General features: G+C 37.9%; 6 protein-coding genes across 13 annotated transcripts in view; 3 read left to right on the top strand and 3 right to left on the bottom strand.

The window, feature by feature from the left end:
• LOC147823437 (cyclin-Y-like protein 1) overlaps positions 1-16,977 on the top strand; it is a gene marked incomplete at its 5' end in the record, with an annotated part of 42,593 nt that extends 25,616 nt beyond the window's left edge. The window contains 6 exons of the mRNA XM_087193318.1: positions 1,124-1,159; positions 3,011-3,062; positions 3,963-4,082; positions 5,905-6,071; positions 7,399-7,561; positions 14,880-16,977. Of these exons, the coding sequence (XP_087049444.1) occupies positions 1,124-1,159; positions 3,011-3,062; positions 3,963-4,082; positions 5,905-6,071; positions 7,399-7,561; positions 14,880-14,993 (652 nt within the window). The remainder of the gene's footprint in view (positions 1-1,123; positions 1,160-3,010; positions 3,063-3,962; positions 4,083-5,904; positions 6,072-7,398; positions 7,562-14,879) is intronic.
• A 7,505-nt stretch (positions 16,978-24,482) lies between these two features.
• LOC147823436 (ras-related protein Rab-9A-like) lies at positions 24,483-26,481 on the top strand. Its single transcript, XM_087193311.1, has one exon. The coding sequence runs from the start codon at positions 24,782-24,784 to the stop codon at positions 25,385-25,387; it is 606 nt and encodes a 201-aa protein (XP_087049437.1). The 5' UTR covers positions 24,483-24,781; the 3' UTR covers positions 25,388-26,481.
• Positions 26,482-32,431: 5,950 nt separating this feature from the next.
• Positions 32,432-36,341, bottom strand: LOC101721883 (CCA tRNA nucleotidyltransferase 1, mitochondrial-like). Its single transcript, XM_004875401.3, has 2 exons — positions 35,802-36,341; positions 32,432-33,711 (listed from the first exon to the last, which is right to left on the bottom strand). Exons 1-2 carry the CDS (start codon positions 36,339-36,341, stop codon positions 32,947-32,949), a joined length of 1,305 nt encoding a protein of 434 aa, XP_004875458.1. The 3' UTR covers positions 32,432-32,946.
• An 11,752-nt stretch (positions 36,342-48,093) lies between these two features.
• Scoc (short coiled-coil protein) lies at positions 48,094-78,701 on the top strand. Of its 3 annotated transcripts, none has more exons than XR_015443931.1 (4): positions 48,094-48,495; positions 52,571-52,639; positions 52,957-53,040; positions 68,304-78,701. XR_015443931.1 is itself a non-coding variant. In XM_004875403.3 (4 exons), exons 2-4 carry the CDS (start codon positions 52,618-52,620, stop codon positions 54,535-54,537), a joined length of 249 nt encoding a protein of 82 aa, XP_004875460.1. In that variant the 5' UTR covers positions 48,341-48,495; positions 52,571-52,617; the 3' UTR covers positions 54,538-55,995. The 3 variants fall into 3 exon arrangements, 1 of the variants encoding a protein (XP_004875460.1); XR_015443930.1 differs by lacking the exon at positions 68,304-78,701 and adding an exon at positions 53,176-55,995 and having other exon boundaries at positions 48,112-48,495; XM_004875403.3 differs by lacking the exon at positions 68,304-78,701 and adding an exon at positions 54,395-55,995 and having other exon boundaries at positions 48,341-48,495.
• Clgn (calmegin) lies at positions 62,028-118,511 on the bottom strand. Of its 6 annotated transcripts, none has more exons than XM_087193306.1 (16): positions 118,330-118,478; positions 116,647-116,716; positions 116,166-116,314; positions 107,309-107,382; positions 106,528-106,586; positions 103,012-103,153; positions 94,761-94,842; positions 91,672-91,864; positions 88,140-88,329; positions 73,930-74,043; positions 73,663-73,813; positions 68,225-68,440; positions 67,030-67,155; positions 66,678-66,837; positions 64,536-64,633; positions 62,028-62,554 (listed from the first exon to the last, which is right to left on the bottom strand). In XM_087193306.1, exons 3-16 carry the CDS (start codon positions 116,307-116,309, stop codon positions 62,474-62,476), a joined length of 1,830 nt encoding a protein of 609 aa, XP_087049432.1. In that variant the 5' UTR covers positions 116,310-116,314; positions 116,647-116,716; positions 118,330-118,478; the 3' UTR covers positions 62,028-62,473. The 6 variants fall into 6 exon arrangements, with proteins under 6 accessions (XP_087049432.1, XP_087049433.1, XP_087049431.1 ...); XM_087193307.1 differs by lacking the exon at positions 118,330-118,478 and adding an exon at positions 117,796-117,958; XM_087193305.1 differs by lacking the exon at positions 116,647-116,716 and having other exon boundaries at positions 118,330-118,511.
• A 5,757-nt stretch (positions 118,512-124,268) lies between these two features.
• Positions 124,269-143,572, bottom strand: Mgat4d (MGAT4 family member D). The gene is made up of 5 exons (XM_087193317.1): positions 143,555-143,572; positions 142,459-142,748; positions 132,024-132,178; positions 129,269-129,406; positions 124,269-127,443 (listed from the first exon to the last, which is right to left on the bottom strand). Exons 1-5 carry the CDS (start codon positions 143,570-143,572, stop codon positions 127,178-127,180), a joined length of 867 nt encoding a protein of 288 aa, XP_087049443.1. The 3' UTR covers positions 124,269-127,177.
• Between the last annotated feature and the right edge of the window lie 607 nt (positions 143,573-144,179).

Genomic DNA, 144,179 nt, shown 5'->3' with positions numbered 1-144,179 from the left:
GCTCCCGGGTGGTTTTAATGATTCCAGTGTGCAGGGAAGTTCAGGAACCACAGCTTAACAGAGTCTCATACAGGAGAACTGCTGCTGACCCCTCGCCGGCTGTAACAGGCTTATGGATGAAACTTCAAAGTTAGGTTCAGTGTGATGTCAGTCCGTGATTAAACTCGATTTGGAGATAAAACTGAAACACTACAGCAATGTTCGTCCTTGATGCATATAATGTGAGACTGTTTAAATTTTAAAACACTGTCCGGACTTCTTTTAAAATTCACATTTGCCTCCCCTTGATGATGTTAAGCTTCATTTTAGATGGTGAGGGCAAGTGGAAGCATGTAACACACCTCACAGGACCCCTGTGTTCCCTAATATACCATATCTGTGTGTAACTTAGACATACAGCAATGTGTTATCTGAAGAGTTGTGTCTGTTTGTTAATATTTCACTTAAAACTAATTTGGAAATACTTGCCATGAATATTATACTATATAGACATATGCTGCATTATTATCAGTGATTATTTCGGGATGGCCAAAGGTGTCATCAGTTTGGTGGGCACTAACATTTACTAGGAAGTTTTCTTGTCTTGGAGAAGTGATTGTTTTTAATTTGGTATACAGCACTTTATTATTTACTTTTAGAGAAATAATGAAAAAATGATGGGCAGGTAAACAATGAAGTAAGTTAACCGAAACAAATGCATGGCCTTCCCACTTAAAAAACAAAAAAGAAAACTATTGTGGGCTGGGGATTCGGCTCAGTGATTCTGCCGCCTGCCTTGCAAGCGCAAGGTCCTGAGTTCAATCCCCGGTACCAAAACAAAACAAAACTATTGTGTGGTTTAAGTTTAAGCATGTGGGCGGATATGTAGCCCTTTCCCAGGGGTGAGGTTTTAGGGTTAGAAACCCAAATGACAGGGAAATATGCAATAATGTATAAACAAGAGAAAGGTGTTTCGACAGCACATGTTTCCTTAAAGCCAAAACATTAAAACGGGAAAGTGCCCATATGGTACTGTGCTGAAACTGGAGAACTTGAAGGCGGTGCCAGGTCTCCTCTCGAAAATTTGTCTTCAGTGTCAACAAATGATAAACTCAATCATTAACAATTTTTTTTCCTTCCACAGTGTGACCTTAGCAGTATATTATCACATAAAGAACAGGTGAGCTCTTAAAAATCTGTCTTACTATGCCAGTTAATTTGCACTATGCCAAGTGTAGTATTAGGTCACGACTGCAGGCATCATAAGCTGTAGTGTGTTTTTCGTAACATATGGAAGCAAATCATTTTAGGTTTTTTGTTGCTGGGATTAGAACTGTTGAAAAAAAAGATCCCAGAGAATATTTAGTTCTGTGGATTTTATTGATATTTACTCTTTTAAAAATTAAAATTGAGAGTTAAAAGTGTATATGTTTGTGTGTGCATACGTGTGGGGGGGAGGCGGTGTTAACACAGGGCTTCTTGGTCTTGGACCTGTAGATATTTTGAGCTAGGTGATCCTTTGTTGTGGGGGACTGTCCTACACAGGGCAGGGTGCTTAGCCAGGGTAACTGCCCTCTGCCTGGTGGATGCCAGGAACTTTCTGGTAAACAAAAATGTCTACTGTTGGGCAAGATTCCTGCTGAATATGAACCACTTTGTTAACATAAATACCAAAAAACCTGTCCTCTGTAACTCTTAACATTTTTTGTTCCTTTTTTCATTGGTTGAAAGATACATCTCTCTTTACCCTTAAGTGTAAATCTTCATTTGACTGAGTAGAACACAATTAGGTTCTCATACTTCATGGTTCATTTGCAGTTACTTTTGAAGAAACAATAAGAAGACAACTTAATATCATGGAGATACACAGTTGGACATACATGTGTTTTTTCAAACTTTCAGATAATTGTGAATAGTCTTTTACTTTCCATTAAACACCGTAACCATTAGTTTCTTGAATTAGGTTCAGCGAGATTTTACATGGTGTCTGTGAAATTGTTACATTAATACTCACGGCTGCATCTTGCACAAAGAATAGTTGTTTTACCAGTACATGATTTATACATTGGTCAGCTTGGAAAATATCGGTTCAGATTTCTTTATAACATCCAAAACACTTTTATATCATCACCAGTCTTAGCATAGTTTCACTTCAAAACGGTGTTCTATGATAAGCAGCCTGTTCAGTTCACAGCTAAATCACAAGTGCTTTTCCTGAACACAGATATACTTCAGTATGCAGAAATACTTTATGTGAACTTTTCACGTATTCATAGTATTAAAAAGAAGGGCCAAGCTTTATTAACATTAGTCTTCTCTGCTTCACCAAGGACCTTAAGAGAAGCAGGCTTTTAAACAAAACTCTGAGTGATAATGATAAGCAGAATGACTGCTGATGCAGCTTGGTGCCGCAGTCTTAAAGCATGCTGAGAAATCAGAAGTTTTACTTCCTTTTGCTTTTATACAAGTGTTCCAGGTGTCCAACGGTGAAAAAGCAAGTAATGTCTTCCTGCATTTGTAAGGACAGTTTGATCTCCAAGCCTCCTGAAACAGAGCCTGGGGAATCTGCAGAGGTCACAGACCACAGCAAACCACTGGTTCATGGGAGTGTATTAGTTGAATGAAAACACTGGTCTCTTATAAAAAGACAGCTACATTTTTAAACTCACCTAACAGAGACAAGAAATATAGTGAAAACATAGAGCCCTGAAGGAGGAAAAGCCTGGGAAGTCTGAATCTCATTCACATTTGTTACATTTCTAGACTTGAGTCCCTACCACTGCTGGTTTACTAGCATTGCCCATTGGGGAGAGTCATTACTTACAGGCACCTTTAGCTGGTCATCTTAGAAAAGTCTTCACAGTCCTTGATGCCCTGAATACAAAGAAGTCTAAAGGGCAAAATCCAGGAGAAGAATTTGTAAAACTAGGGTGTTGAAGGTTAGGGCTCTTTCTCCATCCTCCTCTACTCCTAGCAAGGATTTGACTAAGATATAAATGAATGCACTTAGATGTACTTTCTTCTTTTATAGAGATGCAAATAGATCCCTGGATATTTTGGATGAGAGAAGGCATCCATTCACAGTAAGTGTCACCTTTTTTTAAACTATAATTTTTGACTTCATGGAGTTGTGTTTCTTTCATGCTATTTTCCTTTGACATGAATTGCCAGAAGTCAGTCACACTCTTCTATTTGAATTTAAATCACATCCTATTCCACCTCATGTTGTATTGCATCTTTCTCAGAAAGGAGGGTTTTTCAGGGCTGTGATAGAGTGAGAAGTGACTTGCAGCTCTGTTATCGATCTAAGGTAAAAATGTACTACCCGAATAACAGAAAATGTAGCTTTTCAAAAAATAATGTTTAGTAGCATCCAACAAATACAAACATTAGTTAATAAATCTCATAACATGTGAAATCTCTAAGGAGAGAATTAGGTTAAAAATGACATAAAAATGTTAAAAGTCACTTCCTCAGGCATATTAGTCACATGACTGCTGACTGTTCTATGTGACTGCATCCCTAGAGGCTGTGGTTGCAGGACACTAATTACATCATTTTAGACTTTATTAAGAAAGAATACAGCATATAATCAAAAAGACTTTCAGGCTAAAGATGAATTTGTGGAGGCAAAAGTAGCAAGGGGTATTGATTTTCTGAGCCTGTGGCCTTGTGTGTGGCTCACCAGTGCAGCACGTCCCGAGAGATGGGTTGACAGCGACTCCACCTTGTGCAGCCCTCACGGAGAGTGAAGTGGTGGTGGCACACAAGGTGGTCACTCATGGGGCCACTGTGGTCTTCACTCAGCACAGTGTCATTATGCATAGTAAAAGGTTCCAGTGTTTCTAGTTGAAGGTGAAAAGACATACAACGCAACTGAAATTACTTACGGAACACAGGGGCGAGAGGTGAAGACTGCTGTCTTAAGAGTACTTAAAAGCTTTCTTCAGGGGATTCTCACATTGCGTCATTTCTCCTTTCAGAGAGAGGAGCGTCCAGAGGAATACTTTGAGCATGATCCTGAACCCAGCTGTATTTACAACTTTCTTACCTTTATTTTTTATTGTGGATCATTACCAACTGAATGCACAATAATAAGTCTGGTAAGATGTTACTTATTTATCAAGGATGCCTAGAAACTGGTCTTGTACACAGAGCAAGGTCTTTTTTTTCAAATTAAACTCCTGAAATTATCATGAGAACTTTATTAAGAGAAGCCTATCAGAGGAAAGCAAATAAGCATACTTGGGTCCCACAATCATTATCGTTTAAAATGATGTCTTCACTTTTCTTACCACAAATCAGTTAAAGGCAGTTGGAGAGTTTTGCCCCATACCTCAGTGCACATGGTCACTTAACACCGTGAGCCCTTACACGTGCTGTGGGGTGGGAAGGAGAGCAGGAACAGGGCCCCGTGAGCCACAGAGACTGGTTCTGTGCGGGTCAAGCCAGGTCCCAGGCTGTGTCCCCAGACACTTCACTGCCTTCAGCTCTCTGTTCCCTGGTTATGGGCGTCAGTCCATCCCTGCTGAGTGCTGCTGTCTTCTCGCGATGCTGCCCAGGATGGCAGTCCAGCAGTTCTTAGAAAAGCTTTGTTAGCCTGAGGAGCTGAGGAGCTTTGTGTTACCCATACAGAATTCTGAAGGTGAGATTTTATCATTTATAATAAATAATTTATAAGATTTATAAAGCCTTTCCTTTTTGTTTTGATACAAAGAGTTCAAATAGCATATCCAGTCTGCCCTGTCATGTCTGTGAGCTCTACATCTACAGTTTCTACCATTTAGGGAAAATTTATGGGTTTTTTTGTCCTTTTGTGCACGACAGTATAGTATAACTTCCTTTACCTGCCATTTACATTGAAGTTTGTGTTGTACGTAGCCTAGAAATGCTTTACAGTCTGGGAGGGGGTGCATAGATTATGTGTAAATCGTAAGCCATTTTATGTGAGGGACTTGAGCATCTGCAGACTTTTCTATCGCTCAGATTGAAGTAACAGCAAATCACAGCTCCCTCTACAGTCTTTACTCAGCGGGTAGCTCACCCATTTCTTTGTGGAATAGATGTTTGATGTACGTAAAGAGTATGTGAGGTTGTCTCACCAACTGCGTGGAAGTTTAGGAGTCCCAGGGATAGACTGGCAGCTCTGTTCTTCCTGTCATGAAGCCAGCAGGATGGACTGAGGTTCTGACTATGTAGGAGGGAGAATGGGTTTTCATGAGGAGTGGGGATGGGAAAACAGAGGCAGCAAGAAGGACTGTCCTGTTTACACATGGGTTCTTTAGAAAGGCCCTGAGTTTGAGGAAACTACAGCTTGAAGTCCTGCACCTGCCATGGTGCTCTGCTCAGCTGTCACTGGGAGGCGGTCCTGTCCACCAGATAGTGCCCCAAAAGGGTTCATACTGTGAAAGGAAGATAAAAATGTGCTCTCTCTGAGTCGGGCATTACATTTGACCATGACCTGTCTAAAACCATTCTGAAACTACCGGCTGGGAATGCTACAGTGCATGTTGGAGAAGCTCAGCATTTATTGAACAGCTTTACACCAGGCCTGTCTCTGTGGCCTCCATGAGTGTGATAACAGTGCCACGCTGCTGGACGACCTTGGCTGAGCTGTCCAGTCATCCTGTCACCAAAGTTAGACAGGAAATACATGAGCAGCAGAGGTGTCTGATTTCCATCTGTGAACAGAATCTCTATAGCACCCAGAAGTAGGAGGGACTTCCCCTCTGTTCAGACACAGAAGGAACCAGTCATTCACAGTGGTCTTTTTTATTTTTTTTGGTACCAGGGATTGAACTCGGAACTCTGTGCTTGCGAGGCAGGCGGCAGCACCACTGAGCTAAATCCCTGGCCACAGTAATCTGTCTTCGCACAGCACTTACACAGAGCTGAAATCGCAGAGCAGTGTTCTCCTCTTTGCAGGTCTACTTAGAAAGGCTTGTGTCATACGCTGAGATAGACGTCTGTCCTGCTAACTGGAGAAGGATCCTGCTGGGAGCCATTCTTCTTGCCGCCAAGGTTTGGCAGTGCAAGGTTGGGTGGAACATACACTTCTGCACGGTCCTCGGGGATATTTCGCTCAAGGACATGTGAGTGTATAAGGCTTCAGTGGGCTATCTAGCCATTTTCCAGTTTACTTGCTCCTATAAGGTTTGCAATTTAAGAAATATTTTTAAATATCACTCGATGCAGAAAATGGAAATAGGCACAAAATGATTACTTTCTGTCCAGCTACAGTATAAATATTCATATTTTCCATCATTAATTGCTAGGTTTTCGTAGAGTATTATTTAAATGATATGCTTGGTAAGTAGAAAGTTTTCTGGTGATTTTGCCAGACATCTTACAGGCTTACCCCCGGAATAGCATAGAACAGGGCATTCTTCATGGCTTTTTAAAAGTTGCTGGGCCCAGTCCCTTCTGTAAGGGCTGTTGTGCCTGGCTTTTGTTTGGCCTCTGTTAAGGTCGTAGGGCCAGTGAACTGTTGAGTACAGCTTCCGCCTGAGCCACACATTGTCAGGTTTTGATCTGAACACGTGTCCTTGGACTCACCGGGGCGTACACCAGGAAAGGTCCCAGATCGCCATGCTCCCCCTGGCTAGGAGAGGGGCTGCGTGTAGCAGTCGGTCTGATGGGCTCTCGCTTTCTGTGTATTGAGTGTGCGCAGGCAGCTGCATGGCCCCGCGGCAGAGGACTGCTCAGAGGTGAGACTGCGAGTCCAGTGCTCTGCCAGAGGTCCTGTGCCACAGTGGTTTTACTCCAGCCAGAACCGTTCTGTCTTCCCAAGTTTAGAATAAATTGTCACGGTCACAGTTTGTCACCTGAGTAATAAGAAGGTGCCCTTTGACAGGGCCTCATCTGCTGCCACAGGGAGGCGTTTGCCTTTCCCACACAGTTTGGCTTTTTCTTTCTTTCTGATGAGTGCTTGTCGCCTGAAGAGTTTTCCCTTCAGAGGGAGGAGTGGTGGTTCTTTGGTTGGTGCCTCACTACCTCTCTAAGTCCTTCCTCTCAGGAGCCCCTTGAAGATGCCTGCAAGTTCTTCAGAGCTACGAAACAGCACACGTCACTGCTTTTTTGCTCACTGTAGTGGGGCCTCGTGAGTACGTGTGGAGTGTGAGTCACACAGGTGCGTTGATGGACTCTGAAGAACAGGCCGAGAGCCCACAGCAGGCGGGCATGGGCAGGGCATAACCTTTCCCCTCCACCCAAACACAGAAGTGTTGGGGTCCAGAAGGCATCCAGATACAGAAAATAGCTGTGCCTTGTTGGAACATGAGTGTTTTCTTCCAGTTGGGTAGCCTTCCTAGGTCTCAAAACAGAATTTACAGCAGTCCTAGAAGCTCAAAGTGACATTTTTTAACATGGCCCACTTGACTAAAATCGTCCTGTATTTGTTTTGCTGTTTTTCCTCCCCAGAAATGAGTTGGAAAGGCATTACTTGCTCCTGCTCAAATATAATGTTAATGTGTCTGGCGGTGTGTATGCCAAATACTACTTTGATCTTCGCTCTTTAGCATTTGAAAGCAACATGGATTTGGGGGTTGAGCTTCTCACCAGAAAAAGAGCCCAGGAACTAGAGGTAAGGCTGTGCTTGGATTCAGTGGGGTGTCTGTGAGCACAAGGGCAACGTCTTGACTGTATCGTATTAAGCGGTGACTAGGGAAAGGGAAAGTGTTCCCATTAACACATCTAAGAGCTCACTAACCCTTCGTGTCCTATTTCTCACTTCTTTATGGTGCAGGTAGAGATTCACGTTACCCTTTTTTTTTTTTCACTAAATTCACCGGTACATTTTAGGAACACAACACCGTTACATTCATCATTGGGAACTTGTACCTGTACATGATGTATCTTGGTTCTTATTTTTTCTCCATTCCCCTGCCCTCCCTTCACCCCCTCCACCCTTCCCTATTTACAAAGACTTTGTTCCCATTTTTTCCTTTTCTCATATTTTTTTCCTTTCCCCTTCCCCTCCCACTTCCCCTACCCCTTTAGATCTTTTCTTCCTATTTCACATTATCAATTAAACATTTTGATTCTTAGTTACACTTTCAGTTTCTCACATCAGAGAAACTATTCAGTATTTACGTGTGTCCTATTTATTTCACTTAAGAGTATAGCCTCAGTGTGCACCCATTTAGGCATAAATGTCTCTAGTTTCTCATTCTTTATGGCTGAGTAGTACTCCATTTTATACAAAAACCACATCTTCTGCATCCAGTCTCTGGTTGATGGGCACTTGGACTGTTTCCAAGCTTTAGCTATTACTATGCCGCTATAAACATGGGTGCACATATATCACTGTGGTATGATTCTTTTAATTCTTTTGGGAAGATCCCTGGCAGGGGAAGAGCTGGGTCAAATGGGACCTCTAGTCCTAGTTCTTTGAGGTGTCTCCATACTGACTTCCACAGTGCTTGCACCAGTCTGCACTCCCACCAGCAATGGAGAAGGGTTCTTTTCTCCCCACAACCCTGGCAGCGTTTGTTATTGGTTGATTTCTTGATAGCAGCCATTCTTTCTGGGGTGAGGTGGAATCTCAGCATTGTTTTCATCTGCATCTCTCGAATGACCAGTGATGTTGATCATTTTTTCATGTGTTTATTTGCTATTTCTACTTCTTTGTCTGAGAAATGTCTGTTCATTTCAGATGCCCATTTTTGATTTGGGCCTTTGAATTTGGGGGCTCTGATTTTTTTAAGTTCTTTATTCTAGATAGTAGTCCTTTGTCTGAGGAACAGCTGATAAAAATTTTTTCCCACCTCTTAGCTCTGTTGGTGGTTTCTCTTGCAATGCAGAAGCTTTTTAAAAAGATGAGATCCCAGTTGTTGATTCTTTTTGCTAGTTCCCGTGCTACTGAGGTTTTGTTGATAAAGTCTTTTCCTATGCCAGTGTCTTCAAGAGTACCTAACTTGTCTTCTGGCAAGTTTAGTATTTCTTTCTTAATATTTAGATCTTTAATCCACTTGGATTTTAGTTCAGTGCATGGTGAAAGATAGGGATCTAGTTTTAATCTTTGGCAAGTTGAAATCCAGTTTTTCCAGCACCATTTATAAAAGAGGCTATCTTTCCTCCAGTGAGGATAATTGGGTCCTTTGTCAAAGATGAGGTGGCTGAGTGTGTCTGGCATTGTTTCTGCATCTTCTCATCTAATCCACTGATCCTTGGGTCTGTTTCTTTGCCAGTACCATGCTGTTTTTATCACTGGCTTTGTGTAGTACAGTTTCAAGTTGGGGATTGTGATACCTGCTGGCATGTCTCTCTATTGCCTAGTATTGCTTTTGCTATTCTAGGTTTCTTCTGGTTCTGAATGAATTTTTGGATCATTTTCTCTGGTTTGGTGAAATATAATGTTGGAATTTCAGTCAGGATTGCATTGAATCTGTATAGCAGCTTTGGAAGTATGGCCATTTTCACTATATTGGTTCTTCCTACCCAGAAGCAAGGGATGTCTTTCCATTTTCTTACATTCTCTTCCATCTCTTTTTTCAGAGTGCTGTAGTTCTCAACGTAGCGTGCTTTTGCATCCTTCATTAGACTTATTCCAAGATATTTCATTTTTTTGGATGTTATTGTAAAAGGAATTGTTCCCCTAATTTTTCTCTCAGTGAGTCTACTATTGGTGTATAAGAAGGCTATTGATTTTTGAGTGTTGACCTTGTATCCAGCTACTCTACTGAGTCTGGCAATTAAGTCTAGAAGTCTTTTGGCAGAGTTTTTTGGGTCTTCTATGTAGAGTATCATGTTGTCAGCAAATAACAACACTTTAACATCTTCCTTTCCTGTCTTTATTCCTTTTCTTTCTTTCTCTTGTCTAATTGCTGTGGCTAATGTTTCCAGAACTATATTGAACAGGAGTGGTGATAGTGGACATGCTTGTCTTGTTCCTGATTTTAGCATGAAGGTTTTCACTTTTTGACCATAGTATGATGTTAGCTGTTGGTTTTTCATAGATAGCCTTGATCAGATTGAGATAAAGAACATCTATTCCAATTTTCTGTAGGGTTTTTCTTTTAATCATGAATGGGTGTTGAATTTTGTCAAATGATCTTTTTCCGCATCTATTGAGATGATTATATGTTTTTTGTCCTTGGCTGTGTTAATAATACTGGATTACATTTATTTTTCCCCATTATGTTTATTGATACATTTTAGGTGTAAAATACAGTTTCATACACCACTGGGATCTTGTACTATGACGTGAATATCTTGGTTCTTATTTTTTTCCCCTTCCCCTGCCCTCCCTTCATCCCCTCCAACCCTCCCTATTTGCAAAGACTTTGTTTCCATTTTGTTCCTTTTCTCATATTTTTTCTTTTCCCTTCTTTCCTTTCCCCTACCCCTCCCACTTCCCCTGCTCCTTTAGACCTTCACTTCCTATTACACAATATCAATTATATATTTTTAAAATTACAGTAACAAGATCTAGGAGACATTACCACAGATTTTACAGAATTTAAAAGGATATAGGAAGCATATTACAAAAATCTGTTCTGAAATAAATTTGACAACTTCTAAGAAGTACCTTGGAAGACATATTAATGAAACTAACTCTGGAGGAAATATAAAATTTGAATAGCACCTATTAAACAAAGTGTATTCCCGGCTGGAAAACCTACCTATATGACAACAACGGGCTCATATACATTTTAACTGATAAATTATATCAAACATTTAAAGCAGAAAAAAAAGGAACACTTCTCCCCTCATTTTAGGAAATCAACATTGTGCTAATCCTAAAACTGGATAAAGGTAATAGAAGAAAGAAGTATGAACATAGATAGAAATTTGTTTAACAAAACAAACTATTAGAAGCCAGATCTGGCAGTCTGTAGAAAGTGGTTTTAGTATAGGGATGGCAGTGTTGGTTTAGCATTGGAAGATCCACCCTCAAAAGTCATCATTTTAACAGAGGAAAGGAAAAAGCCATATGATCCTGTCACTAGTTGGTGAAAAAGAATTGGACTACATTCTAGAGCTGTTCATGGTAAAAGCTATCAGGAGACTAGAAGTAGAACAGAACCTTCTCAACAGATTAAAGACACATACTCCATACTTCCAGCAAAAACACCTTATATGAATGGAGAAGATACAATGCTTTCTCCTGAAGGTGGGGAACAAGGGCAGATGTGCCTACTCTTTATCTGGCCCTTAAACTTTGAAACATAGGCCTAAACCAAAATAGTCTGGCAATAAAATGACACAATTAGGGTAGGATTGGCAAGGTAGAAGCAAAATCTTTATATGTAGATGAAATGATCACCTACAGAGAAAATACTAAGAAATCTCTAGGAGCCCCTAAAACTTGTACTTGAATTTAGCAGGATTAGAAAACACAAGGTATACATAAAAATTCTGGCCTATGTATACTTGCTATAAATGAAGAATTGGATATTGAAATTTAAAAGTTCTGTAGGAGTACAAAGGACCTAGAAAAGTAAAAACAACAAAAACAGTGTTGGAAGACATTGGTTACCTGATTTTAAGACTTCCTCTAAAGCTACAGGAATCAAGGCAGTGTTGGTGTAAGGAATGACATATAGATCATTGGAATACAACAGACAATCTAGAAATAGAACAATGCATACGTGGTCCACTGAGTTTTGAAAGATTGTTTAACATTAACATTTTGCAGAATATAAACTCAATTCAAGAGCCGAGGAAAGACAGTGCTTTCAGCAAATGGCACTAGAACACCTGGTATCCGTATATAAAAAATTAACCTCAACCCTTTGTTTCCATACATAAAAACAACTTGAAAAAGGATCTGTGAACCTAAATATGAAATACTAAATGTATAAAACTTTAAGAAGAAAGTATAAGGGAAAATGTTTATGAATTTAGGGTAGGCAAGAACTTCCTAGGATACAGAAAACATGATGTATAAGAGAAAAAAATTAACAAATGAGATTCCATCCAAATTTAGAACTTAAAATGACATCGTTAAAATGAAAAGTAGTCCTTAAACAGACCATATTTACAATGCATATAACCTATGACCAGAATATATAAAGAACTCTTACAGCTCATTAATAGACAAGCCAATTAAAAAGTAGACACAAGAAGATGTTAAATAGCCAGTACAGCACAAGGAAAGATGTCCAATGCTAGAATCAGGAAAATACTAATCAGTAGAATAACAAGATTGAATTATACACTCATTAGGGAGATGAAGTTAAAAGTTTTAAAAGCCTTATGACTTTTTCTTTTTGTTGGATTTTCCCCCTTTGCCTTTAATTTGTCACACCCAATGGATTCATTTTGCTGGGCCACCTGGGGTTGTGATCCTCATTGCCTTTTCCTAGGATATTGTCTAAAATTTTTTGGAGTGTTGGTTTGGTATTCATGAAGTTCCTGAGGCTCTCTTTATCATGAAAATATCTTATTTCTCCATCAGTTTTGAAAGATAGCTTTGCAGGGTACATCAATCTGGGTTGGAGGCTGTTTTCCTTTAGGGCTTGCAATACATCACTCCAAGCTCTTCTTGCCTTGAGGGTTTGCATGGAGAAGTCTGCTGTGATTCTGATGGGCTTTCCTTTGTATGTGATTTGTTTCTTTTCTCTCACTGCTTGTAGAAGTTTGTTCTTCTGTTGGGTTTCTGGAATCCGAACAATTATATGCCTATGTGTAGATTGTTTTGATCGAGGCTAGTTGGGAGTCCTATATGCCTCAATTATCTGTATGTCAAGTTCTTTTCCACTTCTTGAGAAGTTTTCTGCCATCACTTCTGGGAACAGTTTTTTTTATGTCATCTGCACTCTCTCCTGTTTCTTCATTGACTCCAGTCAGTCTTATGTTATTCTTCTTTGCATCGTCTAGCAGCAGCTGCTGGGTTGCTTTCTCGTGGTCCCTTACAATTTTAAAGTGATTTTTCTTTTCCTGGTCACTAATTGCAATCTTATCTTCTATATCTGAAATTCTGTCCTCACATGGGCTCATTCTGCTGTGTAGACTTTCAATGGCGTTTTTAATTTCCTGGAAAACTGCATCTGTTTTATGGATTCCACTTGTTTCCTGTGTTGGGATTCCATCATGTTCCTCAGATCCTCTATTCATTTATCTGTGTCCTCTCTAGATTTATTAATCATGTGTTGCACTATGGGCACAGTCTTTGCTGTTAGGTGAGAAATTATTTCTGATTTCATTTTTTCAGGCCGTCTTCTGTTGCCAGTTCAGGGAATCCAGGTGCTTGAATATCAGATTGTTCCATCTCTTTTCTCTTTTGGGTTGCTGTAGGTGATCTGGAAGTCTGCTTTTGAGGCTTGTTTACATGTCTTCTCATTTCCACAGTGGGGGGTGGGGTGCTGCTAGCACCCGCACAGCTCACCCTCCTTTGCACTAGGATCGGTGGAATGACGGTGGGGGGAGTCTCTTCCTGGACGCTGGGATTGGCTCACCTCTGCCCTAGGAGTGGTGGAATGGTGTTGGGCAACCTCCTCTTGGGCACTGGGATTGGCTCACCTCTTCTGCCACAGGAGCAGTGGAATGGCGGCAGGGCAGCCTCCTCCTGGGCACTGGGATTTGCTCACCTCCTCTGCCCTAGGAGCAGTGGAATACATTGACTCATCCTTGTCATCGTGTATTACATGTATTGATTTACATATGTTGAATCATCCTCGCCTCCCTGGGGTAAATCCATCTTGGTCATGGTGTATGGAGATCCATGTTACTCCCAAAAAGTAGATCTTACCTCCTTTCTGACCATAATTCAGAATATCTTAATCAGAATTAATCTGTTCATAATGGCTTTCCTTTTGAACCTCTACCTTTCTCCATAGCCATATATGATTAACTCCTTGTGGTTGTTTCCCTTATGTCTACAAATACAGCTCACTTAACTATTTGTGCCTGTCTTTTACTCAGTTTGCAGATTCATGTCAGAGTTTAGCTATCATAGTTCAAACCCATGAGTTCATTAGAGAGAGCCTTAGTGACTAATATGAGAATCCTGTCCTTAGGATGTGTGTGTGTGTGTGTGTGTGTGTGTGTGTGTGTGTGTTTCAAATACTGGAGGTTGGAAGTGCATAGGTTTTAAATGGAAGTGGTAGCTCCCATGGGGCAAAATAATAAACATGGCTTATGACTTTAGGTGAGCTTACGCCAAAATACTTCAGACCTGAAATGGATGCGTAGATTCACATCGCACTTTCTGTGTGCCTTGGTAGCACAGTAAGTCCCCAACTTACAAATGTTCACTTCACCAACTTTCACAGATATGACCAGATCTCGCATTTGGGTTTCTTTTTAATGCTTTACATTGTATATTTGTGTCAAAAGTGTGTAAGACTCACTTTGTCAGGCTTACGGATGAATCTGAGTTATGAATGTTCTTCTGGAACAGAACTGGTTTGTAACTTGGGACTTACTGCATTTTGGAACATGTTCATGTAAAGGAGCAGCTTTTGATGCTTCAGTCCTTAGGCCTGTCCTGCCCTACAGTAGAGTTGAGACTTCCATCTGTGGAAGTTGCTTAGAGTTAGTAATAACTAAGGAAGATCGGGTAGAGTTGGAGTAGCTGAGCCAGTGTTTACCGATTGTTTTGCACAGGTGTAGGTTTATCATTTTAACACACACTTGCACAGGTAACATGTTGCTGTTAGGAGCCTAGCATATCACAAAACCTTTGATGTCTTTGGAAAGTCCATTGGTAAAGAGTGTAACTGAACAAACTTCCCCTTTCCTGGCAATGGAATCATCACCCTTAAGGATGTTAGTGAACTGGCAGGAAGTAGCATCCTCATGACCTGGTGTGCAGGCCTCAGACAGGCAAAGCAGCAGTGACCACGAAGTGGCTGAGGAGTCTGCAGCATGACTGAACATGAGTCATAGTACTTTTCTCTTGAAGGTTGCAGCCTTTTAACAAATCTTCCTGTGTTCTGTTTGATTGACTTTCCTAGGCCATATCAGGAATGGTTAAAGACAAAGACTTGCGCAGAGCTGCTATGAAAAGATTCCATTCCAGTGATGTCAGTTTCTTTGGCATCGGACTGTCTAATGCCGTCCTCTCTTAGAAGGGAGAAATGGGGGCTGTGACATCATGGACCCCTCATTTACAAAGCTGGAGAAGTACCATCCCTCTTGCAACAACAACAACAACAACAACAACAACAACAACAACAGCTAAGTTAGTATTTTCACCAAACGGAAAGGCCTTGAATTCCATCGAGAGCCTCCTGAGTGGTGTCAGCTGGACTGCATGGGAAGGAGAGAGGCCCTGTCAAAGCAGCAGTGCACTTCTGTCCTCACTTATGTGAGCAGTCACCCGTTCTGCAGAGCAGAAGTTCCTGGCTCACACTGGCTTTTGCTTACTCCACCGGCCAGTGCCTTTGAGCTCTGTGAGACTTTTGAATTGAGAGCTTAAATTGAAACTAAGTTAAAATTTTAATTATTTTTAAAAATTAGATTTAAAACACTACCCATATAATTGTATGTTTTTCTACTTGCCCTTCCCCGTGTTGCTGCATATGCCTTTAGGGTTGATGTAGTATTACTGTTGAAATGTGGGGATCTTTTTTATTGCACAGGGCTGGGAATAAAACCCAGGGTCTTAGCCACATCCTCTTAGCAGGGTCTCCCCCACCCAGCCCCAAACACGGGAGTGTTCACGCTCATGACACCACTTAGGAGTAGACTGTAGCATTGTCAGGTGTTGAAGGTTCTTCCTCCCATGATATCATGAGTTGCTAGTCATTATTATTTATCAGCTTGAACCAAAAAGCTGCTGGATGACACTTGCCACTCATGTTCTTTGCAAGCGCTGTTTGGTAGCACTGTGACATGTTTGTGGTCTTAAAGAGAAGGCATCAGTTGATGCTATTGACTGTCTATTTCCATGAAGTCCATGCTGCATCTTGTGAACTATTAATGGTGATTCTCATTTTCTGATGATTATCCTGCTGTTAAGTAAACATACTAGAAGATATTTTCATAATCCAAACCGACATAGAGGTCCAGTGATCGCCCGCCGATAGTGACGTGCAGGGCGTCCCAAAAGTTTCAGTGCAGTTTTAAGCTGTAGACTGCTATGCCTGTGCCTTCCAGCGACTGCAGCAGGTATGCAAGCCACAAACTTTTACCAGACAGCGTTTGACAGTTTCAGTTTTGCAAATTTGGAATATTAAGATTTTATTCTTAATTTTTTTTCTGGTCTCTCTTAAAGGGAATAGAAAGAGGAACTGGAACAAAAAAGCTTAATATTTTACCTTTACAAAATTAAAACTTTTAGATGATACTTTATAACATTGTAGATTCTGTACTTCTACTGGTATCAAAGCTTAAAATTACACTAAGATTTTTTGGGATACTTCCTATTGCCAAAGAATTTTCCTCACATTTTTAAATAGTTCTTTGAGAACTATCTGCTTTGGTCACCTAGATTTCTTTTTTCTAGATTTAGTGAAGGAAGATTTTTAGGAGCAGTGTTAATTCACATGTAATAAAAAGGAATTGGACCCCAGTAGCAGCAAATGATATAAAAGTTTCTTTTAAAGTTTAGCCTACATTTCAGGGTGCCCCATTTCAAGTCCTCCTATTTAAGAGAGTACTTACCTGAACCTTAGGAATGTTACTGAAGACTTTAAAGGGCAGAGATTTAGTAATTTGAGGAGACTTACAATGTCATCTAAATTTGAAATATTAAAAAAATCAGTGCTCTTTCCATATGAAATCTATGTCTCTTCCTTTTGAAATGTAATCCTAGGAATCTTGCCTGTAACAAAGCTCTTGTGGGCTAGGAATACTTTCTCCCAGTGTAGCAGTGTCTCACACAATGTTGTGTGCTGTAGTTCCCATCATTTTTACAAAGAGCCATAAGTGATACCCAGTGGCATAAGAAATAACCACAATCTACCACCTCTAAAGAAAATTACTTATGGACTTTCAAGCTTGAAGATTTGAGTATTAATTGCAATTTTATGTTGAAAACAATGCTACAACGTAAAGTGGTTTTTCATCCCCATGTTTATATTTTTAAAATAAACTTTTGATTAAAATACAGCTGGTGTGTTAACATGTTTCTTTTCACGTAACATGACATCACTCCAGAATTTAAATGTTTTGTGTCATTTTTAGTGGTTTTTAAGTATTCTCAAGCTGACTCCATTAAAGTTGACATAATCCAGGGCTTCTGGTTAGGTGTAGTAATTAATAATCAACATTTTTTGCTTAGCCTCTTTTTCCACCTGAACATATTGTAGATAGTGTGTCTAAAGGAGGAAAGCGCATGAGAAGATAAACTCAGGTAACATATACCAAAGAGAAATCAGTGACCGGACTAGTATAGCATTAGAACATCGGGTGTTTGAAGTTTGTAGCAGTAATGGTAAAGAAATGAAGGTACTGGAACTGAAGTTGCTATACAGTGGTCACCTAAAAGAAGCCACACAATTTGACATTGACACACTAGTCTCAAGGATATATTTCATTAGCAGTAGATCAAATATCTGCCAGGTTTCTTTAATATGGAAGCCTAGGCACTCAGCTTCAGAAGTTCTTCATCTAGACAGCATTGATGTGTGTTCATTCACTTGTAATCTTTCAGTATCTACAGTTAAATCTAAATGACTGATCCCTTTGCTTTGGTTACACTGCTGGTTAATGTAAACAGCCTGATTTAATTTATAAAGAAAAACATGTAGAATGAGTATGATTTTCACCCTATGTCAGTTTCTCAGAAAAGTTCATGAATAATCAAACCTTAATTTTAAAAAACTTGGCAGGGGTCCATTGGCCACAAATCTAACTTCAAGAACAAGTTGGAAGAATAAATAGAATCACTAAAAATTGCTCTTCCCTCTTGGTCTTGCCTCTAGAAGGTCATACAGTCCTTTTGGAGAACGGGAGACTGGGCCACATTACCAGTTGTCTGGCATATTGTGAGGCCGGAAACCAAGCTGCCGGTAGGGCAGTTCATCTCAGGTTTCTACACATCGGAAAGGTACTACTGAGTCCCGACGGAACTGAGTCCTTCATCCCCTGCTGCTGTACTGGGGATTGAACCCAGAGCCTTTGCTCTACATTTCCAGTCTTTTGTTTTGTTTCTTTCCTTTTGAGACAGGTTCTCACTAAGCTAAGTTGTTCATTGGGGGCTCCAAACTGATCCTCCTCCCTCATGAGTCCTGGTTTAAAACAGGTGAACTCTTGCTTAGTTTCCTACATCTTCATTTTTGCTTACAAAAGAAGCAAAAGCCTGTTATTCAGACAGTTCAATGTTCATTCTGTGCTGAAGTAGGCAGTAGTTTTGGAAACTAGTTTGGCAGTGGCACGCAGCTTAGCTTAACTATCTTCCACCACCCAGCCCGCCTCTTTAGCCGTGTTGTAACTATGGCTGACTTCCCTCACCCAGAGGTGCCTTCTTGCATATGATACTACTTGCTAAGTCTGGATACTGGGCACAGAAATATCCCAGGTAAGTGCTAGTTGCTGTCCTGAATCTGTAGGTTGCATCCAGAATCTATTAACGTGTCAAGCATTAGATTAATGAAAGTCTTAACTGCAGGGCCTCGAAGGCCTGGAATTTTGTCACCAAATACTAATAACCTAGCAGCCCTTCAGTAGGGCCTGTTCCCCTAGAACAATACAATCCACTTGGCTTCTGACGCAACTTTCACTGAAGTATCTTAAATGAGAGTGTCAAGAAAACTACTTCCTGTGAGGTAAATGTTAAGACTACTTGTGGTGTAGGATGGAAGGAGGACAACCTGGAAAGTGAAAGTACAAAAATTAAAAAGATTGAATTCTGAATCTACTGGGAAAAATGTTAACACTGTGAAAAGGGACAGGTGAGGTTAGTTGATTATTAGGAACTTCTGCAGCGCCAAGCACCGTGAATGTGAGGAGGGGAATTCGGTGATAGTCCCAGAACCGGTAAGAAAGTAGTGTCTTCTTCAGAAGCCTTCCAAGCAGACCCAAAGGAGTCACCTTTAGGAAAAAGTATTGCTGCAGCTTCACCCTTGTCAAATTCCACAGCTCTTTACCTATATCCCTAAGATGGTGACTCGTGCTCAGTGTGACAAGTGACCCCCCTAACGGTGTGCGCTTCCACCTCCCCTCCCAATCGTGATTTGCTGAAGTCCTTGGGCCTTTCCACAGCAGGACCATCCCAGTTCACCCTGTGACCTCCATCTACTGCCCACCGTGACAGCGGTTGATGTTGGTTTCTGTGACCCACTTCCAAAGCATTAGAATCAGCTTCAAGGAATTGACAGTTTTTGTTTCACAGAGCTGTAGATTGAACCCAGGACCTTCAATTTCAGATTACTTTTTTCCTTTAAAGGCAAGGTCTCACTAAGGAACTTGCAGTCCCCCTGTCTCAGTGCCTCAGAGTGCTGGGGTCACGAGAATGCACCCCTATGCTCAGTGGAAATGCAGGGCTTATACGGTGCACAGGCTCTCTGACCCCTAGTCATCTGCTTTGCTCACCTGTTTGAACCCTCCTGTGTTCCCTAAATTAGCTATGCACAACTTAACTACATTTATCAATTCTCCTGACACTCACAATCCTATGGATGTATCTTCAGCCTAGATTGGGAATTAGGCAGCATGCCTCCCCTCCAAAATCTAGTACTTAATCAAGTATTCGATGTCTCCTTTCAAGGTAACACCATGTCTTTTAATGGGGGTTCCATTCCTAAAATCTCTACCCACCATCTCCACCAATTGATCCCCTTTCTGCTTTAAAGTTGCTTTCATCTCCTTGACATGGGGATGGGGCAAATCCAACTTTATTCAGCTCTATAAATGCTCCAGTTTTTCTCAAGATGTCCCCAAGGCACATGGCTCACATCAACTGAAAGTGCTTGGGAAAAGAAGCTTCTTGAAATGCAGTGGTTGGGATCTCCAAACAGATAATATCGATGGAGAATCCCACAGAGTCTGGATTGAACCGTGATGTACCACACTGACTCCTTAGTTGGAACAAATGCACCGTGATAGTGTAGGATTTTAACAGTATGGGCACACAAGAACTGTGTGGGATCCTGACAACTTTTTTAAAACTTTGGAGTAATTTTAGATTTACAAAAAATGTTTCCAAAATTAAGAGTTTATCATCAAGACAAAAATACTAGTGAGGATGTTAAGGAGAGGGGAGGAACCTCTACATTGGTGGGAATATAAAGTAGTACAACCATTGTGAAATCAATATGGAGATTCCACAGCAGTCTAAAAATAGAAGTCCCATCCTGAGTATATTCTCAAGGTACAATACAATAATGATGCGTGCATACAATAGTGATACATGCATACCCTTGTAGCAGCACAGCTCACAGTATCTAACACCCAGAAACAGCCTAGATACCCTCAACAGGCAAATGGATAATGGAAATGTGATTGAGATGGATGGATGGATAGATTAGATAGAGATAGAGATGCTATTCGGCCGTAAAGAAGGAAATTGGCATTTGCAGGAGAATGGATGGGATTGGAGACCATAACGTTAAATGAAATGTCAGACACAGATAGTTACATATTACATTACCTGAGCAAGCCAATACATAAGTAAAGGAGTTAAAGGTCACAAAAATGAAGACCTGTTGGAAATGGGGGAGGGAATCTGGAAGGACAAGGGGGACAGTGGGAAGGGATCAAACACGAAGACATGCGCTATTCATGTACCAACCACCAAAAAGAATGTAACTGTGCTGGACTGCGAACACCCGATTGAAAAGGCTTTATTAAAGTACACAACAAGCTTCGTGGGCTCCAGAGCTACGGAAGTTCAGTGTCGGGGCTGAAGCTCAGGAAACCCAATTTTCAGAGGAACCACAAGTGACTCTCACGCACTCTGAAATGTAAAGACCTCGTCTCCGCTCCCTTTCCACTCTGCGTCGGACGGCCGCCCTTCCTTTACAGTCCTTAATCTTGCCTTCGCCTGCTTTAATCCTTCAAGTCTTCAGCAGGGATTACGAGACCCCTTTCTCTGGGTCCTGCCCTGCTCTGTGTCACTGGTAGGGGCCTGAACAGGAGTCCCAGATCCTCACTGTGCTCAGGGGACTCTCATAATAAAAATAAGCAGGGTGTGGGGGTGCACGTCTTAACCCCAGCACTCTGGGAAGCTGAGGCAAGAGGGTCACATGTTAGTCCTAATCTTTACCAGGTCTCCACGGCAGATTGCAGCTCTAGTCAAGCCTTCCTGTCCAGAGCTCCAGCTTCCTGGGATCCCATCTCTGCTCCATCTCTGCCAGCAATGGGGAATCAACTGGGCAGGGCGTCAGCAAGTGGGGAGGGAAGGTGCAGGGAGCCCTGCTGCTGTTCTGCAGGCTGGGGTGTAGCCCTCCCCACACGATGCTGCCCCCATTTGCATCGGGCCAGGGCCAGGGACAGCCCTTCCCCCAAACCCCCACAGGGCCATAAACTAGCCTGGAAAGTTCCTATCCCAGCCTAGCTCTTCCATTGCTGACTGCCAACCCCAACCAACAGGAGCTGCCAATCAGTGAGTGGGTTCTGGGCCAGCAGCAGCTCCAAGTCCTGCTCCCGCTTCTGCCCACAGCCCTTACTGGCCTCTGCCCACCACCTGCATCTCATCTCCTGGATGTGGAGTCCCTGAGGTTCTTCAGGCATTTGAGCTACTTCCGGGCCTCTGGAGAGGAGCCCCTGCACCTGCCTCACGGGCTGCTTGACTTGTCCGTGGCCTGGGGCCCTCAAGCCAGATTCCTAGCCTCACACAGCAACACAATGAAGATCTATGAGAGCTAAAGGACCGCTTCACCAATGTCACTGAGATGTCCTCGCTGGAGCTGCAGAACGGGGCTTTGGCCGGGAAGTTCAGCCAGCCCCAGACATCTGTGCCACCAGGAGCTGCACCTCGATGCACCTTGCCTCCACCCTTCTCCATGCAGCAGCTCATAAGACTTTCATGTGACAGCTGCTCTGCCCATACCTGAAGGAGAGGACTATCTTTATAAGTATATCCTTGTCTCTGAAGATCTGGGATCACAGAGAAGAGCCTGAACACGGAGGCCTGGGTGGAGACCCCATCTATCACCAGAAGATCACACCCCCGCTTGCTCTATTGCATTTCTCCTTCACTATGCATTTCTTTAAACCTAGCCTAAAAACTCACAGATTGCCCAGGCATGGTGGCGCACACCTATCATCCCAGCTCTTCAGAGGCTGTGGTAGGAAAGCCACAAGTCCAAACCAACCGGGGCAGTTTGGTAAGACCTTGTCTCAAAATGAAATATAAAGCACCGGGAATGTGGCTCAGTGCTGGAGAGCTAGGGGTTCAGTGCCTAGTACGGTAAAACAACCACTGCAGCAACAAGAAAAACTTCACAATCTTCATTACCTTACAAAGGCTGCATGCCAGGTAAATGAATAGCTGTTAAATAAATCTGTGTGCTTTTTCTTCATGCATCTGTGAGAAGGACCTCAGCCACAAACCTAGGATGGGTGAAAAAGATATTTTCCTTCCCTACAGTTGATAACTCTCACTAGTTTTGAAAAGAATGGATAACGTTGCACTTACGTGGTACTTTCCTTCTCCTACCTCTTAAATTATATCTTACATTTTAGAAGTACCTTTTGAGAAAACAAGGCCATTCTGATGTTTTACTTTCCTGTGGTTAAGCAACAGAACATGTCATAATTTGAGGCAAATACCTGAGTAGTAGAGGGAATCATTCCATCTCATGGGTCTGAAACAATTATGTAAAGTCATTGAGGCATCTTCTTCTAGAAAACATGGAGAATCATGGGGTGGTCAATTAGTAAAAATTAAGCATATTGGGAGTTGGTGGGAGGAACAGGAAGTTATTGTTAGTGAGTATAGGGCTTCTTTTTGGGATCAAGAGAATGTGCTAAAATTAGATGATAGTGATGGTTCTACAGCTTTGTGAAAACACTAAGAGGTATTGAATTACGTATTTTAAATTAGTGTCTTGTATAGTATATTAATAGTATTTCAATAAAGCTATTTTAAAAAAGTATCCATAGAATTAAAGCTGATGCCAAAGAAGGGGCTGTATAGTCTATATCCTTGTATGCTGCTGGTGACCATTTAAAATGGTGTAGTACTGTATTCTTATAAAGCAGGGTGGTGAAGAACCACGAAAATGTTCTTGGATGGTGTAATGTAGCATAGGGAATGCATGCTCAGTAATGACCCAAAATATGGAAAAATCACATAACTTGCCATGTATTTATTTATTTCCCTCCTCTTCCTGCCTTCCCTTCTTTCTGCATAGACATGAAGGTATTTATTTGTAGTGTGGAGAAATTAGACGTGAGCTCCCTGAGTGGTAGGGGAGAATAAGTTTTGATTCATGAATTTGAGAGGCTATCATGAAGCTATATGATTAAGCTTTGCTGAAGTGAACATTTTTTATTTTTTCCCCCCATTAAGTTTATTGGTACATTTTAGGTATACAATACATTTACATACATCATTGGGATCTTGTACCATTACATGAATATCTTGGTTCTTATTTTTTTCCCCTTCCCCTGCCCTCCCTTCATCCCCTCCAACCCTCCCTATTTGCAAAGACTTTGTTTCCATTTTGTTCCTTTTCTCATATTTTTTCTTTTCCCTTCTTTCCTTTCCCCTACCCCTCCCACTTCCCCTGCTCCTTTAGACCTTTATTACACAATATCAATTGTATATTTTTTAAATTACAATATCAAGATCTAGGAGATATTACCACAGATTTTACAGAATCTAAAAGGATACAGAAAGCATGTTATAAAAATCTGTTCTGAAATAAATTTGATAACTTCTAAGAAGTACCTTGGAAGACAAATTAATGAAACTAACTATGGAGGAAATATAAAATTTGAATAGCACCTATTAAAGAAAGTATATTCCTAGCTGGAAAACCTACCTATATGACAGCAGCAGACTCATATACATTTTAACTGATAAACTATTTCAAGCAATTAAAGCAGAAAACAGAAGGAACACTTCTCCCCTCATTTTAGGAAATCAACATTATGTTAATCCTAAAACTGAATAAAGATAATAGAAGAAAAAAGTATGAACATAGATAGAAATTTGTTTAACAAAACAAACTATTAGAAGCCAGATCTGGCAGTCTGTAGAAAGTGGTTTTAGTATAGGGATGGCAGTGTTGGTTCAGCATTGGAAGATCCACCCTCAAAAGTCATCATTTTAACAGAGGAAAGGAAAAAGCCACAGGATCCTGTCACTAGTTGGAGAAAAAGTATTGGACTACATTCTACAGCTGTCCATGGTAAAAGCTATCAGGAGACTAGAAGTAGAACAGAACTTTCTCAACAGATTAAAGACACATACTCCATACTTCCAGTGAGAACGCCTTATATGAATGGAGAAGATACAATGCTTTCTCCTGAAGGTGGGGAACAAGGGCAGATATGCTTACTCTTCATCTGTCCGTTAAACTTTGAAACATAGGCCTAAACCAAAATAGTCTGGCAATAAAATGACACAATTAGGATAGGATTGGCAAGGTAGAAGCAAAATCTTTATACGTAGATGAAATGATCACCTACAGAGAAAATACTAAGAAATCTCTAGGAGCCCCTAGAACTTGTACTTGAATTTAGCAGGATTAGAAAACACAAGGTATATATAAAAATTCAGGTCTGTGTATACTTGCTATAAATGAAGAATTGGATGTTGAAATTTAAAAGTGATGCTGGAGCTGGAGCAGGTCAGCACTGCTGCCTCCGCCTCCTGCACGCCCGCTCCCCGACCTACTGTCCGTCTTCACTGCAGCCAGGCGAACCTGCCCGAAGCTCTCGGGGGTCTTCCGTGTGGCCGCGAGATAATGATGCTTGAACTGAATTATTAAGGGTTCTGAAGTCAAAGCTCCTAAAATTAATAATGGCAGGAAAATCATCACTTTTAAAAGTAATTCTCCTTGGAGATGGTGGAGTTGGGAAGAGTTCTCTTATGAACAGATGTGGAACTAATAAGTTTCATGCCCAGCTCTTCCATACAATAGGTGTGGAATTTTTAAATAAAGATCTGGAGGTGGATGGACATTTTGTCACCATGCAGATTTGGGACACGGCTGGTCAAGAGCGATTCCGAAGCCCGAGGATGCCTTTTTATAGAGGTTCTGACTGTTGCCTGCTTACTTTTAGTGTTGATGATTCACAGAGTTTCCAGAACTTGAGTAACTGGAAGAAAGAATTCATATATTACAAAGATGTGAAAGAGCCCGGAAGTTTTCCTTTTGTGATTTTGGGCAACAAGGTCGACATAAGCGAATGGCAGGTGTCTACAGAAGAAGCCCAAGCTTGGTGCAGGGACAACAGCGACTATCCTTACCTTGAGACAAGTGCAAAAGATGCCACCAATGTTGCAGCAGCCTTTGAGGAAGCAGTTCGAAGAGTTCTCGCTACCGGGGATAGGTCCGATCACTTGATTCAGACAGACACCGTCAATCTTCACCGAAAGCCCAAGCCTAACTCATCCTGCTGTTGATCGTTAGATGGTCGGTGCATTCTAACCAACTCACACGTACACACATGGTAAACACGAGGGTGGATAAGTGAATTAGGGATTGCAGCAATGTATCATAACTGATAAAATTAATGTATGTCACTGCTTCATTTGATGGTGGGAGAAGGGACACATTGATTTACTTGGTAATGACACTGCCTTTCTAAATTGTAATGGTTGTCTAATGTTTCTTAGAATATGTAAGTTAGAGCTAATAAATGACCAAGACTTTAATTATAATTAAAACAAAAACTTGACTATTCTAGAAGATATACTTGGATTGCTTTTTCCCCTGGAAAAGGGAGAACTACTTTTATATGTGTATATTTTTATGGAGTTAGCATTCTATTCTTGGTTCAAGGAAAATATCTAAAGCAATAATGTTATAATATTAAAGATCAAAGACTAATGCATGTATATTAAAAAAAGGAAAAATAAATAAATAAAAGTTACGTGGGAGTACAAAGGACCTAGAAAAGTAAACAAAACAAAACAAAAAACAGTGTTGGAAGACATTTAGCACCTAATTTTAAGACTTCCTCTAAAGCTACAGTAATCAAGGCAGTGTTGGTGTAAGGAAAGACATATTGATCACTGGAATAAAACAGAGAGTCTAGAACTAGAACCACACATATATGGTCCAATAAGTTTTGAAAGATTGTTTAACATTAACATTTTGCAGAATATAAACTCAATTTAAAAGCCAAGGAAAAGATAGTGCTTTCAGCAAATGGCATTAGAACACCTGGTATCTGTATATAAAAAATTAACCTCAACCCTTTATTTCCATACATAAAAATAACTTGAAAGGATCTATGAACCTAAATATGAAAGCCTAAATGTATAAAACTTTAAGAAGAAATTATAAGGGAAAATGTTTATGAATTTAGGGTAGGCAAAAACTTCCTAGGATACAAAAAACATGATGTATAAGAGAAAAAAATTGACAAATGAGATTCCATCCAAATTTAGAACTTTAAATGACATCGTTAAAATGAAAAGTAGTCCTTAAACAGACCATATTTACAATGAATATAACCTATGACCAGAATATATAAAGAACTCTTACAGCTCATTAATAGACAAGCCAATTAAAAAGTAGACACAAGAAGATGTTAAATAGCCAGTACAGCGCAAGGAAAGATGTCCAACGCTAGAATCAGAAAAATACTCATCAGTACAATAACAAGATTGAATTATACACTCATTAGGGGGATGAAGTTAAAAGTTTTAAAAGCCTTGTCATGACTTTTTCTTTTTGTTGGATTCTCCCCCTTTGCCTTTAATTTGTCACACCCAATGGATTCATTCTGCTGGGCCACCTGGGGTTGTGATCCTCATTGCCTTTTCCTAGGATATTGTCTAAAATTTTTGGAGTGTTGGTTTGGTATTCATGAAGTTCCTAAGGTTCTCTTTATCATGAAAATATCTTATTTCTCCATCACTTTTGAAAGATAGCTTTGCAGGGTACATCAATCTGGGTCGGAGGCTGTTTTCCTTTAGGGTTTGAAATACATCACTCCAAGCTCTTCTTGCCTTGAGGGTTTGCATGGAGAAGTCTGCTGTGATTCTGATGAGCTTTCCTTTGTATGTGATTTGTTTCTTTTCTCTCACTGCTTGTAGAAGTTTGTTCTTCTGTTGGGTTTCTGGAATCCGAACAATTATATGCCTATGTGCAGATTGTTTTGATCGAGGCTAGTTGGAGTCCTATATGCCTCAATTATCTGTATGTCAAGTTCTTTTCCCCTCCTTGGGAAGTTTTCTGCCATCACTTCTGGGAACAGTTTTTTCTATGTCATCTGCACTCTCTCCTGTTTCTTCATTGACTCCAATCAGTCTTACGTTATTCTTCTTTGCATCGTCTAGCAGCAGCCGCTGGGTTGCTTTCTCATGGTCCCTTACAATTTTAAAGCAATTTTTCTTTTCCTGGTCACTAATTGCAGTCTTATCTTCTATATCTGAAATTCTGTCCTCACATGGGCTCATTCTGCTGCGTAGACTTTCAATGGCATTTTTAATTTCCTGGAAAACTGTTTGCATCTATTTTATGGATTCCACTTGTTTCCTGTGTTGGGATTCCATCATGTTCCTCAGATCCTCTATTCATTTATCTGTGTCCTCTCTAGACTTATTAATCATATCTTGCACTATGGGCAAAGTCTTTGGTGTTATCTGAGGAATTATTTCAGATTTCATTTTTTCCAGATCTTCTTTTGTTGCCAGTTCAGGGAGTCCGGGTGGTTGAGCATCAGATTGTTCCATCTCGTTTCTTTTTGGGGTTGCTGCAGGTGATCTGGAAGTCTGTTTTTGAGGCTTGTTTACGTGTCTTCTCATTTCCACGGTGGGGGTGTGTGTGCTACTGGCACCTGCACAGCTCACCTCCTCTGCCCTAGGTGTGGTGGAATGGCGGCAGGGGAGCCTCTGAAGTGAACACCTTTGTACATAAACCTTTGTCTACATTTCTGATTATTTCTTTAGGATAGAATGTAGAAGTTAAGTCAGATGCTTGTAAAATATTTTTTCTTATTGAAGCAGCTTAGAGGGAAAGGAAAAACTATGAGAAGAGAGAAAAAAATGGAAATGAAATCTATGTAAATAAGGAAAGGCGGAGGAGGTGAAGGGTGCACAGGTAATGGGGAAAAAAATAAGAACCAAGATATATCATATACAGGTACAAACACCCAATGATAAAAGTAAACGAACTGTATACCTAAAATGTACCTATAAAAGAACAACAACAACAAAAAAAAGAAGCAGCTTTCCAACTTGAAGAGTGTGTAAATAAGTGTGAAAAGTGCAGAACTTTGGGAGGAGAAAATAAAAGTTTCCCCCAAGTTATACATATTTCAAAAGAATTCATTTTCTAAGCCTAATGGCTTTAGAGTGCTTCAGTGGATAATTATTTTAATTTGAAGACTTCCCTAGAGTTAATATGAGTGTTATAAGAGAAACTTAGGATTTCAAAAGAGGAATTAAGCAATAACAAAATACAGTACTATTTTAAACAAGTACATTTTACAATACAGAAGGCAGCAGATCTGTTTTGTATGTGTATCAGAGAAGCCACCGCTAGATGGCGGTCCTCTATGGCTTTGCTGCCCAGTGGGTCCTACGTTTGCAAAAGGTAGAGTAGGAATCACTAAAGGAGGATTTTGATCTCACAATAATGCTTTGCTGCCAGGAGGAGGATTCTGGGTAGGCATGCCATGGCTCCCAGGACAGAGGAGACTTCTGGGTAGGCGTGCAACGGCTCCCAGCATAGAGGAGGCTTCTGGTGGGTGTGCTGTGGCAAGGAAGCTTCTTTTGATCCTCCTAGCTGAGTTAGGTTTCCTCTTCTCTTCCTGAGAACCCTGAAATTACCTCTTTCAGGATTGTTTCACAGTATACAGTTCGTGTGTGTGTGTGTGTGTGTGTGTGTGTGTGCGTGTGTTAATGAGATGTGATTGAAAAATATGGCAAATGTTTACATTTCAAAAACGATTATGGTAAATGACTCATTGCCATTAATCCCCCTCAAAAGACTCCCTCTTGCTTCAAACACACTTATACCATCATTTTTGTCACTCTCAGATGCAGTTCTGGAAGTCCTCTTTCATGAGTGTCTTTAATTGTGTTGTCATGGCTGCCTCAATGTCCTGAATCCATTCAAAACTTTTCCCTTTCATGGTCATTTTGACTTTGGGAAAGATCCAGAAGTCACACAGTGTCAGATCTGGTAAATGAGGTAGACAAGGATGCACTATGATATTTATATGAACTTGACAGCAGCATTCACCAAACATTTTTATCATACCTTGTAGAGACACAGAAGGGGAAGTGTATACATTTGTACCTCAGTTCACGAATACTTTTGTTTGCAAACAACTTTATTGGCAAACAGAAGTATTTGGCAAAATTTTGTTTTTGTTAGGAAACTGCATCAGGTGAGGAACATGACCACAGCTATACTTCCTGCATGAGCACGAATATGGCCATCTCTTCCAAAATCATAGAACATATTAAGTTCATGAACTGAGGTGTGTGTGTGTGTGTGTGTGTGTGTGTGTGTGTGTATTCTACCTAATAGACTACGAGCTTCTAGAAGACAGCTTGGGTTTAAAAAAGTCTGTACTCACCGTACTGTTTAGACATGACAGACACTTAATGCTTTCTTTGCCAGAAATCCTAACTAAATGTCTGTGAGTGTTGAGGTGAGGGATGGTTAGGCAGCCCAGCACCAGCTGAAAATCAACTCCTAGGGTCAGCTTTTTAAAATTGTTTCTTCTTTTTGAGCTTCAGTCCTATCTCCACTTTTGGGTCAGTTTAGTTCTGCTTTCAGAAAATGTTCATTGAGCACCTACTGTCACATGCCAGGTAGTAGACACGGCCTACTCACTGGAAGAGTCAGCACAGGGCAGGGTGAGACAGAGGCCTTGAGCTTTGAAGTGAGCAATGCTGAGGTTTGAATCTATTAGGCTTTAAGCAGGTTATTTAACATCACTGAATCACCGAACTTCAGTTTCCTCCCTTGCAAAATAATCACAAAAATATATCTCAGATTCACCCCCCCCACACCTTTTGCAGTGCTAGAGATTGGCCCAGAGCCTTCCCACTGAGCCTCAGCTCATTAGAAGTCTCATAGTGTCACAGAGATGGATGGATGCAGTCCCAAGCCTGTTCAGATTCAAGGGGAAGGAGCATAGGAAGGGATATCTGTGAGAGGATGTCAAAGAATTTGCAACCATGTTTTACATCACCACAGTCAGTTCCCTGGGCACACTGCATTTACTCTTTCCCAGGAGACCTCTGCCCAGTGTCATCAAGTGTAACACTGGACTCAGACTCCAGAGATGAGGCGTCAGGATGTGGATGCAGATTCCAACAATGCTCCTCAGGTTCAGTTCTTCAAAATTCTGCTCTGCTTCTCTGAGGACTTGTGCATTTGAGAGACAGAGTCTCAGTTCCACACACGCATACAGTGGTGCCACAGGGATACGATGGCACCACGACTTCCCCAGAGCAGAGCGGTAAATACGATCCAGTTTCTCCTCAGCCACTTGGGTCCATACTAGATGGCAGGCAGTGTGCAGAGTGGGAAGCGCATTGGACTTAGCGGACTTTCAGACTCATCCCGGTGGTGAGGCTTTCAGTGAGACACTTCTCTCCTCTAGGTCTCATTTTCCACACCTAAGACCCCTTTGAGAGCTTGCAGCTCAAAAGCCCCAGGCTTCTGTAAAAAGCCAAAGTCACAGTATTAGTATATGGACAAATACCTGCTATTGTCCGTCTGTCTTTTCTTTGTCAGAATCTTTTTTGTCTATGTCGTGTACTCTGAGTAACTACTTTGAAGATAACGATACAGTGTATTAACTCTTGCTGTTATTATTTTGCTATGAAGTTTTGTTTTATTTTTCCATAAAATAAAAACATTATCAAAAGTGTATGGACAAATACAAATCACTAGGCTTATTTACATTTATTCCACAAACATAAATTATTACTAAGTGAAGGATCAAATAATGAACTTGTGTGAAATAGAAAGTTACTTTGAATCAATTTGGCCACTAGAGGGCACTAGTATACCAGCCCAAAAAGAGTAAGCAGGCTCATCACTAACAGTTCCCTGTGGACCCTACCTGGGCCTCCTAATGTCTTTCCCTCACGGTTGTCAGAGACACATCCGTTATGATGAGGTGATAGCAGTTGTCACTCTAGGTGACGTTCCGTGTGTGCCAAATGTACTTTAAGAGTGCAGCGTCACCCCCGGAAAAATAAGGAAAATTACATATTGGGCTTTTCTGCTTCTCACTGGAATGTGAAAAGGGGCAGTGTGATAATTTGACAAAACATAATATGGGCTCTGAGGAGAAAAGACACTGTGGAAATCCAGTGTCATTCTCTAATGCACCACGGACGTGTTCTTTTTAGGACCTGGAGAAAGAAAGGGACCTGAACAGAACCCTCAGCCAGTATCTGTGGATCACATCCAGGCACCGAGCTTGGCAATGGAGCTCCACTGGGGGACAAGACACAGCTGCTCAGAGAATTTACGAATTCAAGCACAGCGATTTTCTGTTTAGCTCCAATTATCACTTACACCAAGGCAGGCAGCCTTTGCTCAGATTTTCTTAGTTCATCTTCCAACAGACCTATAAGACAAGACTTTCATTCCCATTTCTGTGATTACACACAGCACTGCAGGCACCAGTGAATGTTTAAAGCCTACTATTTCTCTCAGGGGATGCTAAGCGGACAGGACAGGGCTTTTATACCAAATCTAACATGAAACCACAGAGATACTTGCATGAAAATATGAAAATGCTAAGTTGGGTTGTGGTCGTGGTCTATGTTGCTTCTTGGGGAAAAGCTATTACATTGTTTTAACCTAAGTCTCTTCGGATGGGAGAGACAAGGTTCCAACTGAAATGAATGCCGTCAGATACAAAGGTCCATAGAGACTTCCTCCCAAGGAAGGTCAGTGGGTGAGAAAGGACGCTCTCCCTCATGCCTGGGAAGGCTGTGTCCATTTCCTCTCAAGCTACAAGCCACACGGTATTTGCTTGTGATATGCTTCACATCGTGCACAAAGAAAACCTACTTCCAACTCGAGTTCACAATTCTATCTTCAGGGCCGAACTGGAGGAGTTCGGGCTCTTTCTGTAAGTCAAGGAGGTACTTCCTCTGCACCCTGAAAGGACTTGAATTGACTGAAGCTAGTTGTCGTCAGTCCTTAGAGCAGAGCAGGAAATGGCCAAAGCCTTTGTCCTTAGCTCCAAGGCCTCGTCTTATTTTCTGTCTTCATAGAGCAGGAAGAGGGGCACTGACTACTCTCGGCATCGCATAGGGAAAGCTTGAATCTGCTCTGCTCTGGGGAGTGTGTCAACTATCCTGGCAATTATCAATTTTAATCTATTGTTTTAATACAGTGTACACGTAGAGTTGTTCTTATTTCTTTTTTCTTTTTTTACTTCCCCAAACCAGAGGAAATACTTTATCAAAATAATAGTCTCAAGAGTAATCCTCAGGTTAATCCCATAAGTTTACCAGGCTTTGCATGTAAAGAATCTTACGACAGAAAAGTATGAATGTCAGCCACGCAGGATATGCTTGTTATTCATATTTTCTACATGGTTTTATGAAAATCTGTTGACTATTTTTTCAGACACAAGTTATTTTTGGCATTCATATAAGAACTGAAACAACATAGGGAATCAGTACAAACATTAAATATTTTTTTAAAGACAGTTACCACTTTTTAAACATCAATCTTAGTACTGCCTTGTGCAAAAACAAAATTTTCATTTAGAAACTCCATACAGATAGATGGAAGCCAACTATACTTTTCTCAGTTGCAAGTATTCCAAAACAAGTATAAGATTTAGTGATATAAACCAGATTAAAAGGAGATTTTACAAAGTAAGACTTAGTTCTTCTAAAGAGACCCTCCACAATGGCTTCAATTCTGCTATAGTTTCTTTAATCTCATTAAAAGGGATGGTGGGGGAGTGTAGAGAGTCTCACCAGAAGTTTCCACTTTTTAATAGCCAGATCGTTGATCAGTTTTAGGGCTTCTTTGTGTAACTTAGAAGTTCTTTTTCCATTTGAAATCCACTTTTTTCCCACTGTTCATGCAGTTGTTGAAACAGAGCCCCAGTTTCCTTTCCTGAAGAAATGCCCACTTTCCTGATGTCACGGCCGCTCACAGGAAATGGGGGGATGGACCACTGCTCCACCTCCTTTAGGAGACTGTGCTCACCTTGGTACTTCAGTAGTTCACACACAGGGCCAGTCACATCAGGTTCCCTAGAATCTATAATGAAGTCTTGATAGGGTTTCAGTGGTTCTGAACTATCTGTTACTTTAACTAAGTCTTTCCTATTTTTAACTATAAATAGGCCACGGTTTTTCTCTTCCTTTGAAATCTTCAACCTCAAATCCAATTTTCTGATGTCATCCTGTACTTTGAATAATGAAGCCAAAACAGTCATCGGTTTTGGTGAAAAACCATCAACATTTTTACTGACTTTGTTAAATTCTTCTAAACTTGCATTAGCAGGTAAGCCTATATAAGGAGCCACATCAAGATCAGAGATAAGATGAATCAAGTGATTTACATGGTTACCAGTAAGAATTTTTTTCAGTTCCACCCAAGTCCTCTCTCCTGATATTCCACCCAAGCCTTTTGCATTTTCTGCAATTGCTTCCAGTGTCTCAGAATCATGGTCACCAGGTTTGTCTACAATTCTGCCATAAAACCTGAAATATCTTAAAATTTGAAGATAATCTTCTTGTATTCTCTTTTTAGCATGTCCAACAAATCTAACTTTCTTTTTTTTTTATTAAATTCTTTTATTGGTACATTGTAGGTATACAACACAATTACATTTCTCATTGGGAATTGTACCTTTACATAGTGCATCTTGGTTCTTATTTTTTCCCCATTCCTAGCCCTCCTTTCACCCCCTCCACCCTTCCCTATTTACAGAGACTTTATTTCCATTTTTTCCATTTCTCATCATTTTTCCTTTCCCTTCTTTCCTTTCCCCTGCCCCTCCCACTACCCCTACCCCTTTGGACCTTTCCTTCCTATTTTACATTATCAATTATTCATTCTAATCATTGGTACATTTTAGGAATACAATATAATGACATTCATCATTGGAAATTTGCACCTTTACATAGTCTCTCTTGGTTCTTATTTTTCACCCTTGCCCAGCCCTCCCTTCAACCCCTCCAGTCCTCCCTATTTACAAAGATTTTGTTCCTATTTTTCCATTTTCTCATATTAATCCCATTCCCTTCTATCCTTTCCCCTAGCCCTCCCACTTCCTTCCCCTTAGCCCCTTTTCTTCCTATTTCACATTACCTATTATACATTTAGTCCTTATTTACACTTTCAGTTTCTCACACCAGAGAAACTATTCGGTGTTTACACATGTGTGTCCTATTTATTTCACTTAAGAGCATCACCTCAATGTGCATCCACTTAGCTATAAATGTCTCTAATTTCTCATTTTTATGGCTGAGTAGTACTCCATTTTATTTTTAAAAACCCACATTTTCTTTATCCAGTCTCCAGTTGATGGGCATTTGGGCTGTTTCCAAGTTTTAGCTATTACAAACTGTGCTGCTATGAACATGGGTGCACATATATCACTGTGGTATGATTCTTTTAATTCTTTGGGGAAGATATCCAGCAGGGGAAGAGCGGGGTCAAATGAGACTTCCAGTCCTAGTTCTTTGAGGTATCTCCATACTGATTTCCACAGTGCTTGCACCAGTCTGCACTCCCACCAGCAGTGGAGCAGGGTTCCTCTTTCCCCACAGCCCCGCCAGCATTTGTTATCGGTTGATTTCATGATAGCAGCCATTCTTTCTGGAGTGAAGTGGAATCTCAGCCTTGTTTTCATTTGCATCTCTGGAATGACCAGTGATGTTGAACATTTTTTCATGTATTTATTTGCTATTTCTACTTCTTTGTCTGAGAAATGTCTGTTCGTTTCAGATGCCCATTTTTGGATTGGGTCTTTAAATTTGGGAGGTCTGATCTTTTTCAGTTCTTTATAGATTCGAGATAGTAGACCTTTGTCTGAGGAAGAGCAGGTGAAGATTTTTTCCCACATTGTGGGTTGTCTCTTCACACTGCTGGTGGTTTCTCTTGCTGTGCAGAAGCTTTTTAATAAGAAGAGATCCCATTTGTTGATTGTTTGTGCTAGTTCACGGGCAACTGAGGTTTTGTTCATAAAATCTTTTCCTACACGGATGTCTTCAAGGGTTCTACCTAACCTCTGCTCCAACTGGTTCAGAGTTTCTATTTTAATATTTAGATCTTTAATCCATTTTGATTTTAGTTTAGTGCATGGTGAGAGATATAGGTCTAGTTTTAATCTTTGGCAAGTTGAAGCCCAATTTTTCCAGCACCATTTATTAAAGAGGCTATCTTTCCTCCAGTGAGGGTGTTTGGCTCCTTTATCCAACAGGAGATGTCTGAGTGTGTCTGGCGTTGTTTCTGCATCTTCTAATCTGTTCCACTGGTCCTCGGGTCTGTTTCTTTGCCAGTACCATGCTGTTTTTAGCACAATAGCTTTGTAGTATAGTTGCAGGTTGGGGATTGTGATACCCCCTGCCATGTCTCTGTTACCTAGAATTGCTTTTGCTATTCTGGGTCTCTTCTTGTTCCAAATGAATTTTTGGGTTGTTTTCTCAAGGTCCATGAAATATGCTGCTGGGATCTCAATTGGAATTGCATTAAATCTATATAGCAGTTTTGGAAGTATGGCCATTTTCACTCTATTAATCCTTCCTACCCAGGAGCAGGGGATGTCTGTCCATTTTCTTATATCATATTCAATCTCTCTTTTCAGAGTGCCATAGTTTTCAGAGAAGAGTTCTTTGATTTCTTTCGTTAAAATCTAACTTTCTTATTTTTTAAATCTGCATAACCATTAAAGTAATCAAATAAGGTACCGTCAAAACCTAGAAACCTGGAATTTATAGTCAGATCCCTGCGTTCAGCATCTTTCTGCCAGTCAGTTGTGAATTCTACTTTAGCATGTCTTCTGTCAGTGGTAACATCAATCCGTAGTGTAGTAATTTCAAAATTTTCTTCATGAAGCCTGGCAGCAATTGCTCCATGCTTTTCTCCTTTGTTGTTTATCATCCGAATTCCAGCTGCCTGAAACACCTCCTTCATTTTAGTAGGGGTGGCAGTGCTAGCAAAGTCCACATCTTGAGGCTTTACCCCACTTAATAAATCCCTCACTGCTCCTCCCGCTATTCTTAATTCATGATTCTCTTTGATGAATAATTCTGTCAGACTCTTCAATCCTTCCATGAAAAGTGACTGGAACTCCGGAGACTGCAACTTCGTTGCAAATAGATAATGCTTCAAAAGACAGAGTCTACTCCAACTACAGCTCAGTGATGGCCTGTGCCAAGGATACAGGTGCCTCAGCATCTGGGAAATCACCCACCACTCATCGACCCCAAGCTGCCTCGACCTCTTATTTCTAATGTATGCAGTGTAAGCTCATTTGTAAAACAGAAATGTTGGGGGAGAGCTACAAAATAATACTTGATTTATTTTTAACACATAATTATGAATGTGCCATTGATTTCTTATGTTCCTTCAATCTCTGGCTAGAGAAGTTATCTTCCTTGATATTTCCCTTGAGATATAGTATATGGAAGGAGGGAGAGAAATAGGGATTTGTCAGTGAACTGAAGACTACTTGTGGGTTATGGGTGTCACTTCATTTCTTACCGGTACACCAAGAGTATGACTCCCTGATCCAGTCTTTGATGGAGTATGTTGCAAAGGGATGCAGTTTTAAAGGGTGAGAGATGAGGTAATACCTTCCTCTGGTCAAAGAGCAAGCTTCTTCACCTTGCTATAAAAGCAATGGGTCCTCCAATCTCAAAGTTCCTCAGTTGTACCACAACTCACTGCATATGCAAGCATCTATTATGGCCTCTGCTTCACTCTCCTAGGACTGGGGGAAAGGGAAACAAAGCAAAACAGGATGCAGCCCGCACTGCTGGGGAGCTGTGATCAGAGTCCTTAGGCTCTGACCCAGCCATCTTGTGTTTTCTGTCAGCATTTATGAGAAAGTGCTAGCTTGTAAGTAGTGTAGGATCCCTGATCCTGACAGAAGCTAATGGAGGAACTCTCCCAAGCTCCTTCTTTTTTTTTCCTAAGTGCTCACAGGGAGACCAAAAACTATGAGGATTAAGCTTGTAAACTGAAATTAGGAAGATCCATTATCAGCCTAACATTTTAAAAGAAACTTGTTAGCAACTGAAAGCATTATTTAAGATATTATTGCCATAACCATGAAGTCTCTCCCCTTTAAGGGATCACTTTATGCAGACAATTCTTTTAATGCTTCCAGACCCAAATGGTTACTCTTGATTTCCAAGCCAGATTGCTTTAATAAAATTTTAGTGTAGCACATACTCAGCTGAAGTGATTGAAAATGTAGATTTGCAGAGAGAGAGAGAGTCAGAGAATCATAAAACTAAAATGGGGCAGCTCAAATATAACTTTGAAAATACGCTTTGAGAACCTAGGCAGGCCGGGTGCTGAGAACTGGATGGTTAGACAATCACCTCTCTGGCAGTGTAGACCACTCTAGAGAAGCTAAATTAAGTCTGTTCCAAGTCCTTATCTGGGTTTATAGTAAAGTGACTCATGCCCCACAATCTTATAGTTAGTTTCAAATATTCGAATGCTCCCCATCTAGTTCATGATGGACCCTAAACTAATCTTTTAATTAGAAAATGAAGTAAGAATTGAATGAGCAACTCTAGGCTAAACCTGAGCTGAAATTCAGATTTCTTCTTCTTAATAACAGATGTTTGCTTCACTGTTGATAGATCAGGGTTTTCCAAACAGGTCACATGCATAACAACTGAGATTTTTGTCATTTCAAATTAACAAAGTCCTTTTCAATTTGATTTATTCTAAGCAACCACATCTGCAAATGGAGAGTTAATTGTATTACTCACATATTTTCTATTTTAGTAAAATAAATACGTAACTATTTTTAAAAGTCCACCTTGTAAAACTAGAGGTACAAGCACTAATCTCTCCAAAACACTGATTACAAAATACTTTGGCAATAAAGAAGCAACAAGACTGTACAGGATCATTTCTAAATAGTCTTCATCTTTGCCATATATTTCAAAGTTAGATTCCATGTAGTTCTTGAAGTCCTCCCGAATTCTTGTTTGAGAAACCCTCTAAAAATACATTTCTTAAATTTCCTCTATGACTGTGGTCAAATTAGGCAACTATTGGCTATTAAACTGTAACCTTGAAAAAAGTACACATGAACAATTTGATTTACCAAATAGCAGTATGGTATCTTTATATTCCTAAGTATATTATATTATTAAGCATAGTTTTGAAATTAAGTTTCAACAAGTAGGATGTATTGTTTAACCACTAACTTCAAGACAGTGCTTATTCTCCAACGAATTCAATAACCTTTCAAGGGGAAAAAAATAAGTAGAAAAGAAAATGTGAGTTCTTATGTAGGAATGAAATGAGACATGTTTTGCAAATTAATGAACCTACAGTATTGGGGAACACACCTGGTTACACTTGAAAGTTATCAAAATGCTTCCATTTAGCATATTTTACCTTAAAGCCACATGTGGAGAATCTCTAATTATTTAAGATAAGACAGAAATTTTTATGTGGGTGATTAGAGTGTCAACCTGAACAGCAAATGATCTTATAAGTTCCGTTTTTGATGATGTATCATTTCTTCCCCACGTAACACATTGGCAGGTAACAAGTTTTAATATGGAGTTCCCCATTCTCTATGAAGAGAATTTAAATTCTGTGCTTTATTTAAATGAACCATAATATCAGTATTCACATATTCCAGATCACATAAATGTCTATCATATAATCAAGCATTTCTATGCAATCTCACTGGCTTCTATTTGTATTTGTATCTTTTCCTTATTAAGAAGAAGGGAACTTTTTAGGGCCAAGTAATTTTTAAAGCCATTTTTAATTAAAAATTATTCAAATAGGAAAACATATGAAATAAATAAATATCATAATGAATATTCATTTCATCAACAGTTTGCCAAAATTTCGACGCCTTTTTACCTCTAGTTAGGTATATACTTTTTTTTTTTTTTTACCACCTTTCTGTCATTCTGCAGCTGTTTTTTTCCCTATCCATTTAAGGGCACCTCTTAAGAGCAAATTTGCAACACTTTATGAATGACATATTGTTTTTTAACCTTTTGATTTTCTTTGAACTTTTTAATTTTTATTTTATTGATTTTCCTTTTGTATGTTTCCTTTTCCAGATAGTGTTCCCAGATACTTTTTTTTTTTGAGACAAGGTCTCACTCTGTTGTCCAGGCTGACTTCAAACCTCGAACTCCTGGGCTCAAGTGATTTCTTGCCTCAGTGTTCCAGAGTATCTGGGAGTAGGGGCCCTGAACATGGGGAGGGCTAAGATTTTTTTAAATTTAAATTATCTAGCAAACATTGTTTGGTTCTAAAAATTTTAAACATGAATGCTGTAAATTAACCTTGGCCTACTACATGGCAATCATTTTTTTCTTTTGCATTTAAGAAAATCATCCAAAATTGCACCTAAAATAAGCCAAATTTTAAAAAGTATATTTTAGTGTCTTTTATCTATAGGTTTTCTTTCCCTTATTTTATCACCCAGTGCAAGTGATTTGTTAAAGAGTTTATTTTTGGATTTTAGTGTAGTATTTTTTATAGCCAATTTTTCTAATTTCATACAGATGGCAGATTTAACATATTTCTCTACCTCCTGTATTTCCTAGTACATCACTAATCTATGAACTGGATCAAAGTAGGTTTGCAACTTTAAATAAAAGACTAGAGGTGGCAGTATATTCTTCTACTAGAAAGTAAATGATATCTGACTGTGTCTCTGTGATTTTAGTAATATTGACACACAGTGTATAAATCATTGTTTCTCAATCTTCTTTTTTGGACTTCTCTCCAAGCAACCTTTTAAGATATTTTCTTATAAAAAAATTGTTAGTACATGTCTCCACTACGTACTGTTTACATTCATCTTAGGAGGTGGCTACATGTACTTAACACATCTTTAGGGCTCTCATGACCCAAATGTTAGATTTTGCTCATTTTTTTCTTAATTTTTCTCTTTGTTGTTGAGAGTGGATAATTTCTACCAAAATTACCAAACTCACTCTTCTTTTATCTTTGCAGTTTTAAATTTCATAAAAAGTAAGAATTTAATTGATTTTTTTTCAGTTCTAAAATTTCCACTTGATTCCTGTTTATACTTTCTATTTGTCTTGCTTATACATTCAATATAATTCTTGTGCCAGGGGTTTTTGTGATTGCTTTTTCAAGATTTTGGTAATAGCTGCTGAAAATCATTTCATCTCAAAGTTGATGCTGTTGATATCTCATGGGAACTGGGGTTCTCATGACTATAAACTGAATAATTGTGGATTAGATCCTGGCTGTTTTCACTAGTATGTTATGAGACCCCCCAGGCTTTGTTTCAGTCCTGTTGAGCATGCTGATATTTTGGTTTAAGTAAGAACAGGAATGAGTTAGGTTGAGGCTACAAGTTCGAACCTATCTTTTTGACTTCTGATTCCAAAGTCATTTCAATTTGGAGTGCTTTATTTTTATATAATCTAAGAATTGTAATAACAATTCAATAATGTATATATTATGATCTTCATTTTGCAAACAAAAAGATAGATTTGAATTCATTCTACACCACTAAATATATATTGGGCAAGACACACTTTAAGCCTTGATTTTCTCATCAGTAAAATGGAGCTGATAATACCTAGCTGACTGGATTATTTGGGGACTTAAAATGTCACGTGTAGCTTGCCTAACATATTGCAGACCACAAAGTCTTCCAGTCTAGCCTTCTTCTCACTTGAAACAAAAAATCTTATTGAATAAAAATTATAATCAAACACATATATTTTAAGTTACAAAAGATGACCTTTGACAATCATATGACAAGGACAGTTGAGATAATTTAGGACCTTTCCATTACTCCAGGAAGTTCTCTCGTGTTCCTTTGCAGCTGTCCAGGCAACAACTGGTGTGACTTCTATTGCTCAGGCCCATAGTATAGAATCTACATTTTCTTCCTGGTTATTTGCACTCAGTATAAACATTTCAGATTTGTTCATCACAGCAGTTCATGCCTTTTGTGTTTATCAGCAGTTTGTTCCTTTTGTATTGTAGTACCCCATTGTTTTATGGGGACAATTTTCTAATATTGAGAGAGTTATTAGATATTCTGAATTCAAACTACTTGTTAAATAATACTTATATGTTTTCAGGTTTGTGAATCATCTTTTTATTTTTCTTAATGCTATCTTTCGAAGAGCAGAAAATTTTCATTTTTATAAAGTTTCAATTAAGTTTTTTCTCTTATAGCTATTTTTTTTGTGATGTCTCTCAAACACATTTTGCCAACACCAAAGGGATGAAGAATTGTCTATTTTCTAGAAGATTTATAAGTGTAGCTTTTTTTTAGACTATGATCCATTTCAAATTAATGTTTTGGTGTATGCTGTGAGGTAGGAATTGAGATACATTCCTTCGCCCATATTGATATCCAATTTTTCCAGAACCATTTGTTGGCAAAAAAAAATCTATCTTTTCCTATGAAATTACCTTCACACCATTAGGTAAAACTATGGACCATATGTGGGTACATATGTGGGTTTATTCTTGAACCTATTTTGTTTCATTTGTCCATGTGTCTTATGTTTATACCAGTATCCTCATTGGTTTTATTGCTTTAGCTTAATAGTAAGATTTGAAATAACTTAGTGTGAATCTTTTTTGTTCTTTCATAAATTGTTCTGACTGTCCTAGATCCTCTGTATTTCCCTGTGAACTTTCAGAGGTTATGGTTTCAGACCACAATGTCTGAGAGAAGTGAAACTCATGAAGTCAAATCATGATGCCCCAGGATCTCTGCCATGGGACAATTCTTGGATTCCCTAATGATTTGTTAGGGAGTTTTGTGTCTATGTTCTGTTTTGGTTTTGTATCTTTTAACGCCATTTTCTTAGTTTCCTTATCAGGGGAATGTTGGCCTCATAAAATGAGTTGGGAAATGTTCTCTCCTATTTTACTTTTTTGGGAGAAATGGTATTATTAAAATATTTGGAAGAGTTTACCTGTTAAGCCATCTGAAGGCTTAACCTACTAATGACCTCTGGAAGGTTAATGTATCAGTCAGTATTTACTAGAGAAACAGATACAACACAAAATCTACAAATAGATACGAATTTACAAGATGGGTTTACAGTGGCCACCCACAGAGTCAAATGAGGAAGAGTGCAAAGGGTCTGTCTGCACACCGGAGACCGAAGGATTTAGTGGAAGGTATGGAGCTCACTGCAGTGCCCCGTGCAAATCAGTATCAGGAGACAGATGGGCCTGCGATGGAAGGCTGAAGAGTCTACACTGGCAGGCTGTAGAGTCTACACCGGAAGGCTGACTGATCTGCACCGGAAGCCAAGAGTCCGATCAGGAAGCCAGGAGATGAGCGAAGGTGAAGGCAAAGACCACAGCTCCTCTGAACAAACAGAAGCAGATCTGTTCTTCCTCATTTTCCCTTTATACCTTCCAGGCCACAAAGCCCTTGTGGAATTGCTGAGCTGATTTAGTTAAGCTTCTTTTAACTGAACTTCTCAAGTTGACACCATCAATCAACCATCACAGTTAATGTACTAGTGATAGCTTAAAATATAGAGCTGTTCACATCATCTGTTCTTCTTGAGTGAGCTTTCTATCTTCTTTCCTTTGAAGGAAGGAACTGTCATTTTTCTGAGTTACCAAATGTACTATCATACAGTTGTTTATAAAATCCCCGTATTAGCCTTTAATGTCTATAGGATCTATAGTGGCGTCCTTGCTTTCATTTTTGGAAGGGGTCATTTGTGGTATCTTCTTTCACATATTTTTCTGGATGACCCTGCATAGAGTTTTAACTTTTATTATTCCTTTAAAAGAACCACCTTTTCATATTATTTACTTCTATCTCCTTGTGTTGAGTTAGTCTGCTCTTTTCTTCTAATTTCTTAAAGCAAACAGACTCTTGATTTCAAACCTTCCTTATTTTCTCATATGAACATTTAATAGGAAAAGAAATCCTTCTGAAGAAGTTAAACTGTCATTGTTTGCTGACGATATGATACTTTACATAGAAGACCCAAAAAACTCCATCAAAAGACTTCCAGACTTAATTGACAGATTCAGTAGAGTAGCTGGATACAAGGTCAACACTCAAAAAACAATAGCCTTCTTGTACACAAATAACAGACTCCCTGAGAGAGAAATTAGGGAAAAAATTCCTTTTACAATAGTATCCCAAAAAATGAAATATCTAGGAATCAATCTAACAAAGGAAGCAAAAGACCTCTACACTGAAAACTACAGCACTCTGAAAAAAGAGATCAAAGAAGATACAAGAAAATGGAAACACATCCCTTGCTCCTGGGTAGGAAGAACCAATATAGTGAAAATGGCCATACCTCCAAAACTACTATATAGATTCAATGCAATGCCAATTGAAATTCCAACAATATACTTCACAGAACTAGAGAAAAACAATCCAAAAATTCATTTGGAACCAGAAGAGACCTAGAATAGCTAAAGCAATTCTAAGCAACAGAGACGTGGCTGGGGGTATCACAGTCACCAACTTGAAACTATACTACAAAGCTACTGTGATAAAATCAGCACGGTACTGGCAAAGGAACAGACCTGAGGATCAGTGGAATAGATTAGAAGATGCAGAAACAACTCCAGACATGCTCAGCGACCTCATCTTTGACAGAGGAGCCAACCACCATCATTGGAGGAAAGATAGCCTATTTAATAAGTGATGTTGGAGAAACTGGATTTCAACCTGTCAAAGATTGAAACTAGACCCATACCTATCACCATGCACTAAACTAAGATCGAAGTGGATTAAAGATATAAATATTAAGATAGAAACACTAAACTTGCTGGAAGATAAGTTAGGTAGAACTCTTGACATTGGCATAGGAAAAGACTTCATGAACAAAACCTCAGCATCATGGGAACTAGCAGAAAGAATCAACAACTGGGATCTCATCTTATTAAAAAGCTTCTGCACTGCAAAAGAAACCAACAGAGCTAACCGACAACCTACAATATAGGAAAAATTTTTTAGCAGCTGTACCTCAGACAAAGGACTACTATCTAGAATATATAAAGAAGTGAAAAAAATCAGACCCCCAAATTCAAAGACCCAATTCAAAAATGGGCATCTGAAATGAACAGACATTTCTCAGACAAGGAAGTAAAAGCAGCCAACAAATACATGAGAAAATGTTCAACATCACTCGTCATTCAAGAGATGCAGATGAAAACAACACTGAGATACCACCTCACCCCAGAAAGAATGGCTGCTATCAAGAAATCAACAAATAACAAATGCTGGCGGGGTTGTAGGGAGAAAGGAACCCTTCTCCATTGCGGGTGGAAGTGCAGACTGGTGCAACCACTGTGGAAGTCAGTATGGGGAGACCTCAAAGAACTAGGACTAGAGGTCCCATTTGACCCAGCTATTCCCCTGCTGGGTATCTTCCCAAAAGAATGAAAAGAATCATACCACAGTGATATATGTGCACCCATGTTCACAGCGGCATGGTTTGTAATAGCTAAAGCTTGGAAGCAGCCCAAGTGTCCATCAACTGGAAACTGGATAAAGAAAATGTGGGGTTTTTAAAAAATAGAGTACTAGTCAGCCATAAAGAACGAAAAACTAGAGACATTTTTAGCTAAATGGATGCATATCGAGGCCATACTCTTAAGTGAAATAAATAGGACACACATGTGTAAATACCGAATAGTTTCGCTAGTGTGAGAAACTGATAGTGTAAACAAAAGTTAAAATGATTAAAATGAATAATTGATAATTTGAAATAGGAAAAAAGGTCCAAAGATGAAGGAGTGAAGGGAGGGGAAGGGGAAAGGAAAAGAGGGAAAGGAAAAACTATGAGAGAAGAAAAAAAAATGGAAATGAAATCTATGTAAATAGGGAAGGGCGGAGTGGGTGAAGGGCTCACAGGTAATGGGGGAAAAAATACGAACCAAGATATAGCATGTACAGGTACAAACACCTAAAGATAAATGTAAATGAATTGTATACCTGAAGTGTACCAATAAAATTAATTTTTAAAAAATCCTTCTGAGCACTAGTTCATACCACTTCTTTATATTTAGTTAAAAATTTCTCTTGTGACATTCCCTGTGACTCATGGTTTGTTAAAGTGCATAATTTAGTATCCAGCTACTCGGGGATTTATAAATATTTTTATGTTATTGATTTTAAGTTAGTTCCTTTGTGGGCAGAGAAAATAATTTGTATGATTTCAATTATTTTAAATTTTTTTGAGGTTTGTTTTACGATATGAGCCCATTTTGGTGACTGTACCATGTACAGGTGAAAAAAGTGTTCCTCATTTACTGGGTAGAATGTTCTATAAATGTCAGTTAGGTCAGTGTGCCTGATAGGATTGTTCAGGTCGTCTATAGACATAGTTTAGAAAGTTGCCAGGCCTTTGTTGAAATCACCATCTTAGCTTCCAAAGATACTAATGCCTATATTCCACTTGTACAGGTTGTGATGCCATCAGGGGTGTAGACTGTTCACTGGAAGTATTAAAAGATGACCCAGTGATTCTAAGGTATAGACAAGTTTGGAACCCGTGGTCTGCTGCAGGATTACCAATTTTCTGTCTACTTGTTTTTCAAATTACAAAGCAGGAAGTGATGAACTATCTATAGTTTTGGGTTAGTTATTTTAATCTATCAGTTCTTGCTTTATTGATTTTGCATCTACTTAATCTTTTTTATTTAATTGTTTTAATATGAATTTTTCTGACTGCTAGTGAAAGTAAACATTTTTTAGGAAACAAAATATTTCTAGCCATTCAGCTTTCCTCTTCAGTGAGTTGCCTGTTTATGTTATTGGCATGTATTTATTTTGAGTTGTCTTTTTCTTACTGATTTGTCAGAATTTTTTATTATTTCATTTTTACTATATTGTGTCATCCTCTGGGTTATTTTTAAATTTTGGTTAATAATGGCTTTTCCTGTCTATAATATTTTTTCCTTTTTTCAATAATAAAAATTTAAAATTTTCCTAATGACTGGTGCTGTGTTGTCTGGCTTAACAAATTCGCCTCTATGGTGACATCATAAAGACATCGGTTTTCTTCTAAAAGTTTAGGGTTTTATTTTTCACATTTAGATCATCACTTTATTGGGAATTTAGTTTGTGGTGTGAGATCAGGATCTAATTTTAGATTCATATGCAAATAGCCAATTTAACTAGAAGCACCATAATTTGTGTTTTCAATAACTAATTAACAGTTATGGTATTAATTTACACTCCTGATTTTAAGGAATAATAGTTCTCTCCCACTACCTCCTCAAACACTTAATTCTCTGTGAGACATCTTTTCATAAACCAACTTCTAGGTGTCCTTTTTCGTTTTCTTTTTGTATACTCATGACAAGAAGTACCATATTTTTAAAAAGTTGCTTTAAAATATAATTAACATATGATCAAGTAATTCCACTTCCGAGTATATACCTGAAGAATTGAAAACAGAATCTGGAAGAGAGAGTTGCACATCTGTGTTCATAGCAGCACTATTCACAATAGTCAAAAGGTAAAAGAAATCAAAGTGTCTGTTGACAGATAAATAGATAAGAAAATATGATTGTTCAGCCTTTAAGAAACATTCTGCAATATGCCACAACATGGACGAACACTGAAGATAACAATTCTACCTATATTAGGTACCTAGAGTAGCCAAACTACTGAAGAAAGTAGAATAGAGGTTGCCAGGGGCTGTAGGGAGTAGGAAGTGTAGGGATTGTTATATGGGAACAGAGTTTCAGTTTATGACGACGCAAAGAGGCCTGCCAGGTCGGTAGCACAACAACGGTAATACACGGAATAGTATCGCCTACGAATGGTTAAGATGATAAATTTTATGTTATATGTATTTCACTGCAACTAGAATAGGTTTTTTAAAAGTTCGAGCAAAATAATGTTGCTTTTAATAGTTTTTCCTGGTCTTTGGAGTTCTACAATAGTTTCATCACTGTATGAAATTCTTTACGATAGTCTTGCACAAGAATAAGTGAGGATTGGGCCGATGATGGTAGCTAATAGAAGGATGCATGCCTAACATTTGCAGGGCCCTGGGTTCTAGCTCCAGGATAGTGGTGGGTATATATGAAACAAGGACTTCATGAATTTGAGGACCCAAATATTTTACAATTTTGGAAAATTCTTAGTCATTCCTCTTTGAATGCTGTCTACATCCATTATACCCATTCTCTCTACTCTTTTTGGCAGTCCTATTAGATTTATGTTGGATTTTTTCCTTCCATCTATTTAGCTCCTGCGTCGCATTCTAGTAAATGTTCTCAAATTGTGTACTGTAGTGCCAGCCAACTTGAGGGTTTTTAAAAATGCAGTCCATAAAAGGATTAGGGTTATGTGTCAGCAAGCTCTGCCCAAAGTGAAAACCCAAGCACAAGGCACACCTAAAGCTCACCCCTGCAAAGTTAAAACAAGAATGTGTTGCGTGGATGTGCAGCCTGTGTTTTACGAATATCAAAACCAAGAGGATGCGGTATTTTTGGACCTATGTTACAACGAACAGCGTCGTGGAGATTACAGCACACCTCGAAGCTGGCACATAGCCCTTCGTACCGCATGAATGACTCTGAACCAAAATCCATTTACAATAATAAATGCTTCAAGCTTCAAGTTCAAAAGCTTCAAGTTTTTCTGTGGGATGCTGTGAAAATAAAACGGGATAAGGTGAGTGAAAGGGCGATGCAAAGTACTATGATAATATTTTCTTAATTCTAAAATGTCATTCAGTGGTCAGGAGCAGTACAAATTTAGTAATAGTTTGGAGGAATACGGACAGAAATATTCTATTAGCGCTACATGATGAGCTTTCTGATTTGGGAAATGTAAAATATGGAAAAGTCTGCTTTTAGAATCGAGAGACCACGGTACTGCACCGGCTTGCTTTCTCTGATCTGCCTGCTAATGCTCTATTCTTGAATTTGAATGACTTCTCTCTGGTCCAGCATATACCAACAACCTCCCTCTTGACAGCAGCCAGGATTTTCCACGTAGACTCGACTCCAATTTTCAGGATGGATGACACCAGAACCTCTAGCAGAGGATCAGCTTTCTCACGCCGAGCTTCGCTTCTGTGCTTTCGTTGGCTGTTGCTCCTCCGGACCCGCCCCCAGGACCTTAATCGTGATTGGGGGTCAAAGCCCTTTTGTTATGGCAAAGGTGGATACGGGAGCTTTAAGATTGGACGATTGGGGCGGTGGGGAGCTACTGCGCAGGGCTACAGCTTTGGGTTGTGATTGGTGGGCGACGGGGCGGGGCGGGCTTCCTCGCTGTGCGCATGTTCCGTGGTCAGAGCGGGGGCGAGTCTGCGGGTGTGTGTTAGTCCGAACGTCCGAAGCTGAGGCGGCCCCTGGATCATTCCCACTCTCCCGGCGCCTCAGGCGAAAGGTGAGGGCCGGCCCGGGCGTAGGAGGGCCTCCCCGGTGCTTGGGGTGGCGGCCTCGGTACGCCGAGGGCTTGAAGGGCGGGGCGGGCTGGACGCGGCGCCCCGCGCTTGGGCTGGGTGTCTGGTGAGCACGAGGCCTGGCTCCCTGCAGCATCCGTGCGCACCCTTCCTCTCCCGCCGCCGCCTCCGGCCGGAGGCTCCTCTGGGCCGGGGCCGCAGCCCTCCCCTGACTCCGACCGCTCGTGGGGCGCGCTGCCGTGGGCCTCGGGGGTGGGACTCGCAGTCTGCACTTGGCCCCGGATGGTGAGGGGGCCCGGCAGCGGCGGGTTAAGGGATGAGACAGCTTTCCAGGAGCTGGAAGCAGAACCTGCGTTTGATGTCTTCGCCAGCTTCTCTCGAGAGCCCTGCTGATCAAGTTTAGGCGAGCGAGGTTTGGAAAGGAGAAAGAGCGTGCAGTCCCGAAAGGCGATTATACATCTGTTACACAATGCATCTATCGCAGACTGATGTAACAATATTAAGGACAAATGTCTTCCCAACACCTTATCTGCTATTCCCGAGCATGGAAAGCGGCCTAGAATCCTGGTATCTGTACTGCCCTTTCCCTGAACTCTGCAGACTGTCGCTCTGTGGGCAGCTGTTTTTAAGTTTAAATCCCCAAATGGTTCCTTGGTTTTGTGGAATTTGAAACTGGATTTATGTCTCTAACCTGAACAAGCCAAAGCGTAACAACTCCAGACAAACCACGTTGAAGTTGATGCAGCTTAAAGCGAATGAAATTTATCTTCAGTTGCTTAGTAGACGCACCAAAGAAGTTTGATATCAGTGGGTTGCAAAGTATTTGCCAAATTTAAATTAGGACCGTAATTAAGTAGGGTTTTGTTTTGTTTGGGGGTGTTGTTTTTGTCATTGCATAGTGAGGAAAAAAAGAGGTCGTACAGATAGATTTGAATTCACATTCTTGATACAGACATTGGCTGTGAAACGTGAGGCGAGATGCATAGCCTTTCTGAGATTTAATATCCACTTTTGTAAATTCCAACTTCCTTCTGTCGATATAAAATAATACGTGTAAGATTTTAGTGGTCTTACTAGTTCACTAGTGAGTGGACAACAGGTGATTAAAATCAGTTTTAGACACAGAAAAGTTGGGTCGTTGAGGTTGGACGGATGTCAGGTATGAGATATAAGAATCCTTTTGGTGGAATAGTGGAAGAAAGCAAGACTGGGACATCATCTTAGTCTTGACTGGGTGGACCAGTACTGTGATGTTAAGTAAGCCATTGTCATCTTTGGTCTGGTTTCTGTATTTGTAAAATGAAACAGCCGGACCGATGGGTTTTTTTGTGACCCAGATTACAGGTAAAAAGTAGAGACGATCATAGCTAACATTTATTGAAAACTTACAGGGTACACAAGCACATATATATCAACCCATTCAGTTCTCACAGCAAACCCACAAGGTGCATTCCTTTAGTATCCCCACTTCACACGTGAGGAACAGGCTATTTTAACCTTGCCCATGGTTCCAGAGCTTATAAATAGCAGGGCTAGGATTTGGATTCGGGTGCTGTAAGCCCATGTTCTTAGTCACTAAAAACTTCCTCTTGAGCAGAGATACTGTAAGAGTAATAGAGATAATTTTGGTAAGATGATAGTCTTTGGTCACAATTCAGCGTGTGGGAATAGGAAAGATAATTTTAATGTATCTTGTTCCAGTGCTTGCCACATGATTCTTATTTTCTCTATACTCTCTGCTTCCTGGACTTAAATGATCAAACATAACTTTAGATTCTCTTTCACCGCCAAAGGCAAGATACAACTAGGCATCAAAATCTGCTCTGATTTTTTTTGAGAAAAGTTTCAGATCTGAGGCAGGTTTAGGTTAGGCAGAGCAGCTTCCCATCCCAGATTCATTTCAAGTGTTCCTACATCTGAGCTGCTTTGGTCTGGATTTTCTTCGTGTCAGATTTGCATTTATGCAGATGAGCCAAAGGAGTTCAGATTGAACTCTTCAGAGCACATTGGGCATAGAATTGAATCGATGTAATGCGCACAACTCTAGATAAAAAGGATTATGTAGTAGAAAATCACAAATCTTGTACCACGTACATATTAGGATGTAGAACAGTTAATATAGGTAAGATGCAGTTTGAGGATTGATCTTCTTTTGAAAGAAAATAAAATTAATCCACAGCTAAAATATTTTAACGTAAATCAACAAACCCTTTGATCCTGTGTGTAAAATAAGTTTATTACTCTAAACCTACTGAAATACTGAGAATATGTGAAATAGCATTTTGAAGCCCTCCTATTTCATCACATCACAATGAAAGAAAATTGTTACTTTTTGTTGTGAAGAGGGGTGGACAGTGGGCTGGTCTGCTTTATTAAAGACAGTACAGGTCTGCATAGCTGCATGTACAGCTGGTCAGGTTTTGCATCATGTAGCCCTTGGGGTGCAGGCTTACATAGATTATGATGCCAACAGTGCTCCCCTGGGCTGTGTGGTATCCTGAAGCACTGTCCGGTGGCACTGCTTTTGTGCTCCTGCCCCCTCCTCAATCTTTTTTTTTTTTTTCCTCAGTTTTTTGAGACCCGATGTTGCTCTGTAGTTCAGACTGGCCTTGAACTCAGTAGCCTAGGGTGGCCTCAAACATAGCAATTCTCCTGCCTTAGCCTCCTGAGTGCTGGGGTTAAAGGCATGCACTATCATGCCCTCCTTAATCTTGAATATCTTATTTAAGCCCTCTTGACCCTGCTTTTCTGCTTTTATTTTCTTTTATTTTTGTCAGAAGTCAAACCAGGGCCAGGGATTTAGCTCAGAGGCACCCTGCCCGCCTTGCAAGCATAAGGTCCTGAGTTCCATCCCCAATACCAAAAAAAAAAAAAAAAAAGTCAGACCATTGATATTTCTTCATTGTGATTTTGTCTCTAGTATATAGGCATCTTTGTTCGACAGATCTGGGTTCCACTGTTCAACATGTGAAGGCGTAATAGTGCCTTGAGTATATTAGATGTTCATTTAATACTTGTTGACAAAACAGGTCTGGGTTGCTTCGTGCATGTTAGATTGGCTGGCAGAGTTCCTTTCAGTAACATTCTGGTAACATTTAATAAACTTTGCGCAATATGAAATGATTATTAAAAATAGAGCAGATCTGTTTTCATAGGAATTTTGTGCTCTGAATTTTGAAACCTTTCATTGAAATAGCAAACTGTTTATATCTATTTACTTACCTATTTCCTGGTTAATCTATTTCGGTTTAACCATAACCAGTGGACATTTTAAATTTATTCTGGTAATGATTAAGATACTTAGTGTTCCCTTTTGAAAAGAAATTGTGTAATTCTTTTGAGAAATTCTCGTGTAAATAATTAAACCTTATATATGAAGCAGTATCTTCTTCCCTATCAGCATCTCTAATGTGCTATGTTCTTGTTTTCTTATTTCACATAATTTACTTTATAAATATACAATTTTGTGAACATTCTACCATGTTACTAGAGTAACTGTAATTATTCTTAAAAGGCCTTTCATTATAAATTACAACTATAATTTACCACGGTGAATTGACAGCTATGTTGTTCTGATTTACTGGATTATAAGAGTGAAGATTTTTGTATTTTTGTGTATGTAATTTTACCTTCTTTGTAATTGTCCTTAGGCTAAATTTCAAGAGTAAAATAGTAAAAAGGATTTCAAATGTTTTTGTCAATCTTGTTTATTATTGTACTACCTTCTTAAAAGGTGTTACACATTAATATTTGTGTAATATTTGTGTATTTGTTTTTCCATAACTTCACTAGCCATTTGATCGTCTTTTAAAAACAATTAAGTTTACAGCAGTGTTTAATTTTATGTATTTTTGGGTTACCAAGAAGCCCTTGATATGCTTCTCTTTGTAAACTGTACTGTTGTACCCTTTGCTTATTTACCCATAGGTAGTTACTGTTTTCTTAAAATAGCAAACTGTGTGAAGAGTTCTGGGTCCCATAATTTGGCTAAATTATCATTTGAAAAATAGGCTTATATTTTATCACCGTAAGTGTCTATGTTTCTTTTCTGTTTTGTAGGCTATTCCAGGATTTTGTATCCAAGGCCCAGAAGTTTGTTATCCAAGATGATGAATGCTGACATGGATGGTATACTCTTCATTTTCTTTTCTTGTGGACGCTTTTGTTTTATTAACAATGCAAAGAGCAGCGAGAGAATCTCTGGAAGGTTTGGGTCTTGGTTCATTTACTTATGTCCTATCTAGTTTTAGAAAGGCAGTTTTCATTCCTTATCTTATTTTCCCCTTTGTGCCCATCGGCAATGTGGGGGTATAATTTTTTACTTCAGAGGGCTCTTGTATAAGTCGATTAAGATAACGAATATAAAATGTTGTGCACATTTTTACGTTCTGCAGTACACAAGTGGTGCCTAATGTTAATAGTAAATTTGAACCTTTTCATTACAGCAGTTGATGCTGAAAATCAGGTGGAACTGGAGGAAAAAACACGACTTATTAATCAAGTGTTGGAACTCCAACACACACTTGAAGGTTAGCTTGCATTTTGTAACTTGATGAATGACATTTAGTTAATTGAAGTTGTAAGCATTTATGTTGCCAGGTTTTTCAGTATGTATAAATGTCCATTTTTATAGGTTGTTTTTTTTTTTTTTCTTTTCCTCCTAGTTGTGGTTGGTGGTCTTAAAGAACAGATATGGTTCAATAAGAAAGTCCAAGATGATGCTGTTTAGTACGAGGGCTCTTTTCAAATCTTTGCAGTGTGTAACTGAGTCTGCTGAATTAAGCTTATATTAAAGTGAAAACAGCATATTAACCTCAGAGATTAAAAGGGAATTGATAAGAGTTTTTTTTATTTTCTAAATGTCTTAACATCAAGCTAGTACTACCACTGTGACATCTTTTCATATTTAATGAAATTAAAAGGTCATGTCTTTTGGGCACCAGAGTGAGCAGATTCCATCCCTGATAACCTTCCAGTGGCTTCCCATTTGATAGAGATGACAGCAGCCAGTGTGTGGCTCCCATGTTACCTTTCAGGGTCATGTCACACTGCCGCACATATTCCACCTCAGACTGTCTGCCTTCCCCATTCTTTTCCCCGTAGCAACCAAGCATGCCTCTACCTGGGACAGGTGGCTGCTTCCCTCTGCTTCGGACTTCTCTTAGCTGCACATCTAAATGGCTCATTCTCTCACTCCCTAAATGTCTCTGGTCAAATTCACTTTTTCAGAATCGAAAAGAGCAACTTCTCCTTCTTGTGACCTTTATCCTTCTTACTCTTCCCCTTACTGCTTTTTCTCCATCCAGCTCTCCACTGTGACAAACGATATATTTACTTAATATTTGCTCCTGATCCCCACATTGCTTTCCCTAATGAACGCATGCCCACATACACCTTTTTTTTCTCTACTGTTGCTTCTAGAACAGTGCCTGGCTCTTTGAGGGTATTAGTACGTGTTGGTTAAATGCAAGCCATTGAATCTAATGTGAAATCTTTTTAGGAATTAGTATACTAAATTGCACTTACTTACTTTGTTTACCTTAGCAGGGTCTAAAGTACTCTGAATTTAAAAATAGAAAATTTAGATTGTGATATTTTTATCTTTGCAACCCTAAGGGATTTAACCCAGGGGCGCCTTGTGTATGTTAGAGAAATGCTCTGTCACTGAGCTACATTCTCAGCTACATGCACTCTTTCATTTAAGAATGAATCTTAAAGGCCAGATATTTAGCTCAGTGGTGCTACTGCCTGCCTCGAAAGCGCAAGGTCCTGAGTTCGATCTCCGGTACCAAAAAAAAAAAAAAGAATGAATCTTAAATATTTTGTAATATAGAGTTATTGCCATCATTTTATTGATAATGGGCATTCTTTTTTTAAATATAGATCTCTCTGCAAGAGTAGATGCAGTTAAGGAAGAAAATCTGAAGTTAAAATCAGAAAACCAAGTTCTTGGACAATATATAGAAAACCTCATGTCTGCTTCTAGTGTTTTTCAAACAACTGACACAAAAAGCAAAAGAAAGTAAGGGATTGATTTCCCTTCTGTTTTATGGAATTGCTGCTGATTTTTTTCTTTAAAACTTGGATAGATTCCAAAAGTTACAGTACTTTGTGGCTTCTTGGAATATTTATGAAAATAATGTCAGACCTAGGCAAAATTAACTGCATAACAGAAGACTTCCATGGATTTATGTATTGTTAGTCTGAAAATGTGCAAATGTATTGTAGAGACTTTATAATTAGAATTGCATATATTTATGAAATTTGAAGATGTTTTATCAAATTTGCTTTGATATATAGGTTTAGCACTGTCTTTTATTATAGGCTTAGTAAGATATACCAGAAAATAACCACCATGTTGTGAAAAAGTGACCAAAATCATGTACTGAATGCACAGCTTTATGTACCGTGTCCACCATCTTGTGCCTCTTCTCCATTTGCCTCCTTCCTCCCCATTTCCCTTCCCCTAAGAAAAAAAATGGTTTCACGTTTGTAAAATTACTTTGAATAGTTAATCACCTGTAAGAGTAACCTGAGCTCTAATTCTTGCAACTTAACCAAAATAAGATACTTTCTCAGTTAGGGCTTGTCATTTGTTGTAGTAATAAGTTAGGATTGCTGGTTTCTCTTTAATCATTTAAAAACAGATTTAGGCTATAAAAATGAAGATTTCTCTTTAAAACTGAACTGTCATATTGGGAAGATTTGTTAAAAACTTCCTTTTGCACAAATGACCCAGTTGATATCTGAAAAGATAAGGATTCTGGTTGTGTGTGTTAAAAGTAAAAAATAAAAAATAAAAAAAAAATCTTGAGGGGAGAATAGAAACAGGGTAGAAAATAACTCAATAAAAAGTATTAACCAACTCCAAATGTTTTCACTCCACATTTGTATTTTCTCTGGCATAGAGGAGATCTTTTGAAGAATATGTTTTAAAGTGGATTAAGTTGACTGGCCTTATGTAAGCCCCGTGTTAGGCCAGTTATGTCTCAAGATTTATTTGTAGTTCCTAGCAAGGCAACTTTCGCAAAATTCCTTAAGAGAGTGTATTAGTGTCAGTCATGAATAAATGGGAGGATTTTACTCTGTGATAACTGTAACCTTATTCAGTATTGTATCTCGTTTGTTCTCCCAGAATTTTCTGTAAATTCAACTAGTTTGTGGAGTTTTGGTTATTCTTTAACAGTTTTTAAAAATTTAGTTTGTAGATTCCATTTAGTAAAGGAATTAATATCAAAAATATTAAAATGTTATAATAGGAAAAGAGATCTACTAATATAGCTTATGGTTACTAGATTTGAGCTACTTTTAATCAATGGAATAATCTTATCTATTAGTGTAAGATTTGATGAATGACTTTAGTTGTATGAATATGTAATAGTCATACTGCAAACATTTTGCATCCCTTTTGTGACCTAATTTACAAATATTTAAAATTGTGTTACAGTTCTGCTTTGCTGTTTAATAAAAAGCTGTTTCAGAGATTGTGTGTTTTGATACAGTTGCCTAAGTAAATGGGTTGATAGGGAGGGGTGGTGGTGTATTGGGGTTCAGTGCTACAGGACCGTGTATCTTATTTAAGTTCCTGGTTCTGAGCATTTAGGGAAATATTATTAATACAAATATTACAGGGTATCATACATAGGTTAAAACAAGCAAAGTGTTGGAAAAAAAAGGAAAGATCTCTAGGGGAAAGTAGGTTCTATTCTTTTAGGTTAGCTACTGTAACATGAGACCCAATGATACAGAATATAAAACACAAGAGCTTCTCCCTCGGCAGTGGTTCTCAGGTGAACATTACAGGCTAGTCAGTCTTTGTTGCACAGTTAGCCACAATTATTGAAGATAGCTCTGCCTTTTTCAACCGTGCTTTCTAAGTCACTCTAGTCACCACTATTCTAATTTGCACAAAAGAGCATGGAAGTGCACATATAGCCAAGTTTTTATGGGCTGGGCCTCGAAATGGCTCCTATGTCTCCTTGCATTCCAACTGTGGAGACTTGGTTACATCTAGAGGAGTGGCTGAGAAATACAGTCCCTTGCCTGCGAAGTCGTGTTCTAGCTACAACTTTACTCCTGGAAGCAGGTGAATGATTTTGTTGGCCACTAGTAGCCTTAGGCACAGCCTTCTTTTCTTGCTACTAAGTATTTATTCATAACCTTCCCTCGGGAAGTATTCAAACTCTCCTTATCTAGTTATCAATTTAGCTCAAAATCCAGGATCTCTATTAATGTCCATCAGTTAGTTTAGTTGTAAGCTTTTAATGGTTGTTTTTAATCTCTAAACTGGTAGGCAACTTACCAGTGGCTGTCCCTGATTTATAATGTAGTAGGGGACAATAGCCAAATACTCTCAATTTATAAAATGGGAATAAAGGGAAGTACTTGGATTCAAAGCGATTATGGAATGCTCCTTGGAGACCTTGTGGAGACTCTGTCCCTAGTATCTACCTTCCTGACTTCCCTTCTGAAAAGTGATTCCATTTTCATTTTCTCCCATGGCCACATCTGAAGTAGGGGTGGGGAAGTGTTCCTTCCATGAAGTGAAAACAGTTCATTTTTTGCTGGTATGAGCTTGGTGCCCATCATTTTAGAGCTAAGTTCCCATTTCTTTTGCAGTACAATTTCTTAAAACACTCATGCGTTTTTATCCATATGCTTCTAAGTTCTGTATGCCAGGAACCGCAACTAAGCCTTTTCTAGACCAGATTCTCAAAGTATGCTTTGTTTCCTCACAACCTTGCCTCGTTAATGGAGGAGCTCTTATGACCCGCTGAAAATATGACTGCAATGAGTGCTGCAACCAGATTACTGCTTCATGGTTGGGACCCTTTGTTGTGCTCAACAATTGGCAGAATGGTTTTTGTAGGCTCCCTCCCCCTCTGTGTCCCACACCTGAAAATCACACAATTTTGAAACTTTTCTGCTATTCAAGTTTGAGAAGCAATTGCTTTTCTAATTCTGTGAGGTTCCTGGTATCTGAACTTCATTCCCTTCCCTCTCTGCCTGAAAACTATGGAGCACTTTTTGTGAAACCTTGTTAAGAGCATCAAGGAACAGCTAATCCACTTAATGTTCTGGCTTTTTTCAACTGCTTCCCCTAGGTACTATCAGCCTAATAGGTGGCAAAATAGTCTGAAATAATATGCCCCACCTGCTTGTCATGTGACTAAGCAAATGCCATACATTTTTAGTTTTCATAACAATGCCTCCCTTCAGAATATCATTTTTATACTGGAAATACAGGTGGCAAGTGTGCATAGGGAATGTCTAGCTTCTGACAAAAATGCTCCTTGACTTTTATACAGGCTATTCAGCCCTTTCTTCAACCAGACATCATCTTTAGGTTGTCCTCACTCTGCATAGACCAGTTTTACCAAAAATCCTGCTAACCCAGTTTAGAGGATCTCCAATCCTCAACAGCTGTCACTGTTCAATCCTTTACCCACTATAGCTCATCAGCCTGCCCTACCTTCAGCAAGAATTTTTAGCAAGAATCTCCTTGCCTTGATGCTTTCTTTTAGGAATGTGCCACTCATTGACAACCTGACTGCTCATTGAGTATGCTGTAGTCATAACTGCCTAATTTTTCCCCAATAATGACAGTCTTGACATTTATCACAGTACTGAAGAAAGTTGTGTCAAAATGATTTTTAATCAGTGTCAGAATATTTTTTAATACTATCTAAGCATGCTGGTGGAAGGATTGCAAGGAAAACCATACTAGTTATGCACCAAAAAACTCATACATTGAAATTCTAACATGTAATAATGAGGCCCCCTTGGGGAGATAATTAGATCATGAGGGTGGAGCCCTCAAGAACATGTCCTAATAAAAAATATAACAGAAGACAGTAGTCTTTATCCAGGAAGAGAGCTTCACCAGAACTCAACCTGATGTTGCTTCTAGCCTCCAGAACTATAAGAAACTCCTGTTGTTTCCAAGCCACCATTTTATCGTATTTTGTTATAGCAGCTTGTACAGATTACAGGCACACCTTTTTCCCAGGTAGGACTTCCCTCAGTACTGACACATTTCATCCAAAATTTGCCCTTTATATTCCCTTTGGTCGTTACTTAACAGAGAGTTACTACAGATCACAGTCCCTTAACTGGAACTTGATTCAGAATTTGATGTTTTTCAGTTTTTATGCAGTATGATAACTCATACACCAGCATGGTTTGGAGCTGCAGCTATAATCAAATAACATTTCTGCAGCAAAATCTATGAGTATTAAGTGGGACGAAGAAAGACTATACAGCATACATAAAAGACCATGAGGGAGGTCAGATTTGGGTACCAAACTGATGAAAAAAGTTTCATTCTGCTCAGCCATAAAGATAAATTTGAGTCATTTGTAAGAAAACAGAAGGATTTGAAACCATAGCACTAAGTGAAGTAAGTCAGACACAAAAGATTAAATATTGCATGATTTCTCTAGTTTGGCCCACAAAATAAAGAGCAGAATAAAAGAGACATGTTAAGAAAAAAGGAGGGAGACTCTGAAGAGATGGGAAGAGGTCTGGGGAAGGAGGTGGGACAGGTGGAGTAACAATGATCAAGGAAGGATATACACATGTAAATACACCCCCAAGGTGAATGTAACCACTACATATTGCAAACACGTACTAATGAATTTTTTTTAAAAGAAAAATTTCATTTTGCAGAGATTTTTGGATTTTGGAATTGTAGCAACAAAGCTTTTTATAGAAAAGCAACCAGTCATTTAAGCATTTTCCCACCAGTTAGTAAAGTTGCGTCTTTATTCTTGTCCCAAATTCTCTCCTCTTATAAAAGTGAGAGTTGAATTATAGAACTGAAAATTAATTTTAAGGGTTAAAGCAAAAAAAAAAAAAAAAGGATCAATTTCTTAAGAGTGTAAAACTTTTTTTATTTTGCATGATAATTTTGTTTTTTCCTACCTTACTGGTAGTTGTCATCAGATACTTTTTCAGTGCTAACACAACCAAAATTATTACCAGTGAACACCAGAAATTAAGACCACTTGTAAACCATTAAAGAACAGAGACTGATTAAGAATTGGAAGCAAGAATGACTTAATTGCCTCTTAACTACTTCATGGAGAAAACCAGCTAAGAATGGTTTATTTCAATAAAATCAAGGATTAATATTATTGAAAAGACAAGGACATGCATAACAAGAACTTTATGTTGGCCCCAGGACATAATTGACCTTATAGTAAAGGGCAGTGTTGAGTGATGACAGAAACTGAAGTAATACATTATGGTCAATTCTATCATGCATTTATCTTTAAATTTCATACTTTATGTATAAATGGCTTAGCAAATGCATTATTAAAACTTTAACTCCAAATTTCACAGAGAGTATTTCCACCATTTAACATGTGCAAAATATGTTTTAAGATGCTGTGTTACATAATTTTTCCAGTTTTCCTGGGGCCATCATCAAAACTACTTACTCTGTGCACTGGGCTCTCCAGAGACAAACTCCAAAGATGTTTCCAAGTGCATATTCTCTCATCAACTGCCTCATCTGATCTGTCAGAGTGAGGATGACTTTATTTCCTAAACACTCACAGCTGCCATAGTATGGAAATGTGTAAGAGCAATGTACTGTGGGAAAAATTATTGAAATTTATGGGTTAATGCCATTATGTTTTAATAAGTCACCCATGGAAAAGATTTAAGTACCTTTCTTAGCCACCTGATATTTTATATATAAATCCTGCTATTGTTAAAACATACAGTCCAAACTGGAGAACCAAAAACTGTTCATAAGTGCCTTAGAGATTAATGTTTTGATTACTTGGAATAGTTTTTACTGATAACAAAACTATTTCTGGACTAGAACTCTAGGTTTTGATGGTACATTAAATTCACTGCTAGTGGTCCTCTGTAACACATAAGCAGTTCCATCCATCCTGTGTCTCCTCTACATGGGGACTGACACTTTAAAAAAACTACCAACATGATGTCTTCCTAGAGAAATGGTCAATGAGCACAGGGCTAGCCGAGAAACACTTTCAAGAAAACAAAAGTTACTTTAGCCTGTGAAGTTAAAAAAGCATGTAAAACTAGGAGAACTAAAAGCAAAATAGCAGAGAAGAAGATAAAATTTGTCATTTTAAATAATAAAGTTAGATTAGGATAAACGCAAAAAGGGATTTCATTATTAAGATTCTGTTTTGTCTACTGTATAGATCTCTTATACTACTCATAAGCATTTTAGTTTTGGTTAAACCTATCAGCCACGGTACATCTACTGAGAGGAATATGCGTGGGAATTAGCAGTAACTTGGCAAAAATGAATGCTCAGATTTTACCACTGCAAGCTCCTGGAGTTTTTAACCAAATGTTCAAATTTTAGTTAAAATTTAGCCAAAAGTTAAAAGTGATTCTGCAACTAAGAAAGTAAAAACAGGTTTAATCAATATTTAGAAAAAATATTCACATTTATGACACCTGTTTGGCAAGGTTTTTGTAGTTAAGGATTTATCTCCAGAAGGAACTGTGTACTTTGAAAAATATTTAGAATTATTCAGCATGTCTAGATTAAAGCTAGAGTGGGAGTCCCTGGAAGACCTGTTCAGTTCAGTTCAGTTCGCATTAAATAAATACAAATTATGGTTAACTGTGCCTTAGGATTTCTACCAACTCATGAAGGTTAGAATGTGGCAGTGGAGAAAAGCACTTACTTGTATTTTCAGTTCTCTCTGAAACAGGAAGTGAATGGGCTTCCTGGCTGTGCTTGGCTTCTTTAGTAAAAGGGGAAGCTGGAGCCTCGAGGTCTAACATGTACCCATGGAGGGAGATGTAAGAGAACCGGGATGGGGCTGGTCCAGAGATGGCTGCAGGTCCAGCAAGGGATCCAAACTTTCATTCAACTCTAGTGTAATGTAGTTTTTTTCTAGATATTTAGTAATAAAATGGTTCTGTGATTTCAAAGATTTAAATCCCCTATACCTGTTACTTGAACATAAAAATATTCAATAAAAGATTTTAAGTGGAACATCACAGCTTCACTATAAGGTAGTTCGGGGACTTTTGGTAACTTCTCTAACAAGAGGAGCAATAAGAGTAGCTACTCCCATCCACCTCACAGACAACTTTGAATTTGTCCAGGAAAAAAGCAAGATAAAAATACAAAGCACTGATATTAGCCAGTGGAATCTCATGGTAATAAATAAAGGAAAATAAAGACTCTCCAATAATAATCTACATGTTAAATAGGGTATAAAGTGTAAAAATAGGTAATTTTTATTTTCAAGAGCCATGAATGCACAAGCAATTTTGTGAATGGGGTAAATTCCTCTGGCATGAAACAATTAAAAAAGCTCAGAGAAAATCTGTATACCATAAACCTATTATTGTTGTATTCCAATGTAAAATACTGTGTAAGTTCTGTGACAGACATTTTACTAGTGTTTTGTCACCAAATCGCCTCTTTAAAAGAATCTATGATTTACACAAACAACTGACTGTAACTATAATTCAACACAAACTGGGTCACATACAACACTTTCAACTGCTGATATAATTAAACAACCACAAGAAAGTTTATTGCATTTATCTCTGTGCAACAGAACACACTCTCATTTTTATTATAAAACCATCACTTAATCTTGTTATAGCCATTTAAGTGAAAATTCCAATAACTGACTTTTCCAACAGCAGTAAGGTTGCTACATACCATCTTGCTTGGTACAAACCTAAAATGTCTTCAAGTTATTAAAATTGTAACATCTAATAATATCAATCTCATAAATCTGATATATAACTTGCCACTTTTTTAAAAATTCCAAATTCAAAGAAGATGTAGCTTCAAAGTTACTTTCTTTTTCCCCTGAAAAGAAAGAATAAATATCTGAAAGAATAACATTGCTAGATATTTATAAACAGAATGTGCAGATTGATTCCGGGTCAGTTCTGGCACAGGGACTTTAGAATTCTCTCCCAGGAAATGAAATACTTGAATAGAGTTTATTCCTTTCGTATTCTCCTTTTGCGTAGTGACTTTATTGGTCCATCTCTAGATACTGTGCTTTCATCTGCATCTTTCATCTAGAAAAAAGAATTACAGAAATGATAGTACATAATAGATTATTCTCTAAGATACATGTTTTGATGATCAAATGCTATCTTATGCATGTCCCTTCATGCAGCTGGCCAAGAATATATAAATTGATGTGTTTTCACTTGTTCATAATTGGCATGATTATATTTTTAGACTAACCATCCTTATCAAATAACCATTGACAAAGAACATGCTAACAACTCCATTCACCATTTTATTTACGACTTAGAACTTGGTTTCATCGTCATACTTCATGGTTATGTAACATATTCATTGTGGGATAATAAACACTGACTGTTCATCACAATATTTCTGTAATGTATTGGTGAGTCGGTTTTATAGACTTTCAGAACTTCTGGTACACAATACCTTCAAAGCAATTAGAAGAGATGAACAGAAAAGGAAATATCAAATTTATATTTTGAGATTTTTCTTTCCTTTAATTCTTGTCCTTCCAGAATGTGTTTGTACATGAATTAAAGTTTTGGAAGAAAATAATGATGATGTTATATGATATTATATAGTTATTATTACTTGTAAAGGTTATACTACACAAAAATTGACTTGCTAACTGACAAATATATGTAAGAAGACTAAAAGCCTGGAAGATGGAATTAAGATATTTTTAGAAATATACAAAATATTTTGTGAAACAAATATAATCAGATGTATTTGAGTAAAGGACTATAAGTATCATATATTAAGAACATCCCAGCTGAAACAATGATTGTTTTAAAAACTGCTCTGGAAGACATGATTTTTACCAGCTCCCCATAAATATGGATATTCATCCTAGAAAATATTTCCCACAGGCCGGGGATTTAGCTCAGTGGTTCTGGCTCCTGCCTCACAAGGGCAAGGTCCTGAGTTCGATCCCCAGTACCAAAAAAACAAAACAAAACAAAAGAAAATATTTCCCAACGTCCGTTTAAAAACTTACGGGGGTAAGACCAGTAACAAGGTATGTATACTGAAAAACTTTTAGCGAACATTCAAACAGATCTCTTCAAATAGGTATAAAGTATATTTCATCCCAGGAGACAGCCCAGCAAGGTGGGCTGCATTTTCACCCCACCTTCATTAGCAGGCAGCAGGGTGGGCTGCAGACCACGGGGTAAGAGCAGCTCTTAAAGGGCCTAGAGAAGTAGAGAACACAGGCTTTTGATTGATGTTAGGTAAAAACAGCCCTGGTTTTCAATTAATTACACACTAGATAATTTCTGATTCTAGGAGATCTGGCTGAAGAAAAAGGGTCATGGTAGGAAGTACCACTGTATATCAGAATACAAAAAGAGGGGCCGGGGATTTAGGTCAGTGGTTCTGCCGCCTGCCTCGCAAGCGGAAGGTCCCAAGTTCAATCCCCAGCACAAAGAAAAAAAAGAATACAAAAAGAGGCAGACATATGAAGTTAATAGAAAAAAGCCCTCACTCATTAGAGATCTGAGAGAAAAAAACCCCACATTATCAGGAAGACAGTACTCCATTATTCATGCATGAAATATTTCAGAACTTAGCAGCAAAGTACTGAGACAATTAGAATGTTTTCACAAAAGCTATACAAAAACTATCTTGTCGAAGATGTTTTAAATGTTGAAATGATCTCTTTATTATACTTTCTAGTACATGTCAATTTTTTAAAGACAGTTCTATCTTTACATTTTGTAAATGATAGGCTTAATCTATTGTCTTTTTAGGCACTAAGATATATGTCAGTCTTTTTGCCTTCTTTATGGATATGTTTGAAAAACAATATTGAGGCTTTTATGTTTTTTTATTTTTTTGGTACCACAGATCGAACTCAGGTCCTTGCGCTTGCGAAGCAGGCGACGAAACCACTGAGCTAAATCCCCGGCCTATTGAGGCTTTTATGAAAGCTGGGAGAAGTATAGCAAACATTCCTTCACAAGATTATTGTTTTCATTGAAATAATGTTTTATGGATAACAATTACTCATAGAAACCTGGTTACCTCATCCTCTGATCCAGACTTATTTGATTTATTCCCCTCATCGTGTCCTTCTATGACTTCAACTTCTTCACTCTTTTGGTCAGGTTCACATTCCTCTTCTAGAATACAGTTTATTAAAGACAAAACTCAGTGAATGAGAATTTTGCTACTGACAAAATACAATCGAGGGTATTTATTTGAATTTGAAAATTTAAAATCAATTTTTGCCTTTCAAAATTTTTAGAATTGTAAAAACTGATTATTTTATTTTATAAATAAACCATCCTACTTGAGGCAAAGGACAAGTTTAGAGTCCTGTATGCAATATGGAGCCAAAGAATTATCATTTTTCTTGTGTTCATCTCTTAGGAGTCCCTTAATTTTTGGTGATCTTTGTATCCTTCAACATGCTGTTTATAACTTTGCAGACACTATTATTAATTTTTTTTTATCGACTCTGTTATGGAATCCATTTAACCAAACCTCCAACTCTGTCACCACCATTGTATCAAAACATTAAGTGTTCCTTCAGAATTATATTAAAAACTCCTAGGAACAATATATAGTAAAAACTATATAAAAAGTAAAAGCAAATTGAGTTTGGGGAAAGGGAAGTCGACAGTCACCTCCGTAACCCACACTGTGCATACGGAAGTACATGGGGGTGGCTATGTGGACGTACTTTACAAAATAAGGGCCTTCTTCTACTTAAATATTCCAATAAGAGCAATACATAAACACCTAAGGTGATCAAAACACCAATGTACTTATAAAAATTCTAAGAACTTACAAGTTTGTTTTAGATCCAGACACAGACACACAAACACACAGACACACACGTCTTATGGTAAGCAAGTGCAACAGCTAATTATTTCAAGTGTATGTGTGTGCATCGGTATGTATTTGTAAATATGTATGTGTATATATTTTTTAAAAAGAGCCTAGATTTTAAGTTCACTGTTTCATCAACTACAAAGTTGAAAACAATACTTCAAGACATCAGTTGTTAAAGTCATCTGTTGCTTAATCTGGAATTTGGTTTGGGACACTTGGTACATTAATATTATTATTTCTACCTAGATGTGAATAAGGAGTTCTCAAATAAGAGCCACTGAACTACTTCAGCCCCTAAATTGCAACAGCTTTAGAAGCTCTGTGCAGAGTGGGAAGGGGATATAGGACTTAGCAATACCTTCACGAAACTATTCTATATGATAAACTATCTGATAAACAATAGCCATTGGAAGAGCTATTAATGGTTTTATTGCTGTAATCACTTGCCTTATACCTCTTCTTCTACAAAGGTCGAAATATATACCTTGCATTTCATCTTTATTCTTTTTTTTCCCCCTCCACCCCTCCCTATTTACAAAGACTTTGTTTCTGTTTTTTCCTTTTCTCATATTTATTCCTTTCCCTTCTTTCCTTTCCCCTACCCCTTCCACTTCCCCTTTGGACCTTTTCTTCCTATTTCACGTTATCTAGTATACATTTTGATCCTTATTTACACTTTCAGTTTCTCACACTGGAGAAACTATTCAGTATTTACACGTGTGTCCTATTTATTTTACTGAAGAGTATGGCCTCAATGCGCATCCATTTAGCTATAAATGTCTCTAGTTTCTCATTCTTTATGTAGTACTCCATTTTATTAAAAAAAAAACAACACACACACATCTTCTTTATCCAGTCTCCAGTTGATGGGCAACTTGAGCTCTTTCCAAGTTTTAGCTATTATAAGCTGTGCCACTATAAAATGGGTACACATATATCGCTGTGGTATGATTCTTTTGTTTTGGGAAGATACTCAGCAGGGGAATAGCTGGGTCAGATTCTTAAGTGTCAAGAAATGTCCCTGGCACAAAGCTATGGTGTATGATTCATAACGGCTAGGCTCCAAAGCAACTGAACACTATTTTAATCTCTTTCACCCAGAATGAATGATTGTAAACAGAGTGGCGAGGACTTTCACTCCTCACTGCCATAGTCATGTATTCTTGGGAATATAAATATTTATGTAAATATATACAATATTTATAAATATATATATGATAATAGAGAAGTGCAACAGCTGGTTATTTCAAGCTGGTTGTTTCCACTGTTTTCACGAGCATCATCCAGGCTCATGGGTCATAAATAAATCATAAATCATAATCACATTACCTTTTTCAAGAATTTCACCATCACTTTGTTTGTTTTCCTCCTGCAAGTCCACTGGCTTCTCCAGGGCTGCTTTTTCTTCCTTCACTTCTTGCTCTAGTGCTCCCTTAGTTTGTGGTTTATATATGGCCTCTTTTTTATACTCTGTATCTTCATATTTTTTCTGCAGTAGTTTAACATAAGCTATTTTTACTAAAACCAAAACTTTAAAAAAGTTTTTTGTAATAACAGATAACATATAAACTATCAATGAAAATTATAGGAAATTTATCATTTTAAAGAATAACTTGGTGAATCATAGAACTCCTTGACACTAACAAATTTGCAAAAGAAAGCTGAAGAAAATTCATTTTACCTTTGCTTTTCTTGGCCAACAAAATGAAGTAAGTAATATTACTGGAATTATTGCTATTACCAGGAAAATGACCCAAAGCCACAAGTGCTCTTCAGCAGCTGCCATTAACTGCTTAACTACACCAGGCTATAGGAAAAATAAGCATAAATATGCAATTTATATTTAACAGCTCTCCGTTTGGAAACACATCCTACCAAAAGTAGTATCTTACCTAGACATTTTATATTACAGCTGACAGAACTGTAATCAAAGAAATCTTTTATTTTCCCACCTTATACTTTGTAAAGGAGAATTTAATTATCAGCATGCCTCATTCAGTGAGACTTTGGCAGTAGGAGGTATGTCACTATGTATGGGGAAATACCTAGCTTAACAGCTAGAATGATACTTTTTTTGTTAACTCCCAGAATATAACTACTTTTTACAGATATGTCATCTGGTTCACTGAGAAGGACACAACTCTCTGATAATTCATTCTGTACTTTTAAAGAAGTTATTAATAAAAGCACACCTAAGAATTATTATGCTTTTTCTTTTTTATATATATGGATTTCACATATGAACTTCAGCAGGGAAATTGTTTTTCTTATTAAAATAAACTATACAGCCACCAAAAAATTCATTTTAACTACTCTTTGATGGTTGTTCCTAATGTCCAAACAAACCAAATATAAGGAATGAATTTTTCTTCACACTTAACTGATTTTAAAGATACCTTGTGTTGAAATATTGAGCTTAGTCTTTTCTAAACCATCTTAAGATTTGGGCAAAAAACTGGAACACAATTTAATAATGTTAATTCTCTGTATTTCCCTAAATGAAAAGTACTTAAAATGAGTATAGATTATTGCTAATACTTAGGCTTTGAATTGGTAAGATGACAAAGATACTAAGAAGTCTTATTTCTGTGACAACATAAAGCCTTTAAATCCCATTAAAGCCATAATTTAATGAGTAATATTAGTAGACATATGCATGTATCTGAATATAATGTCTGTCATTATATAATCTGAATTAAGTATAATATACAAAAGCTAAATATTCTAATAAACTTATTCAACTATATTTGCCATTTAGTAATCATTGCACATTTCCCATTAACAGGGCAATTTGTATAACCTATAACCGATTACAGAACCAAGTACTAACATTACTATACACAGTTACATGACTACCACTAAGGTCACTACCATACCTCATTAGCATTTGCAACCAGTACTTTTAATTTCCAGCTATCTTCAGCCCAGCGATCTGCTACTTCTTTTTCTGAACAGATAATAAAATTATCAAAGTAGATCTCAGAGGACATAGACCAAAGCTCTAAACCAAGAGCACTGAAAGAAGTCAGAAGAAATGGATGGTCATCTTCAAAATAATCTGGATTAGGAATTTTTTGAGGACTCCAGATTCCCTGAAAGAAACAATAATTGAAGACCTTTTCAAATAAAACAGTTTCATTGCAAATGCTGATCAAAAAGTAGCTGCTGTTGAATCACTGAAAAGTTTACAGCTTTATACCCTTGAGGGATTTTTTTGGTTTGGTTTTGTTTTGTTTTGTACCTGGGATCAAACTCCAGTCCTTGCGTGCGCAGCAGGCGGCAAAACCACTGAGCTAAATCCCCGGCCCTATCCTTGAGCTTTTGATGAGTGAAGTCTGGCGTATTCTTAAAAGGCTTCCTAATGTCCTGGTGCAAAGTACTTGGCTTTTTTTTCTTTTAATTTATTTATTTTTGGGGTACACTGTAGATATAATGATAACATTCATCATAGGGAATTTGTACCTGCACGTGATACATCTTGCTTCTTTTTTCCCATTCCCCTCTGCTCTCTTCAACCCCTCTTCCCCTCATTTACAAAAGCATTGTTTCCAGCTTTTCTGTTCTTTTTTCTTGCCCCTCCCCTCTTTCCCCTCCTCCTTCCCTTTTTCCCCTTCTTTTTTGAACATTTTTAGCATTAAAGAGTTTGAGAAGTAGCGGCATTAAGTCTTCTTTAAATTTCTTGTAGAATTCAGCAATGAATCCATCAGGGCCTAGGCTTTTCTTTGTTGGTAGATTTTTAATTACATCTTCAATTTCACTGACTGATAATTTAGAATTTTTCTATCTTCTTGATTCAGCTTTGGCAATTCATATGTATCTAGGAATCTGTCCATTTTTTGTGTTGTTCATCTTATTAGAATGCAGGTTTTTGCTTTTTTTTTTTTAGAATACAGGTTATTCCCCAGTACCAAAAAAAAAAAAAAAAAAAAGAATACAATATTGAAGTAGGTATTGGTGATCTCGATTTCTGCAAGATTTGTTGTGACTTCACCCTTTTCATTCCTAATTGCGTGAATTTGAGTCTTTCCTTTTTTCGATAAGGTTGGCTAAGGATTTGTCAATTTTATTTAATCTTTCAAAGAACCAACTCTTCGATTCATTAATTCTTTATATTGTTTTCTTGGTGTCAACTGCATTAATTTCTGCTGTGATCTTTATAATTTCCTTCCCCAAATTATGAGTTTTGGGCTTGACTTGCTCTTTTTTTTGTTGTTGTTACCGGGGATCAAACTCGGGTCCTTGTGCTTGCGCAGCAGGCGGCAAAACCACCGAGCTAAATCCCCGGCCCCAACTTGCTCTTTTTCTAGAAGCTTGAGGTTCAACATTAGGTTATTTATTTGAGCATGCTTTGTTTTTCTGATATGGGAATTCACCACTATAAATTTCCCTCACAGGACTGCTTTCATTATGTCCCACAAATTCCGGTATGTTGTATTGGCATTATCATTTAATTATGGAAACTTTAATTTCTTCTTTAGTTTCATCTGGTTTTTTTTTTTGGTACCGGGGATCAAACTCGGGTTCTTGTGCTTGCGCAGCAGGCGGCGAAACCACTGAGTCATCTGTTTTGTTTTGGGGGGTTTTTTTGGTACCGGGGATTGAACTCGGGTCCTTGTGCTTGTGAGGCAGGCAGCGGAACCACTGAGCATTAAATCCCCAGCCCAGTTTCATCTGTGACTCATTGTGTCAGGAGCCATTCTACATTTTTTGGGAAAAAATCATTTCACAATTAAATTATGATTAGGGGTGTCTGAGCCTCAATAGTCCCATGAAGCTGTGATGCTCAAGGGTAGGATTACATCAGCTGAAGGACATCCTGGTTCTTTGAGAACCAAGTAGTAATACAAAAGAGAAAGGTCTCACCTGGAGAGGGACAAATTCCTTATCAGCTTAACTCACCCCACCTACTGTTGTAAGACTGTTTTGCTCATCTCATCATCCTAATCAACATATGCACCTCATCTATAGGGAACAGGGAAAGGGGACGTTACTAGAACCTCTGCAGTAAGCTCTAGTCGCCTGCGGCAGCACAAGGCGAATTACAGGAAAGGTAGAAAAATTAGACTGAGAAAAAGCTGAGCTTTGGGTCTGATCAGTGCTGCTCTGGGCGTAAAGGACGAAAGCCCCTAGTTTACCGCACGTTTTAGTCAGTACATCGGGAGAAACAAATGTAACAAATGACTTGTAGAGAGTTCAGTACATCCTGGGTAAACAAGATTAACAGTCCAAGAACAATGAGGAACTGAGTAGATGTTTGTTCCTCCCAGGATGTTTTCAGCGCCCAGGATGTTTCTTGTCCTGGAGAATCACAGCATCATCGGATCATTGAGGTCTCAGTAGTGACCGGAGGCCAAAATGGAGTTATTCCGTAGCTGGGCTGTAGGCAAGAGAACTAGGCTAACCAAATGATTTTACCTTAAAATTATGTAGCATTGCTCCCGACACTCTTCTACCTAAGATCCTCATCTTCATGGGATTACTACCCTCCAGAGTCACCTGATACTTCCTCCGATTATAAGATCCTCATCAATTTAGAATTATCGCCACCCTCTGAGATATCTGATACTCCCTGTGAACCCAATAAATAGTGGCAGCTCGGAGCGTCTTTGTCTTTGCCCGCTCGGAGACACTGACCTCCCGGCCCCCATATACTCTGAAATTAAAAAAAAAAAAAAAAAAGTAGCTGCTGTTGAAGAAATTAGCAATGAGAAGCAGATAACAAATCTGTAAATGATATCAATTCATTAATGTATTGGGAAAAGTCTTGTTTATTCTTAATTCTGTTCGTGTATTCTTTATGAGTAATACTGACTTTTAACTGCAAAAAAGCAAAGTGAAAATATAACCCACAGAAACTTGAGTAAATTTCACAAGTGACTATTTTAGGCAATTTTTTAGACTTAATAAGGTCATCCAGATCAAGATGTTGTTAAAGTTGCCCAAATTAGAAAGATTATATAGCAAAAATGGAACCTCTTAATATATGTATGACAGGCATCATTAATCAATCAGAACAATTAATCAGACCAGTTATTCAATATGAAAGTCCCATTAGATCTTTAAATGGCTACCCTGTCCATCAAGTGGAATAAATGCAACAGCATGCTCACTCACTGACTCACTCCACCATCACACATATCTATTCTGTGCCAGGCACTGTGCCAAATACCAGGGATACAAAATGATCAAGACACACTGTTCCTGTAATACGGGGTTTAAAATGTAATGAGAAAGACATACATTAAGCAAAACCATTACCAAAAGAAACATTTTATGGTAAACACTTTGAAGGAAAACTACAGTGAATAATTATAATATGTAACTTCATGTGTATATGTTAGAAAATGTCAATAATTACAACAGTAAAACTAGAGAGTTAAATGAACATAGGAACTTTTAATATAAAATGTAGGTATACTCAAAATATGTCTGATTCATATTTTAAACATTCTGAATTTTAATAATGCTACAATATAAGGAGCATATTAAGCAAAGCACTAATTCTTAAAATGTACAATCTGGGTTCTCAATCAAAATTTATTTCTTGTATTTATCTCCAAAAAAATAACTTTATAGAACACATTTCAATAACATGGTACCTTTAATCACCAAATTATTTCTAAACTTCTAAAAACACAGATTTATATTGACAGTTCCCAGGAGACAAATCAATGATTAGATTATATTTGATATTGTCTCTAGAGAAGAGATGGAAAAAGTGGTTTTGGGAGAAGAAAAGAAAAGAGAATTAAGGAGAATTGACCTTCTGGTCAGGTTGAATAAGTGACCAGAGGAATAAAAGCAAAAAAAAAAAAAAAAATACACATGACTTCTAGGGTACAGTAAAGGATTTTTCAAAGTGTATACAATATATTAGTCTCCAGGATATTAATAAGTCCAGTTTAATGTGATTGTTAAAACTTTGGTGTAGAAATTAAGTTTGAGAATATTCCAAATACTATATATAATGCCAGTGTTTTTGAAGTATTGTATGTCATACTGTAATGTTATGGCTATCAGCTCTAGGCTGTGCACCAAGAGCATTTTATCCTCTTTGAACAGCTGTAGTCCTGCACATATTTCAGATTTTGCATTAATACCAGCAACTAGCCAGGCAATGTAGGACTGGGTATGTGTGGTAGTACATCTGCGTCAATGTCTTTCCTGTTTATTTTATGGAGTGCCAAAGCAGTTATTCTGCACTTCCCTTGGGCACCAGACCAGCACTGAGACTTTCACCAAAGTCATAGACATTCTCACCTGAAAATGCAGAAACACATACATTGAACATACTCAAAAGTACAAGTCCCTTCAAGTTCAGTTAAGAGCGCTGAACAAATACCTAAAGTTCTTTCTCTGAAAGCCTTACAGCCAGCCATCATCTGGACCAGTGATGGCGAACCTTTTAGAGCTTTCAATGATAACAAAGAGCCTGCTGTGCTATGTGTGACATAGGTTCACCACCACTGATCTGGACCTATAATCTCCAAAGTGCTGATATGAGAGACAACTATTTCAGTGTTTGTAAGGTACCATCATCCATGAACACAGTTTGCAGGTTCAATTAAAATAGAATTATATATATATATGCTAAGTAAAATGTACTGGCACTCATCATCTATACTGCAGTGTATGTTTTACATTCAATTGTCAGATTTTATCACTTTTTCCATAGTTCAGAGTCTCACATTATTTTTCCAAATAATTGAAATATACATTTTAAAAATACCAAGTTCACTCCTTAATGACTAAATAACTTTTATCCGCAAAACCACTGACCCACTAATTTATTAAGACAATGAACTTATTTCCATACTAGCATGTAGCTTAGTGCTAAAGCAAAACAGTCACCAATTTTTGTGGAAACAGGCTGAGCTGTGGAGTCCTCAGTGTATTCATTACTGAGCTGTACTTACTGGGTGGCTGGCTTGAAATCAGTTTGGAGAATTTTTCTTTAGTGGTACTTCAACTATCATGTGAAGTAAAGGAATGTGAACATTTATTATAATAGGCTCCTTAAAGTTGATACATCACCTTCCTCTAAAACCAATTTTATTTCACATGAGCATCATTAGAAAATAACATGGTATAAAATGATTTATTTTCAGCTCTTAACTTTATTATCCTAGAATATTATATAAACAATGCTTCACTTTTTAAATATAAATTAGCTGAGGTCTATTTTCTTTGACTTCATAGAATTTCGAATCAAACATCTAAAGTAAAATATAATATTACCTGATAATTAGATACATAAGACAAATAGCAGAGAATTTTTTAACTTTAATAAGGACTTGGATCAACTGGTTATTACCTGGTAGTTAGGATTACTGATCATTGGTGGTTTCCATACTCCTTTGTATTTTGGGTTATCTATCAGAGGAGGTTTCCACTCACCACATCCAACCTGACATGCTGGATTAGGGACATGAAGTGCCTCCCATTCTCCATCCATATCTTCATTCCTTAAGATACCACAATAAAGCAAATACAATAACTGTAAGTCTCTCCTGTTGGCCATATAAGCTAGTCACAAAATGCAAGTAAGGAATATTGACAACTGAAGATGAAGAATGCTTACCAGTCATCAGATTTTTCAGCATTAGGATTAGGGATAAATTTTGGTTCATTATCAAGCCAACCATCGGGTTTAACAACACTTGAGTCTTCTATTTGGGCAGGTTCATCTTCATCCCTATAAATATATTTTATGTTACTTAACAATTATTCAAGCTGAGTATGGTGGTGCATGCTTTTAATCTCAGAACTCTGGGAAGCTGAGACAGGAGATCATCACAAATTTGATTCTAGCCTTGTCAATGCATGGGGACTCAGTCTTAAACAAAGGGGAGAAGAGCTGGGGTGTAGTTCAGTGCAAAGGCCCTGGGTTCAATCTCCAACACCACAAAAAAAAAATTGTTCAAAAAGTTCTAAAATGCTTGTTCTACAAAATTTGGAAGAGACAATAACAGTATGCTTACTACCTTTCTGTATTTGTGCCTAACCTTTCCCTGCATCTATTCCACCTAAGGCTTCTGTTAAACTGTCATTTTTTTGTACTCTCCCTGTGGAGTTCCACACATTCACGCACCCATGTGTATATTTACACAAATGACAGCATTCTATACATGGTACATTAGACCTTGCTTTTGTCACTTATAAACTCAGTCATTCAACATCTGCTCCATTCTGAACAATTGTATCATTTTATATTTTGTGAATATACCATAATTTATTTAGGGATCTCCTTTAAGAAGACAGTGTTTCCAAAGTTTTACTATTATAAACAATGTAAAGTGAGCATCTTAGAATATGTGCCATTTCTTACCTATAAGCATATGTGCATTTTAAATTTTCATGTTCTCCAAATTACTCTCTAAAAGGCTATATATATGTCATTTCTAGCCCTAGTACCATTTATTTTTATCTATCATTGCCAAGACTGTTACCAAACTTTGACTTTTGCCAATCTGATAGGTGAAAAATGGTATCTCACTCTTGTGAGATTTTAGTGTATATTTAATAGTAAAGTGATCTGTAAAAACCATTCTGTATTTTCTTTAGATAGTTCATTAGCTTTATATGAAGAATTTAGCCCTCTGTCAGCTATAGAAATTTAAAATACAATTTTCCCAGTTTCTCATATATTTTTTGATACAGTTTTTTGCCATACACACACCATTCGTTTTCAAATAGTTTTATTATTAATATTTTTCACGGTTCTTGGATTTTATGCCATATTTGAAAAGATATTGCCTACTCTAGTATTTTTAAAATTTTTATATTTAATTCTAACTTGTCAAGTAAATGCTAAAGTATATGAACATAATTACAGTGAGTACTGGACAGAACTAATACAGTTTCTTTAGAGAAAAGCAACAAATTTAAAGTAAGAGGCTTCTTTGTAGCTTTCCAAAGAAAACTTGAGTTCTAAAATTAAAAGAGCCAACTGTACAAATGTACAGACTTGAAATGTACAGACATATCAATGCTAGGCTGAACCTCTTGAGTGCTCAGAGTAATCAAAAGTTAAAATTTAAGAAGCCTTTCTTTTAGCAATTTATAAAACAAATCTAATAGATTTCGCCAATCAGAAGAGGCTGTAACCTGCAATTCCTTGCATTTAAGGGCAAACTTACTCTTTATAAACAAGTATAAAGTGCTATTAATTCACATGGGATGCAGTTCAGCCTTTCCTGATAGTATAGATGCAGGAAGATGATGCAATGACATGACTTTTTAATTAATCTCTTTTAAAATCAGACTGCTCTTCCTACCTTGTACAAGGTACTTCCCTATTACACTCTTTGCCTGAAAGAGCATTTTTACTATCATCAGTACCTCTAATCCATTAGATAGGTGACAGCTTAACATCTTTGGTTTTATTCCAGAACAACACACTTTGTCCTGGACAGTAGTACATAACTCCAATGTTTACAAACAAATAAGAAATTAACAAATTAAGAATGGGGACTTTCCGAAATGAAGCACAAAGAGAAAAACTGGTTTAAAAACAATGAACAAATCCTTGGTGATCTTTAAGATGATCTAAAGCAGTCTAACATACATGTAGGCAGCATCTTCCTCCCCCCAAAAAGAAACAGAGGAACATATGAATACTTGAAGAAATAATAGCTAAGTATTTAAATTTGATGTGAACTATAAACTCACACTCCAAGAAGTTTAAAGGACCCAAAGCGATGTAAAAATATGAAGAAGACCACAAGGCACAACTAGGTAAAAGCTGAAAAGAGATAATAATAACAAAACTTAAAAGCCAATAACTTAAAAGAATAAATGATCTATTAGGTAAAGGAGAAAAGTTGAGAATAAAAACTGATTGAGACAGGCCCGGGATTTAGCTCAGCGGTTTCGCCGCCTGCTGCGCAAGCGCAAGGACCCGAGTTCGATCCCCAGTACCAAAAAAAAAAAAAAACTGATTGAGAAAAGATACACTGCATGACCCAAGAAAAGGGACACCTGCTGAAAAATAATTATTCCCTTTTAGTTATTAATAATTATTCCCTTCTAGAAAATTTCCTTCCAAAAATGAAGACAAAAGAAGAAAATGTCAGATAAAAGTTGAGAGAATTTAATAACAACAGACATACTATCACATGTTAACGAAGTTTTCCAGGCAGGAAGAAAATGACAACAGATGGAAATTTATATTTTCCCAAAAAAAAAGAGTACCACATATAGTGAATATGTGGATAAATAAAAGGATTTTCTCCTTATAGGACTGAAAGACATTGAGTAAAGAATAAATATGGGTGGCCTTCAGAGTGCATGTAGAATTATGTAAGTAGCACAAAGAATACAATGGGAACAATGTGAGACTTAAAGGGGGTTAAATTATAAGAAAGCTGTATTATTTTTTTGAAGGTAGACTCAGATCAGTTACAAATACATACTGTAAGCAACCCATAAAACAATAAGCCAGACAGGAAAAGCTACTCAGCTAACAGAAAAAATAAAATGGTATATAACAATGAAAGAATACAATTGAAAGAAGTTTTAATAAAGGATTACAGAATGTATGGGACAAGCAGAAAACACGCAGTGAGACGGTAGGCTTACATCTACTGTATCAATGACAACACTAAATGTGGTGGCTCACACTCGAACTAAGAGGACAGACCCGGTGAGGACCCCCTGGGCACTCCCACCAGCCACCAGCTTAACTGCACGGGCAGAGTGGTCCTGGGATGACTGAGACCCCCTCAGTCCGGCTTGCTACACCCACTTGCGACTAGGAGACTGTGAGGACCCCCAGGCACACCCACCAGCCGCGAGCTTAGTTGTGCAGGTGCCTGAAACAACAAACCCCTCCCCCGCAACTCTGGCCTCTTGGCTGTGCAGCTACTTGGTTCCACACTACAGAGGCACCGGGGGACATAAAGGCCATTGTCCTGAGCTGCAGAAGTGAACAACAGAGAGAGGGTCTCTCTAAGGCTCCCTGATGAAAAGTGAAGCCCACTGGAAAAGTGAGAGAATTTCTGCAATAAAGGCACACCAGACCACCATACTTGGTAAGTTAGAAAGATCATCACTTCCCATCAGAACCTGGACTATCTTCAGGGGAAACACAGCTGGAATCTGCAATAGAACCTTGCAGAGTTTAACTCTGCAGGAGGACAGGGAGCTCAGCTTGGGACTTGCAGCCAGAAATCTGCCTGAATCTCATGGGTCTGTGACTGACTGAGACTCATTGACATAACTGCACACTGCTGCCCATGTTGTCTATTGTGACAGCAGAGACATACCCTGAAGGAGGCCCTTCATTTTTATCTTTTATTTGTTACTTTCAAAATTACCACTATTTTTTTGGCTCTTATTTTTAATTTTTTTCTTTTTCTACTTTAAAAATTTTTTTCTCTTTTTTCTTTTTCTCTTTTTTCTCTCTCCTTCCCTCCCTTTCTGTCCCACATTGTTCTTCACCTCCCTTTTTGTTCCTGTTCTGCCCTAATTCGTATTTCTTCATTTTTCTTTTCTTCTCTTGCCTGTGCCCTCTAGCCTTACTGCTAACCTTTCCCAATCTTCTACCTACCTATCGCTCCCTCCCCAACTCCTTCTAACTCCCTATCCCAAAGGGTAAAGTTGCTATATTGAAGAGTTTATTCATTATAAACATATGTTGGCTGGTCCTTGATTTTGATTCAGTTCACACAGTTAAAGGTGATAGATTAATAACTACCACAAATTGTCATTTTCTAAGAGGTACTTGATGCTATTTGTTGCTAATTGTATCACTTGGGCTAAGGTGTTGTGATTGATCTAATCAGTTGTCCTTCCTGGTATAATGAAAATGAGATAGCCTCAGGGCCATTAGAGACTCAAAACCTAAAGACCAGCTATATCTGGAAGACACTTCTGAGAAGTAATCATTCCATAAGGGTTCTAAATACATCAACAAAGATACTTACAATAAGCAACTTCAAAGTGTCAACCCAGTAACTAAACCAAAGACAGTACCAAAAGCAAAAAGGAGAAGACACTTAAGCAACGCACAAACTAAGACTTCCACCCCACAAAAGGCAAATTCTGGGGGAAACGAGGTGGAAAAGGCTGATAATCAACAACCTGGGCACCCTGAACTGATAGCGCAGAAGTAACAAAACAGATGAATGAGGCTCTAGAAAAATTCAAAGCAGAAATAATCTACCAGATAACTACAGAGATGGTGAGCAGAGTGAAAGACATGATTACCGGCTCTAGAACAGAAACAGATTAAAAAAAAAAAATAGATGAGCTCAGAAACATGCTGGAAGCCATGAATGCCCAGCATAAGAAAGAAATGGAAACTATGATTCCCCCAACATAAAGAAATGGAATCCATGAAACAGATTCAAACAGATATTCAGATTTAAAAACTCCACTGAAAGTATGCACAGCAGATTAAGGGAATCTGAAGATAGTATATCAGATATAGAAGACAGGATTGCGGTTAAGGACCATGAAAACAGAGATTTCTTAAAAATAGTAAGGGAACATGATAAATCAATCCAGCAGCTGCAAAGAAGAATATCATAAGACCAATAGGAGTCCATGAAAAAACAGGAGAAAGTACAACTGACATAAAAAACTATTCACAGAAGTAATAGTAGAAAACTTCCCAGACAGAGGTGGAGAATTGGACATACAGATAAGTGAGGCATATAAAACTCCAACTAGCCATGACCACAAATAATCTACACCTAGACATATAATAGTCAAGATCCCAGAAACCCAACAGAAGAACAAAATCCTACAGGCAGTTGGAGAAAAGAAACAAATCACCTACAAAGGAATGTCCATCAGAATCACGGCAGAATTCTCAACACAAACCCTTACATTAAGGAGAGCCTGGAGTGAAGTATTTCAAGCCCTAAAAGAAAAAAACTTCCAATCTAGACTATTGTATCCTGCAAAATTATCTTTCAAAATTGACGGGGAAATTAGATACTTCCACGACAAAGAATACCTGAGAAATTTCATGAACACCAAACCAGCACTCCAAACAATTTTAAGCAATATCCTAGAAAAAGACAAATAAGGTCACAACTCCATGAGGCCCAACAGAGGGAAGCCACCAGGCAAGGTAGGACACTAAAGCGAAAGGGGGAAAAATAAGAAATAAAAGAGCCAACAATAGTAAAACATCATGACAAGGATGAGTCAGTATCTATCAATTATAACTATCAATGTTAATGGCCTCAATTCACCAATCAAAAGAAACAGACTGGCAGAATGGATTAAGAAGCAAAATCCAGGAATATTCTGTATACAAGAAACACACCTAAGTCAAAAAGAAATTCACAGAGTGAAAGTAAAAGGATGGAAAACAGTTCTCCACGTGACAGGATCCCAGAAAAAAGCAAGGGTAGCAATCTTATTTGCAGACAAAGTAGATTTCAAACCAAAACTAATTGAGAGAGACAAAAGTGGTCACTACATCCTTGTGAAGGGAACAGTCCAAGAGGAAGAGATGACAATCATAAATATATATGCACCAAATGTGAATGCCCCAACTATACAAAACAAATATTAATGGACATGAAAAACCAAATAAGCACTAATACAATTGCAGTGGGGGACCTCAATACACCACTATCACAAATATACAGATCATCCAGACAAAAAATTAACAACGAAATTCTACAACTGAACCAAGCTATTGAACAAATGGACTTAATAGATGTTTACAGAGTGTTCCATCCCACAAAATCAGAATACGTATTCTTTTCAGCTGCACATGGATCACTCTCCAAAATAGACTACATACTAGCTCATAGGACATGTCTAAGTAAATGCAAAAGAACTGAAGTTACCCCCTGTATATTATCAAACCATAGTGCAATAAAATTGTAGATCAACAACATAAGAAACCACAAAACTCCCACAAACACATGGAAATTAACACCCTCCTGAACAACCAATGAGTCACAGAGAAAATTAAAGAAGAAATTAGACAGTTTCTACAAGTAAATGATAATGCCAGTACATCATGCAGGAATCTTTGGGACACAATGAAAGCAGTTCTACACAGGAAATTCATGGCACTGAATGCCCATATTAGGAAAACAGAGAGAACTCAAATAAATAACCTAATGCAGAACCTCAAGCTCCTCGAAAAAGAAGAGCATGACAAACCTAAAGCTCCTACAAGAGAGGAAATTATAAAGATCAGAGCAGAAATCAATGCAATGGAGACTAAGAGAACAATACAAAAAAAAAAATCAATGAATCAAAGAGTTGGTTTCTCGAAAGAAAAAACAAAATCGATAAACTTTTAGCCAACCTTATCAAAAAAAAGGAAAGAAAAGGCTCAAATCCATGCAATTAAGAATGAAAAAGGTAAACTCATGACAGAACCTGCAGAAACCCAGAGCATCATCAATACCTGCTTCGAGAACCTGTACTCTAATAAAATGGAAAACACAGAAGAAATGGATAGATTCCTAGATACATACGAACTGCCAAAGTTAAATGAAGAAGATATAGAAATTCTAAACACCCCAATTACAATGAGTGAAACTGAAAATGTAATAAAAAAATTTACCAACAAAGAAAAGCCCAGGTCCTGATGGCTTCACTGCTGAATTCTATAAGACATTTAAAGAAGAACTATCACCATTACTCTTTAAACTCATCAAGGAAATTGAAAGGGAAGCAAGGCTTCCAAATTCATCCTGGAAGCAAGTAATACTTTGATTCCCCAACCAGGGAAAGACCCAACCCAAAAAGAGAACTACAGACCAATCTCCCTAATGAACATGGATGCAAAAATCCTCAACAAGATACTGGCAAACAGAATACAGAGGATCATCAAGAAGATCATACACCCTGACCAAGTCTGATTTATCCCAGGGATGCAAGGATGGTTCAACATTCGTAAATCAATAAATGTAATACACTATATTTACAGAGTCAAGGACAAAAACCATATGATCATCTCAATAGATGCAGAAAAAGGCATTCGACAAAATCCAGTACCCATTCATGATAAAAATTCTACAGAAATTTGGAATAGAAGGTCTTTATCTCAACCTGATTAAGGCTCTCTATGAAAAACCAACAGCCAGCATCATACTAAATGGTCTAAAACTGAAAACTTCCACACTAAAATCAGGAACAAGACAAGGATGCCCACTATCACCACTCCTGTTCAATATTGTTCTGGAAACATTAGCCACAGCAACTAGAAAAGAGAAAGAAATAAAAGGAATAAAGATAGGAAAGGAAGAAGTTAAACTGTCATTATTTGCTGACAATATGATACTCTACATAGAAGACCCAAAAAACTCGGCCAGAAGACTTCTAGACAGTAGAGTAGCTGGATATAAGGTCAATACTCAAAAAACAATAGCCTTCTTATACACAAATAACAGACTCACTGAGAGAGAAATTAGGGAAACAATTCCTTTTACAATAGCAACCAAAACAATGAAATATCTTAGAGTAAGTCTAACAAAGGAAGCAAAAGACTTCTACATGAAAACTACAGCATTCTGAAAAAGGAGATCAAGGAGGATATAAGAAAATGGAAAGACAGCCCTTGTCCCTAGGTAGGAAGAACCAATATAGTGAAAATGGCCATACTTCCAAAACTACTATATAGATTTAATGCAATGCCAATTGAAATTCCAACAATATACTTCACAAAGCTCGAGGAAACAATCCAAAAATTCATTTGGAACCAGAAGAGACCTAGAACAGCAAAAGCAATTCTAGGCAACAAAGACATGGCTCGCGGTATCACTATCACCAACCTGAAACTATACTACAAAGCTACTGTGATAAAATCAGCATGGTACTGGCAAAGAAACAGGCCTGAGGATCAGTGAAATAGATTAGAAGATGCAGAAACAACTCCAGACATACGCAGCCACCTCATCTTTCACAAAGGAGCCAATCACCCTCATTGGAGGAAAGGTAGCCTATTTAATAAATGGTGTTGGAGAAACTGGATTTCAACCTGTCAAAGATTGAAACTAGACCAATACCTATCACCATGCACTAAACTAAGATCAAAGTGGATTAAAGATATAAATATTAAGACAGAAGCACTAAACTTGCTAGAAGTTAAGTTAGGTAGACCTCTTGAAGACACTGGCATAGGAAAAGACTTTATGAACAAACCTCAGCAACATGGGAACTAGCACAAAGAATCAACAGCTGGGATCTCATCTTATTAAAAAGCTTCTGCACTGCAAAAGAAACCACCAACAGAGCTAAGAGACAGCCTACAATGTGGGAAAAATTTTTTAGCAGCTGTACCGTAGACAAAAGGCTACTATCTAGAATATATAAAGAACTGAAAAAAAATCAGACCCCCCCAAATTCAAAGACCCAATTCAAAAATGGGCATCTGAAATGAAGAGACATTTCTCAGACAAAGAAGTAAAAGCAGCAAATAAACATATGAAAAAATGTTCAACATCGCTGGTCATTTGAGAGATGGAGATGAAAACAACACTGAGATTCCACCTCACCCCAGAAAGAATGGCTGCTATCAAGAAATCATTGAATAACAAATGCTGGCAGGGGTGTGAGGAGAAAGGAATCCTTCTCCATTGTTCGTGGGAATGCAGATTGGTGCAACCACTGTGGAAATCCATATGGAGATACCTCAAAAGAACTAGGACTAGAGATCCCATTTAACTCAGCTATTCCCCTGCTGGGGATCTTCCCAAAAGAATTAAAAGAATCATACCACAGTGATGTATGTGCACCCATGTTTATAGTGGCACAGTTTGTATAGCTAAAGCTTGGAAACAGCCCAAGTGCCCATCAACTGGAAACTGGATAAAGAAGATGTGGGGGTTTTTTTTTTATAAAATGGAGTACTACTCAGCCATAAAGAACAAGAAACTAGAGACATTATAGCTGAATGGATGCATACTGAGGCCATCCTCTTAAGTGAAATAAATAGGACATACACGTGTAAATACTGAAGTTTCTCTAGTGTGAGAAACTGAAAGTGTAATTAAGGATTAAAATGATTAAAATGAATAATTGATAATTTGAGATAGGAAGAAAAGGTCCAAAGGGGTAGGGGTGGCGGGAGGGGAAGGGGAAAGGGAAGAAGGGAAAGGAAAAATTATGAGAAAAGAAAAAAAATGGAAACAAAGTCTATGTAAATAGGGAAAGGTGGAGGGGGTGAAGGGCACACAGGGAATGGGGAAAAAATAAGAACCAAGATACATCATGTACAGGTACAAGCACCCAATGATAAATGTAAACGTACTATATACCTAAAATGTACCAATAAAAGAATTTAAGGAACAAAAAACATACAGCACAATATTGCTGGTTTAAAACAATAAACTTTTAGTTTTGTAAGTAGTGATATTTAACTTGAAAATGCATTAAATGAATGTAAATATTAAAAAAAAAAAAAAAAAAAGAGGACAGACCCAAAGAAAGGTTGCCTGGAAGAAGTCCCTTGAAAACTAAAGGTGCATACAGGCTGCAGAGAGCAGTGGAAAATAATATTTAATGTAAATAAAGCAGGAATGCTGAATTAGTGTCAAACCAAGTAGACTTTAAGAGAAAAGTGTTATAAGAATTCATAAAGAAGTACATTTCATAATAATGAAGGGGCCAGTTCAAGAGGTTATGAAATACTGCAAATGGACCTACTAACAGATCTCTGAAATACAAGAAGTAAAACCTGACAAAACTCAAAATAAAGACAAATCTACAACTGAAGTTGAAGATTTTAATCCTTTTTGTGTAAGAGAACAGACTGAAAAACAGTAAAAATATAGAAGCCTGGAATCATATCATCAACCAAACCGATATAACTTGACATTTGTGAGAAAAACAAAAACAGCATGAGCCACAGAATATTTCTGACCACAGCATCCAGCACTTGGGAGGTAGAAGCCTGAGGGTCACCTCGACCTTGAATTTAAGGCAGCCTGGCTACATGTGTAGTACAAGGCCAACCTGAACGACGTGGAGAAACTTGTCTCAAAAAATCAAACAAAATATATAATGCTAGGACTCAAAATGAAAATCTTATCTGATAAATCCATAAATAATTTATTAAAACATAACACGTTGGGGGAGGGGATTTAGCTCAGTGGTTTCGCCGCCTGCTGCGCAAGCGCAAGAATCCGAGTCCGATTCCCGGTACCAAAAAAAATTTTTAAATAAAAAAATAACACGTTAAAAACAGATAGGTGAAAAAAGAAAACACTAGAGAAATTAGAAAATAGTCTGAACTGAATGCTATTGTAAATAACTTATTTGTGGAACATATGGCAGCACTTAAGAGAAAACTTATAGCTACATTCTTTAGAAAATATTTTTTTACCCTAATAAAGCAGAAAAAGAACAGAAAACTAGACTCATAAGAGAATAGAAATAATGACACAGAAAAAGACCAATAGAAGAGGAAAAACTAATAGGCGAATTCTTCAAACATAAATAAAATTGATGCACCTCTACTTTTACATACCAAATTACCACATCAGAAATAAAAGTCAGGACATTAGTGCATATCATCATAGAGATTAAATAGATAAGAGATGCTAGGAAAATTATACATCCATATTTTTTAAAAATGTGTCTTGGTTTATATCTCACACTATACAAAGGAAGTAACTCAGGACAGAGTTTTAGTGAACATTGCCTACTAGAAAAAAAAAAGAAAATCTTTGTGACCTTCAATTAGGCAAAGATTATTTAGGTAAGACACAAAAAGCGTGAATTATCAAAAACAAGTTTTTTAGCAAACTGAACTCCACACAAATTTAAAATTAAAAAATTAAAAATTTCGACTATGTAGAAAATTAAGACAAGCCCTAGACTGAGAAGAACAACTTATCTACTACATATCTGTATTAACTGCCTTCTGCTGTATCACCAATGATCCCAAATTTAGAGACTTCAACATACACTACTGCATGATTTCAGCATGTCAGAATCTGGGCCCAAGTCAGCTGGGCCCTCTGTTTCAGGACCTCTGAGAGCTTGTGGTCAAGGTCATGCTCAGGACTGCAGTTATCTGTGCCTGAGGGAGGGAGATTCCAATGATCCCTGCCACCTCCTGACTCATTATGTGCAATCCCTCCCCTCTAGTGTGGGCTGGACCTAGTAACTTTCTATCACTGAACAGATATTAGGGGTGTTACTGCCAAGTTTGAGTCAGATATGTATTAACTTCTTGAGGTGGCCATAATGATTGCCACAAACTAGGTGGCTTCTAATGACAGAAATTTATTCTCTGACAGTTGTGGAGGCTAAGTCTAAAGTCAAGGTTGTTGGTGGACCATGTTCTCTCTAGACTCTGGGCAAGGATTGAGCCTTCTTTGCTTCTTCCTCATCTCTGCTGGCTGCTGGCAACACTTGATATTCCCTGACTTGTATGTATATCATTTCAACCTCTGCCTTTTTTGTCACATAGCATTCTTACTGTGTGTCTCTGTCCAAATGTTCCTCACTCACAGAATCTGTGAGCAAATAATAACTGTTTTAAGCCATCACATTTTAGGTTTTGTCATACATCAACATGTAACTAATGCAAAATCTTTATCCAGAATATAAAGAACTTTTACCTTGACCTTTTAGAATAGCCAAAACAAGAATAAAAACATATTATATCAAATATTCTAAATGTATAGCAACTGGAACTTTTACACAGTGCTGATGGGAATGCAAAATGGTACAGCCCTTTAGGAAAGTTTGGCAGTTTCTCCTAAATTTAAACATGTATTTTCTGCATAATCAAGCAATCTCAGTCCTAGGTATTTACCTCCAAAATGAGGAACTTTGTCTACACAAAGTCCTGTCTAAAAATTTGTATCACAAATTTATTTGTAATTGCACAAAACTGGAAATCACCAAAATTAGCATCCATATATGGATAAACAAATTATGATATACCCCCATGAAGGAATGCTATCACCAATGAGACAGAACCAATTACTGACACATAAACAACAAATGAATCTCAAAAACATTATTCTAAGTGATACTGTAAATGCAAAAAAAATTTACTATATGATTCCATTTAATATGGTGTTTTGGAAAAGGCAAAACTACAGGGACAGAAATCAGATCACTGGCTGCAGGGGTTAAGGGTAGGAGGAGAGAGCTGATTACAAAAGGATGAGAGAGACCTTTTTGGGATGATGCCAGTGCTGGAGACCATGACTGAGGAGGTGATTACATCACTGTCTGTGTTCATCAAGACTCACAAACTGTGTATCTAAAATGAATTTAACTGTATGAAAATTATGTCTGAATGAATCTGACAAGGAAAAAATATTCTAGAACTCAGCAAACATAAAAAGGATTATATTATTGACCGAATGTATTATAAGGTTATTCCAACATTAGAAAGTCAATCACTATAAATCACTGTACCAAGAAAATAAGGAAGAAAACCTATACAGTTATCTTAATAAATGTATAAAAAGTATTTTATGAATACAAAATTTAGCACCCAATCATAGGGGGGTTCTTTGTAAACTAAGAACAGACCTTTTTACTCTTAGTATTCATATTCATACCCCTGTATCGCTCCCTCTCAAATATACCAGGATTGGTCAGTGTGACAAACAGGGCAACTCAAGTGACAGCATGCTACTTCTAGATTCCTTTTTTTTTGGTACCAGGTACCAGGGACCAAACTCAGGACCTTGCACTTGCGAGGCAGGTGCCCGAACCACTGAGCTAAATCCCCGGCCCTAGATTCTTTTTTTTTTTTATTAGGTTCTAAGAGACCCGGCCATTTCTATGGTTACTCTGTCCTCCTCTTAGATCACTCCATCTGGGGAAACACTCTGTCTTGTCTTGAGCAGACCTAGAGAGAGGCCCAAGCAAGGAGGAGTGAAACTTCTGAGCATCAGCCACTTGAGCCAGTTTGGAAGCCAGTCCTCTGCTCTGGCTGGCAGTATGGGGGCACCCTCAGGAGACAGCCTGGGCCAGAGCCAGGGTCCCTTAGCCAGGCCATGCCCAGACTCCTGGCTCTCAGAAACATGTGCAATAATAAATAATTGTTGTCTATAGCTGCTGAGTTTTGGGGTAATTTGTTACACAGCAATAGATAATTAATATGGTGGGTTACATAAAAAAGCAAAAACTACTTAGTAATGTGGTAACTAAGAATTACCAATCAGCAGGAGGGAAAAGAAGTTCTTAGGAATAAAAGTAATACAATCTTTCTGAGGAAATTATAAAACATAATTGAAGGATAAAGACTACTTCAGAAAATGGAGAGATATACAGGTATCTCTCACAATTTAAACTCAAGTTATGGGAACTCTGGAAATGAATACATTTCTTTTAAGGAAAATATTCATAATCCTGTACAATGGAAACAACACAAATATTCAGCTAGTGAAAAACTTATGTTTAAGCATAGTAATTATTTATGAAACCTACAAAGTTTCATAAAATGTTGAGGACATGTGTATTTTAAGGCTAAGTAGTTATTAACTGAAAAAGACTTGTAAAATATTCACACACATACAATAAAGAACAAATTTGAAATAAAATTAAAGTGTTGGTGTGTTAGACTCATGAATTTTTCCCTACAGCAATGAGAACATAAAAAACAAACATATAATAAACACACATTACAAAATAAAAATATTAACTAAAATGAAAATTTAAAAATTTAAAAGTAGGGAAGCACAAAATCCATTTTAGAAAAGTTATTTCCCAAATAATAGTCAAAATAAGGAGTCCTGATTTTAAAAGAAAAAGTTGTATTGGTTGTAAACTTCACTTGTATGTCATATATTATTACTTATTCCAAATACAAATGTAATACTTTGGAAAAAATCCTTTGCTTACCAATCTTCTGGTTTGACAGCAGCAGGATCAGGGATTTTTAGTCTTTCATCCCATTCATCAGGTTTTTTATCATTAGGATCATCAATTTCTCTGGGAGGATTGACAGGAGGAACCACATCTTCTAAGAGATTTCCTTTGTTTACAACTATTTGATCAATTAATACTTCAAATGTGTCATCTGGATTCATTACTGAAAAGCAAACATTTTATACTTATTTTTATAGACCTCTATCTTAATCTTCTAAATAATAAAACTACCTAAGCTTCATGGATAAAAAATTTTTTCTACCAGAAATAGAGGAATATCAGATGAAATAAATCAAAATATGGTGAAATCACTAGATACAAGACTTCCTAATATTTTGTCTTAAACTACATTTTTAATAAAATGCACCATTACTTCTCAAATAGGAAATACTCAATAGTTTACTTTATTTGGGACCCATGACCAGCCTGTTTGGAACAACAATATAGACCAATGTCTGATTTCTTTTCTTTTTGCAGCACTGGGGATTGAACCCAGGGCCTTGCACATGCTAGGCAAGCACTTTACCACTGAGCTACATCTTGGACCCTTTTTTTTATTTTGAAACAGAGTCTCGTTAAATTGTCCAGAGTGTCCTTGAACTTGTGATCCTCCTGCCTCAGCTTCTTGAGTAGTGGGGATTACAAGTGTGAGTTACCTTGCCTGACTTCTTTAGGATCTTTAAATTTTTAAAAAACAATCTCAAACTTAAAGTTGTAATTTTACTGCAAAGAACTCAATTTTTTTCCTGAACCACTTGAGTACATTACTGACCATTATATACCACCTCTGAATGTTTTAACATAATTTTTATAAACAAAGACATTCTCTTAAAAAAAACCCAATCTAGCCACCCAAATCAGAAAGTTAACACTGACACATTACTATCAGTTCAGAGATCTTTAAAGTTCAATGGCATTTCAAATTCAATGACTGTAGTGTAAAATGTCTTAATGATAATTTAAAATATTCAAGCTTACACTTACCCACGTTTCCAGGTAAATTCTAACCTTCTAAAAGTCCCCAAGCCAAAAATTTTATGAAGGACTCCTTATTCTTTGTAATGACAAAAGAAAAGATCTCTCTTCCTCCTAGGTATAATTTAGGTCTTTTAAAAGGATGATGATGAAAACAGCTGCTTACCATTTGCTTTCAGAGAAGGAGAAGCTGTCAATGAACGTTAGAACCATCCTGTCTTTAAGGAGTGAAGTGGGTGGGCACTTTCTGAAGAAATACCTCTCAAGTACTAACAATCTCCAGAGGTTTCAGTTACAAAAATGACAAATTATTCTTATCAAAACCAAATAATGCAATTTATATACAAACCCAAATAATGCAAACCCACATTTAATATTTTCTCCCTTCTTTTTTATCCACCATTTCCTATTATAGTTGAGATTATAAAACTCAGCTAAAGCAAAGGGAAAAAGTCAAGATTGAAGCAGTCCTAGAATAAGAAAAAAAATTACTGCATCCTTTTTAATAAAAGGCATTTAAGAAAAATCCTGAAAAAGCTCTCTAAATAAATTTGCAACTGAAATTGATTCTGAAACCTACAGTTAAAATACATATGGCAAATATGCATATGTGAAGAAAAACCTTTGCTCAAAATCTTTGGCAAAAACAATTGCTACTTAGAAAGTGAATTAAATATTATAAATGACTCTACAATAAAAAGCCTTGGATTATATAGTTTGTAAAGATACCCTTAAGGTTCTTAAAACTACATGACATTATAAAATATAATATTACTACAGATGTTTTAAAAAAATTAATATTCCTAACACAAAGATCAGTTTTTATAAAAGCATGAAGTCAGATCTGAATTTCAGCTTCAGCTCTATTAGTTACTGTTTTCTAGGATAACCTACTTATTTGAATAAGACAAGACAAAATAGAGAGACTACTGGTCAGCTCACATGATGGTTCCAAACAAAGTGTCTAGTGCAGACAAGGTACATATCAACTAAGGGAAATTATTTTTTTCAAGCTTCTTCCTATCTGCTTAATTTCTCTTAACCATCATAATATGCCTACAATTTGAGTCTTTCTCCATTTTAATATCAAGTTGAGGAATATTTTTGCAAAATGTATGGGACCAGAACTGTTTCAGATTTCAATGTTTTTCAATTTGGGATTTGCAAAGACCACACCCTAATTTAGAACTCCGAAATACTCTGAAAAATTTTTTGAGTGCCAACCAGGAAACAAAAAATTTGGGTTTTAGAGTACTCTGGAATTTCAAATAAAGGATACTCAACCTGTATAAACATTTCCTTGTTGCTAAATATGTTCATAGTTATCTCTGTATTATACAGAAAACTCTTGCTTCAAATTTTTAGTATCATCTTCACAAATAGGTCATCTTCTGGATTATTTTCTTTGAATAAATTGCTGAGTGGAATTTTTGTTTCAAAGGTCATAAATCTCTTATGGCCTCTGATAATACTATATACCACTAATTTGCTTTTGATCAGGTTTGGTAGTCAAATTAAATGTTTATTCAATTCCAGTTTTAATTTCTCATTTTTCCACAGTTTGTGTTTCTCAAATTGTCTAGCATTGCTTTTGAATTATTTCAGAAACACATTTTTTTATATCATAGCCATGTTTAAGATAAAATCGGGCACTGACTTGAAAAACAAAAGGAATGTTCTGTAACTGTAGCCTTTGGAAAGAAAACAGAAGCAACTTAATCTTGGGCAGAGCTGAAACATGAGAAAGGAAGAGAGCCATTTCAAAATGGCCTGCTAGGTTCGCACAGCTGTGCGTTTAAGTGCAGACTGGAGCCCTATAGACATAGATAGGTACATGGGAACAGGAGAAACAACTCTTGTGATGCTCTTTCTCCCGGAGATCTTTGCAACCTCTCCTTTACTTAAGTAAAGCTATAGGTGTTAACATACAGTTGCTCAATGTTTTTCCTTTTATGGGTAGGTATGTGCCGCCGACCACTAGGAGGAGAGACCTCACAATAATACCACTGCCTACAGAACAGTCTGAACATCTGTGCCTGGCAATTAGTACCACCTCTTCTGTAACTTGATTTTCTAGTGTCCTCTTCTTACAGCACCACTGTCACAGTGCCTAACATGTCCTTTCCCCTCCTATCTTCTACATTCTATCTACACTTGAAGCCACGTTCAAATACAATCTTCACTAGTTTTCTCCTAGTGTCCAAACTGGAAGTAACACTGCCTTTGAACTCTTTTTCTTTTCTTTTTTTTTGGTACCGGGGATCGAACTCGGGTCCTTGCGCCTGTGGGGCAGAAGGTGGCACCACTGAGCTAAATCCCCAGCCCTGCCTTTGAACTCTTAACTGCACCTCATCTGTATCTCTCATCTGGCACTTTATTTTCTACCTGTGCTATAATTATGTACATCTTATTTTCTTGAAAAGATAAACATCTTCAAAGTAGATGTATATTTATTTTCTCCCAAAGCATGTACCATGAATACATTTGTAGTCAGCAAATATTTTTTAATGAATGAATTAAAAGACTATACCAAGGGTATAAAGATGAGTCTTCCTGTCTGTAAAGAAGTTTTTAAGGTCTACATTTGGAGGTTTGGCATGTTTCTCTTCAAAAACTCCAGTTTTGGGATGTTTATGTCTGAAGATAAAATGAAGTTTATAATCTTCTCCGCATTTATCTGGTCCAAACATAATGGTATAAGGTGTTTTATCATAAAAGTTTTCCTTTAAAGAGAGATGAGTGCAGGTATCAGTCCTGAATTACAGAGTATTAAATTATTTTCTCTAGTCTAACCAACCGGCTTGAGTTTACAAAATGTATTAAATGCTAATTTACCAAATAACTATTTAATACAAGTGACAATAAAGGATGTGGAGAAAATGACAAATTTTACTTTTAAAAAGTTTTTTTAAAAAATACTTCCTTCCTGAAGATGTAGATGCCGAAATTACTTTAGCAACATCATAAAAACATGTATTTACCTTATTTTAATCTGTATTGTTACCATTTTACTGAGAAGCATTAGAAGAAAGCATATTTATTACTTTAACACTGAACTGATTATTCATTACTATTATTCAATACCAGAAAATTGCCCTTTTGTGTACAAAATGAACAGATTCAGACACAAAAGTAAATGTAGAGACCCAATCTCTGTAGTTATTTCTCTCTATCTGGCATGAACAGTGGTTAAGAGTATGGGGTCAAGACAGATACTGAAGTCCAAATGCTAGCACTGCCACTTAAACTAGCTGTATGTGGCCCTAAGTAAAATTTAAACCTCTCTGTGTCTCCATTTTATTACCTCTAAAGTACACACAGAATAGTAGTTACCTATAAGGTTTCTCTGGGTATTAAGTCGATCAGATCTGAGTCAATCAGATCAAGTTATTATAGAAATGTTTGGCATTAAATTTTTTTGTCATCCTATCTTCAAGTGATCATTTCTTACATCTAAAATAAGAACTTCAACATATACTACAAATGGCTTGCCTTTCACCAGATCCTAAATGTAAATAGTTAAATGTAAATAGTACCTGAAGTCGATTTTTTTTTTTTTTGGACCAGGGCTCAAACTTGGGACCTTGAGTTTGTGAGGCAGGCGCCGAAACCATTGAGCTAAATCCCCCACCCCTGAAGACAATTTTGAGCCACATTTCATAGCTTATGCACAGTTGTGCAATCTGACAAATATCTCAGTGACATCTCATTTAATTTCTGTTACATGCCAAAACCGACACAGACTACTGCAGGAGAATGCTGTAAGAAATGTCTCTAACCTTCAAATGGTCTTAATACAATCTTTAGTATTATAAGGCTACTTTATCATGAAAAGTTTTTTAAATTATTTATTTTCAGGGGCAAAGGGGAAGGAAGTGGGAGGCCTAGGGGAAAGGATAGAAGGGAATGGGATTAATATGAGAAAATGGAAAAATAGGAACAAAATCTTTGTAAATAGGGAGGACTGGAGGGGTTGGAGGGATGGGCAAGGGTGAAAAATAAGAACCAAGAGAGAATATGTAAACGTGCAAATTTCCAATGATGAATGTCATTATATTGTATACCTAAAATGTACCAATGATTAGAATGAATAATCAATAATGTAAAATAGGACGAAAAGGTCCAAAGGGGTAGGGGTAGTGGGAGGGGCAGGGGAAAGGAAAGAAGGGAAAGGAAAAAATGAGAAATGGAAAAAATGGAAATAAAGTCTTTGTAAATAGGGAAGGGTGGAGGGTGTGAAGGGAGGGCTAGGAATGAGGAAAAAATAAGAACCAAGATGCATTATGTAAAGGTACAATTCCCAATGAGAAATGTAATTGTGTTGTATACCTACAATGTACCAATAAAAGAATACAAGAAAAAAAATTATTTATTTTCTGTGGGCTGCCAATGCCTGAGTTAATCCACCTTTTTATTTGGTTCTCTGGTCACTTTATTTCAGTTCTTTGCTCTGATTAGCCTACCTCTCTAAATAAACTTATGATTCTTATTTTATAAAGAACTCTAAATTGATATTTCAAAAGCATTTATATGCACCATGTCATTTTAATTACTTAAATTCTTTTATTGATACATTTTAGGTATACAACACATTTACATTTCTCATTGGGAACTTGTACCTTTACATGATGCATCTTGGTTCTTATTTTTTCCCCATTCTTAGCCCTCCCTTCACCCCTCCACCCTTCCCTATTCACAAAGACTTTATTTCCATTTCTCATCATTTTTCCTTTCCCTTCTTTCCTTTCCCCTGCCCCTCCCACTACCCCTACCCCTTTGGACCTTTTCTTCCTATTTTGCATTATCAATTATTCATTTTAATCATTGGTACATTTTAGGTATACAATGACATTCATCATTGGAAATTTGCACCTTTACATAATATCTCTTGGTTCTTATTTTTCACCCTTGCCCAGCCCTCCCTTCAACCCCTCCATTCCTATTTACAAAGATTTTGTTCCTATTTTTTCCATTTTCTCATATTAATTCCATTCCCTTCTTTCCTTTCCCCTACCCTTCCCACTTCCTTCCCCTTTGCCCCTTTTCTTCCTATTTCACATTACTTATTATACATTTTAGTCCTTATTTATACTTTCAGTTTCTCACACCAGAGAAACTATTTGGTATTTATACACATGTGTCCTATTTATTTCACTTAAGAGTACTGCCTCAATGTGCATCCATTTAGCTATAAATGTCTCTAATTTCTCATTTTTTATGGCTGAGTAGTACTCCATTTTATTAAAAAAAAACCCACATTTTCTTTATCCAGTCTCCAGTTGATGGACATTTGGGCTGTTTCCAACTTTTAGCTATTACAAACTGCGCTGCTATGAACATGGGTGCACATATATCACTGTGGTAAATGTCATTTTAAAATTTATAGATGGGGTAAAATTTTTTATTTTGCTCAAGATTACAAAACTAATGACTTCATGTAACCTAGCTTTATATGAAACTTGTAGGCAAATTGTGAAATCTATATAATCTCATGTTGGAAAAAGACATTCAAAGTTCTTTTCAATTTCAGTTGAAAATAAAATTTTCAGTTGTGTCAATTACTCCTTAAAAATACTTACTAACTTTAATAAGGTTTTCTTAAATATTAAAATATCATACCAGAATCAAATCATCAGTGTCTGTTAGGAGTTTAATGTATGCACCTCCACAATCAATACCATCTTGAAAATTTACTTCATATCTAAAGGGGAAAAGAACCATACCACTGATAAGTAAAAATTACTAATTGCTCTTTAAAATCCAATGTATTATTTTCAAGTCATTTAAGTATAAATGTTTTACTTTCCTAGAAAGTTTATATAAAGCATATACCCAACCTATAGGAAATAAGGGAAAATGCTTTAGTACTGCAATACAAGGCATGTTAAGATGTTTAAAACAGAACAATTATAATCATCTAAAGAAAAGCCAACCTATTTGGTTAACTATTTTTTCCATCAAAAACTGTTAAATTAAGAATAAGATACTTTGACAAAAACTTTAATAGGAAACTTCAAATTCTATTAAGGCAGGCATTGTACATATTCTTTATAAATGAAAAAACAGAAGTCAGAAGCATCACAGTTACAACATACTTCTAAGAAATTGCTGATGATCTTAGATATCTAGATCTAATTTGTCTTTTAGTTCAGCTATGCCTAGGACATGTTAACAAAGTGTACACTTAATAAGCTTCAGCAAAAGATACTCTATAATCTTAATAATATAGGATATTTCAGACCTAACCTAAGCAGTCAGGAAATAGGGGAAATTTTAGCTGTTTAAGAAAACAGCTTAAAAAAGTAAACTAACATGAGAGTCATCTCATGGGTTTACATGTGGTATTCTAAAATGTAGAACTTGACAAAGCTCTTTTTATTTGTTTTTTAAGGAAATGGTTTCACTAGGACAATGAGATATAGAAGAGATTTCTGATAAATTGATAAATTACATGTGACAAAAATGAGAAAATAGCTGTGAAAACAGTAAAACTTAAAAGTTATGTGATTAAAATAAAAAGATGAAAAACAAGTAACAGAAAATAGTGACAATTCTAATAAAGGACTGTAGTTTTAAGCATTATGAAGAAACCTCAGTGACAAGAAGATGAAAAATAGTAGCATATACAATTTGCAGTTTGAACTAAGTGTGTATATTTTGAATTAAAAAGAACAGAAGAAACAGCAAAAACTCAAGTGATTATTTCTGACTTGCAAAACTACAGATGATTTCTCCCTATACTTCTAATATGCTTTATTTCTTAAGCTGTCTAAAGTAATGACTACAAACTTTTTTTTTTTTGAGACAGGGTCTCTCTATGTTGCCTAGGGTGGCCCCAAATTACTGGGCTTAAGTGATCCTCCTGCTTCAGCCTCTTGAGTGGCTAGGATTAGAGGTACACATGGTGCTGCTCAGTTAACATACACTTTCACTTTTGACTGACATAGGTCATTCTTGATTCTGCCACTTATTCTAGTAAGCATGTTATTGTGCTCTAAGTATCTATTTGCTCATCTCTAATATCCCCATAACACCACCCAAACCTATTCCTTACAGAACTATTAAAATGATTAAAGGGCATCATGCATAATGACAGGCACTTACTTTTGTTATGATCACCAAGGACTTTTATTTTTATTTTTAAAATAAAAGTTTATTTGCTCATTTCAAAGTCTTACCTTTTATTTTAAACAATAGCTGACTAATTTTTTCATGAAACTTACACGTTTTTGAAGACTATAAAGCAGAAGACAGGACATGATGTGACTTAAAGGTCACTATTTTTAGGAAAAATAAAATGAGATACTGGTTTATTATAGGTGACTTAAGAACAAAGGGTTCAGTAAAAAGAAACTAAACAGAGCAATTTTGTAAATTGGCTCTTTAAGTCTAAACACAGCTTTGTTGTCCTACTATGCTTTGACTCAATCACTTTGTCCATTTATTATACTGCAAACTTTCAAAGTTTTTGGGGGGGAGGGTGTACTGGGGATCGAACTCGGGATCTTGTGCTTGTGAGGCAGGCGGCGGAACCACTGAGCTAAATCCCTGGCCCTCAAAGTTTTTAAAACACTAATTTGGGCCTAGTATAAATAATTCACATTAATCAGAGAATCAGAAAAATATATATCACATAGCCTGACTGCTGCTAAACTTCAAATCACAGAAAAGCTGAGGACATATGCAGAGTAAATATGTTAACCCTAATTTCTCTGCAGTATCATTTCCCAAACTATTCTATGAAACACTAGTCATTAAGAGAAAAAGTGTTATAAGGTCAGACACATTTGGAAAACACGGCACTAAAGTTTTTATCTGTAGAACCTATAAAAATTTTAATGGGCTAATATTCTTTGTATCTCTTTTTTTCTTTGTATCTCTTCATATAGGATATTTTTAGGTATTAAAATTTGTACAACCACATCATATATTCAGGCTGAAGATCCTTTATCTGAAGTGCTTGGTACCTAAAAGTAAGATTTTGGAACTTTTTTGGATTTTGTAATATTTCTATATTACTTGTTGAGCATTCCTAAACCAAAAAATCTGAAATCTGAAATGCTTGGAAATCTAAAACTTTCTGAGAGTCATGTTGGTTCTCAAAAGGTTTTGGATTTCAGAGCAAGATGGCTTACTAAAGGTACCTAGCAAGTTTCTCTCAAAAAACAGGGTGAGGGGGAAAATCAAAGAAAAAATAACTGCTACTTCACTGAAGTGTTAGAATGAGAGTACTGGGTGTTGTAGGATATGGCAGAGATGCAGGAGAGAACCCTTCTCATAAAGAAGAGAAACATACACACACATAAACACACACCGCACCACACCATCTACTGCCCAGTATTCCCAGCTGCGGTGAACCATAAGCAAAAGGGACTCACACAGTGGAGATGAGTGAGCAGAGGGTCTCGCCAGGGCTCACTACTGCGTGGACACCTGAATCACTGTTGCCGGAGATGTCTGCAGCCTTTATGGGGCAAGCCTAGCTTAGGAAACGTGCAGAGAATCCGCACCACTGCGACACCCCCAAAACAGCCCTGCTCGCTCTGTGCCTTCCCTACCTGGATTCCTGCCAGCTGGAGATCCTGCCCATCTGTGGGCTAACAAAGCAGGCGAGTGGCTCTACCCACCGGCCGTGAGCCTAGAAAGCACCACAGAGCCTGCCCTGCGCAGCCTGACCTGCCAAATGCCCTTCCACCAAACAGCCACAACTTTAGACACTGACCCTGCCCTACAGCCAGGGCTGCCACAGCATACCTGCTCAGGGCTGCAAATCTGCAAGACAAGAGAAGAGGGATTTTAGAAACTGTACTCTTACAAATTTTATAAATATGGGAAACTTAACAACATGTTCTCAATCAACCAATTAGTCAATAAAGAAACCAAAAGAAAAATGTAAAAATATCTTGAAACAAATGAAAATGGAAACACAACATATCAAAACTTATAGAATATAGTAAAAGAAGTGCTCAGAGAAATTTATAGCAACAAGTATGCACATCATAAACATAGAAATAGCTCAAATAAACAACCCATCATATTTCATAGAACTAGAAAAACAAAAACCCAAAATTAGAAGAAATAAAGATCAGAACAAAACAAAGATTAAAAATATATAAGTGATCAATGAAACAAAGAGTTCAAGAAGAAAAAATAAACATACTTTAGCTAGACTAACAATAACAACAACTGTAAAAAAAGACATTGGAGCCATACTAGAGAAATACAAAGAGTTATTACAGAATATTAAAAATAAATATATACCAACAAATTTGAAAACCTTAAAGAAAATTAATAATTGACATATATGCCTTTACAAATTTTGAACCATGGAGCTGGGGAAGTAGCTCAGCAGCACAGTGCCTGTCTGGCAAGTGCAAGGCCCTAAATTTGATTCCTAGTACCAAAAAAAAAAATTTTAACCACGAAAATACTGACAACCTGAACAGAACAATAATAAGTAGGTTAAGTCCGTAGTTAACAATCTCTCAACAAAAATGCCAAAGACTGGATGGTTTCACTGCTGAATTGTACCAAACTTTTAAAGAACAATACCAACATCATCTCAAGCTACTCCAACAAAACTGAAAGAGGGAATTCTCCCAAACTAATTCTACAAAATCACCATTAACCTGATATTGTAGCCAGAGAAGGACACACACACAAAAAGAAAACTATAGACTATGCCTGATGAACACAGATGTAAAACTTCTCAACAAAATACCAGCAAATTGAATCCAATAGCATAACACAAAGATCATACACTATGATCAGATGTGATTCCTCCCAGGGATGACACAGATCAATAAGTATTATATAGTATGTAAACACAATGAAGGACAAAAACCTGTATGATATCAGTAGATGTAGAAAAAGTATTCAATAAAATTGAACTTTTTGATAAATACTCTCAAAAAGTTAGGTATAAGAGATATGTAGCACAGGGCCTGGGATTTAGCTCAGTGGCACTGTGCCGGCCCTGCAAGCGCAAGGTCGTGAGTTTGATCCCCGATACCAAAAAAAAAAAAAGAGAGAGAGAGAGATGTAGCACAACATTATAGAAGCTATATATGACATCACAACAGCTAATATCATACTTAATGGGGCAAATATCTAGAGTAAGACAAAGATATGGAACAAGACATTTCTAGTATTATTATTCAATATAGCACTGGAACTATTAACCAGAGCCATTATTAACCAGAGTCAAGAGCAAGAAATAAAAACCAGGCATGGTGGAGGACACCTGTAATCTCAGTACTCGGGAGGCTGAGGCAGGAGGATTGCTGTGAATTAATGGCCAATCTGCGCTACCTAGTGAGTTCAAGACCTGCCTGTTCTACTCATTGAGACCCTATCTCAAAAAACAAAACATAAAAAAAGAGAGAAAGAAACAGATCATTCAAATGGGAAAAGAGAAAGTGACAGTATCCCTATTTGTAGGTAGCATGATTTTATATATGTAAAAACCTAAGGCTCCACCAAAAGTCTGCTCTAACTGATAAATTCAGTAAAGCTGCAATATACAAAAACATACAAAAATCAATAAATTTTTAAATATGAATAATGAACTTGGTGAAAAGAAATCTCATTTACAATAGAAATAAAGTGCCTTGGAATAAATTTAGCTAAGTGAGTGAATGGTCTTTACAACAAAAATTACAAACACTGATGAAAAATATAGAAGAGGACATAAAAAGAAGAAAGACATCCTATGTTCATGGACTGGAAGAATTAAAATTGCTAAAATGTCTATGCCGACCCAAACAATCCAGATTCAAGCAACAGCAAAATACCAATGGCAAAATACCTAAGACATTCTTCATAAAAATACATAATCCTAAAACAAACAGAACTTCAAAGCCCTGAATAGCAAAAGAAGTCCTCAGCAAACAAACAAAGCTGGAGGCATCCTAATAGCTGACCTCTTAAAAACATACTATAGACCAGTGGAGGTGAACCTATGGCACATGTGCTGCAGCAGGCTGTTATCAATGAAAGCTCTAAAAGGTTCACCATTGCTATAAGCTATAGTAGCCCAAACAGAAAGTATTGGCATGAAAACTGACAAATAGATCACTGGAATAGAAAAGACAGCCTAGAAATAAATCCACATATCTTTAGCCAATTGGTCTTCAATAAAGGCATCAAAAATATACACTGGAGAAAGGCCAATCTCTTCAATAAACGTTACAAGAAAACTGGATATCTACAGGCAGAAGCAATAAACTAGACCCCTATCTCTCAGTATATTAACTCAAGATCAACTCAAAATATATCAAAGACAAACATGTAAGATATGAAACCCTGAAACTACTAAAATAAAACATAGGAAAACGCTACGAGACACTGAAGCATTGACTTTCAGAATAAGACCCCAGAAGCATAGGCAGTAAAACACAAATAGCCATATGGGATTATATCAAACTAAGACACTTCTGCACAGCAAAGGAAAAAACAGAGTGAAGTGACAACCTGAGAATTAACTGAAGTGTGTACCATTAGATACATGGAAATGTGGTATATACACATAATTAAGTATTATTCAGCCAAAAGAAGAATGAAATTCTGTCATTTGGGGCAAAATGGTTGGAACTGGAGACTTAATTATATCAAGTAAAATAAGCCTGGCAAAAAAGACAAATACTGAATGTTCTTACATCTGAAAGCTACAATGTTGATTTTATAGAAAAGTAGAGGCCAGGAAGGGTGGAGAGAAGGTAGAGGGATGCTGGGTAACAGGTACCAAATATACAGAGGAATAAGTTCTAGTGTCCTATAGCACAATAGGGTGACCACAGTTTACAACAATTTACTATGTATTTTATAAATAACCACAAGAGAGGAGTTGAAGGGTTTCCAACAACAAAAAAAGAGAAATGTTTAAAATGAAAATGCTAATTACCAAGAGTGGATCATTACATAAATACAGTGTACCCTATAAATACATGTGTTTTAAGTTACTTTCTTTTCATTGCTAAGACAAAATTCCCAACACCCAAATTTAAAGGGGAAAGGGTTTATCTGGCTTATAGTTTGTAGAGATTTCAGTCCATTGTCCTCTGGCTCCAAATCAGGGTGGCAGGGGGCAATAGTTCATGATGTGGGAAAAGAGCAAAAGCAACAAGGGCCCTTAAGAGCTTCTTTCTGGCCCTTTCATCTTATTCAGACTACTTAGGGTGGGCAGCATTCACACCCTTAATCCTACTGCACTCAGGCCTAGCCCCACCATGAATCAAGCACGCACTCTAGATTCAGCCATCTCTGAAAAACCATGAAGCTTTGGCAGGACATCTAAACACAAGCCATAACACATGTAATTATAAAAATTAAAGTTGAAATTTTAAAAAGGTGTTGAATAGAAAAAAAAAAGATTATAAAATTGCAGCCATATAAAAGAGGCTGAAAAAGTTTCAAATTTCAGAGCATTCTAGGTTTCAGATTAGGCATGGTTAACCTGTATTAATATATACACAATTGGCAAAAGTACATTGGAGTCTAGATGTATCAAAAATCCGTATTATTTGTAGTGTTCATTTTATTTAGCCCATTTGAACTTATCACTATTGGAAGACACTCTCCTTTCAATTACTTTTAAGCATATGAAAAATTGAAATTTCTGACTGTTAAAGTAAATTTTTATACTTATATTCTAATCTTACTTGCCTACTAGTAACTCATACTGAAAATACCAAATTTGATTTATTTTACCCTGGAGAAGTTAAATTGTATATCACTTCCTTTTACCCTTTGATTTAAGCCACAAGTGGCCAAAATAGAAAGTAATATTGCATACACCTAAGTTTCAAAAAAATAAGATTAATTTCAAATTCTCAAGGCAGTTTTTTAAAAGCCAAATCCTGAATAACAAGGCCAAATATTAGTTCAAATAAGTACCTGTAACAAAATTTTTAATTTGTTCAAATAATGGTCACATATTCTTTGACGTATTTTAAAGTCAATGAAATTATGTAATATAGATTTAGCCAAAGTGTCACAAATAAATATTAAGCCAATTGTACCAAACGCAACACTTTCAAAAACCTCTAAAATACATGATGTTGTTTTAGTTATACCAGGTAAGAACATATTTAACATATTAAAGAACTGAAGGTGCTCTGGAGGGACCGAATGGTATTTATGTATGTCTAAATTAACTCTGGATAGTCACAATTTCTGATATAAAGCAGACAATAACATTTCTACATTTTCTTCTTTTTCCAATTTGAATGTCATAGGTCTTCTAATTATGCTTGCATACATTTATTTGTTTTCCTAGCAGTACAACTGAAATCAGCTTGAGGACTTTATACCTGATTTTCCAACAGTACACATGCAAGCAGCCTCACTAGCTCATGTCAACAATGGGAGAAGAGAGGAATGTCTGTAATAATATGAGACTTTTAAAAGGGTCCACGCTTGAAAGACACTGATCTACATTACACATTTCCCTTTTAAAATAAAATTTCTGCCTTTAAATCTGTGTGTGTGTGTGTGTATGCAGTGCTAGGTATCAAACTCAGAGACTTGTGCCTACTAGGAAAGCATTCTACCACTGATTAACCCTCCACCTTTAAGTCTTATCACCAGTTTAACAACATTTGTGGTTCCACTCAGAATACACACAGATAGTAATATCTCAACAGCAAGTAATTTTAAGAAAAGTTAAAAATGGTGCTCTGTGTACTATATAGTTTACAGTGACAGAATTATATGTTTTAGAGGATATTCTACAATTTTATCATTAACCTGTTTTTCATCAAAAAACCTACATGTATATGTATTTGTACATCAAAATCCAAACCACATTTAGATGCCAAATTATACCAAACTAATATGAATTCAGAAAAAGTATCCAAAAACATAAACTTACTGAACTACCAAAGGTTTATCAGTAAAAATAAAGGGTTTTGCTAATACAGTCGATATTGCATGATGCTGTGCTCTAGATTTCAATACCAGTCCTCTGTCACCAGGTACCTGGTTTTCTTTCAACTCTTCTATTTCCCATCTTCCTAGAAAATAAAGCAAAATGCATTAAACTGAAACAGAAAACACTGCCTTGAGAATTATTTATCAGTAGTTATAAACTGTAATTTTTTTCTAGGAGGAGGATTTGAGAAAAAAATCACAAATTTGTAGTAGAATCTGAAATTTTATGTATAGTTTTTCTTTCTTTTTTCCTCCTCTTCAAAAAATGGTTTAATAACAAACACTATCGTATCTGATTAAGGAACTTCTAAAGCTGGACGAGTCTGATTTTCTCTCTAAACTTTTGAAATAATTATAAAATGTGATTCCTCCCTTAGGATCTATCAACATTGAATTTTTAAAATGAAATATTAAAACTGCATATGAGGGGGGCTGGGGATTTAGCTCAGTGGTGCCGCTGCATGCCTCACAAATGCAAGGACCCAAGTTCAATCCCCAGTACCACAAAAAAACCAAAAAAAAAAACTGCGTATGAAAGTGTTCCTTAACACAAAATGAACTGTTTGCATCAGTCTAAATTTCCTGTTTTTTGAAATGCCTGTTACCCATCAGCTGATTTTCTTACAGCATTACAATACTTTATTTTGAAAACTGTGTATTTCATTCACACAATCCCTTCCCAACCCGTGCCAGGCAGCTCTCACAACTTTGGGCCAGGAAAGCCCAAGATGAGGCCTAAACAACTAGGTAGCAGAGACGCCTGGTCTGGGCTGGAATTTCCTGTGTTTAAGATCACAATGGTCCTATAATCAGTCATGGGCTCCAGAGAATGTACAGCCAAGTAGGCTACTCCCAGCCCAAAAGTTGTTTGTTGGACTTTACTCCTTTATTCTTTTAAGAATCATAAGCCAACTTACATTAATTTGTATAAAGCTTAGTTTTGAAAATTATAGCTATTGTCTATAAATGAGTAAACAATTCAGCAAAAAACTTATTTTCTAGTATTGTGTCAACTCAAAATATTAATTAATGGGCACTTTTGAATCACTAATGCTTTTCTTATCTTAAGATAAGAAAAACACAACAATCCAAGAACCAGAAGTCTTATGAATCAAAGAGTGATTTTTGGTCTATCACTGTGTACATGTAGTTACTGGATTTCTAAAAATGCTTAAAAAAATTTTTTTTCAGTTCCCTGGTCCAAATGGGTTATACTTTTTTAAAAGACAAATTTATTTATTTGGTTTTTACTCTCACATTAACATCCTTATAATTACTAACTCCTCTGAAAGTCTTAATTTAAGTAACAATTTTATTTTTTAGCTTTTCAAGATACTGATAGTAAAGGATTTTTAAAACTATATTGTTTTTCTTGCAATTAATATACTTATCAACTCTGAAAAATGATAACTTACCACTTTAATTTTAGAAAATAAGATGATTTCTCATCAGAAGAGTTTTTCCCTATTTCAAATAAACTATAACTTTCTATTAACCAGATCATTTATCTAAATTTTAGAATATTAGTTAATGTAAATTTCCTTGTAAATAGAATTTTACAGAGAATTTGCATGCCTTTATAAGGTTTCCTGAAAGTTGGCCAATTAAAGAACTGGAATTTATGATTAAATATCTATACTTATTAATAATGATCTGAAAATTCTAACTACTTCTCCAAGTGCACAATTTATATACCAGCAATTCATGTTTCATACATATCTGCTTATTCCTAAAACACTTAGAATGAACTCTATCCAGGCGGTACTGGATAAAAGCTGTGCTTAACTACTGTGAATACTAAACGATCTTGCAAAGAAATATGATATTGGTCTCAACTCTGTACTACGTAGACAAACACTGCTAATGTCAATATCCAAAGCATGATATTCAGAACCTGAAACTTTATTAATAGATGCCATATTTTTCAAAGTTGCTTTTAAGAAACTGAAAATATCAGCCAGAAATCACAGCTAAATGTAGTATGCTAGAAAATGTTTTTGTGGTAGTCTTTAAACAGTAAAGAAATATTGCAAAGTCATGGAAAGAATATATAGAAGGTTATGTCACTCAGAGTTCCAGTCCTTCATCTACATACTTCTCAGGTAATTGTATGATATTTATGAGCACTATGCATTTGCAAACCCAGAAGAATCTTCCTATTTGTTGAAATAATTTAAAGAAAGTTATTTACTTGAATATTTAATGTTTAATAAGACAGCAGGTTAAACTTGGCTACTTTAAAGATATTTGCTTTACCTTGCCTGTTTTGAAATTTTAAGCTGGGGGAAAAAACTGAAACATGAAAAGCCATTTTTATCTAGTAAATACTTAAAACTCACCTTTAAAATGGAACATTTCTTAATTTTAGGGAAACTCTATCAGTGGATTCTTATTAAATATAAAGCAAATATTCTCCCAGTGTTCTTGGAAAAACCTGTAAAGTGCCTAAACACAGCTACCTCAAGTCAAGCTTTCTGTATGATATTGTATATTGTGTTTGTGTAGACTTATTTTAGGCACCACTTATCTCCACAGACTCCCTGCTTCTCTGGGAGAAAAAATTCTTTGCATTACATGAATTTAGAATGAATGTAGGCCATGTTGCTTGTTCACTGCGTATGGCTATGTTCTTTTTGGAGTTCCACAGGCATACACAATGGAGGGATTTGCTTGAGGGAACAACACTGTGCAAAGAACATATGCAGGCATGGTCTTTATCTTAGACTGAAACAGAAACTATGAAAAGAAAGTAGACAGGCAACATCCAGCACATGCTATTATCTGTTCCTCTGTTGTTTTGCTGCAACTGCCTGCTGGGGTCTGAGTGTGAGGTCCCATGCTTATGGGCAGGAGGCCCTCTGAGAAATCTCACTATCACACATCTTGAGAAGAGGCCAATCTTCCCTTCAGGATAATACAACTGAAAGGCTAGTTTTAGACTAGAAGGAAGAAATTCTTCTGTCATTCTTGAGGGTGGTCCAGTTAGGGAGGAAAAGATGACTCTTGCATAGGGGACATTTCTTTATACAGCTAAGCCTGAAGATACTGCTATCAGAGACCCTGTATTAATGGATGCAGGCCTGCTATCTTCTACCTCTCATTAACTAACTGGCCTCTGGTACTTGATAGAAAAATCTTGCTGGAAATCATAGTTCAATCTAGGTGTGCCCAAGATGAAGTGAAAACATAAAGACCAGCAGGAGTGTAAGAAGTGCTGCTTCAGAAAATGCAAAAAACCAACTGCAAGGGAGTGAAAATCCATCTGTTTAGAATTAGAAAAGGGGATGGTGGGTGGCCTGTTTCTGGAAGGAATTTCCCGAAATATTGAAAGGGATAAGATAAAAGTCTGAACATTTTACAGTGAAGCAGGAGAGGGCCTCTGGCTAACGTCATTTAGTCAAAGTATCTCTAAAGCAATTGAACCCTAGATATTGGGTATAATATTTAAATATTTTACCATCATATAGAGACATCACAGCATCCATATCATCTTTCTTTGCTTTTGATAAGACCCACCTGCAAGTAAAGTTGAAAACATGTTTATCTTGAAAAATAAAACTAGCCATTTATAGATACAGTGCATACTAGAAACACAAAAGATTACCCAAGCTAGTTATTTTTCATTCAAAAATAAATTAATATTTATGAGTTCAATAAGGATGTATAAATAATCCTACAAAGTTAAACTAAATTTGGAACCTTCAGTTTGCAAGCTGCATGACCACAGGTAATGCACACCATGCCTCGATTTATTCACCTTTAAATGGTAATTAAATATAGTACTTATCCCCTACTCAGGACAGCGTCTGGCATATAATAATAAATACATCTTAACTTTTATTGCTTTGCCATTATTTAGGTTGGAAAAGTAACTCAAGTTTTTCTCCTGGGCTTACATTGTTAATATTTGTCCTAGAGAATAAAAAAATTGTTATACTTTTTCTCTTTACATTTGGAATTTATTTCTATCTCTTTTTATATAAATGAATTTCAAATTAAATATTTCTACCTAGGGCCAGGGATTTAGCTCAGTGGCACTGCACCTGTCTTGCAAGCGCAGGGTCCTGAGTTCAATCCCTGGTACCAAAAAATAATATATGAAGTATTAGTTTACACTGTTAAAGTCCTTGAAAAGTTTTTACACATCTGAAGAATAGCTAATTCTCATAGGCCAATAACCAGTAACTTCAAAAAAGCTAATCAAATCAAGGACAACATTCTCTTCAATGAATACTCACCCAGCCAAATTCCCACTATCAAAAGTTTCTGTAAAATATACTTCTCCTACGGGTTTAGGTGTCTTATAGTTAATCTAGAAAATAGAATTTTAAAAATCTACAGTTACTCATCTTTGCAAATATGTTAATTAAATAATCTTGTGAATTAAGAACCCAATAAATGACACACATATAGATAATATAGCTATGAAGTGATACAGGCTCTGATCTCAAAACTTTGTATACTAATAATGGTAAGATACACAAGAATATAATATATACCATGATGACAAAATTACTGTATGTCCAAACAGAGGACACACTGACCTCTCCTAACATCAGGGGCTGAGAGGAATCAGAGAATGTCTGATAACACATTTGTTGCCCTTTTGCGTTCTCACAAAAGACAGCATTTGGGGATAAAAATCATGAGAAGCAAAGGTAACAAAAATCATGTAAAATGAAAAGCCTGGCAAACATATAGGCTAATTTAAAATTAATTCATATTTCACTGTAGGGTGACAGAAAAGTAGTGCTGCAAAGCAAATCTCAGCAAAACACTCCTTCAAGTGCTATGTGAGCACTGGATGCCATGACAATGACACTGCTGGTAGTAGTGGTGCTGGTGGTGATATGGTGACTCCTAATCCTTCTAGGAGGGAAGTACATGTGATCAAACTGCGGGAAAGCAGCAAAGTAACTTGCCCACTGCCAATGCTAGATAACTGCAGCACTATGTATGACCTGAGATTGTGTTTCCATACACTTAGCCATGCTACAATATACAGAACTTACCAACTCAGTAACTCGAAAGATTAATTTGCTGACAAATCATCAAAAGATAACCTAAACTGATGATAAATGAATAACATTTTGCACAGAGTAACAAATCAATCTGATCCCTTCTGAATTAGCCTTTGGTGATTTATACCTGTAAGATTAGTTACAAGATTTCTTCTCTGCCTTTAAAGGAAAGGACACAGAAGTCCTTTTTCTATTTTCATCATCCCTCCCCTGACCTGCCAGTACAACATTTCCCATCTGTTTAAGGGAAGAAAAGCAGTCTTTAAACAAAACTCCACTTTATTACTGAAAGGGTCAAGGTTCAGTAATCAAAACTGCCAGTCTTCTCTGAAGTTTACTGATTCACAACTTTATTCTCTATATTTTTGCAGTTTGGCAAAATGGGCGATGGTGTCACAAGAGCCTTCTTTCTGTTAAACCACCCTTAAAGTCACCAACAGTTTGTTTTGTCCTTTAGTACTTTGCTATCTCTTGATTATTAGTGTTATTAAATTAGAAACATTAAAAATTGTTCTTTTCCACTTCTTAGCATCTTCTCAATTTATCACCAAGTAAGGAGTGGTATGTGTCAACTTCAAATATGAACCTCCAAAGACCCTTGTAGTAGCTATATCTGAATCAGTTCTTAGCAACTTGAGCACTTACTTTGTAGGTCAGAGAACCAGATTTTAAAGGAAATGGGCAAACAACTAAATAACACATACAGTATCTGGAAAAAAAGTCAATGCAAGTAGATTATGACTCCCCTTGGCCCTTTAACAGTGGCTGGCACAACAACACTGAAAACTTTTCTGCTTGTCACAACATTAGGTCCGAACGTTCCTCAATGTGAAAGCTCTCATGGACTTGTTAAGGTGTACCAGTATCTCCTTAAAGTACCCCAAAACATGCATCTTAACAATGCTGAACCAGAAAGGTGGTCAACCTTTTTAAATACCTGTCCATCATCACTTCCCTTTCTAATTCATCCTTCTTGTTAGCATCTTCTTTCTTCAGAGAAATAAAGCTACTTACTTTATTCCTTGAAGAACCAAAATATTACTTTTTATTTTATCTGAGGAGGTCCGTCAGAAATAAAACTAAAAACTTTACTTTTTGCTAAAGTACTTAGTCCTCAGGGACCGGCCCGGTGAGACAAGGCAAGCAGCTTGGGGTTCCTGCAGCCATCCTGGGCCACGCCCACGACACGGTGAGGTCCACTTAGCCACGGGCGACTCCAACGCTCAGTCCTCCCCCAACCCTCCGCCCCGTGCACCGCCTACCTTCTGGCTTTTTTGCTACCTGGTCCCACACTACAGAGGCACAGGAGATTATAAAGACCCTTGTGCTGAGCGCCACAAGATAGAGGAGAAGTTAGTAACAGAAAGAGGGCCTCTCAGGCTCCTCGATGAAAACTGAAGCTCAGCAGAAAGGTAAAGAGAATCTCTACAATAAAGGCACATCAGACCAATGTACTTGGTCTGCTGCTGGCTTGCTGAGACTCATTGACTTGTGTATGCACAGGGATTCCTACGTGGCCTACTGTGACAGCAGAGACATACCCTGAAGGAGGCCCATAATTTCTATTGCTATTTGCAAAAAAGAAAAAAAAATTTTTTTTCTTATTTTTAATTCTTAATTTTTACTTTTTTCTACTCTTCAAAGTTGTACTTTTCTTTCTTCGCTTTCTTTTATCTTTTCTTTCTCTCACTCATTCTCTCACTGTCCCACATTGCTCCTCATGTCCCTATTTGTTCCTTTCAGCACTGAATTCGGATTTCTCCCTTACCGTTCTTTTCTTCTCTTGATTATCATTAGGTTTAAAGGAAAGTAAATTTGGTATCTAGCCTCCCTGTTACTGTTAGGTGGTTCTATTCACATTTTTGTTCTTTCATTCTGCCATTTCTCTTGCCTTTAACAACTTCTTAGAGTTTGTGTGATCTTTCTGTGTCTTCTGGCCTCACCGCTAATCTTACCTGTTCTTTCTACCTGTCCCTCCCTCCCCAACTCCATTTAGCTCCCCACCCCGAAGGGGAAAGATGCTATACTGAAGAGTTTATTCATTATAAACTTACGTTAGGTTGGTCCTTGGTTTTAATTTAACTCACATAGTTAAAAGTGATAGATTAATAACTACCACAAAGTGTCATTTTCTAAACTGTGCTTGATGCTATGGTATTGCTGACTATATCATTTGGGCTAACATGTTGTGATTGATCTAATTAGTTTTCCTTCCTGGTGTAAGAAAAATATAATAGCTTCAGAGTCATTAGAGTCTCAAAACCCAAACACAGGCCATATCTAGAAGACACCTCTGAAAAGCAATCCATTCCACAAGGGTTTTTAAACACAAGCGACAAGGATACCTACATTAAGCAATCTTGAAATTATCAACCCAGGAATTAAATCAAGGACAGTACCAAAAACAAAAATGAGAAGACACTTAAACAAGGCACAAACGCAGGCTTCCACGCCACAAAAAGGAAATTCTGGGGGAAATGAGGTGGAAAACTGTGATAAGCAACCACTTGGACACCCTGAACTGATAGCACAGGAAGTAATAAAGCAGATACATGAGGCTCTAGAAAATTTCAAAACAGAAATAATCTCCCAGATAAATACGGACATGGTGAGCAGAGTGAAAGACATGATTAGAAGCTCTAGAGCAGAAACAGATAAGAAAATAGATGAGATCAGAAACATGCTGGAAGCCATGAATGCCCAGCATAAGAAAGAAATGGAAAACATGATCACTCAACATAAGAAATGGAATCCATGAAACAGATTCAAACAGATATTCAGGAGATTAAAAACTCCACTGAAAGCATGCAGAGCAGACTAAGAGAATCTGAAGACAGAATATCAGATATAGAAGACAGGTTTGTGGTTAAGGACCATGAAAACAGAGATTTCTTAAAGATAGTACAGGACCATGAGAAATCAATCCAACAGCTGCTAAATGATGCAAAGAAGAATAACATAAGACTCATAGGAGTCCATGAAAAAACAGGAGAAAGCACAACAGACATAAAAAAACTGTTCACAGAAATAATAGTAAATAACTTCCCAGACAGAGGTAGAGAGTTGGACGTACAGATAAGTGAGGCATATAGAACTCCATCCAGCCATGACCAAAAAAAATCTACACCTAGATATATAATAGTCAAGATCCCAGAAACCCAACAGAAGAACAAAATTCTACAGGTGGTTGGAGAAAAGAAACAAATCACCTACAAAGGAAAGCCCATCAGAATCATGGCAGATTTCTCAACACAAACCCTCAAATCAAGGAGAGCCTGGAGTGAAGTATTTCAAGCCCTAAAAGAAAAAAACTTCCAACCTAGACTGTTGTATCTGGCAAAATTATCTTTCAAAATAGATGGGGAAATTAGATACTTCCATGACAAAGAACACCTGAGAAATTTCATGAACACCAAATCAGCACTCCAAACAATTTTAAGCAATATCTTAGAAAAAGACAATGAAGGTCACAACCCATGAGGCCCAGCAGAGACAAGGCACCACGCAAGGTAAGACACTAAAGCGAAAGGGGGGAAAATAAGAAAAGAGCCAACAACAGTAAAACATCATGACAAGGATGCGTCAATATCTATCAATTATAACTATCAATGTTAATGGCCTCAATTCACCAATCAAAAGAAATAGACTGGCAGAATGGATTAAGAAGCAAAACCCAGCAATATGCTGTATACAAGAAACATACCTAACTCAAAAGGAAATCCATAGACTGAAAGTAAAAGGATGGAAAACAGTTCTCCATGCAACAGGAACCCAGAAAAAAGCAGGCATAGCAATCTTATTTGCAGACAAAGTAGATTTCAAACCAAAACTAATTAAGAGAGACAAAGATGATCACTACATTCTTGTGAAAGGAACAATCCAAGAGGAAGAGATGACAATCCTAAATATATATGCACCAAATACAAATGCCCCCAACTATACAAAACAACATGAAAAACCAAATAAGCACTGATACAGTTGTAGTGGGGGACCTCAACACCCCTCTACCACAAATAGACAGATCAACTAGGAAAAAAATTAACAATGAAATTCTAGAACTAAACGAAGCTATTGAACAAACGGACTTAATAGATGTTTACAGAGTGTTCCACCCCACAAAATCAGAGTACACATTCTTTTCAGCTGCACACGGGTCTTTCTCCAAAACAGATCACATGCTAGCTCGTAGGACATATCTAAGTAAATGTAAAAGAACTGAAGTTATCCCCTGTACATTATCAGACCATAGTGCAATACAATTGGAGATCAATAACATAAGAAACCGCAAAACTCCCACAAACACATGGAAATTGAACAACACCCTCCTGAACAACCAATGGGTCACAGAGGAATTAAAGAAGAAATTAGACAGTTTCTACAAGTAAATGAAAATGCCAGTACAACATACAGGAATCTGTGGGACACAATGAAAGCAGTTCTACATGGGAAATTAATAGCAGTGAATGCCCGTATTAGGACAACAGAGAGAACTCAGTTAAATAACTTAATGCAGAACCTCAAGCTCCTAGAAAAAGAAGACCATAACAAACCCAAAGCTCATACAAGAAAGGAAATGATAAAGATCTGAGCAGAAATCAATGCAATGGAGACTAAGAGAACAATACAAAAAAATCAATGAATCAAAGAGTTGGTTTTTTGAAAGAATAAATAAAATTGATAAACCTTTAGCCAACCTTATCAAAAAAAGGAAAGAAAAGGCTCAAATCTATGCAATTAAGAAGGAAAAAGGGGAAGCCATAACAAATCCAGCAGAAATCCAGAGAATCATCAATACCTACTTTGAGAACCTGTACTCTAGTAAAATGGAAAACACAAGAAATGGACAGATTCCTAGATACATACGAATTGCCAAAATTAAATGAAGAAGATAAAGAAATTCTAAACACCCCAATTACAATGAGTGAAATTGAAAATGTAATAAAAAACTTAACAACAAAAAAAAGCCCAGGTCCTAATGGCTTCACTGCTGAATTCTACAAGACATTTAAAGAAGAACTATCGCCACTACTATTTAAACTCATCAAGGAAATTGAAAGGGAAGAAAGGCTTCCAAATTCATTCCTGGAAGCAAGTGTTACTTTGATTCCAAAACCTGGGAAAGACCCAACCCAAAAAGAGAACTACAGACCAACCTCCCTAATGAACATAGATGCAAAAATCCTCAACAAGATAGTGGCAAACAGAATTCAGAGTGTCATCAAGAAGATCATACACCCTGACCAAGTTGGATTTATTCCAGGGATGCAACAATGGTTCAACATCTGTAAATCAATAAATGTAATACACTATATTAACAGAGTCAAGGACAAAAACCACATGATCATCTCAATAGATGCAGAAAAAGCATTTGGCAAAATCCAACACCCATTCATGATAAAAACGCTACAGAAAATTGGAATAGGAGGTCTTTATCTCAACCTGATTAAGGCTATCTATGAAAAACCAAGAGCCAACATCCTATTAAATGGTCAAAAACTGAAAACTTTCACACTAAAATCAGGAACAAGACAAGGATGCCCACTATCACCACTCCTGTTCAGTATAGTTCTGGAAACATTAGCCATAGCAATTAGACAGGAGAAAGAAATAAAAGGAATAAAGATAGGAAAGGAAGAAGTGAAACTGTCATTATTTGCTGATGATATGATACTTTACATAGAAGACCCAAAAAACTCAGTCAAAAGTCTTCTATACCTAATTGACAGATTCAGTAGAGTAGCTGGATTACAAGGTTAACACTCAAAAAACAATAGCCTTTTTATATGCAAATAGCAGACCCACTGAGAGAGAAATTCGGGAAATAATTCCTTTTATGATAGCATCTAAAAAAATGAAATATCTAGGAATCAACCTAACAAAGGAAGCAAAAGTCCTCTACATCGAAAACTACAGCACTATGAAGAAGGAGACTGAAGAGGATTTAAGAAAATGGAAGAACATCCCTTGTTCCTGGGTAGGAAGAACCAATATAGTGAAAATGGCCATACTTCCAAAACTACTATATAGATTCAATGCAATGCCGACTGAAATTCCAACAATATACTCCACAGAACTAGAGAAAACAACCCCAAAATTCATTTGGAAACAGAAGAAACCTAGAATAGCAAAAGCAATTCTAGGCAACAGAGACATGGCTGGGGGCATCACAATCCCCAACTTGAAACTATACTACAAAGCTACTATGATAAAAACAGCATGGTACTGGCAAAGAAACAGACCCGAAGATCAGTGGAATAGATTAGAAGATGCAGAAACAACTCCAGACATACTCAGCCACCTCATCTTTGACAAAGGAGCCAATTGCCCTCATTGGACAAAAGATAGCCTATTTAATAAATGGTGTTTGAAAAACTGGATTTCAACCTGTCAGAAATTAAAACTAGACCCATACCTATCACCGCACAGATAGCCTATTTAATAAATGGTGTTCGAAAAACTGGATTTCAACCTGTCAGAAATTAAAACTAGACCCATACCTATCACCGCACACTAAACTATGATCGAAGTGGATTAAAGATCTAAATATTAAGTCAGAAACACTAAACTTGCTGGAAGATAAGTTAGGTAGAACTCTTGATAACATTGGCATAGGGAAAGACTTTATGAACAAATCGTCAGCAGCACAGGAGCTAGCACAAAGAATCAACAACTGGGATCTCATCATATTAAAAAGCTTCTGCACTGCAAGAGAAACTACCAACAGAGTTAAGAGACAACCTACAATGTGGGAAGAAATATTTAGCAGCTGTAGCTCAGACAAAGGTCTACTATCAAGAACATATAAAGAACTAAAAAAAATCAGTCCTCCCAAATTCAAAGACCCAATTCAAAAATGGGCAACCGAAATGAACAGACATTTCTCAAAGAAGTAAAAACAGCAAGTAAATATATGAAAAAAATGTTCAACATCACTGGTCATTCAAGAGATGCAGATGAAAACAACACTGAGACTCCACCTTACCCCAGAAAGAATGGCTGCTATCAAGAAATCAACCAATTACATATGCTGGCCGGGGTGTGGTGAGAAAGGAATCCTTCTCCCTTGTTGAGAATGTAGACTGGTGCAACCACTATGGAAATCAGTATGGCGATACCTCAAAGAACTAGGACTACAGGTCCCATTTGACCCAGCTATTTCCCTCCTGGGAATCTTCCCCAAAGAATTAAAAGAATCATACCACAGCGATATATGTGCACCCATGTTTCTAACGGCTCAATTTGTAGTAGCTAAAGCTTGGAAACAGCCCAAATGCCCATCGACTGGAAACTGGATAAAGAAGATGTGGTTTTTTTATAAAATGGAGTACTACTCAGCCGTAAAGAATGAGAAACTAGAGACATTTATAGCTAAATGGATGCATATCGAGGCCATACTCTTAAGTGAAATAAATAGGACACACATGTGTAAATACTGAATAGTTTCTCTAGTGTGAGAAATTGAAAGTGTAAATAAGGATGAAAATGATTAAAATGAATAATTGATAATTTAAAATAAGAAGAGGTCCAAGGGTTTGGGGATGGTGGAAGGGAAAGGGAAAAGGGAAGAAGGGAAAGAAAAAAATTATGAGAAAAAAAAATGGAATCAAACTCTGTGTAGATTGGGAAGGGTGGAGGGGGTGAAGGGTGCACAGGTAATGGGAGAAAAAGTAAAAACTAAGATGCATCATGTTCTGGTACAAACATCCAATGATAAATGTAAATGTATTTTATATCTAAAATGTACCAATAAATATATATATTTTTTAAATAAAAAATTAAAAAAAATTAAAAAAAAAAAAGTACTTAGTCCTTTTCAACCAATGGTGCACTTCTATATTGACAGTAAAGCCCTTCCACATATTTTTTTAAAATTACTAGGTGCCACACACAAATTTCTTTGTATGTAGGCAAGCTTAAAAAAACAACAACAGAGCAACAAGACAGGCAGGAAAAGGCAATATCCTATCTACTTGGAAAATGAAGACTATTACAACTGAAATTAATCTTCAGAGATCAGTGGCTGGTATAAATCTTGTAAAGAAATAATTTATAACTCATGTCTCAATAACCTTACCTCTGAAGAACTTTCAGCTTCAACAACATCGATCTCATCTGAATTTTCATCAAAGTCTTCCATCTCAACGCCATCATTCATAAATTTTGCATTGACTGAGATGAATAGAAGACCTAAACATAGTCCAAAGCCTGAGAAATACATATTATCTGTGAAATGAAAAGTAATTAGTGAAAATAAAGTTGTGAAAGATACATGTTAAGTATTGTAGAGAGAAATTACATATGGATATAACTCCTTTATCCTAAGATGGTTTTTTTTGAATTACTAACAAAATTATTTAAAGTGTGACTTAAACAAATAAAATATAAACTTCAAATCTTTTGGTGAGCAAATTCTACAACTGTAAACCTTCTTCCAAAAACAAAGAGCAAATGGCATAAAATATACAAGTAACAGTGATTGTCAAATTCAAGTAATATGTAGGCCCCTTTAAAAGAAAATGGTAGGCATGATGCCACAGGCTGTCCCAGTACTGTACCTTGCCAGGCTGAAGTACGAGTGAGGCAAGAGATTAGGGCATAGCAAACCGAAGTGCAACCAGGTGTGATCTGTCAACAATAGAGAGCTGTCAAAGCACAGCTAATCATGGCTGGACATCCGGAAGTGACCTGTCCATCACGAACAGCTGTCAAACCACTGCACAGAACAGCTTAGGAGCTCTGAATGGGACTGCCCAGATCTAACATCAAGATATAAAAGGGCAGCCACTGATTTCTTGTCCACTGCCCTCTTGTTCTTGCAGTGGCCTGTCCTGTGTATCTTCTTTCTTCTCCTTTTCATCTCCTTCTCTTCAACAAACCCATTCTTCAATAAATGTTAAACTGTTACATTCATCGGTTACCTCTCTTTTTTTTTTTTTTTTTGGTACCGGGGATCGAACTAGGGTCCTTGAGCTTGCACAGCAAGCGGCGAAACCACTGAGCTAAATCCCTGGCCCTCTCTTTCTTTCTTTTTTTTTTTTTTTTTAAGAGAGGGTCTCACTATGTAGTTGGCCTAAACTTACTATGTAGCCCAGGCTGGCCTGGAACTAGCAGTGATCCTCCTGCTTCAGCCCCCTCAGCTTCCCTGCTCAACTGGGATGACAAGTGTTCACCACCATGCCCGGCACTGTCCAATTCTTTGAGTGGGACAAGAGCCTTGAACCACTGGACACCACACCATCTGACAACAGGGGGACTACAAGTTTTGAGTCCCACCTGGGTAACTTAGCAAGACTTTGTCTCAAAATAAATAATAATAATAAGCATTTGGGATGTAGCTCAGTGCAAGACTCTGGGTTCAATCTCCAGTACCGCAAAATAAACAAATAAATAAAATGTTAAAAAAGCAATTATGATTCCTAAACGTTCACTTATATTGTTGCCAATAAAATGCTGCTTAAGTGTATATGTACTACTGGAACTTTATAAAACCAAAATACACTCACATGTAAACACCAAAAATCTAAAGAAAAAGGATTTTTTATCACAAATTTAATGTGGAAGTGTTTTGCCAAAAATTAAAGCAGAAAGATCAAATATGGGCTTACTGCCACCGAGATACACGCTATGAAAAAGTTATTTTGCATTCATCCTTTTCCTCCCTTTCCCCTCCCCTCTCTCCACCCATCCCTCCAGAGCTTTGTTACCACTGGCTTTTAAATCGCACGCAAATGCCTCCTCCTAGTTGCTAGGGCAGATGCTATAAATAAAAGCAGCCAAAGTATCCGATTGATAGTAAACAGGCCTAGGAGATAATGAGTCTCTGGTAATTAGGGTTCGCTGTCTCCCCTGTGGCGCCCTCGGGGCTCTGCGCAGCATCCAGACAGTGGCCCGGAGTCTGCGGGCCACGGTCGCGGCGAGGGTGGGGTCTCCCAGCCTGGGAAGCCGAGCCCGGGGCGTCTGCCCGCCCTCCACGCCCCTCCGCCCCACCAACCCCCCGCGCCCAGGGCGGAGCCCCCGGAAGCGGCAACCGCCGTGGTAACGGACGCGACCGGCACTGAGCAGCAGGTGGACACGGGCGCGGGAGGACCCACAGGTCGCGGTTGCACCCACGCCCTCGGTCCACTCCAAAGCCTCATCCGCTGCACCCCGTCTCTGAACTCAACATCACCCCCTCAGCTCCCCGACCCGTTCGACCTTTCCAGTCTCCAGAGAAAGGGGTGCGGCCCAGAAACACTCACCTTGGGCAAAGCAGCAAGGCCGCGCGCGCGCAAAAGGCAGGGGGAAGGTGGCCTGCAGCTCACACACCCGTCCTGCCAGGTGGTTTGCGGGAGTAGCACCTCAGGTGTCCGACGCTCGTTCCCCGGGTCTGCCCGCACGACCGCGGCCAGAGTAACTGCTAAGGGCGCATGCGCAACCCGCAACAGGCGAGGAGGAGTCTGCAGCGGAAGACTTGTGAGGCGAGCACCTGCGGTGCCCGGCACAACGGCCTCAGACGCGCCCGCGCGGCCACGCCCCAGCCCCTCCACGCGCTAGAGGCACGTGCCTGCAGGTCTCGCGTGGGCTAAGCGGACAGGAGTTTTTCTTGGTCCGAAGACTTTGTCCTCTGATCTGCCCTCTCTTAATACACAACGGTTCTACCTATTGCTCCATAATCGGGTTCTGAATTTTGTTCGAATCCTATTTTTGAACTGCCCTTCGTTTCTTGTAGAGTTATATGTTTTAGCAGGTGAGCCATCCTTGTGATCAACAGAGACGCTATTTCATATGTGTTTACTGTGTTAACATGATAAATATATATGAAAATATTTTATTTTCGATAGTATTTAATAATTTTTGCAGACACATCTCCTCATGCTTAATGTAATGCTGTCTTTCAACCCTAGTTGGTATCTGCCTTCCCTTCTGTATGCCTCTATTTGCAATTATAAGCAATCTGTGCGAAGGCACTTTGAGATTATGTGAAAATATCCCGTTCTTCAAAATCTACTCTTTTCAGAGACTATGTAAAGGTGCAAATTTCCAATGATGAATGTCATTATATTGTATACCTAAAATGTACCAATTATTAGAATGAATAATCGATAATGTAAAATAGGAATAAACGGTCCAAAGGGGTAGGGGTAGTGGGAGGCACAGGGAAAAGGAAAGAAGGGAAAGGAAAAAATGATGAGAAATGGAAAAAATGGAAATAAAGTCTTTGTAAATAGGGAAGGGTGGAGGGCCTGAAGGGAGGGCTAGGAATGGGGAAAAAATAAGAACCAAGATGCATTATATAAAGGTACAATTCCCAATGAGAAATGTAATTGTGTTGTATACCTACAATGTACCAATAAAAGAATTTAATCCAAAAAAAAAATGTTTTCTATGTCACACTACATGCAAAAATGAACTGCAGGAGGGTTAGAGATACAAAGTCATGAGTTATGCAACTTGGCTCTTAAATGGTCATGGAAAGAATACTAAAAATATAGAGTCTTGATCATAAAGAAAAATAGGCAATATGTTAATAATATATACGTATAGTGAAATAAATAGGACAGACATGTGTAAATACTGAATAGTTTCTCTGGTGTGAGAAACTGAAAGTGTAAATAAGGATCAAAAGGTATAATAGATAATGTGAAATAGGAAGAAAAGGTCCAAAGGGCAAGGGGAAGTGGGAGGGATGGGAGAAAGGAAAGAAGGGAATGGAATTAATATAAGAAATAGAAACAAAGTCGTTGTAAATAGGGAGGGGTGGAGGGATTGAAGGGAGGGCGGGGAATGGGGAAAAAATAAGAACCAAGATACATCATGTAAAGGTACAAATTTCCAATGATGAATGTCATTATATTGTATACCTAAAATGTACCAATAAAATTAAGTTTTAAAATAAAAAAAAAAAATCTACTCTTTTCTATACCCTGAGTTTAGGATCTATCCATCATTTTTGTCCAAATAGTGCTTTTCTAACATTCTTCTTTCTACATTTATTAGGCAGCATTCTATTAAGAAGAACTTTTGCATATCCATTGTCTATATGCTTTATTTTATTCAGTAAGGTTTTTTTCCAGTACTGGGGATTGAATCCAGTGCCTTCGTGAGGAGCTATGCCCTCCATCCCCTTTTTCATTTTTTATTTTGAGACAGAGTTTTACTAAGTCTCTAAATTGCCCACACTGGACTCGAACTTGTCATCTGCCTCAGACTCGCAGAGTTCTGGGATCACTGGTGTGCACCACCACGCCTGTCTTGTTCGATGAGTTTTAATTCATTACTGAGTTTAGTTATTGTAGTGCTCAGCTGTCCCATATTTGGTCAGTGGAAGTCTCTTCAATCTAGTTCCCACGACCTTTTGACATGATTCCATTATTTTTTGACGTCTATTAAAATATGTTTAGCGTGGGGCCGGAGATTTAGCTCAGTGGTTCCTCTGCCTGCCTCGCAAGTGCAAGGTCCCGAGTTTGATCCCCAGCACCCCCCAAAAAAATATGTTAGGCATGCAATTTGACAACCTTTGACACCACGACAAATAGCAAACACATCAATCACCTCTAAAAGTTTCCTTGTACCCTAAGCAATCATGGATTTGTTTTATGTCACTATTTGATTAGATTACATTTTGCTTAAATTTACGTAAGTGGAGCTATACAGTGTGTACTTTTATTTTGGTCTAATTTCTTTCGGTTGGCATAATTATTTTGAGATCTGTGTGTGTGTGTGTGTGTGTGTGTATGTGTGTGTTGGTTGGTTGGTTGTTTACTTTCTATTGCAGTCTTAGTTACTTTCTCATTGCTGGGACAAAACACCCAATACCCATAAGTTGTTTGTTTTTTCAGGACCAGGGATCAAACTCAGGACCTTACACTTGCCAGGCAGGCACAGCACCACTGAGTTACATCCTCAAACAAATAACATGTGTGCCATAAATTCGCCACCACTGGACTAGGACATTTATTTCTTTTTTTTTTTTTCTGGTACTGGGGATTGAGCTGAGGACCTTTTGTTTGTGAAGCAGGGGTGCACTACTGAACTAAATCCCCAGCCCTCTAGTACCCACAAGTTAAAGAAGGAGAGGTTTATTTTAGCTCACAGTTTGTAGAGGTTTCAGTCCATAGTCAGCTAACTCCAAGCAGGGCACCAGGGCAGAGAACAGTCCATGGCAGGGTAGGCAGAAAGCAACAAGTAGCAGCCTCCTTTTCCCTTTTATCTCATCTAGGTTGCAACCCATTAGTTGGTATCACCCCCATCCACGGTGTGCCTTCCCATTATCTACCCCTAGAACTACACTAAACCAGTCAGTAGGCTAATTTAGTATCACACCCTTAATCCATATTCAAACACCTTAGAGCCACCCATCTCCAAAGAGCTCCACTTACAAGCCCATGAGGCTTTGAAGGGACATCTGGATATAAGCCATAACATTTGCTAAGTAGTATTCCTGTATCCAGATACAAACTACCTCTTAATAGACATTTTGCTTGTTTCCACTTTTGCGCTATTTCAAATAAAATTGCTGTATCTGTGCATATGTCTTTGAGTGGACCTATGCTTTCATTTCTCTTAATTAACTGGGAGTGAAATGGAGAGGGAGTGGGGAGATCTATTTAAGTGTTTAAGAAAGTCTTTTCCAAAATGGTTGTACTATTTTATGTTCCCACCAGTGATATGTGAGAGACGCAGTTGCTCCACATTTTCCCTAGGGCTTAGTATCATTAATCTTCATTTTTGGCCTTTCTATTGGCCAATCAATGATATCTCACTGTGATGTAAAATGCTATGTATATAGTTTAGTTATATATTACCAAACACCCTCTATAGATGTTATATTATTTTGTAGTCCCACAGTATATGAGTGTTTATTCCCACGTTTATAACCATTCACTGCAATTTTCTTTAATATTTTTGTAGGAAATAATGTTGAATTTTTTTCAAAGGTGTTTTAAGCCTCTGTGGAAGTAATCATATGATTTTTCTCTTAGATCTATTAGTATTATATGCTAAATTCACAGATTTTCAAATAGAATCCTGCAGGTTCTTATACTTCTAATACAAATACCAAGCAATGGTGTGCTGTCTTGTTAATGTGGCTTGGGAATCTATATTCCCTAAATGCAGTCTAATATTACATTTCAGATTGTTGCACTATCGTGCTCCTTTCGGCAGCACATATACTAAAATTGGAAGATTGTTGCATTATCATCAGAAATGATACTGGTCTGTTGATTTCTTTTTTGTGTGCTATTATTACTGGATTTTATTTTGCTATATTTACATCATTAAAAGAATTTGAACAAAAACCAAAAAAAGAATTTGGAAATTTCCATTATTTGCTATACACTGAGGCTACTTAAAAATATTGGGGATATTTGATTTTTAAAAGTTTAGGTGAATCCCTAAACTTTTTCATAATTCATTGTCTAGGAGTGGCTGCTAAAATCAGCCCAGTGTTTAAAAATGGATGCCAAGGAGTTATTAAAGACACACAGACAGAAAGATAAAATATTTCCATAAGCAATATCTGCCCAGATTTACCTTCCATTATTGTTCATAACTCTCACAATTCTACCAGGAGGTAGAAGGCCCATGCAAAAGTGCATAACAGGGCCAGGGATTTAGCTCAGTAGTGCCGCTGCCTGCCTCAAAAGTACGAGGTCCTGAGTTTGATCCCCAGTACCAAAAAAAAAAAAAAGTGCCTAACAAACCCCAAGACATTTTTACACACCTATATTAGCAGAGAATATCTTTTCCTTCTTTATCCAAGAGTGCAACCACATTTATCATTACTATTAATAATATTATGACTACATTACTAATTCCATCATATAAACTGCTATAGTTTGGATCTGGAATGTCTCCCAGGGCCCATGTGTTGGATCTTGGTTCCCAGCTCAGCACTACTGGGAAGTGGTGGGAATGTTAGGAGATGGGGTCTACTGTGAGATCTTCAGATCACTGGGCTGTACCCTTGAAGGGGACAGTGGGACCTCAGGCCCTTTCTTTTCATTTGCTTCCTGGCTATGAGCTGATCAGCTTTGCTCTGCCATATGGTCCTGCCACAAGGTGCTGTCCTGCCATAAAACTCACCCCAAATAAACAACAACAGGGCCAACCAACCAAGGACTGGAACCCCCAAAACTCTGAGCCAAAATAAACCTTTTGCTCTTTATAAGTTGATTATCTCAGGTTTTAGTATAGTCATGGAAAGCTGACTAATGCATACTTAATAAAATAAAGTGCAGATGTTGGAGGCTGTAGTATCTCAATGCTTGAGAGAAAGTTTGGCAACAGAGAAAATTTCATTTATGTCTCCAAAGTCTGCAGAGCCTCTATTCACTTTAAAAGTATTCGTGAAAAAAGACTTCATGGGAATATGGTGTCTCCAGACTTCTCTGATATACTGAGTCATGGGCTGAAATATAGCATGCCTTTATATGTATGCTTGAAGAAAAGATATTTAATAAATCAAAAACAGTATGGTTGATATAAAACAAATACCCAAACAACCAATAGAATGCTATTTGCTCTGCTATACTCCAGATAAATGTCTGAGTTCTCCAAGTTTCCCCTTCCTCAGACACTGAAGATCAGAGACCTCAGGTAATGAGGGAGGGACTCCAGACATGGAGCAGTAGGGAGCAGTAGAGATGGTGACTGATACTGAGGACATCTCTCCTGCATACATTAGAAATATTTTCTAGAAATGCTTTGCACTGATCATCCAAATACTCTTCTTCAGGAATCATTCCATTAAGGATGGTAGCAATAGAGCTGGAATTTAATGACTGTCTTTTAATCTTTTCTTTTTCTCTTCTGGCTTCTACCACTTTTGCTGTGTTTTAGTGAAGGTTCAAATTCTCCTTTCTGGGCACTAGAGCAGTATTTTCTTGGAATCACCTTAACTTTCAGTGACATCCAGAGCATGTTGGGTGGCCTCCTTTGACATCTAGACCAATTTATGGTCCCAGCCTTGCAGGTGTTTTGTTCTAGTCTTGGAGAGTGGGCTAAAGAAGTCGAAGGGAAACACACACACACACACACGCGCGCACACACACACACACACACAAACACACACACGTATGTCTAAGCACCTTTCCAAGGAAGGTTGCATTTTGAGAAAAACTGTACCTTGTCTTAGTTTTTATTTGTTAGTTTAGCTTGCAATATGCTTCAGCAGACTTAGTAAAAGTAAAATCTCTGTAATGCACATATATTTATTTTCTTCTAAAAGGAGAAGATGAAATGGACACACCTCGTCAGTTCATCTTTGTTATTCTCTTTATAAACTGGTGTATGATACAGTTCACACAGAGGCAAATGTACAACGTGTTATTATTCAAGAATAAGACAGAAATGTGAAACTAACATCTGTAATATGTATTAAAGGATAAGAAACAGCTTATTATTGCTCAGAAAGAGTAAAATTCAATAGAATATCAGGAAGAAAAATAACTTTTAATAAAGCCCTGTAAGAAACTGATGGATTTGGCAAACAAAAATTACAAAGAGTTTTAAAGATTTAAACAATCTAATTTAAAAACCTGATATAAAAGAACCCTGGACCCAATAAACACAAGCACTTTTAACATTTTTTTAAGGTAAAAGCCAACATTAGTAATAACAAAGGAATGCAGCACATTTAAAATGCAGTGGTGCAGAGCCTATTCAGTCTTTTCACAATCACATGGAACACAAGGATTTACAATAGTTTCCAAATTTTATCACAAAGTTCTCTTAACGATGCAATTAAATGAGAAGTCAACAATAAAAGATGGGAAAAAAATACATTTGGAAAAATAAGCACTCTTAAATAGTCTGAGTTAAACTATAAAATCTTTGGAACTAAATGACTCTTAAGAACACATACATATCAAGATGTTTGATAACCAGCTCAAGTGCCACGTAAGTTAGGTTTATACTTTGAAATGCATTTATTAAAAGCCAGGAAGACATTGTGGTGCCATCAGACCCCAACTTGCTCAAATTTGTGCTATTTCTTTAAGTGTCTTAGCAAAATGGATAGGAACATTTATCTACTCACACAGAACTTATCTGTGACAATAGCAGTTTCTGAGCTTTTTCTTATTTATTGAGATTATATGATAGCATTACTATTTAAGTGAATAAAATTCTGTTCTTAATTTTTAAAGACATCCTGCCTTTATTAATGTTAAATTGTAATAGAGTTCAAAAATCATAAATAAAGGTTATATTTTTTCTTAAGAGGTCGTTTAACACTTTCTTGTCTACTAGTTTGTTCATTGTTTTTTCCTCCTCTAGATAATTATGTATTTTCACCATTCCAATTTCCAAAAGATGCCATTAGAAATCAAGATTATCTGAGGTTCCAGGTATTAGAGTGTTTCTTTTTATTATTATTATCTTCAAATTTTCTGAAATAAATATAAGAAGCATATGACATCTAGAAATAACATTAATTCATGCAGATAAAATTATTTCTGTAATGATTTATTGATATTATTTCCTATTGTGTCCTCTCTGGTAACATCACTCTATCCTTTTGAGAAGATAACTTTGCACTGATAAAAGATATTATTCTTTTTTTTTTGGTACCGGGGATCGAACTCGGGTCCTTGCAGGCGATGGAACCACTGAGCTAAATCCCCGGCCCTATTCTTAAGATGTATTATTAGGCTATGTTAATTGCAATACTGACATGGCATTAAAATTATTGAAAATACTTTTCCACCTGTGGGATTCCTGGGAAATCTGTATAGCCAGATTATCATTACACCTAAAGAACTATTGTAGGTAATACACAATATTTTAAAACAAAATTTCTTTTTATTATTTAAAATATAAATAAATATACAAATGATTGAGGGTAGCTTGCAGTAAAAACACATACAATAATCCTTTAATATTATATATGAAAATCAGAAATTAAATATACAATTTTTTTTTGTTGTTACTGGGGATCGAACTCGGGTCCTTCCGCTTGCGAGGCAGGTGGTGGAACCACTGAGCTAAATCCCCAGCCCTGGTTTCTTCCAATACTATACTATCATAAAGCAATACTTCACTGAAATGATTATTTGTTGTATCATTTTAAGTCCAAGCACTTTTAAGTATATTAACATCCTCCCTGAACACTGCTGTGACACAAAAGGTATCATCATCATTTAAAAGACAGGAAAGTAGGCACAGAGAACTTCAATAAGCTGCCCAAAAAGTGTTATAAGCCAAAAAGTGTACAAGTTGACATTGAACCTTGGTAATGCAGATGCAGAGTCTGCAGTCTCAATTATTACACTATACTGTTATACTTTAATTGTGTTTAAACACTTGCCTAATTATCTACTAAGGATAAGTTCCCTAAATTTAGATTTCTGAGATAAAAGATTCTGAGACACATTTTAAATATGATACATGTTTCCAAATTCCCTCCAAAAAAGTCATATGGTATTAATAGATACATAGCACAGTATCATTTTACTCGAATTTTCAAACTCTACAGTGATTACCATAATAGCATTTGGGGTAAAATAGAAATCTTTAGAGAAATCTAGATTTGAATCTTTAATTACTGGCAAATTACTTAACTTTCTTTAAGCTCTTGTTCCTTCCCCTGTAAGATCAGGATATTTATACCTACTTTACAAGGATGTGACACAGATTTTAAATAATGTCTAGAAAAATTTTCCACAATCCCTCAGGCATAAGAAGGAGTCCTTCAATTAATGGTAATTATTGTGGCTTAATATAAATTATATCTGGATATCTATATACCAACTTTTAAAAATATTATTATTAATAGGACTTGAACTCACTACGTAGCCCAGGCTGGCCTTACACTCACAGTGATCCCCCTGCCTCAGTTTCCCAAATGCTGGAATCATAGGCATGTGCCACCACACCCAGCAACATACCAATGTTTTATTGGGCTAAGCAGATCTTATTACCATAGCATCAATTTTAGTGTTCCATTTATAAATATAATTTCTCTATCTTATAGTATACAGGAATGCTATATTAGATGTGATTCAAATTTAGCAAAATTATCTATCCCACATTAAACCATTTTGTTTTCTTTGTAGACTTACATATTTAATTCTTTCTCAGTGGTGTCAAAAAGTATTACATATATTATCTGCATGTGCGGATTCCATTTTTTAAAATTTTAGAATAAAAATTTAAAATGATAAAGTGATTACCACTGAGGAAGGGAATTTGGAAACTGTAAGGGGAGAATAAGAACTTCTTATTTTTCATACATACATCTGAAACAGAAACAATCACTACACAATCCTTCTCTTCCCAAGGCATAATCCTGGTGACAATGGAGTTCAGTGTTTGCTTCAGGTAAGTGTGATTTCCTCTGCTGACAGTGGGAATACCTAGTGCAAAAGAAACTGTAGACACAAGAGCATGGAAGCATTGTCTCAAGGCACAAATCAAAGCACAGCAACCTTAATTCTGTGATTCTTTGTTTGGGTTCGTCTTATGCTTATAAAAATAGTGTTTGAAACTGCATTATAAAAATAATCCTAACTATGTCATCACATCTTTCATTTTTTGTTGGAGGGAATTCCTATTTCCAGTGGATTATGTTTTAGTCAATGTATTAAATATACTCCACAATGTTATTACTTTGGAAAGTTTTGGTGCAATGAAAATAAAATGAAACACTCACCACTTATCATAGTTTTCACTTAACTTGGTACAAATTGTCACACAACGGCTGATTCTCTACCCTTCATCCTGACAAGACACTGGAACTCTAAACAGTGAAGACTATCAAGTGTTTTCATCAGTGAGAAAAATGTTTGAAGTAATTTCTAAGTGGTTTGATGGAATGACTTCATGCCCTTAAGTGGCTTTTATTGCCCAATAATAAGTGAAGCACTGAGGAAAAGCGGCCCCATGTTATCCTGAAGGAGTACTGTAACCAGATTTCATCAAGGAATTCTGCCCATATCCAATCATGGCGGCCCCAGCTCCCAGCTGTGTGAGTGTAGGGAAGAATACTGCCTCTCTATCCACAATTTCTCCACCTTCAAATGAGGAGAAGGACTTTAAGAATGGCTAAGCGAGGGACTCAGAAAATCATCTTCCTAAAAAGTAGCTAGAAAACTAAAAAAGAAGTAGATGAAATAATTATTTTAGGGTCATAATATACAACAAACTGAGAAATGTTTATTTAAAGAAAGAGATTGAACTTTGGAAATAGCTGTAAAAAATAGTGTTTTGCTGAGTACCATTGAATTTGAACCATTAGAGCCATTAGGTTGGCCTTGAACTCACTGCAACCCTCCAGCCCAACAGAGCGTTGGGAATATAGGGTAACCACCATGCCTGGTTCCTTTACTGGTTTATATCATTATATATTCTGAAGATGAGCCTCTTGTTTCTTATGTGTGGTAAAAATATCATACCCCTTTCTGGGTTCCCTTTTCAATAGTGTGTCTCCTAATGTACAGAAATTCTTAATTTTAATGTAGTGCAGTTTAGTCATCATTTACTTTACATTTCATCCTTCTGGGGTTCTTTGGAAAAATCTTTATCTCTAGGTCCTAAGGACATTCTCCTAGGTTACCTTCAAGAAGGTCTATTGTTTGCCTTTCAGTTTAGACCTATAGTGCACCTGAAATTGATTCTTATAGGCAGTGTGATACAGGAATCAAGTTTCAAGGGGTGGAATGCATTTCCCTGGTACAATTCTTGGGATGGCTTCCGCTGCTGTAGGACACAATTCTGAGCTTTGGTCCAATAGCCTTGCTTCAATTGCCACTGTTTTTTTCTTATTTTGTGGAACTGAGTTCATGCTTCAAGGATGAAGCATTGCCTCTGTGTAAAACTTTTGCTAACCTGGGTCCCAAAAGAGATGGGGAAACAGGAAAAAAGCCAAGTACAAACAGGTTTTCAAAACCAGAGAGAAAAGATTTGTCAAGTATTTAGCAGATGTTTAATGTATATTTGACTTATATTGACTCATTTTCAAAGTATCTGTATTAAAATTGAATTTTAAATCAAATCACTAAATATTTATACAACTATGTTTCTCTGCCAGACCAGACAATATCCCAGCCACTTATATGCATAGGCTCCCGAATGCCAGATAGGCTGGTGATCTCCTCTCCATCTGCCTATGATATTAATGAGTTACACCTTCAAACTCAAAAATATCTCCCCAAAAATCAAATATCTACTCAGTTTTCCAATTCTAAGGTTTCTTACCGCCTGTTTTCCCTTGGCCTATGATTACTTTAGGATAAATTCTTTTGACTTTCCTTACATGAGGAAAAAAGAACTTAAAGTCTTCAAATATATTAGATACTCTCTCATGCTCACTCAGTGTATCCATTTTCTTCTCATCTGAAAGAGAAAATAAATAGGATTCTGAGATTTTAGCCATAGGGAGTTTTTCTCTCTGATACAAAATTTTTTAATAAGGGTTAATAAATTAATCCACAGATGAATTTAGTATGAAAGAGAAAGATATTCTTAAATGTGAAATATCAAAATTATACTACAATAAAGTATACTCACAGATTTTTTTTTGAGACAGGGTTTTGCTATGTAGTTCAGGCTGATCTTGAACTCACTGTATAGCCCAGGCTGGCCTTAAACAATTGGTGATCCTCCTGGCTCAGCCTCCTGAGTGCTGGGATTACAGGCATGCACCACACTCAAAGATTATTGATTGATATTTATTTTAAAAGCAATTTTAATTTAAGACTAGCACCATGAGCTATACCACAGACAAATGGAACTGTCAGTTCCAAGTGAAACATGCTGGAGAAATGACTTCTTCTGAAATTCTGATAAATATCACTACATTAAAGTTGCATCTTTATAACCATATTATGGCCCATTAACATTTAATGACTCTGTACCCTTCATTAAAATTTTCTTAAAGAATTTCAAAAAAGATAAACAAACTTGGAGGACTCATACTACCAAATTTTAATTTATAATGTACAATTTAGTAATGAAAACAGCATGGTATTACATAAAAATAGATGCATAGCACAAGGGAACAGAATAGAGAATACAGAAATTGATCTACACACAGGCATGGGTGATTTCTGACGAAGATGCGAAGGCAATCAATCAACACAGAAAAGACAATTAACAACCTCGTGTTGGAACACTTAGGCATCCAAGTGAAAAAACTGGATCTTTATCTGTACTTCAGAGCATTTACAAAAGTTAACTAAAAAATTTCGTAAATACAAATATAAAACATGAAACTATGAAGTTTTTAAAAAAAGAAAAGAGGTCTGGGCCAGGGATTTAGCTCAGTGGTTCTGCCACCTGCCTTGCAAGCACAAGGTCCAGAGTTTGATCCCTGGTACAAAAAAAAAAAAAAAAAAAGAAAAAAAAGAAAAGAGGTCTTACATACATCATAACAAATATATAAAAGAAAACTTGATTGGACTTCAACAAAAAAAAGTGTTCACCCTCTGAAGAACATCAAGAAAATAAAGCCAAATGTGATGGTGCACATCTGTAATCCGAACAATTGGGAGGCTGAGGCAGGACAATTGCAAGTTCAAGTCTTGCATGGGCAACTTAGTGAGACCCTATTTCAAGTGATATGGATGCACCTCAATCTGAAAGCTCTGGGGTGGTTCCATCCCGACTATCAAAAAAAAAAAAAAAAGAGAGAGAGAGAGAAAAGAAAAGAAAAGAGCCAAGTCAAGCCACAGACTGGAAGAAGATATTTCCAAATAATGTATCCATCTGGTATGTATCCAGGGTAATATACAGAACTCTCAAAACTCTACAAGAAAGCAAACCACTCAACTTAAAAACGGGGGAAAGATTTGAACAGATGTTTTCCAAATGAGATATCTGGATGGCAAATAAGCACATAAAAAGGTTCAACATCAGTAGTCAAAGGGGGACTAAAACTTAAAACTGAGGCATCACAACACTGGAATGGCCATAATAACAGGGGTGATTGGAAATGTCATACTCTGTTGCAGAGGATGCCAGGGTTTGTCCACCCTGGCAAACAGTCTGGAAGATTCTATTAAGTTAAACATAGACTTGACATATACCACATTGATCCTACTTCTAGTTATAATCCTTAAAACATTAAAACTTTTCTTCATACAAAAAAAAAGACCCTGTAATGAATGCTTATAGCAATATTGATTTGTAATTGTTCCAAACCAAAACAACTCAAATGTCCTTCAACTGGTAAAAAGATCAGCAAACTGTATGCATTGTACATCCACCCAATGGAATGGAACTTGACAATAAAAGAGGAACAAACAATTGTTTGCACAACAATTTGCATGTATCTGTGCTAAATGGAAGAAGCCAGACTCACAGGGTGACACACTGTATGACTGTACTTGTATGGCAGCCAGAGAACTGCTCAGTGGTTGCCAGGGGTTATGAGTGGATGAAGGACTGGACTACATAGGAGAAGAACAAGGCTGGAATTTTTATCCTGGAGTAATGGCGAGCCATTGAACGTTTATATTCAGGATGCTGCAGCCTTCACTTTGACGACAGTGGATATAAGTAGGTGGATATAAGACTGGAAAGAAGAAAGAACAATAGGAGCGTGTGGTAAGTCGCTGAGATGAGGGACAAAGGTGGTCTGACCAGTGTTGTGAAGGGAGTAATGGAAAATGTGAAGGAAAAATTGAGAGAAATGAAGAAAATGTGATGGAAAATGCTGGTTGACTGCCTGGAGGAAGGCAAGAGGAAAGAGGGGTCAGAGGTGGTACCCAGGTGCCAGCTGTATTTACAGGCTGGATGGTGTGGGGCTGTTCATAGACAGGAGACCACTGCCCAAGTAGAAATAAGAACAGTGCGTCGGTGATGCCTCTCGCCTGATTTCCACGGCCTCGCTGTAAGAGAATGGTACTTGTTTAGTTATGGTTATAGAGGGGAAATGCCTAAAAATCAGTAGGCATTTAATCTAAATCTCCAAAAACAAGCTACCATACCCAAAAGCAAAAGCAACACAGACCTAAGGTTCCTGACAGATTTTCTCTCTGTATAATTTCATGATGCATCTCATTCAAGGCTTTCTTGAGCTGTTGATGAATATTTTCACTTCTATTTTTTAAATGTAGTATATTTTCCTTAAACTCCAAAATACAGTTTTTACAATTAGTTGATTGCCTGCAAAGAAAAACCAAAGGTACATATTTATAAATGTAGCAAATGTATGACACAATTTTCTGTGATAAGAGAAAAATGTAAAATATGCACATCAACATAGTTATATATATAGCAAATACGTTATATGTGTGTGTGTGTGTGTATATATATATATATATATATATATATATGTATAATGTATGTTAACGTCTTTAGGAGGTGTGACCAAAAATGCAGCGAATGCTGCTGCCAAGGGCCATCCAACAGAAAGCAGGCTCATAAAGAACATTACAGTGTGTCCTCATCCACTTTATTCACCAGATCTGGCACCAGGCGACTTCTGGATCCTGCCCAAAGTCAAAATGACTACAAAAGGTAAATGTTTTGAGCTGATTCAGAACGTTGAGGCAGTCACAGCAGGGCACCTAAAGTCAGGAAAGAGGACTTCCAGAACTGCTTCAGAAAGTGGCGAGAATGATGGGATAAGTGTGCTCAGAGAGAAGGGCAGTATTTTAAGGAAGATTAATGGCAATGTATCTTCTACTGTAATAATTTTAATTTAAACATTTGCCATGTTTTTTATCATACCTTAGCTCAAGAAAACCTTTTAGAGACATGAGAATATGGAAAAATGGTATTTCAGTTAGCAGAGAAAGCACAGAAATTGGCTAATGATGTAGGTGGAATAAAAGATGAATACATGGTTTGGATGGCAATAAATTTAGATGGCTGTTTAAAAAAACTAAGGTCCAATATGAAACTACACAAATAATAATGGCTTGTTTGGGTTCCACATTGACTTTCTCTTTCATCTTCCTTGCATCAGCAAGGGCACACATGTGGACAGCTGTGGGCAGACACTGGCGGAAGCCATTCCTCTGCTAAGACCTCCTGAGATCTCAGCACACTTAGAAAAACAGCCAAAGACTTTGCTGTTGCAAACCCAGCCCTACACCACCCGCTTTGGGTTCTGCTCTGGCCTCATTCCCTGCCATCCCTGCTGCCCTGAGGGATACCAGCTCCAGCCACACTGTCTTCCTGAGCGAACCCGCTCCCACCACTGGGTGCTTGCCCCTGCAGCGTTATCCATACAGAATGCTCACTCCCAGGTTCGCTGTGGCTATTGCTCCCTAACTGCATTCAGTTTTCTACTGAAACGTTACTGCCTCAGATAAGCATACCATGCCATGCTATGTAAAATATCTTCTTTTTCTTAGTCATTAATCACTACCAACTTACTAAATTGTGTCCATCTCCAGAGGTCTCTAGAATGTAAGCTTGAGAACAGCATGAATTTTGAAGTTGCTTTGGTTTTGTTTTTGAAGTGCTGGGGATTAAACTCAGGCCCTGGAATATCCTGGGCAAGTGATCTACCATGAGCTACATCACTAACCCTTTTTTAGAGAATATTTTTGTTTTAGGGAAAGATCTCACTAAGTTATCTTGGCTGAATTTGGAACTTTCAATCCTCCTGCCTCAGCCTCCTGAGTAGCTGAGATTACAGAAGTGCACCACTAAGCCTGTTTAGTTTTTTTTTCTGTTAAATTCTCAATGCCTACAATAGTGACTGGCCTACAGCTCTTACATAAATATATGCTGAATGAATGAAATGAATGGGGCTATTGTAGGAGCTGCTTTCTGTGATTTCTTAAAACTGAATCATACTTTAATCAAAAGAACTTCAGGCTGATAAATCTTGAATAGACATAAAGAGATGCTCTTGAGGATGCCTACAAAGTTTAGAGGAGGATGTGGTATCACCAGTAACCACTGTGATTAGGGTGTTCCAGGCAATATTCTTTTTGCAAAATGGATTGTGGGATCGTGTAATCGTGTGTTTGGAGTCAATATATCGTGGATGAGGCAAGACAATGTAGGAGAGTCCCCAAAGGACCAATTTGGTGAACACAAAAAGAAAGAGTTTTCTCTGGAGAAAGCAACATTTACAGAAACAACCACATAGCAACATTAAAAGACATGATCTCTAATCTTGGATCTGCTTCTTGTAAATTCTTGTGATAAATCAAGGGATCAATATTTTATTTAGAATTTTTATATTGCAGTAGAGGTGCATCCATCCAGTCAGGTATTCAGTGAAGACACCATGTTAGAAAACCACTTTTCGGAGGTTTGAAATAGGCAGTGATTAGATGCTTTGAGTCAACTAAGCATCTTTGTAATAAAATTGTGAAAATGAGCACCAGTTCGTGTGTGTAAGGGGCCAGCGTGATGTCTGCCCACATAAAAAAGTTTCAGGTGAGATCCTAAGCACTAGAGAGCCTGGCTTCTCATGGAAGGGTCCAAACACTACTCTCCTGTAGACATAGGCCTCATTTGTAATTTTAAATTTGCAGGTAGGCACATTTTTTTTCTTTTTTCTTTTTTTTTTTTTTTTTTTTGTTACCGGGGATAGAACTCAGGTCCTTTGGCTTGCAAGGCAGGCAGTGGAACCACTGAGCTAAATCCCCAGGCCAAACACTTTTTTAAAAAATAAAAAGGAATCAGTGAAGGTAATTTTAAGTGATTTTTTTAACCCAATAAGCCCCAAATGTTATTTCAACATCAACTAATCAACGGGACATTTTACATTCCTTTTTTGTACTAAATAATCTAAATCCTGTGTGTCTTTTATACTTAACAGCACATCTCAATTCAGGTGCTGCATTGTAATATTTACAATGAAAGGCAGTCCCACCAGATGAGAAAAGTTTCTCATGCTGGAGAAATAGTTCACCTTGCCTCAGTTATTAAGGGAAATCTGAACTACTTAAAATTACAATGAAGTGAGCATTTAGTGCCCTAGTTGCAATAAAGGGTTTGAGTTTTTATCAGCCAAGTGGCTGGCACACTGGACCATACAAATCTCTGGCATAACAGTTTTGAGCTTTCTAGAAATGCAGCATCTCAGGCTGCTCACCCCAAACCTACTGAATCAGGATGTGCATTTCAATAAGGTTCCCAATAGACTGGGTGTGCACATTTACATTTGAGAAGCATTGTTGCAGACCTCTTTGTTTTATCTTTATTACCATTGATATTAGCATAGTTCAGCCTTTACTGTCTATAGATGTACTATCATAATTGCCTCTTAATTGGTCTCTCACCTCCAACTCATGATTAATCTTCTGGAAACATTGCTTGGGAGGGGCGGTATACAAGGTCCCCTGAATGAATACTGAGCAAAGCCCAAACTCCTTGCCCTGGTACACAAGGCCAAAATCAGTGTGGCCATGACCTCCTCCACTGGCTTTCTTCATTCAATAAACACCCCAGTGAGGAGAGGTGGACTGACAGACACTGTCATTCTTCCTTCCCTGGAGTACTTACTATGTTTCCCTAACTGCACCAAGTTACAGGAAAACAAATGGGGTAAAGCCAGGTTTCTACTCTAAATCAACTGGCCATCAGGCTGCAAGGGATGGGGGCAAGGAGTATATATTTAGACAACTAATTATAACTCTTACACTAGAGTTACCCTCCCATGAGCCACAGGCCAAGGGAGGCAGGAATGATTAAGGAGGATGAAGGAGTAGGTGAGGAGGTAGGAAGGTTTCAGAGAAAAGAGAATATTTGAGAAGTTGAAAAAGGTATAGAACTTTACCAAAGTATAAATAAGTTAAAGAGCAAAATAAAAGATAATAATAGGAAACAGGGAAACAGATCTTTTGCAAATGAGAAAGGGATGAAGAGATGGAGAGGGGGAAAAAGAGGGAGAGGAGGGGAAGGGGACATAAAAAGAATTAAGATGTGTTATTTACATGTGCCAATTCCCCGCCAGGAATAAAATCATGTCCTGCAAAGATGTACTAATAAAAACAAAAATTTTAAAAAAATTTTGCCATATAGCAAAAGGCAAGGAAGGACACTCCAGACTAAGGACACAGCACCACTGTAGCCTTGAAGGGTATATCCTCCAATGACCTAAAGACCTCGCAGCAGGCCCCACCCCCTAAACAGTCTACTATCTCCAAAGAGCAATACTATAGGGACTAAGCCTGTACTTGGAGGGATATTCAGCATCCAAACTACAGGAAGCAATTAGTAGGAGATGAAGCTAAAAAGGAAACATACATTTTGAATTACTAACCTCTAGGTATGCTTTGCAATAATCAAATCACAGTATGCATCAATCCCTTTAAATTCCCTAAGGGCCGTTTATTAGGGTTTTTTCTTTCTTTCTTTTTTTGGTCTTGTTTTGTTTTGCAGTATTGCGGATTGAACTTAAGTCTTAAAGGCCCTAATCCTTTATTTTTTATTTTAAGACAGGGTCTTGCTAAGTTGCCCAGGCTGGGCTCACATTTCCAATCCTCCTGCCTCAGCCCCCCAGTGCTGGGATTACAAGTATGCACCACTATGCCCTGGCTTGCTTTAGGTTTTATTGTGAAGCATATTAGACATGAAAACAAGTAGATAAAGTAGCTTAAGGGATAAAAATAAAAATGAGTACCCATGACCTGACTACTACCTGAGTCTTAGATAACCCACCTGTGTCCCTCCCAGATCACCTTTCCCTTCCTCCCTACCCTCAGATGAGAATTCTGAATTTTATATTAATTATCCATTGGTCCCTTTATAGTTCTAACATTTTGCAAGTTGACTTACACTTGATTTTAGACATCAATTAAAAGAAAATATATGTATTCCATACTTGCTTTTCTTCAATTTATGCTTTTGAGACTCAGCCAGAATGGATGAGTCAACCTCTAGTTCATTCATCTTAATTGCTGTAAAAATTTTTACTGTATCACAACATATTTATCTCTCCTCTTGTTGTTGAGCAATATTATGAGAACATTCACATCCCAAGAATATTCTGGTATATGTGTCCTAGTAAACATGTTCAAGAGTTCCCCCAAGCACAGCAAAGATGCTAGAGTTTGCTATGGCCAAGTGAGTACTGCAAGAGAACCACAATGGGCACCTGCAAGGCAAAAGACTCTTAGCAGCTAGGCCCCTGGCAAGAGGAGAGAGGACATGCATATGGCAGAGGTGGATGGCCCACACCAGGGAATGGGGAGCGGGGAGACCCAGCAGGCTTCCCAAGCAGCCATAAACCACCCCACTAAAGAGCCAGCGCTGGATGTCTGCCACATAGAAACGTTTTCCAGAGAAAGAGAAACCACCATGGTGCTACTCTATGGAAAACCCTGCCTCCCTAACTCCTTCCCACTCAGTCACATAGGGGAAGACTAGGGAAAGAGAAGAGGTGCAGCATACTACACTTCAAAGATGGCTAAGCAACATCCTCCCCCTCATTTGCGTGCTGCAGGCTGGTCTCCCCTGTCATCAGTCAATAGGTACCATCAATTGCTTCCCTCCCTGAATCCGGGTACACCTGTGGCTGCTCGGACCAGTAGAATGCAGCAGAAGAAACAGTGACTCTGTGATGTGGGCTTTAACTGGTCTGGCAGTTTCCACTGTCTTCAATTTGAGTGGTAGTTGCTTTGTTAAAAAAAGGATGATATTGCTGCAACCACAGTGCCTAGAGAAGCCCACGCATGACAGCTGCCTCTTGGGAGAGGAGAGAAATGCCACACTTGTGATAGTCAGAGACCTGGTGATAGATCCTCCAGCCTCTACCTTCCCACTTCAATCACAAATTGCCGAGTGAACCCTATCCAATTTCCTAATTAAGAAATCACGACTTAGGTAAAATGGTTGTTTTGAGCCTCTCGGTTTGAATACCAAACAAGAGGGATTGTCTGAGAGCAGACCATTTTTGTCTCCTGACATTCTATCTTCCAAGAGCCACAGTCTGTTCAGTAGGTAAGAAAGAAGAACACTATGTAATTAGAGTTTTAAAAAGACAAATGAGATTGTTTGAATAACAAAAACTGACCCAGAAAAATGTCCCTGTGATCCCTAGGAATCTCTGTAATTATGCAGATAAGGGAATACAGTTGAACATATGTAAAAAGTTATTAGAAAAAATTTTAAAAGTTGTTTATACTTTTAGCCCAAATCGAGCCACTTTAATAAACCAACTACATCTGTATATAAAAGGGTATTCACATCCCACTAAAATTCTTTTTAAAAAGGTGTTCTGAATGCTTTTACATTCTCAAGGGAATTGGGTACTCTGTGACTATCTGCCATTTTTTTTTTGCTTCATATTCCCACTGTACAAATTTAAAAATTTTTATACACTCAAAAGAAAATGTGATACATAGGTAAGCATCACAATATAATGTGAAGAGCACACGGGTGCCTACCACCCACCTAATAAGCACAACATTACCCCATGCCTTTGTTTCTAATGGTGGATTCCTTTCCTACCCCACCCTCCTGAATTATATCTCAATCGTTCTTTTACATTTTAGAATACAATTTTATCACAAATACATATGCCCTATACAATATAGTATTTAATTTTCCTTGTTCCTGGGCTTTCTAAAAATTGTACCTCTTGGCACTCTTTACATGCCCTTCAAGTTCTCTCTCTTTGCAAGACAGAAATCTAATGTATGCAGTGGTCTTTCCATTACGTGTCGCCACAGGGGCAGTTGTGCCCGATGGAGGGAGGGTGTATGGAAGGAGCACTAGCAGTATGTGCCAGTTGCAGGTTAAGTACTATCAAAGGCAGTGGCAGGCAAATGTGGGTGCTTCCAAACCAGGCAGCTAGCAGAAGACTGAGGTCTCCAGGAAACACACTCCCAAAGGAGGGATTCTGGGACTGGGTATCAGCCCTAGTTGGGCTTAGGGTGATAACCCCCTACATTGTCCTGGGGACGAGATAGTGTAAGTCTGTGATACACACTGGCATAATGGTGGCCTGAATTATTGTCCATGGTTGAAGAAAATGAAGCACCTCTAGAACTGAAGCCCTGGACAGCAGGGGCTACCGCGGTCACCAATGATACAGGAATGATAACCCCGGGGACTAAATGAGATGGCTTTTTTATTACTGCACCAGAGAACTTACTCCATCTCTCTGTGACTGTTACACTCTTCTCCCTGAAATATCTTCTTAGCTTAGCTCTCTTTTCTTATTTTCCCTTGATGGTGAAATACTGGAATTCCCCATGGCTTACTGCTTGGAATTTTCCATCTAGGGTCTCATCTTATTCCATGGCCTTAGATACCGAATGCTGACAATTTTCAAGTTAATCTTGCCAGTCCCGATCCAGCCTGACGTATCCAATGACCTATTCAATTCTTTCCTAGGGATCTTGAATGGGTACTTCAGGCATAACAGAAATACTGATCTTACCACCAACATCTGCTCTTCCCCAAGCCTCACCATCTCAGTAAATGGCAACTCCGTTTCCTGGCTGCTTAAATCAGTTGTGGTATCTTTGTCATCGTGACAAGATACCTGAGAAGAGCAACTGAAAGATGGAATGAATGGTTTATTTCCTCTCATGCTTTCAGAGGCTTCAGTCCTTGATCAGCTGCTCCATAGCTTTTAGGCCTGTGTCAAGGCAGATTATCGCAGTGGAAAGGCACGGTAGAGCAGCTTACTTCAGGGTAGCCAGGAAGCAATGAGAAAGGAAAGAGTCAGAGTGGACAGGGTAAGGGATAACATAGAGTCCCCAAGGGTACAGATCCACGCCCTTCACCTGGGCCCTGACTCCTAATAGCCCTCTGTACTATGACCCTGTCAATGGGACTCATCTGTAGACTCATCCAGGGATGAGACCAGCACTCTCACGACTGAGTCACTCCTCAAAGGCCAGCAGGTAGCAATCGAGGCCCCAGCACGTAAACTTTGGGTGGTATTTTGGATCCAAACTCTAACACTGTGGTTCTCAAACATCGACTGGCACAACTGAGGCAGGGACGTGGCTACTGGCATCTACCTACATACAGCTGAGAGGTCCTATAAATATTCCATAATATACAGGATGTCCCTCTTAAATCCCCAAAAAGAATTATCCAGCACAAAATGTCAATAGTGCTAAAGCCAAGAAACCAAAAATTCTTGGCACATTCTATGATTCTTTTCTTTCTTTCATAGCCCAAATCCAACAATCATTTAAATATATGTGTAAGATCATGCCACTCATTTGCACAAAACCTTTCGATGCCTTCTTATTCAGTGTATAACTCAAGTCTTACTATGGCCTCCAAACTAACAATTCAAACTATCTTAGGGCCTTTGCACATGATTTTCCCTTTGTCTGGAAGACTTTCTCCCCAAATATCCACACATAATGCTTCCTCATTTCATCCAGAAAAAATGTTCAAATATAACTTCCACAGAGAGTCCTTCTCTGACAATCATATCAAAACACATTGGTTCTAGGAAGACCAAAGAGTAAAAACCAGTGAGTACCAAATAAATTGTTTTGTCACAAGGCAGTTGACACCAATAAATTCTTTCTTGTGCCTAGAGTATCAAACAAGCAACAAATCCTGGGACAAAATTATCGAGTCAAAATGCACTGAGTACCAAGTTTGATGAGTTTCAAAGCAGCTAAGCACTAAGGTATAACTTCAGTACTTTCTTTCCTTTCCCTGCCTACATCTGACATCAGACCATAATCATATGTCATGTATGTGTATCTCCCCAGCCATAAGGTATGATCCAGGAATGGGATGGTGCTGTTAACTTAGTGCCTGCAATGTGAACAGGCACTCAGTAAATTTAGTCATTCTGTCATGCACTTGATCACTTATTTTTTCAACAGACATTTAACTCGCCTATTAGATGTCGCACAATTTTCCAGATGCTAGGGACAACGCAGTAACCAGAACAGTCAAAAAGAGAGAATACAGGGCTGGGGATTTAGCTCAGTGGTTCTGTCGTCTGCCTCACAAGCGCAAGGTCCTGAGTTCGATCCCCAGTACCAAAAAGAAAAAAGAGAGAGAGAAAACAACAAAAAAACCCTGTCTTCACAGTTTAAATATTTGTTGAAAAATTAATGAATTATTAATATGATGAACTTAAAGAAAATGAAAATTCTGACTTATTTGCTATTTTAAGAGTGTTTCATTCTCAGAACTAATATATCATTTTCAGAACTTGTATCTATGAATGATGGAAATCTAAATCCTTTGAGGAAGTAAACTTCTTTCTGGTTATAACTAGAAAAAACATCAAAATGTTTGTATGACTCTCAGTCCTTATAGCTAAGAATAATAACTATATTAAAATATCCTCTAAGACTACCATTATACATTGTCTTCCAAAAATTACTTCTTTTCTGTTTACAAGAAACCATTTATTGTTATTATAAATATGCTCACTGTTTGTTCTAAGGTAAACAAAAACACATTTTAATAGTCTTCTTTAGGGAAAATGAAGAAGGGGAAAGGATATAAAATGAAAGAGTAGAAGTCTTATAATGCACTTTCTAGTATTTCAAAGAAAGAGAATTGTGCTTTTTGTATACACGATGACAAAATGTAGTATTCACTACAGGACTAAATATGAAGCCACTTCCAAACTCCACCCTCAACACTACTGCTGAGATTACCTGGCTTATACCTATGTCATAAATGTGTTCAGTAGAAGAAATGAAAATTTAACCTGAAGTAACTGGGATTAAAAATTCCCAGTGGTCCTAAATCTTAAAAAGCTCAAGTATATGAACTCTAAACGTCACAACTAAACGTGGACAACTAGAGTTGAAAGCTAAATAAGACACCTAGTTAGATCTGAGTTTCAGATAAACAAGAAATACAGTTTTAGAACAATTATGCCCCATGCAACCTTTTGTATGGAAAATATCACTGTTTATCTGAAATTCAGATTTAACCAGGCAACTTTAATTTTTGTTCGCCAGATTGACACTCCGGTCGACGACAAAATTAAATGCTGGTGTATTCCAAGTGGTCGGTCACACAAGGCTCATGGTTCATCTGAGAAGAAGGTCCAGGTGTGGACCAGGGCCCTAAATCCGGCCAGTTCCGTGTCTCTCCACCATCCTGCCTCCTTCGGCTTGGCAGACGTACTCCAGGGCGCCTTGGAGACGGCCCGAAGTAACCCGCACCAAGCGAGGGGAAAGAGGCGGGCTGCGAGAGGAGCCCTTGAAGCCAGGCATTCACGCGTTTGTGGAAATGACCGAGAAGAATGAAACGGGAGCGGGCAGCGGGCCCCGCAGCCGGGGTGGGGAGGCCGGGCTGGGACCCCCACCTCATCCCTGAGCGCGCGCCCCAGGGTCGCCGCCGCCCCGAAGCGGACCGGACAGGACCGGACCGGACCCGGGCGCCCGTCACCGCGGAACTCACTGCGGGCCGGGGTGTGGGCGCGTTATCACCACGCGGGGGCCCCAAACGCGGGCGCGCGACTGAGACCGGCTGCCCACGCCGGCCTCCCACTCCGGGCGCGGGGAGGGGGTCGAGCGGTCGCCGCTTACTTATCTCGGCCATCCTGGAGAGGCAGAACCAAGAGAAGCTGAAGAGCAGAGAGGAGAGGCCAGCAGCAAGTTCCAGGGCTCGACCCGCATGGCGCCTGCGGGGAGGCGACGGCGACGCGGGGCGAGCGCGCGGGGCGAGCGCGCGGGCAGGGTCGCGGGTCGCCGCGGTCCCCAGCGCGCCGCCCTAATGGTTCCTGCGCGCGGAGCTCTGCGCGTGGCTTCCGGCCCTGCGGTTCCGCGGACGCGGAGACCGTGGCGAGGCCGCTGGGCGCTCGCGGTGGCCGAGCCGGCTAGGTTCGCGTTCCCACGGTGGGTCGGGCTGTTCTCCAGCCGGAAGCGCTGGGAGAACATCAGCCGGGCTCTGCACTCTGGGTGCCTTATTCGGGGCTCGCAGGCGGTCTCTGGTTTTAAATGATCTGCTTCACAGCAGCACTGCACCCTCTGGCCAGGCTAGTTTTCTGGTCCCGTGGGAGGGATCTGAACACAGGTCCTCTTGAAAAAAGCCATCGGAATCCTGGATGGTAATGGCCAGGAGTGGGACCTTCCGCTGAGTAGGGACACAGCTGAACCTCAAGAGGGGCCCGAGAGCGAGAAATACTTCAATTTCAGAGAGAGAAATACTTCAGCTCTCCGCTCCTTCATCCTGCAGTTTCTTGCCAGCTCTCCTGGGGGCCAGAAGTGCAGCTTGGACTATTAGCTCGGGCAGACCGGCCTCCCACTGGGGTACCACGGCGGAGAAAAGCTAGAGCAGATGGTGGGAGAAGGCGGCTGTCCGGGCAGACCTTGGCGCAAGCAAGGTTTTCCTGTTCTGTCCCTGGAGCTCTAGTTTCACATTTTTAGCTGTCTCCTCATGACTTCTGCTTGGATAGCCCATTCGAATTCAAGATGTCCGAACTTCTCCTCCAAGCGAAGATCAATGATTCCAGATCCATTTGACTCTCATTACAGGCTGTCATTTATACAGTCTGTACAGGCCTTCTCTGAAACGCTTTGCTTCCAGACTGGCATTTCCGTTGTTATGACTACCCCCGAATTATTACTGTGACATTCAAGCTGGTCTCAATGTGGCATCGGCCCCCTGCAGTCCAGACCTCACCCAACAGCAGATGGCCATCTGTCCGCTGGGTTCCTGTGTGAGCAGAGACTTTACGTGGTGCTCCTTGAATGTACCTGTGGCTGCCTCAATTCTTTTAGGCCCAGAGAGTGAGAAGGGAAGTGTACTGCTTTTTAAACATTTCTGTACACCTTGACATTTTACTATAAACTACATAGCATTTCAAGTCAAAGCTTTAAAGCTGTTTAATCCAATTCACAAATGCAAATAAACATATTTTACCAATTACACTACTTCTTTGCTTTATAACTTTAAATGCATTAGCAACTGATTGAAATACCAGCTCCCACACCTCCATAGTTTAATATAATAGAGGTTTTTTTCTTCCCTAACTAATGTCTAATACCACAGCTTCCAGTTGATTGGCGGCTTTCCACTTGATCATTCAGAGTCCCGGGCCTTTTTGTCCTGTGAGTTCCCGAGCCTACAGGGTTTTGGAAGTGTCTCCCTCTGCTGGAGGATGGAGAGGAAGCATTAGAAGAAATAGAACAGATATAATTTAATCAGGCATAAAATCTATAGGAAACAATACAAAAGAACAGAAAAATGTGGTCCTTGGCTGGGCAGCTGCTTCCCCTCAAACTCCTAGAGCATGGGAGGAGATTAC

The sequence above is a fragment of the Heterocephalus glaber genome, unplaced genomic scaffold (assembly GCF_053883595.1).
Source record: "Heterocephalus glaber isolate CG9 unplaced genomic scaffold, H.glaber_assembly_v1.0 deba00001586, whole genome shotgun sequence".
NCBI lineage: Eukaryota > Metazoa > Chordata > Mammalia > Rodentia > Bathyergidae > Heterocephalus > Heterocephalus glaber.
This window is presented reverse-complemented; position numbering and strand designations above follow the sequence as displayed.

What these genes read in the sequence shown, in the direction of transcription:
- LOC101721883 (XM_004875401.3), bottom strand. Translation starts at nt 36,341, where the DNA reads ATGCTGAGGCACCTGTATCCTTGGCACAGGCCATCACTGAGCTGTAGT. An exon ending in CAGATTTAAAAAATAAGAAA is followed by an intron (nt 33,712 to 35,801) that starts GTTAGATTTTAA and finishes TAAAAAAAAAAG; the next exon opens with AAAGTTAGATTTGTTGGACA.
- Scoc (XM_004875403.3), top strand. Translation starts at nt 52,618, where the DNA reads ATGATGAATGCTGACATGGATG. An exon ending in GATGAATGCTGACATGGATG is followed by an intron (nt 52,640 to 52,956) that starts GTATACTCTTCA and finishes TTTTCATTACAG; the next exon opens with CAGTTGATGCTGAAAATCAG. An exon ending in ACTCCAACACACACTTGAAG is followed by an intron (nt 53,041 to 54,394) that starts GTTAGCTTGCAT and finishes TTTTAAATATAG; the next exon opens with ATCTCTCTGCAAGAGTAGAT.
- LOC147823436 (XM_087193311.1), top strand. Translation starts at nt 24,782, where the DNA reads ATGGCAGGAAAATCATCACTTTTAAAAGTAATTCTCCTTGGAGATGGT.
- Clgn (XM_087193305.1), bottom strand. Translation starts at nt 116,309, where the DNA reads ATGTATTTCTCAGGCTTTGGACTATGTTTAGGTCTTCTATTCATCTCA. An exon ending in GATAAACCTTTGGTAGTTCA is followed by an intron (nt 94,843 to 103,011) that starts GTAAGTTTATGT and finishes TTTCCCCTTTAG; the next exon opens with ATATGAAGTAAATTTTCAAG. An exon ending in TGGTTGCAAATGCTAATGAG is followed by an intron (nt 67,156 to 68,224) that starts GTATGGTAGTGA and finishes TTTTTCCTATAG; the next exon opens with CCTGGTGTAGTTAAGCAGTT.
- Mgat4d (XM_087193317.1), bottom strand. An exon ending in CTCCAGGATGGCCGAGATAA is followed by an intron (nt 132,179 to 142,458) that starts GTAAGCGGCGAC and finishes TTTTCTTTGCAG; the next exon opens with GCAATCAACTAATTGTAAAA. An exon ending in AAATCTGTCAGGAACCTTAG is followed by an intron (nt 129,407 to 132,023) that starts GTCTGTGTTGCT and finishes TTTCTCTTTCAG; the next exon opens with ATGAGAAGAAAATGGATACA.